Source organism: Gobio gobio, assembly GCF_949357685.1.
Source record: "Gobio gobio genome assembly, chromosome: 11".
Lineage (NCBI taxonomy): Eukaryota > Metazoa > Chordata > Actinopteri > Cypriniformes > Gobionidae > Gobio > Gobio gobio.
The window spans coordinates 15,560,966-15,705,144 of record NC_137104.1 but is presented as its reverse complement, the minus strand read 5'-3'; the positions used below and the strand labels follow the sequence as shown (position 1 = coordinate 15,705,144).

At 39.6% G+C, this 144,179-nt stretch overlaps 2 protein-coding genes across 6 annotated transcripts in view; one reads left to right on the top strand and one right to left on the bottom strand.

Moving 5' to 3' along the window:
• Positions 1 to 54,890: 54,890 nt before the first annotated feature.
• Positions 54,891 to 111,320, top strand: runx1t1 (RUNX1 partner transcriptional co-repressor 1). Of its 5 annotated transcripts, none has more exons than XM_079829552.1 (11): positions 54,891 to 55,350; positions 88,501 to 88,638; positions 90,795 to 91,036; positions 92,363 to 92,452; positions 95,732 to 95,913; positions 99,152 to 99,402; positions 101,158 to 101,246; positions 101,780 to 101,981; positions 102,184 to 102,252; positions 106,079 to 106,269; positions 107,290 to 111,320. In XM_079829552.1, the coding sequence occupies exons 1-11, from the start codon at positions 55,323 to 55,325 to the stop codon at positions 107,566 to 107,568; spliced, it is 1,761 nt and encodes a 586-aa protein (XP_079685678.1). In that variant the 5' UTR covers positions 54,891 to 55,322; the 3' UTR covers positions 107,569 to 111,320. The 5 variants fall into 5 exon arrangements, with proteins under 5 accessions (XP_079685678.1, XP_079685679.1, XP_079685677.1 ...); XM_079829553.1 differs by having other exon boundaries at positions 55,029 to 55,350; positions 106,082 to 106,269; XM_079829551.1 differs by having other exon boundaries at positions 55,029 to 55,350; positions 101,158 to 101,255; positions 106,082 to 106,269.
• Positions 111,321 to 141,653: 30,333 nt separating this feature from the next.
• lrrc69 (leucine rich repeat containing 69) overlaps positions 141,654 to 144,179 on the bottom strand; it is a 3,947-nt gene continuing 1,421 nt past the window's right edge. Inside the window, exons 5-8 of the mRNA XM_079828944.1 lie at positions 144,171 to 144,179; positions 143,820 to 143,921; positions 142,555 to 142,734; positions 141,654 to 141,955 (exon numbers count right to left, since the gene is read on the bottom strand). The exon at positions 144,171 to 144,179 is cut by the window's right edge and continues 63 nt beyond it. Of these exons, the coding sequence (XP_079685070.1) occupies positions 141,848 to 141,955; positions 142,555 to 142,734; positions 143,820 to 143,921; positions 144,171 to 144,179 (399 nt within the window). The 3' untranslated portion in view covers positions 141,654 to 141,847. The remainder of the gene's footprint in view (positions 141,956 to 142,554; positions 142,735 to 143,819; positions 143,922 to 144,170) is intronic.

Sequence of the window (144,179 nt, the reverse complement as noted above, 5' to 3'; positions counted from 1 at the left end):
ACTACAGGGCCTTTTGTCCTTGTAAGACATATCGATTCATTTCTCAGTTGCTAAGTAACTGCAATAATTACATCTTTTAAGCAGCCAGCCAATTATTTCTCTGATTTCATGATGGCATGATGAAGAGGCTTGTTTATGAATGGTATTACTAAATTAAAAAGAAAGAATAATAATCACATTGAAAGAAGAAAAAAAACTCTAGCGCCATTCATGTTCATAACCATTTTGAAATGACGAAATGTACTTTAGTTTGTAAGGGGCTTTGTTGCAATGTATATAATAGCTATGTGATGGTAATGCTGTTCAAAAATGTTAGTGGAAACATCTCTCTGAAACATCAAAATGTCACAGGTTGATTCATTTTTTTACTGCTGATTTAATGCATGCCTAAGAGGAAATATGTATTCAGAATGTGTGCTAATCCATTTCAGTCGTATCTGACTCTTGGTGATACTATGGCCATCTTTTGCATACATATGCGTGTGGCTGTCCATGAATATTCTAACCCTCCCCATTACATGGCTTGGGACCATAGACTGTAAAAAAAGATGGACGACGCACCTTCACTCTCTTCCATTGTAGAAAAGCAGATGATGTCCCAATATGGGGCTGACCTAAAATGACCTAAAACGACCTAAAATGACAGAAACTATCTTTGGAAAACAATTATTTGAACTGTAATTTGATTGTTTTATTTGTCTCGCGTCACTTTGGCGATTACATGGAGAGGGCGGGGTTTATGACCTATACTGGGACCAGCCACCTGGGGACGATCAAAACTTTTTGGCTTTGGTTTCATTTTTCAGGACTTGTGCGGCACACTTGTTTGGGATTCACTCACTCACTCACTCACTCACTCACTCACTCACTCACTCACTCACTCACTCACTCACTCACTCACAAATACGGTATATTGAAATCACAGTATTTGCTAATTCTTCCTAATTAGTTTGATTGACCTTTACTCCTCTAAAAGGGACATTCACATTTTTGGGGAGATGGTAAAAATGTGGATTCCTGGAGTAGCTTGCTGTAATATTGTATAATTGTTTTATTATTATTATTATTATTATTATTATTATTATTATTATTATTATTATTATTATTATTATTATTATTATTTTATTTACATGCTTGCAGGGCACATTTGTCACATTGGAAACTGCCATTAATCAGTTAAAACTAAGATGACACATTTAATTATATATTAAATGAATATACATGATATATCTATATATCTGAAGACTTCAGATGCAAAAGCCTCCAAGTCCGTCTGACTTTTTCTTTCAAATAAGCATTTTTGTTAGGCTTCTATGGATAGGTTTCTACCTAAGTACTGGTACTTCTGAATGGGCTGAGGCTGGAATTTAGTGGGTTTGAAGTGAAAGTATTTTATGAATATATACTACATGCGGAGAGCATATATAAACATTTTTGACCAAAGTGGCTTTTAGAGGCTATGTATGTATGCATGTGTGCATGTCCGTCCTTTGGATGAGACGTTAAACCGAGGTCCTGACTCTCTGTGGTCATTAAAAATCCCAGGATGTCCTTCCAGGAAAGGTTAGGGGTGTAACCCCGGCATCCTGGCCAAATTTGCCCATTGGCCCCTGTCCATCATGGCCCCCTAATCATCCCCATATATACATATATTGGCTTCATCACTTCATCACTATTGGTCTCCTCTCCACCAATCAGCTGGTGTGTGGTGGGCATTCTGGCAAAATATGCTGCTGTCGCATCATCCAGGTGGATGCTGCATATTGGTGGTGGATGAGGAGATTCCCCCTTCTATGTAAAGCGCTTTGAGTGCCTAAAAAAGCGCTATATAAATGTAACAAATTATTATTATTAAGTATGTGTTTGTGTGTATATGGATATGTATGTATGTATGTTATTATATAATAACATTTAAAACACAAATGACAACGTGCCCTATCCTGACTTAGCCATTCAGCTAAAATCTGCTTTCATTACAGCCTTTGTGGAAAATACACGAATCATCCCTATATGCAGTTAAAAGAATGACAGACAATGAATAGATCAATACAAGAATAGGCCTATGTATCATCCACCATTAGTCAATGTTGTTAGTTTAGCTTGATATATAATTAACTCTAAACCTGCCCAGCAATTCATATTTAATATAATTTATCAGTGCAGCACTCATGCCTAATGGTGGAGTATACTGTTAAGTTTTTTATGAGTCTGTTTTATTGCTTATGATAATTGTTTGCTCTATACTTACTTGAATGTGTCAATAATAAAATCAAATAATATCTAATATAACTGCATTGCTGGAACAGCGTGGGGGTGTTCAGTGTTGTCTGCATTGCCGAGGAGTGTAATGGGGTGGGGGAGCAGCTCTCCGTGAGCACAAGGTTTGGAGGGTGATTAGTCTCCGGTGCATTCCCGTTGATACGCGGCGTTTGACAGATCTGCACCCGGCGTGGCACGAAGGAACGTGCCACAGATGGCGTAATTAGAGGAAGCTGAGCCAGGGTGTGAAATTTATCTTTGATCAGCACCTTCTCGCCAGATTGTCATCTATGTTAATATGATGATAGCAGAGCAGAGATGGATGGAAACGCCTCGGCAGCCCGAGGTGGGTGTGAGTCCCTGCTCGTCTAATCTTAATTCTTTGTTCACTATGTAGAGAAAAAAAAAGATTCTTCAATGTATTCAGACCTTGAGCTCTCTTCAAAAGCCACAACACCATCATTAGAGACACCTGTGCTGTTGGAGGGAGTTGGTGCAACACTTGTACGTTTGGCTTTGGAACGTGAAAAAATGAATAAACTTTCATTCTCGTCGCAGGTCTTAGGCCTCATGATTTCCACAATGTTGAAAACATGGACAGAATCATGAAATCCAGTCATCAAAATGCAATTTACAGCATAAATTATAAAGTAGTCCTGTACAATTAATCAAATCACGATATGGACTAGTGACTGTGAATATTAAAAGGCATAAAGGCTGCTACTAAAATATGAAGTCTGCATGTTCTGCGGGACTCTGTATAAATGAATGGCTTTACTACACATACTCAAGCACGTGTGGCGCTTGTTGTGTTTTCAGCATCCACATGAACTTTAGAGCTGCTCTGAGAGTTAACTTCACAAGCATTTCACCATTCTTTTAGAATTTTTTTTTTTTTTTTGTCATATAAACAGACAGTAACTCAAAGGTCTTTACAACAACTTGCTAAAATAATAGTTTGGTTTAATAATATATTATTATTGTACAGTAGAATTTACTTCATATATATATATATATATATATATATATATATATATATATATATATATATATATATATATATATATATATATATATATATATATATATATATATATATATATATATATATATATATATATATATATATATATATATATATATTCATTTCATATTTATGCCTTTATTTGATTACCAAAGTTTTTAATAAATTCGTATTAAATCATAAATCCCATCAAAATGTTATTCAAATTAATTTGAATGTTATGAATTCAGTTTATTATGCATGCTTTTTGAGTATTAACATTTTATTAAACCATCAAAAGGGAATCCAGAAAATTTTTAACTGAAAACAAGAAATTTGAGAAAAATAAAAACAGATTTCCGGCCCTAAAAATGTAATCCCAAACTTTCCAAGCTCCAAAAAGGACATGAAGGTAACGTGAAATTAATCCAAACAACTGGTATATTCCACGTCTTCTGAATTAATGCCATTAAACAGTTTATGCAATCAAATCAAAATTATTATTTTCATAATATGGACAAAAACAGCTGAAACATTCTTCAAAATATATTCTTTTGTGTTCCTCAGAAGAAAGTAAGTTTTGCATGACTTGAGAGTGAGTAAATTATGATAGAATTTGGATTTTTGAAATTACTCACTTTAAAATGAATATTTCTATAACAGTAAAGGCAATGAAAGTACTTGATTTAAATATTTCTACAATATGTCAGAGATAAAACTCATGTATTGCTTAGACTAGAGAGGGAAAAGAAGACAAACGGCATCAATGTTTTGGTATTATTTGCCTGTTGCGGTTCTTGGAGCCTATGTAGGGAAACCTGGACATGAAGGGAGCAAAGGGACTGTAAAATGTTTGGCCCCGGGCCTCGCTCGCTTCCCTGATCGGGGAGTTAGGGTGGGAGTCTGGGGAACGGAGGGGAAAACGGTTAGAAGGACCAGGAAATGCAGCTCTAGGGTCCTGTCACAGATGAGGTCCACGCTCGACTTTCATCTGAACGAGCCATTAAGTGTAATGACGTGTAGGTGTAATGGAATGTGCCTGTAACATCTGCGAAGAGAGAGAGCGAGAGAAGAAACGGAGGAGAGAAGGGACAATGTTAATAGATTTGCAGATACACTGCTGGGAGAACAAAAGATTTTTTTCTCTCTGCTTTATAGCTCTGAGGTCCATCTGGTGCCTGTGCGCGTGTGTTTTGTGTATGTGTAAATGTGTGGCATGCTGTGAATAAGTGTGTGTGCGTGTGTGTTAAATTGCTAAAATGACTGACAAGACTCTCCCATATATACGGTAATTTATGCAAGCATGTAAGGATGCACAATATATTGTGTGTGTGTGTGTGTGTGTGTGTGTGTGTGTGTGTGTGTGTGTGTGTGTGTGTGTGTGTGTGTGTGTGTGTGTGTGTGTGTGTGTGTGTGTGTGTGTGTGTGTGTGTGTGTGTGTGTGTGTGTGTGTGTGTGTGTGTGTGTGTGTGTGTGTGTGTGTGTGTGTGTGTGTGTGTGTGTGTGTGTGTGTGTGTGTGTGTGTGTGTGTGTGTGTGTGTATGTGTATATAAATATATATATATATATATATATATATTATTTATGTATGTATGTATGTATGTATGTATGTATGTATATACATACATACATACATACATACATACATACATACATACATACATACATACATACATACATACATAGCTATCACATCATCTACCGTTTTATACCGCAAATTTTTCTACCGCGAATAATTTGCACTAATCGCGCGAAGGTGGACGCTTGAACATTTTGAGTTTACTCGCTTCAATCGCGCGTGACATCCACTGCACAACAGACGCGAATTCGCGTTATGGGCGGGGCTTCTGCCAGCGGCTCGTCTTGTTGAGAAATGGCTGACATGGGCTGTGTTTACACGTCTTTTTTTTTTGTTAAAATCTACTGTTAATGTGTGACAAAACGTAGTTTTAAGACTTTTTCAGTCGATAATGTAGTTGTTTAAAGCTCAAATATGTGGTTTATTTATATAAAGAGTGCCTATTTGAACATTTTATCTGGCATTTTCGGAGTTGAGCTCCAGCGGACAGCGGCGCTCAGCGCTCGTCAAAGCCGCCGAGGGCAACCTTTCCTAGGCCAGTCCTTCTGCCGTCTGCCGCTGGCTCTGATGTCTCTGTGGTGTGTCTCGAGCTATAATTCGTCTTGTAACGGCCGATCTTTGGTCTCATAGTTCTATAATTTGTTCCCTGGCAAATCGTTTAGACTGAAGGCAAAGAGAAGTTTCATTACTTTACATTTTTAGGCTATAACTGTACGCTGCATTTGTAACGTTAGCCTACTAGCACTGACTTTGAATGTTTGACTGAATTGTTTGCTTTATTTCATGTATAGCTTATTATACCTTTTACTTATACCTTTGTATTATTGATCATACATAAACTTGCATTTAACAAAAAGAGACTGTGTTGTGTTTCATGTCATTTAATGTTATCACAGTGATAATCATATTGTCTGAACCAGATATTAATATACAGATTTTCTCCTCTTTGTTGTCACTACTAGAGCAAGCTCCTGATTGGTTAATGCGGCGCGAAATATCCGCCAAAGTTCAGATTTTTCAACTTGAGCGATTTGCGCGATTCCCACGATTCGCGCGTTCAAAACGCTCAATTCGCGTCCTTCGCGCTGCCTCAATCGCGCAAATCTCGCCGCAGAATGCCATTTCGCGTCTCTGCATTGACTTAACATGTAAATCACTCGCATGAATCGCGTCCGGTGTGAACGCACCATAAGAATCATAATATTTTGTTTTTTTCTACGATAATCCAAAACCCAATGAAAAAATCCTATTGGGTTTTGTCAAGTGAACCAGTGTGATGCTTCTGAGGTGAACTCCTGGGTTGGCCTACAAAAATACGACATCCCTGCATCAATGCGTTTTCTTTCTCAACTATTCAAACAGATTGTGTTTTCATGGATATTTCGACATGATTTTGTGTGTATTTCAGTATTCGCGCACTGTATGCACACAAATATCCCATCTTAAGTCTCTATATTATGATAGACATGAGACAATACCCATTTTTTTATAAGGCAAAAATCGATGAGTTAGAAAAGTAGGAAAGCACACCTTTCCACAATAAGCCAAATGATTTAAGGTTTCATTCATGTCCATAACACAGTGCCAGATGAGTAACTTGACACAGTTTAATACTTATATTAAGAGGTTTGTTTGAATTCCTACCTCTACATAATGATCTATAGTGATGTTTGCTTTGATAAAACATTATTTTTTTTCTATTATTATTTCCTTAATGATAGAAGTGGTTGTTAACATGGTCTCCTCCACTCCTGTATGTTATCTGATGATAGATAAATGTGCTAATATGAAACGCTCCGACAGTTTGTTTAACGTCAAGTGTTCTCGAATACTCTGTGTATACAATCCTTCTCCCTGATGTGTGTGTGTGTGTGTCTGAGTGAGTGCTCACATGACCCTACTCATCATTCAGATACTGGGCCGCAGCCAAAACGCCCACCCCAGAGCCTGCTCATAATAAGTAATAATGTGATATTTGCTTTCATGCTTTAAGCGGGTGGAATGTTTGGACCTCCCATTTAGACACAACAGGAATTTGGCACTAAATGTGCACAGGTGCACCAAGAGCGCGAGGGGAAAAAAAAATCCCTGTTTCAACATCTGTGTCAGTGGCTGTTGCTATCTCCCTAAAAACGCAGAGAAGCTGCTTTAAATAGCTGTGAGAGCTGGTGCCAGGCCAAGCATATGTGCCCTGATCGGAGAGGCTTTACAGGAAGGCATGGAGTATTATTTTCATTCTCTTTTTTTTTTGGGTTGCAGCTGAATTTAGGTTGAAATGTTTGTGCTCACACTCCTAGACTGCGCTCTCTCTCTCTCTCTCTCTCTCTCTCTCTTGCTCGCTTTTGCGGATGTCCCTCTGTGAAGGTCCATATGTTCTGCAGCTGGTGTGTGTATGTATGTGTGAATCAGTGAAGAGTGCTCTGTGATAGTGTGGATAGACATAATGTTTTTTTAAAGAATGTGTCATCAAGTTTTTCCCTGGTACCTGCTGTAATGTTTCCATGGCGTTTAAGTGTTTGACAACCTTGTGCACAAAGCTGCAGGTATACTTCCTCTGAATAAAGCGATTGTGGCGTAGATTGTTCTCTTTGCTGATGAATTCCTTTCATAAGTGGAGATGCACACTGGTTAAGGTTTATTCAAAGCTTGTATTTGTGTTACTTTTAAATCATTCAGTAAAATAAAGAAATAAGTTTATTATATTCTGGTTATGTCTGCAGAGCTAAGCTATATTTAATAAATTTTTATTACAATTTTCCTCTCTTTGCTGTATTTTCAATGCTAAGCTGAGGTAGTCAATAAATAAAATAAACAGGTAGAGAAAAAAAAAAAGTATAGTTATTTTAGAATCAGTTTTCTGTTATTAACACATTAATAACATCTATTTTTGATAATATATAGACTTCCTACCCTGTACCCATCCCAGAAAACGTTCTGCATTTTTACATTTTCAAAAATCATTTTGGGACAGATTTACTTACAGCTTGCGCCAGCACAAACCCTCTTTTGGCATTAAAATACTACTGTCAGGATTTACTAAAGACGCACAGTTAAATCTTTTTTGTGTTTCCCTCTTAGACACAAAATTTATGGGAAGATAGTATTTAAATGAATCATGCAAGGTGTTCTTCTATAGGTTTGCGCTTGTCAATTTACTGGTATTTGCGCCATTAATTATCGTCCAAAAAAAAGCATGTCTTAAACTAGATGCTAATTTGTGCTGTTCTTGGTAGATTGCGTTGGTCATTATGGAAATGATCCGGCTGCGTCTGTGCTCTTTAATTTGCACGTCATGAGTAGATCACGCGCAGAACTTTCCACTCCCATCAACGCCTTTTAATTGATTTGCACTCTCATGCTAATTTGCCCTGTTTAGTAAATCTGGCCCTTAGTCGGATTTATAAGCGATTTACAAAAAAACATATTTTTGTCCACATAACGTGGGGTTTATCAGGTACACACACATACACACCAGCCACTTTATTAGGTATACTCGTTAATGCAAATATCTAATCAGCCTATCACATGGCAGCAATTCAATGCATTTAGGCATGCAGACATGGTCAAGACGATCTGCTGAAGTCCAAATGAGCATCAGAATGGGGAAGATAGATGATTTAAGTGATTTTGAACGTGGCATGGTTGTTGGTGCCCAACGGGTATTTCAGAAACTGCCGTTCTTCTGTGATTTTCACATACAACCATCTCTAGGATTTACAGAGAATGGTCCGAAAAAGAGAAAATATCCAGTGAGTGGGTGTTCGGTGGACGAAATTGCCTTGTTGATGCCAGAGTTCAGAGAATGGCCAGATTGGTTCAAACTAACAGAAAGGCAACCGTAACTCAAATAGCCACTCAATAAAACCGAGGTCTGCAAAAGAGCATCTCTGAACACACAACACGTCGAACCTTGAAGCAGATGAGCAACAGAAGCAGAAGACCAAACCAGGTGACTCTCCTGTCAGTTGAGGAACGGAAACTGAGGATACAATTCGCAAGGGATAAACAAAATTGGACAATAGATGATTGGAAATGCGTTGTCTGATGAGTCTCAATTTCTGCTGCCACATTCAGATGGGGTGAGAATTTGGTGTAAACAACATGAAAGCATTGATCCATCCTACCTTGTATCAATGGTTCAGGCTACTGGTGGTGTGATAATGTCTGGGATATTTTGGGAATATATATATATATATATATATATATATATATATATATATATATAGTGTGTGTATACATACTATATGTGTGTATAAAATAATTATAGGCTATGTTATTATAATATTATTAATGTAAGTTGTTTTTAATGTACTTTTTTGTATTATTTGAGGGTTTTTCTTCACCTTTATTCTCATGGAAGTCTTCCTCTTCCTTTCTGTTAACATCCTCACATTTGCCAAGATGTATCAGGCTGCTTATCAGACATATCATTCAAAGGACGAAGTAAAAAAAAAAAAAAAAAGGCCCAGAAACCGCAGCTGAAATGGTTTAGCTGAGCAAATGTTATGCATGCCACTTCTTCCATCAAGACTGCTTATTATTCCCCAGCTTTCTGGCTAAGTGGCTGCCATTCTAAAAGGCAGCTTACCCAGCCCTTAGCCCATCTTCAACTATAATGTATTACTGTAGAAGGTATCAGCCAATGAGAGGAGTGCCCTCATGCGCCTTGTAGAAGGGTACGGTTTTGAGTCGAAAATTGTGGCCTGTCAGTAGAACAAGCATTGCCAGGCTGTCGAGTCATTGCGATTTTGATTTGAAGCATTTGTGACTTCACTGCTATAGTGGCAGAAAAACACTGTGCTTTTCCTTTCATTTTCACCATACTGCAGCTTTTCTATCAACCTTTCAAAGACATTAACAATTTCCAGCTGAAAATCGTATCTTAGAAGAGAAATCTGTGCTTCCAGTATTACTAGAAGCTCCTTACTATTTATAATTTACGCAAAATGTTCTGAAATGGTTTTACATTTACATCTGATATTACAGTATATTCTGAATTCAGCATTTATCTAGTGAGGTATCACAATTTAACCCAGATCAGGAAGGGAATCTGGTGATGCAGAACGGATATACATGATGTCCTTGTAGGTATCACTTAGGATTTTGTTCTCAAAACAATTTCTATGTGCAAGTATAACAACTATTTAAGAAATGATATAAGGGTCATCGGATGCATATTTTCCACAAGTTGGTATGATTCTCTACGGCCTTCATGTAAAGTCTCTAACATACTTTGGTTAAAATACCTCAATGTTTGTGTAAAACAACACACTTTTTATCTCCTCAAAAACAGCTCTGTTCACAGTGACCCGTTTCGGTGCTTGTCTCTTTAAATGATAATGAGCTAATGCTCACCCCACCCCTCTCTTCCATGGGATGTGTAGACTTATGCCGCGTTCCAGGCAACCCGTAACCCGTGTTTTTCCAACCTTCTACCCATGAAAGTGCACTGGAACGGCAGTCAAACCCGTGACTTCCCACCCGTGAACTCGAACTAGATCGATGTACTCCCAGTTACAAGCTCTGACGTCACATAACCCTCGAAGCAACAATGGCAGCCCCTATGGACGCTGTGTTTATGAAAGTCGTACATTAAAAACCAAATATAAGGTATTGCTCTAACGTTATTTATCAGCAAATGTTTAAGCATTATCAGCAGCTTTTCTAGTGTTAGCTAGTTTTCAGTAGCCTAGAAATCTAGACGCACCCTAGCGGCAGAAAATTTATTTTGCCGCGAGTGTAGTCTAACAACTCTCGGTAGACCTCAGAGCTGGAAAAAACAAACTCTGGTCAGGCCAATCACATCGGATGTAGAGTCGGTGGGCGGGCTTAGCATAATGAGGGAGCAGAGTTGCAGAGATTCCGTGTGCTACAGGTAAACAAAGAAGCTGACGACCAGCGTCTTTCAAATCGGTTTTGGCCGCTACTCTGGAAGACTTGGAGTTAAGCTTTTCTTTGAGGAAAGAACAAAGAACGGCACTTAAGTCATTCATAAGAAAGGAAGATGTACTCGGAGTTTAATCTGTCAACTAACGTTAGCTCCGCTTCGATTGGTTGTGGCGCTATCCCATTTGGAATTTGACAGACAACCATTTATCCCGCCCCTCGGATTGAGCCCTGTCAATGGTGAGTTTCCAGACCCAACATCTTGAAGTTTTCAGGCCATTGAGTGCAAGAATAACTGAATACCAAATACATTTCCAAACATACAAATAACATAAAATAAAATGTATAACAGCTTCTCTTGCCTTATTATGCGCCGTTTTTTCTCCTCAGTTTCCCTCAAATAAGCAAGGAGTAAGCACCTTTGGCGATAGAAATTATTGTAAATGAGCATAAGCCCCGTACGGTTCGCCATTCTTTGTTTACATCTAGCTACCGCTCAGGCAGTTTGGCGTGACTTTGCCTGGAGCACTACAAAGTTGTGAGTCGTGGTTTGAAGTTGTGACTTACGGGCTCAAAAACCTGCCTGGAACGCAGCATTAAACTGCAATTCATCAAATGGCCGCTAGAGACAGGCTCCAGAAGGGAGCAGAATCTGATTGAGTTCCATGTTAAAACTTTACAGCAGAAAAAAAACATGTTTACAACCTGGTACAAATTGTGGTTTTGGTATAGCTATTTTTGCCCTTCATGACAACTGTGAAGGGGGTGAATTTTTTTTATAACTCATTTGTTTGCATTATATAAAGCCTTAAAGTTCTGCATAATTAAGGACGTGGCCACTTTGAGTGACAGGTGGATTGCCGTTTGTCTCCTGTCTGTTAGTCATCATGTCACCTCAGCTCCACCCACTTCCCGCCTCTTTGCCCATTTTCGGTTATCCGGGTGTGACGCGTTTCCAAGATGGCAACGGCCAGCTCGACCCTACTTTACGCTTCAAAACTGCTCTTCAGAATCCTATGAGTGACGTCACGGACACTACGTCCATATTTTTTTACAGTCTATGGTGTAGACACGTGAAGTGCTACCTTGGTCAGTGGTCGTGGGCGGAGCATGAGCAATATGACATCATATTGCTATGAAAATTAAAACGGCTTTAGGCTTTTTGAGGATAAAATAAAAAGGAGTGAATGGATTTTTATCAGTGTAGGGAGGTTGTGTCCACACATTGCAAACACCATGTAAAAGTGAATTTTGCATCCGATGACCCCTTTAAAATTGATGCATGTTCTTATACAGTGAATTAATATTATGCATTTTTCAAGTGTGGCAATTGTCGCAACACATATTTTATTAAATATATAAACTATGACATTGTCTTTTAATGGTATTTTATTCTATTAATAATATACAGTAAATGGGGGGGGGACTAGAATATCATTTATTTTGTATTATTATTTGTTGCACTCAAAATCCATTTGGCTCAAAAATCAGAAGGGGCACATTTTTAGAGGCCATTATGTTTTTGGTTGTTCATTTTTTATGATAAATGTTTTCTTTAACCTTTCAAACTAACTTTGTTTCCTGGCTACACGGAGACGCTGTTCTGACTGGAGGGCAGCTTTTCGTAGCCTGGCGTGGAGCGCTTTTATCAAAACCTTTTTGCTTTTGAAACCCTGGCAACTTACATGAATTTGACGTGTATTTCATGGTAATAGGGTTGTATTGTCTGGCAGCTGTTTGAGGTCCTGTAGACTCCGTGGCTTGCTGAAACAGTCTGATTGGAGGTGTATGATCAAAGCGGGGAGCGTCTCCCCTGAGGCCAGGGAAACGTATGGCACAATCCTCATTATTCTTTTCCGCTCGTTCTGTCTCTTGCACTGTTGGACTAACAAAGCGACTGGAATCTACAAGAGCTCCTCCTTCCTATAAACCTTCTTTTGTGATCAATGTTGTTCTTAAGAACTGAGTGGCTGAACTGACCTGGTCTGACCTGCAAATAAATACAAAGCTCAAGTGAATGTCATCAATGGCCTAAACACGCGCAGGCTGATGGATGAGCATGCAATAAATCATTATATATTTGAGAAGCAGTTTTCTCATGCGGATATGGAAGAAACATTATGTACAAATTTAAAAACTCAATGCGTACAGAATGCCCAGTGATTTAATATCAAGTTCACAGTAGAGGATGTGACCCTCTGATTAACACGTACAAATGTATCACATAATTTGGCTTTCATTTCATGTAAGTGAAAGCAATTGTTTTTGCTTTAAAATTAACGTGGTTTCAATGGCTAAATTTGCTTACTAAATTTGTGGTGTTATTTTTTGAGCAATTGATGAGCTGACTTAAGGCTGACATCACAAAGCACACTTATTTTATGTTTGACCCCTCCCGTCACACAACCTGTCATAATTCATTGAACAACAACATATTCAGACCATTTATTTGATCATAAATGCAGTAAAAACAGTAAAAATGTATTTATTATTGTGATGACAAAGCTGAACTAAAGTCTTCAGTCACATGATCCTTCAGAAATCATTCTAATATGCTGATTTGGTGCTCTGGAAACATTTTTTTATTATTATAATAAGTGTTTTAAACATTTGTGCTGCTTAATATCTTTGTGAAAACCGTGAGAATTTCCGTGAATCTTTAGGGCTTTTCACACTTGAATAGTTAACCCTGGGTCATTCTAAACCCCAGGCAAACTGAATTCTGGGTTATCTTGCTTCAAGTTTCACACTGCTCATAATTTACCCAGGGTTAACAATTAATCCTTGGTATTCATAAAATGGCGTTTCACATTATACATTCTTAAACCCTGGGTTAATGTTCTTATTTGCAGGGTCAGTGTCATTGATTGGATGAACGCAGTACACGACCTGTTTACATAAAAGCTCTAGCATTTCACATCCTCGTATTGCTGACTGTACTATCGAGTCTATACTGAATTAATATTTTGGACTATGACGGTAAGAATGAAACAGTCTCTTCTTCACTCAAATTATCGTGATTTTTTTTCAGCATTTGACATTTTTCCTCTCAAACGCTAAATTTACTGTTTATACTGTATACAATGTGCAGTGTTTCCGTGACTGTACAAAATATGTACACTATTGGTTATACTGTATGTTAAAAACACCACATGGTTGCACACTGTACAAGTTTGGCACCACAATGCGGGGTTAACAATAAAAAAATGATGCTAACACCGCTTCTAAATCACAAGTGTGAAACGTTCCTTTACCCAGGGTTAAAAGCGATATTTAGAATGACGATAACCCGGGGTTAAGCACATGTGAAAAGCCTTTTTGATGACTAGAATGAACAGAAAAAAACATTTATTTCAAATAGAAATCTTGTCATATTTTATGTCTTTACTGTCAATAGTGCCATCCTAATCAAATGAATGCAAGTATTAATTTCTAATTATTTTTATGTATTTATTTATTTATTTATTATAATAATAAGTTATAATAATATAAACATTTTAAAAATGTAACTGCACAAAAGGAAGGTCTGTATGTAACTTGTGAGCATCTGCAGTGTGTGTGTGTGTGTGTGTGTGTGTGTGTGTGTGTGTGTGTGTGTGTGTGTGTGAGAGAGAGAGAGACAGAGACACTCTGTCCACTCTCCAGTTGTTTGCCCAGCATCCACAGGTGGTACAAATGACCTTTCATCTGTTTCCCCTTTCGCTTCTCTATTTTCCACTCCCACTCTTCATAATACCATTAACCTGTCCGTCCTCAAAAGGATCACTGTAATTTACTTTCTATTATTAAATTCTACTAATGCTTAGCAAAGCAAAGCGAATAAGTGGCGATTTTAATGAAGATGTTGTTGTGATATATAGGGGGAATTAAGGTTGATTGGGACACTTTTTCCCCCAAGTCATCTCAATGCCAAAAACTGTGTGTGTGTGTGCGTGTGCGTGTGCGTGTGCGTGTGCGTGTGCGTGAGTGTGTGTGTGTGTGTGTGTGTGTGTGTGTGTGTGTAAATAAAGGCCTTTTAGAGTAGACAATTGTGTTCAGGGAGGAGAAAAATGTGAAGTATGAAGCTTTGAAATCATTTAACATCATCACTGCCACAAAAACAAAGTGACAAATTCTACCAAACTAAGTATCTACAAACCCAACTGAAGGCCAAATATCACAGTTATTTATAATAAATTAATAGCCTTGAAATACTCAAAATCTCGGGTAAATAAAATCCAAGGTGGGAGTCACGTTTTAAAAAATAAGCCTAAACAATTAAATTAACTTAAATCACTAAATCGAAAAAAAGAAAATTAATGAAAAATAGTATTACAAAAAAACGTCAGTTTGTAAATCTGTTAAATTCATAGGCCTACTATGCTGACCCCCTTTATTCAAGCCTTTCTTTTCAGGCACATCTTGTACAAAGAAAGAGAAACATTTTCTTCTGTTTCTTCAGTGACACTAATAAAAAACACACACTACTATCTGTGCACTTGCCAAGAAAGGAAAAAACTTTAGGATTATTTATTTGTTTTCCAAAGGAAACCAGCACACACCAGTGTGAGGCCTGAGTCATGCTGCCTGTTTATTTGTAATGGGATCCTTTCTCAACAATGTATTATATTTCATCTCTCCTAGCGCACAGCTCATCTAAAGAGTTGCCACATCACTGACACAGTATGCAACATGCGTATCTGGTTCTGAACTGATCCTTAAAGTCAGCATGAAATGAAAATTCGCCCTATCTATTTTCTAAACGCATGCTACAGATCTTATTGTGTACAATGTATCTGTGCATCTGTGTTTTGACCTCATAATGTTTATTCAAAATGGACCTTCTGGGGAAATGACTTCTCTCTGGTGATGTATGCAGGACTTCTTCAATCATTTAAGTCTACTTAAAGACCCCCTGTGGTGAAAACCAAGGTTTTAATGTTGTTTATACAGTATGTTTGTGGTGTTTTAATATGCTTTAAGACAAACCATGTGTTAATTCATAAGTCAACACCATTGCGGAGTATTTTCTCCTTAAAACCTGCGGTTTGAAAACGCCTGTTTCTCTTGGGTCGCAAGCTATCCTTGTATCCAATCACGTCAATGTGTGGGCAGGCTTTAGCATATCATTAACTACTCTTTAAATCAGAAGAGTCTCAAGAGAAGCTAGTTATCCAGGTATATTTTTCTGTTGATATGAAAAATCCGGTACATTTAGCGATATACCGGGTGAATTATGTATATGGCGTATACTACGATGTTATGGGGAACTATATGCCTTTCTCCGCTGACTTTCTATATTCAAAGCGTTCTTAAGGATGTTGATTTTTAGAAGGCAGCTGTCTGACTCTGAGATGGTGAACGGGAACATGGATTGTGGCATTAGCAACACATTATTAGCGGTGTGATAACGTAGTCAAGCCAAAGGCTAATCATATTATGTGTCCGACGTAGAGAGCGATACATAAAACGCATTAACATTCTGATACATCGGCTTGTAGACGAGCCTGCATGAGTGAGTGGAGGTGGGGTTCATTTGCATATTCATAGCTCCTTGAATACTAAATGAAGTATGGGTGTAAAGTTACATTCAAGCTATTTTAAGGCATGAATATAGCCTGACAAGCCAGACCCACATCAAGATGTTGGGTCTGGAAACTCACCATTGACAGGGCTCAATCCGAGGGGCGGGATAAAACAGTTGTCTTTCAAATTCCCTCTGCACGCAATTGGATAGCGCCATGAGCGCCACAACCTACCAGAGTGAAGAAGAAGGTGAAGCCGAGCTAACGTCGCCGTATCCGGTAGGCAAAACTTCGAACATATCTTCTTTTCATGACTTCAGTGCCGTTCTTTGTTCTTTTCTCAAAGAAAATCTTAACTCCAAGTCTTCCAGAGTCGCGACCAAAGCCGATTCAAAAGACCGCTTTTCATCAGCTTCTTTGTTTACGAGTATTACGCAGAACCTCCGCAACTCTGCCATGACGTGCCATCATTATGTTAAGCCCGCCCACCAACTCTACACACGCTGTGATTGGCCTGACCAGAGTTTGTTTTTTCCAGCTCTCAGGTCTACCAAGAGTTGCTAGACTACACTCGCAGCAAAATACATTTTCTGCCGCTAGGGTGTGTCTAGATTTCTAGGCTAGCATGAATACATTTTTCACAGAAAAAAAACCAAAAACCTTTAAATATGTCATTTTGGTGATTAAAGATGAGTTTTGAGGGATACAATTTACTTCAGGGGGACTGTCCACTGTCCAATCTTGCCTTGTTCTGCCCACCCACATCTCAAAAAATCTAATCCACAACCAATGCATAGATCTAATCCCTCACCCTACATTTTTTCTTTATTGTTCAACCATTATACTCTCAGAGGTACAGTGTCACACAGAACTGTCACAAAGATTTGTCACTACTTCTGCTTCATTGCGACTTTAATACACCGATGATCCCCTCAAATGCTATTGTCCTTTCAGAGAGCCATGTTACTTTAGCAGGGAACGGCAAAGAAAGAGTGTTATCTACTTACGCAGTGATTCAAATCTCTGAAGCACAGCTGTTTTCCCTTTCGGAAAACATCTTGATCCATTTTAGTCTTCTGGTATCCGTGGATGTTTCTTGCTCACTCATTTCTATTGTGTTTTCTTGAGGGAGAGAGACACAAATAACACGATTCTGGTACTGGTCTATACAACTATACAATACAGTAAGCTCATTGTATTAAAACACACTGTCATAGACATCTCTGCCATGTAGGGTTCCTTTCAGGTAATTGCTCCCCTATTAGTTTCTGCCCAGTGCATCTGACAGATATGAATTGGATCTTGCCATGCAACCCGCTGATTAATGACATTTAAAATGGGTTCTTAATTGTTGGGGAAAAGTGTGAGGTGAAGGAGAGGAGTGATGTTCCTATCCACACACCTGTGATTAGAGAGCATGAAGTGCGTTTGTGTCTGCCCTCCTCCACACATATAGGACAGATGACCCCGGGGGGAGGCGCAGAGCTCCATGCGGCCTCGGTTGGGCTGAGAGGACGAAGGAGCGGAATTAATACCGTGTGTGATTTAGTGCACACATCTGTGGCGCGCTGCGAATGAGGAATTCTATTAGCGCGCACACGCGGCCATAATTAACCTGATGCTATGCACAGCTGGCCACCTCTGCTCCAAGTGTGGGTGGCACGGCGGCAGTGCTAAATCAATCTGCGCTAATTGCAGTGCCCTTCTGCATTCCGCCACGATGCCCGTGCCGCCATCGTCTGTGGTCAGTGGGCTGTATTTCCTTCCTCACATGCTATGAAATGAAGTGGACCACGGGAACATGTTCTGAGGCAATTGGAGTGTCGCCATCTGAAACTGTGACTCCATATCAGTTTCCTGGAAGGCCGATACACTCCGTCATTTAGTCTAATGATCAATTGCGCTTGTTCAATCCACAACACACCCAGAGCCAGGAGTCGTTTTCTCATTCATAAAGCCTGAGCCAGAAACCAACAGTTTTGATGCCACAGTTAACGTTCAATGAAGAAATGTTACCTACCAGCTTGTCTGAATGCTAAAGTGATATAATTTCCTTGAACGCACTACCTAAAATTTCTCTGGTCCGTGTCAACAATTTTTATTTAAGTTTCAAAATGAAACACAACAGGAAGTCTGGATATGTGAACAGATGATCATGCCATACCTTGCTGTGTGAATCATCAGCGACAATTGATGGAACGTTCATAGCCAACCTGATTTTTTCGTATCCACACAGTTTGATAAACATCACATAGGCAACCATGATTCATTCACTTGGCGCATCCTGTTACGTCAGAGAGCAATCAAATGAAATGCTCCTTGAGACATTATAGCGCTCATAAAACCTCTCATCTCATTAGCCCGGCTCACTAACGACACGGAATATTCATATGTGATTTTACAGAGCACACGTGGATGGAAAGCGAATGGCGTGACACGAGACGCGGTTCTATCAATCACTCATCTTCCTAGCATGGCAACTTCGGCTATGACCTTCCTGTGAGAGTTTCTGCTCTGATTGAGTCTTTCAACGTTATTACCGAAAGGGCCTCGTTAGCCATTATCCCGAGGGGGGAGGAAGGTACAGGGAGAAATGAAGACATTTGGTGGAGGTCGACCCCATCCTCACACGCTTGTGATGGAGCTATGGATTAAACAGCTGGAGGAGGATCCCAGGGGGCCACTGAGAGAGACATTCTGCACTACAGCAGTAAAAATCCATCACACATATTTCAATTGCCCTGGCAGCATTAATAGACACTGCTGTTCTTTAATATTTGATGAACTGACTGGTTGGACCATTCAACGGCGAGAAGAAAAGAGTAATCAAGAAAAAGGTAATAGAGAAGAGAAAGTGGTCTTGTCATCCATTTTTAATCCTGACAGGGGAGAGGGGTAAATACAACGGAGAACACAGCTACATGCACACAGACGCCTGAATTTTCCATTCATGCATAGCATCATATTTTTAATGTATTATTTTCATTGTGTGTGTGTGTGTGTGTGTGTGTGTATATATACTGTATATATATATATATATATATATATATATATATATATATATAATATGATGGACGCACTCAGCGTATTCAATTAAAATTGAAATTAAATGAAAACCACTGGTGTTCCCCAGGGTTCTGTTTTGGGCCCTCTTCTTTTCATTTTTCATATGTTCCCTCTTGGTTATATTTTGAGGAAACATGGTATTCATTTTCATTGTTGTGCGGATGACACCCAACTTTACCTGTCTGCCAAATCCACTTGTTCTTTTCCTCCACCATCCTTGTCCAGCTGTTTAGCTGAAATTAAAGACTGGCTTTCAACTAGCTTCCTGAAACAACAAAACTGAGCCCTTACTTGATGGCACTAGATCTATTTTATCTAAATCTAATTGTTTCTCTTTGTACATTGACTAATGCAATCTGTTTTACCTCACAGGTTAAATGTTTGGGTGTTATCATGGATAGCACACTATCTTTTGAAACTCAAATTAATAATATCCGGACTGCATACTTCCACTTACGTTATATTAACCGCCTCCAAGCCGTTCTCTCAACCAATAATACCGCAGTTCTTATTCACGCACTAGTCCCTTCAAGTATAGAGTACTGTAATGCTCTTCTCGCAGGTGTTCCCTCTAAATTGCTACATAAGCTTCAGTTGGTTCAGAATTCTGCAGCTTATGTTCTTTCTAGAACACCTTCTACTGAGCACATTTCTCCAGTTCTTCAGCAATTGCACTGGTTTCCAGTAAAGTATCGAGTTGAATTCAAGATCTTGCTACTTACTTACAAGGCACTTCATAATTGTGCACCCCAGTACCTCATTCCACTTTTCCATGTTTACACTCCTTCACATGCTCTCAGATCTTCATCTTCAATTTTTCTTATGGTACCTTGGATTTGACTAACTACCATGTGTGCCAGATCTTTTAGTTATGCTGCCCCCCGCCTATGGAACTCCCTTCCTCTTGATGTTCACAATAGCGATTGCTTGTTGACTTTTAAAACGCGTCTGAAGACATATCTTTTTATACAGGCTTTTTTATAATAGGTTTTATAGAGTCTTTACTGCACTTTATCTGTATATACGGAGTGTTCGTTGTGTGTTTTGTCTTGTGTAGTGATCTGTATTTTTGCTTGTGAACTGACCTTGGGTTTTATGAAAGGCGCCATTAAATAAAAAGCATTTTTTAGATATATAAAAAACGTATGTGTATTTTATATATATATATATATATATATATATATATATATATATATATATATATATATATATATATATATATATATATATATATATATATATATATATATATATATATATATATAATATGCGCACACATACGTACACACACATATATGTCTGTTGTTGTTGTACGCCAGAAATATATGACAGTTATCACAGGGAATAAAAATGTCTGAACAAAGATATGAGACATTTCTATTTTTCCAGAGTCTAATAATTTCCATGTTTCTGTCATTGCTTTCAGCCTGCCAGGCTTTTTTTCTTACATGTAACTGCTGCAATTAGGGAAAGAGCAAATAAGGTGCTGGCGAGGACCCGTGTCTACATATGGAACCCATTCTATCCCTGTATGCCATGCCTGTATACGCTTCACAAGCGCTCGCGTCCATTTGCTGAAATTTGTCAAAACTAATATGGAATCAAATTGATTAAAACGTTAACACATGTTCAAAAGATCCAACGGGCTAATCCACGTGCAAATGGTGGCTTGTAATTGTAGGCAGGACAGCAGAGCACACTTTAGAGTTGTTCGTTCTTGACATTGAAGGATGAAAGCCGTATGACATTTTGAACCACACAAGTATCATCCTCTGGGTTATAGATGGAAGTGTGCAGTACTTACACATGAAGAAAGAGGCACTTGTGAAAGGGCTTTGTAGTTTTACTGAGGCCATCTATATGCTAGCAAAGTTATGTACTAAAAAATGTAATGGATCAAAACATTTAATCATTTTAGACATGGGTGTGTCTAATATTTGTCCAATAAAATGCTCGATGGACTGAAAATGTAGCTTATAGTGCCTTCCTATGGCTAGCAATAGCAAATAGCAATCATGCATCTTGGTTCACATCTTTGACGTAAACTAAAGGCTAACTATTTTAAAAAGACGTGATGTCTCAATAGGCAATATATCAGCAACTGAAATAAAAGAAAACTGCGTTCGTGATGTGATATAATGGGATCTTATCCAGAAGAGATTTTGCGCATGCTAACCATGCTTTAGTTTTACATTTGTCATAAAACAGACAGTCTCTCAAGTGCCTATTGTGTCTCCAGTCGATCAGTGTATCCAAAACCGCCCAGTTTCATAAAACATGAAACAAAATTCTGCATTTCTTAAGAACAGGCTCTTTTTTCTTTGTCGGTAATGTTCCTTGAAGACCATTACACCATGTGTGCTGATGGACACAGTTGTTATTGCATCAGTCTGAGTATCGGTATGTCACTGGAGGCCTGTAGTCTCGTTCACTCTCCCACTGCGTGTATCCGTGATGCAGCTCAGCCTCCGGGAGAGCTCCACAGAATCGGCCTTTCAGGGAGTGTTTATGTAAACCAGGGCAAATTATTCCACCAATTACAGGGTCGCCAGGGTCAGCGCAGCTTGGAAGGGAGCACGGAATCCAGGCTGGGCCGTGCCGTGCTTAAAGGAGTTCAAAACATCTGCTGTGAGGGTAAGGAGTGGAATAGAAGCTGGAAGCTTTCCCTGGCTAAACAGCCAACCCACATTAAGATGCTTTACTTCTTAACTGATAAATCATAGCGGAGCACATTTTGCCAAAGTAATGAAAAAATGGGCTCATTTTGATTCCAGGTGAGATGGGGAGGGGACACAAAGAAAGAAAAAGACAGGGAGAGGGAAGGAAATGGGGGAGGTGTGGGAACAAAGAAAGGGATGCTCTGGAGGAATTCACTAAGAATGAATTGCACTTTAGCACTGTTTTGGCACTTGATTTACTAAGGTGACACTGCAAACATGTCCAAAAAATGCAATTTGCACTACATAATTCCTAGTCTTGTGGTTCAGAGCTGAGTGCTAAAATGACCAAAGGTGCACATGAATGTAATTGATAGAATGAGCGGCATGATTCATAGAAAGTAAGGAATTCTGTTTACTGCCTGCTTTCCGATAATAGCTTTATAAGTTAATGCGGCAGACAAAAAGCGACTGATTTACTTTTTTTTTTATTAGCTTATAGAACAGGACATATTGAGACCGATGTAACGAGACAACATTGTAAATACAAAAGACATTAAAACAACAAAGTTTGGTGATTATGAGAAGTGTGTGAGGTTGTACATGTGCACCTCTCTATCTGCCATGTATCTTAATATGCAGTATATTTGTGTAAGGCTGAGAATAAAGGAGGGAGAGAATTCATAAAAAAGTAACTTAAATGACAAAAGGAAAATCTAAATTATAACATTTTTAAGTAAAAAATAAAACGTACCTGGGAAAAACTATGATCAAACTAATACTTTTTATAAAATAAAATTGACCATTAAACTTTTTTTAGCTAAAAAAACCTTTGCAAACCCACCTGCATCAAACATGAAAATGGCACTAGAAGACAATATGACAGTAACACTGTGCTGAGAAAACTGACACCAGTATGTCCATAAAATGAAACTATAGTAGCATTTAACTAACAAAAAAAGTAAACTAAATTGAAAAGGCAAGATGAGGTTAAACTAAATTGTGGCTGCTTTGTGAATACGTAAAAATGACACAACTGAATTTGCCCTTCTGTTCAAGTGTAATGATTGGTTTCTCGCTGCTTCAGTGCTTATCTCCGTCTCTCTCCGTCTACTCTTTTCTCTTTTGCTCCCTTTCAGCAGTGCAAGGGGAAAATGTGAGAACCAGATGTGAAGCCTTGACTGCAGATGTGCTGGCTTAGAGGCCAAGAAAACGCTAATCTCAGGACCTCGGAAACACACACTCACAAACCCTCACGAACAGACGGCGAGGCAAGGAGCATCTCTGAGGCAATACTTCATTTTGAATAATTCATTTAGGAAATGATAATAGCACTGCACTGCTGTCTAATAAAGAGCGTCAGTCTCTCGTTACAACCAGATCCTGCTCGCCACATTTTAGCCGCTTCCAGGAATCACAGGAATGAGAGATACTGTGTGCTCCTTTATTTACTTAGCAGATGATAACCTCTTACCACACACTCTCTCAACAGAGTTAAAAACATGCTGTCTTCTCTCCCGCAAACAGCCTAATGGGTTTAAATGCTCTCAAATATTAATGCCTTTCCTTCAGACGCTACAAGCCAAGCCCATTATTATAACAAGCAGTGGCCTGGCGGACTGGGATGAGGCAGACAGGGAACTCATTGTTAATGAAATGAGTGCGAACGGTAAAGTTACGAAGGGTGTACAGCCCTGGCATTTTTCCGATAACTGTAGCTGTGAATTAAAATCCGGTTTGTTTCTATTATCAGCATAGGCAGAGTTTATGGGAGTTTTGCCCTCGCAAAGGGGAAAGATGATCTTGTTGTATCATTGTTTAAAAGAGGTTAATAAAACACGTTTTAATTATTATTGTGGATAGAAAATAGTTAAAATACACCAGCACATTTTACCCTTCTCGCACTGTATACTTTACATGACTTATCAGAGCCTTTAAACTTTATTGCCCATGTATGTCTTGCTTTGTTTCAATTAGTGATCAACATTCAGGCAAATGCAAAACCAGATTATAGTTCCCGTAAAAATTCTGTAACTGATTGTGATTGGTCAATTTTGTGGTCAAATATTTTTGTAATGACTCTATATTTTATAAACCAATATTTGTCCCTGACAACCAATTTCCTACATTTTTAAGGTGTGTGTGTGTGGGGGATGGAATTATGGCATGGGATTCCTATAAAAATGGCAATATCCAAAATTCTTGTCCTTGTGGAGACATTTCTTTGGCCCCCATGACGAAAACATTGTATGTTTTTGTGATTCGTGTTTTGTGAATAAGTGATGTTTTTTGAAAATGAAAAATTGAAGAGTTTTCTGTGATGGGTAGGTTTAGTGTAGGGGGATAGAATATACAGTTTGTACAGTATAAACACCATTATGTCTATGGAAAGGCCCCATAAGTCATGAAAACACAACGTGTGTGTGTGCGTGTTTGTGATCAGCCCGATCAGCCCTATGAATTGAATTTATATTATTATTATCGGATTATTATTATCGGATATATGTACAACAAAGCGAGGAGATGGTAAAAAAGTGCTGGTGCAAAAAAGAAAAAAATATAGTACAAGGTTTTAAAAAGAATAGATTACTATATACATTAGAATACATTATCGAAAAATAAACCCTTTTGGAAATTCATGATTGCACCAATCAGCCCTGTTAGCTCTCATTTATATTGGAAAGAATATTTTAAAAAGCGGAATGTTTTGATTTATTTATCCACCCTAAACAGGCTTGAAATCCCTGGAAAATGCTCGATGAGAGAGAAATGAGCCTTCCACCCAATTCTTCTCCCTCATTACTGTTCTATTCATCCTCTCACTTCCAATGAGTATTGATTGGGCCACATTTGCCATGGAGTGTGCACCTAATGCTGACAGGCTTCCTGCTATGTGTGTGTGTGTATATCAGTGTGTGTTGGGGCGTGAATGTTTGTGTGTGTGTGTGTGTGTGTGTGTGTGTGAGAGTGAGTTTTGTGGCAGCTGTCAGCTGGTGTCTCCCCAGGATGAGCTCAGCACAGCACAACCCATCTCCAGGACCCTTTGACCCCTGCGTTCTCACCGGGGACCAATAACATGTCCCTTGATTTAGTGCATGGAGGTTACATGGTACTTATGTTTAATAAGCAGCACACAGAGCTGGGCCTCCCCAGCAGGACTTTGGGGGTAATCACCTCATATCCATCTTAGGCTGGTTTGGGAAGGGAGGAGACAGCCAATGAGAGCTCCTATGGTGGAGGACACATGCTCTTTAGGTTATTGGATATTTTATGATTTTGGTAGAAGAATGTTATTTATGGTCAATTATAGAAATGTGGTTAGTCAGATTTCATCATCCATTAAAGGAAGTCTCTTAGAAATATGTGAGAATGTAATTTGAAGATTGTTGCTTTTGGAAATTGTGTTGGTCTCAACTGGAATTGTTTTATGGAGCTGGAATTTGTTGTATCTATCTGGGTTCTGGGGATTATGGAAAGAAACCCATGACTCTGAGTTCTTACAACAAAAACTGTCAAACATAATCAATACATCACACTTTCACTTTGTAGCTCCCAAATCAACTCTGCACTTGTTATCCTCAATATGACACATCTTTGCACTGCACTCCTTGTCAACCAGAAACGGGGTGTAATTTATCTTAAATATGACACTTATTCCATAAATCTATTTGGTGATTTTCAATTTAACATGTACACTGGTACAGTAGTTCTATGAAGATAATGCTTTTATGTGTGTGTTTATATGTGTGCTTTTGTTTATATGTCTAGAGAGAAGGTGGGCTGGCTGAACCAGTGTGTTAAGATCCGGATACATCATTGTCAAAATTTGTCCAAGAGTAACATTGTAGTTTCCTACAGAACTGTCCTAGCCCAAGAGATGCATATTTGGTCTGATGTATTAGGGTAAATTCAGGTTGATTGGGACACTTTTTGCAATTGAGATGACTTGGAAAAAGTGTCCCAATTACCCTGAATTCACCCCAACATGATCTTGTTTTTCCTCCATTTAAGGAGCACACCATCAAACCTACTACTACTCTCTTACAAATGCAAATATCAATCTCAAATGGATAGAATATAGATGGGAGACATTTGGGAAGAAAGAGGTGTGGTTTTGTGGTAGCCTGAACTATTTACGAAGTTAATTCTGCATAGTGGCATTCAGGGAAATTAAGTTTTCTGAATAGTGCACAATCCTTCTACTGACAGCCTTAAAGGGATGGTTCACCCCAAAATGAAAATGCTGTCATCATTTACTCACCCTCAAGTTTTTCCAAACCTGTATGAATTGCTTTGTTCCGCTGAACACAAAGGAAGATATTTGGAAGAATGTTTGTAACCAAGCAGATCTCGGCAGATCTCTGTTTTTCCCACTATGGCCAATGGCTGCCGAGATCTGCTTGGTTACAAACATTCTTCCAAAAATCTTCCTTTGTGTTCAGCGGAACAAAGCAATTCATACAGGTTTAGGACCACTTGACCGTGACTAAACAATGACAGAATTTTCATTTTTGGCTGAACTAACAATGGTTAGTAAATACTAGTGTTGGGCCGTTATCGGCATTAACGTGCTGCGTTAACGTGAGACTCTTATCGGGCGAAAAAAAAATATCGTCGTTAATCTATTCTCAAAGTTGGGTTGGGAGCTGGGTCTATACTACTCAAGCTATGATGACTTTCACCTTGATATTTTAGCGCGGATATATATACCTAGCCGAATTGCACTGCATCGCTATGTATCGATACTGAAATATCTGAAACGATACTCATTTTCTACAGTATCGATATCAGCTGCGCTCTCCACTCCGACCGACAGCAAGTTGACACGCACTCACCTCATTCAGTCCGGTTAACCCTCTGAACACGGTGAACGGGTGTTCTGTTGGATATTTCCTCATGACAGCGTGTTAGTGTTGGTGTGACCGGTCTGAATTTCACGCGGGTTGCATATAACGTTAATTCTACTAATTCCCGCAGATTTCACGCTCGCATCTGAAGCGCACATACACACACCATAATAAAGCCGCCTCTGACATACAAGTGCAAAAATGAGCTCCTTTTTCCAGCTTATTAATGGTCAAATACACTCAAAAATGTCTCAATGCCCATCTTGGTGAGTTTTAACGTAAACACAGTCATAACCACCTCACAGGAACAGTGGGATCTATGCGTGCGTCAGGTCTTAAAGGGACAAAAGTTATTTATTATTCAAACTACAAAAAGACAAACGATCACTTACGAGCATACATATTCTGAATGCCTTTGGCAGAATTCAAATGAGCCATTTTAATCTAGATTAATTCCAAGATTACAGTGAGATTAATCTAGATTAAAAAAATGTATCTATGCCCACCACTAGTAAATACTAATATTAGTAAAAGCTAATATAGTGTAAGTCTTCAGTTCAATTAATTTTATTTGCTATAAATCAAAGGATATTTCACATATCATTATTACTGATTATTACAAATATCAATCTCAAATGGATAGAATATAGATGGGAGACATTTGGGAAGAAAGAGGTGTGGTTTTGTGATAGCCTGATCTATTTACGAAGGTAATTCTGCATAGTGGCATTCAGGGAAATTAAGTGTTCTGAATAGAGCACAACCCTTGTGCAAAACCCTCATTGCTCAACTACTAGTTTGTATTCAAGCCCTGTTACACAGTTGCATGAAAAGCAAATCAACTGCATCGATTGCCTCAGGCTTATCAATGCTAAGCATCATGCTTACAATTTTAACTCAAATACAAGACTAAATCTGACTTATAGATGGCTGACACGTGTAAAAGATCAAAAAAAAGATAAAATCACTGTGCTCAACCGTTTTTTTTGGGTGCGTAGATCAGTGGAAATCCCAAAACTTTAAAATAAAGAACAGAAGATCCACACTCTGTCTTCTTAAAGGGTTAGTTCACCCAAAAATTTTAATTCTGTCGTTAATTACTTACCCTCATGTCGTTCGACACCTGTAAGACCTCCGTTCATCTTCGGAACACAAATGAAGATATTTTAGTTGAAATCCGATGGCTCAGAAAGGCTTCCATTGGCAAAATGCACTTTACACTCTCAAGACCCATAAAAGGTACTAAAGATGTCGTTACAAAGTCCATCTCACTACAGTGGTTCTACAATAACTTTATAAAGCGACAAGAATAGTTTTTGTCCGCAAAAAAAATTAAATAACGACTTATATAGTGATGACCGATTTCAAAACAATGCATCATGAAGCTTCGAAGCGTTATGAATCAGCGAGTCGAACTTTGAACTTCGAACACGTGACTTTGGCGATCCAAACCGCTGAATCGACTCACTGATTCATAGCGCTTCGAAGCTTCATGATGCCTTGTTTTGAAATCGGTCATCACTATATAAGTCGTTATTTAGGGGGGTTTTTTGCGCACAAAAACTATTATCGTTGCTTTATAAAGTTATTGTAGAACCACTGTAGTGAGATGGACTTTGTAACGATGTCTTTGGAGAACTTGTCGTTGACGTCACAGGAACAGGGATTGGGTGAGCGTCGAGGGCCATTAGGACGGCACTAAGAAAGTAAAAGTAAAAAAAGAAGATAGACTCCGGGAAAGAAGAAAACATAACCAATGCAAGAACGTAACAAAGCAAATATATCTTCTGTTCTTTATTTGAAAGTGACACATGTAAACACATGGCAGAGACGAGACAAAAGGCATATGCAGCTTTATTAAATGCCTCTCTAAATCCTGACAGGGTGCTGATGTTAAGAAACACCTGCTATCTGTTAAAACACATTACCAAACTCCACTGCATATCATCATAAAGACTCCACCTCCAATTATCAGATGCAAAACCCAGTAATAGCATTAATGAGCAAGATTTGATTGTGCTAAAAGTATTTCTTTGAAGAAATGTCTTGATTAGGACACTTATCATTTTTAGTAGTGTCTCAAAACCTTTTTTGTTTATTTTATACCTCACATTTTCATTATTTGCGGATAGTGGTTGTTTAATTTCACTGTCATTATTTACTCACCCTCATGTTGTTCCAAACCCATAAGATTTTCGTTCATCTTCGGAACACTAAGATATTTTTTTATGAAATCTGAGAGCTTTCTATCCCTCTGTTGCAGCTACACAACTACCACTTTGATATAGGCTTTCATTCACATATAAACATTGATCAGCGAGCATAAACAGAAGCTAAACTGACCGTGCTTGATGTGCGAGAACAAACCTCATTGGTTATTGCAGAAGCTCAAACGTGCTGGGTAACACGAGAATGAACCTCATTGGTTCTTGAGGAAGCTCAAACGTGCTGCGTAACACAAGAATGAACCTCATTGGTTCTTGCGGAAGCTCAACCGTAATAAGTAACACACAATAATATTTTGCTAACGTTACCTTTTAAGTTATAAAAACATTATTTTTGAATGTTTTCTGACTGTTTCAAGCGTTAAAAAAAACCCCCGTAACATTTCATTTTGCAAACAATATAGGGAATGTTTAGAGAACATTCAAATGTAACAAGTAAAAAATTTGATGAACATCCAACAAAAACCTTCTATGAATGATCTATAAATGTTAACCAAAGTGCTGAGAACATTCCCTGTAAGCTGGGATTCTGTTTTGGTTAGCATCAACATGTAGCTTTATAAAGTCTACTGATCAAATGGTAACACATTCAAATGTTGAAGTTGTTGTCCTGCAGGTGTTGTCAGATGCACAGACAGGCCTGTGTATCAGCTCTACACCCCCTTGAATACACCCAATGTCACCTTTCACTGAAGCCCATGTCAGAGGGACGGACGCTGGTTTGAGGGGCTGTCATACACTGGACAGTTTTGTACCAGTAACCTTGTCTTTACTTTCAGGAGCGAGTGAGCTTTTCCTTTCTCCATGAGTGCCTGTGCTTGGCCTGAGGGAAGCCTAATGATCCTCTGTCTCTTCTGGTTTGTCATGTTGTCTACACCCCTCCCTAGCTTCTCCAGAAACCAAAGCTTTCCCTGCACCATTTCCAGCTGTAATGCTGCAAATTTGCCTGACCTCCCTGTGCCCTTGAAAAAACATGCCAGTTCAGTTTAGTAGATAATAGCATGTTACATTAGAAAAAAACATTATTTCTTTAAATCCTTCAAAAATAATCAAACTGAAAGCACTATTACTTCACTTTATTCCAAGTGAGAGACATTTTTTTAGATTTCCTTTTTTTTCTGGAGACAAAAGAATGGTAAATGGGTAAGTGCCTTGAATTGGCGTGCTCAAATATACATATTTAAATGTACTTATTACTTCCATTCTGCTCATTTCAACTGTCTGACTGCACTTAATTAAATCAGATTGATTAGACCTTTCCTAGACGTCCCCCTCAATCAAGTAATTATGACAAATAGAGGAGTTCATACAAACTCCGGGTCTGAGGACGTCTTTCCATAGTAACGGAATAGTCCTGGTGTCAACTTGTGCCACTGCAGAGGAAACAGGCAGACAAGCATGTCACATTATGAAAATCTTGCCGTCGTTGGGGTCCGTTCACACAGAATGTGTTTTTGCATTCTTCTGCTCTGCTTTTGCTTTGTTATTCTATGTAAGCATACACTAGACGGACGTCCTTGACCGTTGTGCTCACGTGTCTTTTGCAGTGTCTTGCGCATGACAGTAAAAGAGTTAAAGTTTAATGAGTTAAAGAGGCTCTATGATGCTTTTTAATGTTTTCCTTTTCCTTCAGTGTGTATCTGTTTGTACATGAATAAGATCTGCAAAGTTACAAAGCTCATAGTCTCCCACAAAGGGATTTTATTCTAACAGAGAACACTGATCCAGACCTGCTTAAAACTCCTCGATTGAAATCCAGATGTTACTTCTGCAAACGTCTACATTGCGATTTGAAATAATGCCCGCCCAAAGGCTTGTGCAAAGAAAGAAGGCAAGGCTTCAGTACATTGAAGGGTACATGTTGTGGTGTTTCGATGTTGGTTCTGATTTATCTGCTTGATCATCCGCATCTTCAGAATCTGATTAAGACTTGAACTGATGCTGTAAAACCAATGACATTTTTAACTGTTTGTGTTTACATTTGCTTAAGAAGCCTTTGAAGCTGAAACTCACGATTATGATAAGGGACGTTATATTTCCGACACATTTCCGATGCCAATTCCAATGCACTGGGTCAGATGGCCAATCAGAGCATGGCTTCTCAGAATGAGGAGCCAATCAGAGCATTGACAGACTAGCGATGCATCCCAATTCGCATATCCGTCCTAAATAGTATTCAAAAATAGAATTAGTACGTCCCGATTCTTAGAATGATGAATTGAGTAGCCTATTCCAAAGATATCCGGATGGTCTACTATTTCCGGTTAGAATTCAAAGTGCAGATCGATGCTCTCTCTAACGGCTAATATTGCCGGCAACCCATTGCGTGTTGGACGAGGATTCAATTAGAACTACAAAAGTAAAAAAAAAAACTACAAACATGACGGATGTGCACGTTCCGACGGTTAAGAAAGCTTTAGATAAAGGGGTTTGAGTGAGTAATAATCAGTACCTAACTTGACGAAGATATATTTATATAATGTTATCGACATTATATTTCATCTGCAACAGCATTTTGAAATTTTGTAATGATACATTTGGCCATTAACTTTTAAATGCATCACTATATTTAAATTGCAAACACATGAGGAGAGTGTCCACATGAAAGACCAATGACGGGCAGATCAACGTGCTACATTTCTCTCCGATACAGTAGGAAATTAAATTAAATTGAATGTGGAGCATTTTACAGGCAAGTTTAAATGGTGACAGGATGCATGTAACTAATGTCGCATTCCATGCAACCCGTAACCTGTGTTTTTCCAACCTTCTACCCATGAAAGTGCACTGGAACGGCAGTCAAACCCGGACTTCCCACCCTTGAACTCATACTAGATCGATGTACTCCCAGTTACGAGCTCTGACGTCACATAGCCTGCGAAACAACAATGGCAGCCCCTAGGGATGCAGTGTTTATGAAACAAATATACAAATAACGTAAAATATAAGGTATAACAGCTTCTCTTGCCGTATATGCACAGTTTTTTTCTCCTCCGTTTTCTTCAAATAAGCAAGGAGTAAGCACCTTTGGCGATAGAAATGATTGTAAATGAGCATAAGCCCCGTACGGTCCGCCATGCTTTGTTTACATCTAGCTATCACAATTCTTTGTGCTCAGGCAGTTTGGCGGGACTTTGCCTGGAACGCTACAAAGTCATGAGACGTAGTTTGAAGTTGTAACTTATGGGCTCAAAAACCTGTGTGGAACGCAGCATTCCATACTCTTCTGCTACACACTCAAAAGTATGTACTTTTTCTTCACAAAAAGAGTACATACTTTTAGGTCGTAGTATAAGTAGGTGAATTGTGATGCAGTATAGGAATAGAGGTGCTGCAATAATGTACAGTATGATGAATGGTACCGAATGGCTGTGTTAATGGCAAATTACTGATTTTTACACTTAGGCTGCGCTGGTTTGCAATTGTTTTTCTATATAAACATGCTAGATGGGTGTCTGTTACTGTTGGGCCACATCTTGCTGATTTTTTGGCACCATTAATGTAGCCTTTTCAAGACATTTTTAAAAGAACAGCACTAGCTTCATTGTAGGTCTAAAGGTTTGAAATGAAGCTGCACTTTTACTGTAATGTCTAGTAACTGTTTTTCAATGTAAAAAATGTTCGGTGTCTCATGCCGAGGTCACACTAGACTTTGAGCACTGCAACGGACAAGATTTGACATCATGCGCTGAAGACAAGTTGCAAATATGCAATCTACCACACATTTCTGTAATTCTGCAAACCTGCTTCTTTAACATTTGTGTTCTTTTAATTCCGCTGAGAGTTCATGCTGTGATGTATCAGTATGCTATGGATCACACATCTTCCTGTGATACAAATTTGCAGGTCAACGTTCACCAAACTTGAATCTTAGAACGCAGCGAAATGTGAAATGTCTCCCACATTTACATGCGGGAGTTAATGGAATAAAAAGTGTTGTGTGACTGTCCTTTTAAAGTTAAAAAGTTTATTATTTATAGCAATGAGAATAAATGCCAAGCAAATGAATAATGACCCCAGTGATCATGTACATTTGCAGACATAGCACAGTAAAATGTAATGTAATCTCAACAAACTGTTTTGAGATCCAATGATTTATTACATTAATTTCTATACTTTTAACATATAAAGAGCCTTATCATACACATGGTGGAATGCGGCATCAGGCAAGTGTTTTTTGCTAGTTTCAGCTCGAAACAGTTCTCATTTTCACATCCTGCACCACGTTGTTTAAATAGCAAATACACTCACGCCCATCTGTTCGCCTATGGGCGTGCTGGTCTGAAAACGAGGTGTGTTCAGGCGCATTGTTGGCGTGTTGCTATTTTGAGGCAACTGAAAACAACTGCGCCATTGAGCAACAAAAACCTGGTCTGAAGTCAATGCAGCAATATTTTTTGTGTTATTTAAAGAACGCGTCAGTAATATGCGCCTATAGGCAGATGCACAACGTACGTACACTCTGCTTATTGTTACACACACAGGGATGCGCAGCACAAACATTTTTTAAATCTGAAAAATTAAAGGATTAAAATGTAAAAGATTATTATTGTGAACATAAATATAAAAATACCTACATGTATCAGAATTAGCCTATCTATTTGTATTAATGACGAGCAAGCATGCAGCATTGGACAAGCAGATCCGTTTCCTTCGCTAGAGAATCATTCAGTTTTTCCACTTGCAAATTCCGCCATGTAAATATCGAATCCGGCATGGCCTGAACGCAACTGGCTTTTAAAGAGAATGGGAAACGAGACTCTGATTGGTTTATTGCATGTTATGCCCAAAACACATCCATTACTCATTGGGAGACTAGGGATAACCCTTGCAGACCATGTGCCGAGCTTTTTGCCCATTGTTAAACTAGCAAAAGTGGATACGGACAAGTCCTACGTGCACTTGCGCCATGCGCTTTAGACCATATGCTTAGATCGTTAAAATAGGGCCCATACTGTCTGTATGTCAACAACTCATTTCATTCTATTTGCATAAGCTATGAAAGAGCAACATCTGAGCAATAATTCCTCTGGTGAGTGTTATGAGCCTCACACATCCTACAATTCTAGACAAATGTTCAGTTATTATAACTGATTCATAATGTAAAATTTCTGTTATGAATTTACAGCTGTTTTCATGTAATCAGAATAAGGATTTAAGGGTCTGCTCAATACTTCTGCTCAAGTACTTTTGATGCACACTGTTATTTTAGGCTTTGAAGGACGTTTATTATTCTCGAAATGAAAAACGCCCCCTGTTCAGCATCCTTTAAATGTATGATTAAACGTCAATGTTGAGGACATTAACAGGGCAATTTTGCACGACAGAATAAAAGAAAGGATGGGTTGGCAAAAAACAGAGGGATAAAAAGTTCCCCCCTAGGAGCCGTTGAGTTAATATTGTTGCTGAAGTGTTTCGGCAGCTTTGATTGCAATTTTGAGAGGAAATTATCTCACTGGGGGGGTGGCATTGTCCAACTGTGTGTACTGTTCACATTAATACAATCTCTCTCCTCGCTCTATACGCTCCCTCTTTCTTTCTCGTGTTTTGTCGTAGACTCTGATAACATCCAGCTGGAGAAGCATGATGATGTGACTAAGTGTTGCATGCCTCGGATATTGACCGCATTCATAAATTGAGCTCTTTGTAGAGGCTCTCTCCTTATCTCCCTACTGAACAGCTCTCACTGCATGAAATGGCCTGATCCACCAGACCAGAGAATAAAAGCTATCTGATAAGAGTCCGAATGCTTCTCTATCAATTCATTCATTGCGTGCGGCAAAGCAGTGTTTGCCTGCATTGTTTCACACACTCAACATGTGGTTGTGTAGGTATGGCCAGATGTGTGTTGTGTTTGCATTGTCATTTTAACCTTGACCCTCAACAAACCCGAAAGGCCTCGCTCAACGAGAAGCACTTGATGATGTGAAGAGTACATTTTTCAGGTTTTTCCGCCCTCCCCCATTGATTGGACAATAAGAAAATGATCTCTTTGTGTAAATGACTCTCTCAAAGTGGCATGGACACTTGGCATTCATATTCATTTAATTACAGAGTGCATTATTACCTTCAAAGCGTTTTCTACCCTTCTAACATAATGGCTTTTCACCGATTCTGATGACATTTCCTTTCATAGGCGGCTGCACCTCCATAAATTGCTCAGGCTGTCTTTGACAGCTCCAGTCTCTCTGCTCACATGCCTGATCAGACAAATCAACCATGCCTTAATTGCAACACCATCGTACTGACACAACCCGAGCAAGCCGCACTACCAGTACAACTCACAGCATTATCGCTCCATCTGTATACCTGTTGTCTATTTTTTGATTGCAATTTGATTTTTAAAACAAACTTGAGATAAATTAAACTTATACAATATATACAATAATACAATACTAAACATTTAAATGATAATGTATTTATAATATACTGTGATAACGGGCTGGTGTTTTTACTTCCATGACATGTGTCTGGAAGGGAATTCTAGCTTAATACTGAATACTCTGCAGGGTAAAATCTATATACTGCCTACTGGTTTAATACTGGCAAGGGAAACCGTAATCTTATGGCACAATAAACATTTTAAACAATAGTATATAGATGGCACAGGCTGATGGGTCCTTAAAGGGTTAGTTCACCCAAAAATGAAAATTATGTAATTAATTACTCACCTTAATGTCGTTCCAACAAAGGTCTTACGGTTCATCTTCAGAACACAAATAAAGATATTTTTGATGAAATCCGAGAGCTCACTGACCCCCCCATAGACTGCAACGTATTTGCCACTTTCAAGGCCCAGAAAGATACTGAAGACATAGTTTAAATAGACCATGTGACTACAGTGGTTCAGCCTTAATTTTATGAAGCGACGAGAATTACTTTTTGTGCTTAATTTTTTTTAAATTACGACTTTATTCAACTATTTCTGTTCATGTTGTAAACACAGTGCAGCACTTCCAGGTTTTATGTCAGAATGCCGGCTCAGTATCTTTCTGGGCCTTGAAAGTGGTAATTATGTTGCAGTCTATGGAGGGAAAGAAATCGCTTGGATTTCATCAAAAATATCTTAATTTTTGTTCCGAAGATATTTTCATGTTAATCTGCTCAATACTTCTGCTCAAGTACTTTTGATGCACACTGCTATTTTAGGCTTTGAGGGCTGCACAATTAATCGAATTTGTAATCGTGATTACAATTACAGATGCCACAATTATGTAATCGTTCAATAAAATGTAATCGCAATTACAAAACAAAAGTCAACTAATATTACTCTGTGTACTTAATGTTTTTTTTTGTATTTCTTTCAACCAAACCAAACCAATGTTTATTTGAGTTTTGAGGCTTATAGAATAATCATAATTAATAATCGCAATTACAATTTCAAGGGAATAATCGTCATTTAGGGTAATCGTGCAGCCCTACTTTGAAGGACGTTTATTATTCTCGAAATGAAAAACGGCCCCTGTTCAGCATCCTTTAAATTTATGATTAAACATCAATGTTGAGGACATTAACAGGGCTCAAGATTGGCCGACTCCTGTGTCAGCACCACACGCATGTGTCGTGGTGCTTACATGAACAGCGTCAGAGACTGACAAGGAAGTGAAGAAATTGTTGAATAAAGTTTTGTTTTTGTTTTTTTTTGCGGACAAAAAGTATTCTCGTCACTTCATAAAATTAAGGTTGAACCACTTAAGTCACATTTTAACAATGTGTTTACTACCTTTCTGGGCATTGAAAGTGGTAATTACGTTGCAGTCTATGGGGGATCAGAAAGCTCTCAGATTTCATCAAAAATATCATAATTTTTGTTCTGAAGATGAACAAAGGTCTTATGGGTTTGGAACGACGTGAAGGCAAGTAATTAATAAGTAACTCTCTTCCGAGAGTTGTCATGATAGAAATCAAGTTCAAAAATATATACCGTAATAATAACAAACAGCTATTTAGGTTAAAGGGATAGTTCACACAAAAAATGAAATTACCCCATGATTTACTCACCCTCAAGCCATCCTAGGTGTATATGACATTCTTCTTTCAGACGAACATAAGCAAGTTATATACAAATATGTCCTGCATTATAATGGCAGTGAATTGCAGTCCAAAATTTGAAGACCAAAAAAGTACATCCATCCATTATAAAAGTAAACCAGTAAACCCCCTACGGGGGTTGATAAAGGCGTTCTGAAGCGAATCGATGGGTTTTGGTAAGAAAAAATATCTATATTTAACACGTTATAAAGTAAAATATCTAGCTTTTGGCGGACTGCCATCCGCATTCAAATCACAACCTCATTATAAAGCTTGAATTAGCCAGGACATTTTTTTAAATAACTCCTGATTGTGTTTGTCTGATAAAAGAATGTCATATACACCTATGGTGGCTTGAGGGTGAGTAAATTATGGGATAATTTTCATTTTTGGGTGAACTATCCCTTTAACAGTTGCAGGTTACCACTTTTTACAGTGAATGGTGCTTAAGTTGTATATTGTATCCAGTTATCGTCTTGGAAAAAAAAATGGGTTATTGGGTATTTGCGGTTTTTTTTAATCAAATTTTTTAACATTGTTTAACATTTAACAATCTGATCAAAGTTAGGAAAAGTCAAGAAAGATGCAAGAATTTAACAAAATATATTTCTGTTTCGTGCATCACACTGGAAATTGACCGTCAGGTTGAGACAGACTGTTCAGCCATTTTGGGATACAGTAATACATGCAAAAAAATATACTGAGCATTTGGACAAATGTAGTAGGTCATCAATGTATTCTTTGTATACAGAACATTTGTAGAAATGATATACTGGCGCAATAGTAAGGTGTTCTTTTCTGAGCATATAGCCATCATGTGCTTGTAAAAAGCTTTTTGTTGACCATCTGTCTACAAACAACACCCATAAAACTGTGACTACTACTACAGTTTGTAGCATACACTATCTTACCTGCAGTCCATATACCCTCTTTTTCACCTGCTTTCAAATGCATTTCATACAAATGGGGGGAAGGTAGAGAGTCCACAAATGTGAGCCATTTCCTCCTTCAGACAGCAGACAGACGACAAAGGTCTGTGATGGGGTGGAGATGAAGCATTTGTAAAGGTTAAGCAATGATCCGTGACAAAAAAGCTCTTTTCTACATAGTTAAAGCCTGACATCAGATAATGGAGGGACAAGGACAGGGAGGAAAATGCAGCTTGGGAAAGTGTCTCATTTCTGAGAGCAAAATGAGATTTTAATGGTAACATAATTTTTTTTATTTATTAAAAACCAGTACAATTACCCAGGCTGAACCCAATTTGCCAGCCGCTGTAATTAATGCAGTATTGATCAACTTCACTTGGCACTTTGATGTTATGTGCTCAGATGAGTTTGTTAGCATGCATGCGTCAGTAATAGATTAAAACGCTAATGATATTGTTTTCAAAGAAGCAGACCAAAGCTGATCAAATATACTATTATTCGAAGCAATTCACATTTATCAAAAAGGTTGCCGTGCTTGTATGAATACACATGCTTTTAATTGGAGTTTTTAATTAACTGTAGTTAAGACACTCATTTGATTTGTAGACATTGTTGCTCTCAGAATGCATGAAGCAATGCCAAGCTTTAAAGACATTTTAAAGATATTCCCATTCAGATCAAACAAAAGTTAGAATCCTCCACAAATGGTAGTCATGGTTACCATAGCTACAGCAACCACTGTCTCTATTAGATATCCACTAAGGCCTCGCCAAGGTCATAGAAATAAACAAAGCTCTCACATAAAATGTTTGTGAACTCAGTGATGAAAAAAATGCAGATTGTGGCGTTGACTCTTTTTATTAGCTGAATGCATAGCTGAAATTGTGTCTTTACGAATACGAACTCTTAGACATCTCTTAGACATGCTGTGTTTAAGTATTGAACAATTGCAGTTTTCATAATCAGCTCATTCAGCACAGTCTGATATGGGTGGGTGGGTGTGTGGGTGGGTGGGCATCTGAGTGGTGCTGTGATGACCTTTCCATTGTCACTTTTAGTGTTGTGACCTGACTGTACTCATTAAAACCAGTGTAACGGATCATTCCCCCTAATTGTTTTTGTTGACAAATTAGTCCTCAGACTCAAGGCTTCCACGGAGCCTGCAGCAGAGCTCCAGCTAATGAGAGATCCACTATACAATCCTTATGTGTGTGTGAAAGTGAGAGATACAGAAAAAGAGACTTTCTTAGCTCTGTTCCAAAAAGTTGACTCACTGCCAACATAGTCAGCTGCCAGGGAGCTGTCAGGGAGCATCTTAGGTGAGAGTTTGAGAACACTGCGGTGAACTAGACTTGCGGTTGATTTTAACCCGTTTGTGCCCACATTTTTCTGAATGATTTCAAGCATATAGTCATGTTAATAGTGTTTGAACATGTTGTGCATTTATTTTCCCCGGGTTTTTTTCTTTTTCTTCTTGAAAATCATATTTCAATGTGCGGCAAATAGTTGCCGGTGGGCAAATATGTTGCATGCACCCCTTCAATGTCAAATTTGAAGAGGAGGAGAACATTTGGCATCTAACTCAAAATAACTGCTTTCAACAGATCAAACTTTATTCATAAACAAATGTATTATGTATAAAAGTCGAAGCACATTCGATGCAAACTCTTGCAAACAGAAAAAAGCTGCATCTATCTTATAATCTTTGATTATGAAAACACAACAAACAACTAATGGAGTTTTGGTTCCTTGCCACTGTCGCCTTTGGCTTGGCTTGCTCAGTTGGGGACACAAAATGTTCAACTGAATATCCAAATAAATGTAATTACTAAACTAAATTAAATACATCAACTAAATAACTGATCTGCCCACATTGTCACTATGATAATTGAAATGAGCTGATGACATCACCGTTTTCTCCAGAGCGGTACAGCCGAATCAAATTCTGTTGTATTATTTTCCTGTTTAACACTGTGAAGCAGCTTTGAAACAATCAGCATTGTTAAAAGCGCTATATAAATAAAGTTGACTTGACTAATTCATTTGTCTTAAAGTGGTGGAACATAGTGCAGAACAAAGTATCAAAAAGTAACTAAAAACAAAAAAAACTAAAATAGGCCCATAGTATTCAATGGCTGACTGTAGGTGATTTCATATAATAATGTAAATGTAAACTCATTACTTGACGGAATTTCAACATTATAATGGAATCATAAGCTACTAATAATAAGGGTCTTTGACCGATTAGAATGAAACGCATCCAGACTGGATGAAGGGGCCTCAATATTTTCCCCCTTATATCATAAAAGGGAGAAATCTACAGCAATTAATCCCATGCTTTAACTCTTTTTCTTTCCATTCTTCCTTTTTTGTGACTGACTGAAATTGACATCCACCCATGGACAGCAGATACAGGGGTGGGACAGTAGAGCTACGGAAAATGTGCTCTGTCATCTCCTCCTTTTGACAGATTTATTCCCTATCGAATTAAGGTATACTGTAGAGATGTCAGTTAAAGGGTTAAGTTATGTTTTAGGTGGGATATTATGAAAACAAAATGCACTAAACACAGTATACCCCATTTCCCCATGATATATGTACTTAGAAAGTCAACTATAGTTGTCGCTTGGACTTTTGTAATCAAAATAGATCTCTTGTAAGATTTGTTTTGTTTGAATGATTCTAGAGACCTTCATGATTATGTAGATACATAATATGTCAACAAAAAATACTTATTAGTAGCATGAAAATTACCTCAGGTTTTGCCTTTGTCATGCTTCCTGGAAGTAGGGTTAGGAAGTTGGCAGCCTCATGTGACAGGAAGGAAGTGAATACCTTTTTTTCTTCTTGAAATCCTTTATTTGGTTGTTTGCTTGCATGTCATTGAGACATAAAACATGGAATTACATCTAGAAAAATACTTACAAAAGGAAAATGACAACTATACACTGCGGCAACTATAGTTGCCGGAGGGCTTAAATGGGTTTAATAGAGTTTTACATTAGCATGTTGCTAAGCTAAAAAAAATTTTTTTTAAACAATCGGTGTATCCAAAATTGTGTACTGCCTGAGTAGGTACTACATTTGGGGCCCTATCATACACTCAGCACAACGCGGCGCCAGGCGCAACGCAAGTGTTTTTGCTAGTTTAAGCCCGACCAGTTATGATTTTCACGTCCACGTTGTTTAAATAGCAAATGCACTCGTGCCCATCTGTTCGCCCTTGGGCGTGCTGGTCTGAAAACGAGGTGTGTTCAGGCGCATTGTTGGCGTGTTGCTATTTTGAGGCAACTGAAAACGGCTGCGCCATTGACCAACAAAAACCTGGTCTAAAGTCAATAGCGTGAAGCAATTTTCGGTATTTTTGTGTTATTTAAAGGGCGTGTTAGTAATATGCGCCTATAGGCGGGTGCACAGCGTGCTCATTACACACATTCTTCTCTGGAGAAGCATTCAGTCTTTTCGCTCACAAATTCCGTCATGTAAATAACGAATTTGACATGGTGCAAGCACAACTGCCTTTTAAAGGGAATGGGAGATGAGATTCTGATTGGTTTATTGCACATTATGCACAAGACACACCCATGACTCATTGAGAGACTAGGTACAACCCTTTTAGACCTTTTTTTCATCGTTAAACTAGCAAAAGTGGATTCGGACACGCCCTAAGTGCACCTGCGCCATGCGCTTCAGACCGTTAAAATTGGGCCCTTGATTAGAACTTCGCGACAGTTAAAAAAAGTGTTCTATATTGTATGAATGTGTGTAGTATAAATGTAATCCATTCTGGACATACTACATTCACCATGTTGTCATTATCATGTGACCTACAAGCGTCATTTACGTTGCTTCATCTCCATTCATAATTTCTCTCGTGGGACCTCATGGGATAGTAAACATTTTGGCCTACTGTTTTTCTGTTTGTATTCAGATATATTACTCTGTTGGCGTACTGTTTTTCGCATGCTATATAGTAAGGAAGAATTCGATTTCGGATGCAGCGAATGATTACTTGCAAAGAAGCGTTAAACTGATTAAAAAGACAGCAAAGACATTTATAATAATAACGCGTTTTAAATAATGCGAAGAGAAGTGTATATATATATATATATATATATATATATATATATATATATATATATATATATATATATATATATATATATATATATTACGTATATATGCAATGCTGCATAATGAAGTTATCTTTTGGAACAGCTTTCATGTTGCCTTAAAATGCTTCCTCAGTAGGCGGCTAACTAGGTTTTCGAACAGAGCATCTGCACCTGTTTTATTTTGATGAAAAAGTGCAGTTTTTTCTGTTCTTGACTAAAGGACAGTAATGATTATTTATTTGTGTAGAGTTGGTGTGCAGCTCTTGTGGTTCTCAAATCATTGGTATTCAACACAGGAAGCTGTGTGCATTTTTCTATCCTCCGCTCTGCTTCAACCTTGCCCTCACTCCACTACGCATGAAGTCACTCTGTCTCTCTCTCCCTCTCTCTCTCTCTCTCTCCCTCTCTCTCTCTCTCTCTCTCTCTCTCTCTCTCTTTCTCTCTCTCTCGCTCCCTCTCTCTCATCCACCTGTTCCATGGTCCAGTGGAGGGCTGTGAATGCTATCAGGGGAGAGCGTGGTGCGGTACAGCCTGCCTGGCTCTAGTCCATCACGGGTGCACTCAGGCTACTTTCCAAGCCCGGCAGAGCCGCGCCGCACCGTATCGGGGGCCCAGCTGCAGACCCAACTGCCGCATTACAGCATGACGGATGGCTTCATATCAGGTGTTTAAACCGAGTGGCCGCTCCATCTGCTGAAGGATTTGGGAAGTCTGGAGTTCCTGTGTGATGAATGGTGAGAAGTGATGCTGCCAATCAGGCCTACCTTTGGCAGTGTCACTCCTCTGCTGTTGGTCTCTCCTTTACTTTTCTCTTCTCTTTTCCTCAGCCAGAGACAGCTCTCTCCTTCCAAAAAAAAGTCTCTGTTTTCTTTGCTTCTCTGTTTCTCCTGTCTAGCAGTGGAAAAAGTACTATGGCATGTTTAAAGAGATAGTTTAACCAAAAATGAAAGTGCAGTCATCGTTTTCTCACCCTCATTTTGACCCAAACCTATAGGACTTTGTTCCATGGTTTACTTTTTGATGAATATCCTGGCTACACTTTATAATATAATGGAAATAACATTTTTGTTGGTTGATTCCGTCTGAATGATTTGTTCTCTGACTCAAGGGTTCAGATTCAACCGTTAACAGCCTGAAAAAATATCAGAGAATAATGACGTTTAGTCTTTTCTTCACACAAAACTATCGTATGACTTCAGAACACTTGGAATATAGTGTGCAATTCATTTAGGCTACTTTTATGATACTTTAATGATATTTTTATGGTGCTTTTTGATGTTTGACAGTCCCAGTACGCGTTTACTTTCATTATATTGAGTGGCCAAGAGTGGCTATTCTTCAAAAATTCACCTTTAGAGCTCTATGGGAGTAAAGAAAGTCCAACGTGTTTGGAACCACACAAGGATGAATTAATAATGACAGTATTTTCAGTTTTGGGTGAACTTTTCCATTAATTGTAGCGCGTGGGAAGTCTCTAGACTCGAGCAGTCAGTTTGAGGGTCAGATGTTCTCCACACATAAATCGTCTGCAGAGCTCATTTGTTCCAATGGCTACTGTGCATAGCCACCATCACATTAGAGTTAGCCAAAGCAAGTTCCGCCTAAAGAATTGTATTAAATTACCATTTATGTTCTTAACAGACACTTTATTAGCAAAGCGATTTGCAATAGAATCAGACTCATGGAGCCTTTAAAATCAAGGTCTATAATACCTGGAGAAAGCTATCCATTGGCATTACCAAAATGTTCCCATTTTTGATGCAAATCAATCAAACCTGAGCCATGAATGCTGTCACCAATCCCTCTTTTTCAAACCCCCCTCACAAGATTTTTCTATGTAACACCGACTTTTCATGTTCCAATGAATTGGTGGATAAAGTCCTGCCCTACCTTTTTTTTCTTTCTTTAAATATCTTGTTCCATTTTTAAATATGTCCGATTATAGAATTAAAATGGGTTACAATGGTGACTCCCAAGTTTTGTGTCTGTTGAGAACCTCATAACATTTTGCTTCATTTAGTTTGTGAATCAAGGTAGGCCAAGCCTGTAAACACAAGCTCAAAATGCTCCCTTGTTAAAAACACATTTGTTAATATTCCATTTCACTGAGGTGATTCTTGTATGTTGATGTCTTCTCCTGAGGCAAACACACACTATTCCAAAAGCAGGCCTTAGCTACCTTGTTTATCTAATGTTTCAAATGTGTGTGCAAGGGGTGTCATCCGGTGTCCTCATATGTACTGTAGGCCAGAGTGTGTTTATGCTTCCTCTTTCTGGCTTCTTAATTTGTCTACTTTACAGACAAGCTTCTCCTGATGTGTGGGAAATCCATTTGACTGAGAGCACTTCCAGTTGTTGAAACAAGGCAGGTCTGGGCAAATCAATACACTGTCTTTCATTCTCATGGCACAACGACTGGGACATATTTCAAGGAGCGAAGTTCAGAAAGACTGTGTGTTGAGTGTGTTTATGCATCTGTGACTGACAGGCAGGGCAACGTTACACTTCATATATCTTGTCTGTCAACTTTTATTGCCGATGGGAGCTGGGTTGGTTGAAGGCACTAAGATGTGTTTTTCACATGTGTGCACTTCAAAAAGAACTGTACAGATCCCAGCAACCGAGGACGCCCCCAGATCCCCAAACTTCAGCATTAAGAGACTTATATATCTGCCACTTTGGACTGATCTGCCTTACGAGATACCCAAGAGCAAGACTGCACTGTATTGCTTCCCTCCATATTTTCATTTACACAAAGAGAGGTCTGTTGGTTGATTTATCTGAGGAATTGTCTGAGAGATTTTTTTTCAAGAAGTAAATGTAAAGGCAAGTGTGATTTGTGGAGAAAAGGGAAGGTGTGAAACATCATCCAGTAATATACAGCCTTCTGACAAGAACTTGGGTTGGAGAATTAGGTGAAGCTCTGGAGAACGGCCCGCTAATTACATTATCGCAGAGGTAGAAGCGCTTGTCAATTTCTTCCCACTTAGATTCTCCCCTTCACTCTCAGGAAAAGGGAGCTGCCAGACGGAATTTGAATTCAATAATATGCCAAGTGAACCGTGCGCCTGCACTCTCTGTTTGCAAGAAAAATCTCTTATGAAGTCATGACTTTTGCAGAAACAATTTTGTGGCCGTAGAGTTAACTTGTGCATCCTTGTCAATAATAAATTTCATTTGCTTTGCAAAACATTGGACAGTGCAGTGCAAAATTTAAAAGAGCAAAAATAGGACACAACAGTAAAGTGTGCACTTTCAGTTGATATTGACGTTATTTTCCATTAAGGATAATAGCAACTCCAATGGAGGATTAAACTGCATGAGGCACTCTGGAGTTTTAAACGTTTTAAAAATCCAATATTTCATCACTCTGCTTTTATTCTGTTATTTTGTTTTGTGCTCTTTATTCATAAAACTAAGTCTTACTGAGGGGCTGCTTACGTGGCACCGCTTTCAACTAAAAAACTGAAAACTTTTTATGAGTAGTTTTGGCTATTAATTTACACGACAATGGCATTTTTGGTCAGTCATGCGCTTAGTTATATCAAAAATTGGGAGGGTATTATTGAAGGTAATATCGGAAGGTATATCTAGATCTGTACAGTATATACAGCTTTATCATTAGATGTACCTCTTAATAGGGGTGTGCCAAAAAATCGATTCACAGAAGAATCTAGATTCTCATTTGCAACGATTCAGAATCGATCTGAAATGTCCAAGAATCGATTTAATAAATTAATAAAATCAGCTGGCTGTTCGCGTCCGTTTTGTAACTAGCCTATACGCGACGTCCGGACGTCACCACGCAGCCAGTTTTTGAACGCGAGCGGCAAATCACTAAAACAGAGAGGAAGCAAATATGGATGAGAGGGAGATCCAACCAGCCCCGTCTTCACTTAAAGCTAAAGTTTGGCGTCATTTCGGTTTTTACCGAATGCCTGGAAGCACTGCGCTGGACATGACACACACAGTGTGCAAGCTTTGCAAAATGAAGACCAAGTACTTCAGCAGCACAACAAATGCGCGGGCTCATATTACTAGGCATCAAGGTGCTGATCCACTTGTCCGTGCAACACTTCTGTCGCGCCGCACTCCACTTTATTCCTATGGGTGACGTCAAGCGACTTTAACGCGCAAAGCATTCCGGGAAGGCGGCGCTGCATTTGAACAAATGCCGCGCGTCAAAAAAGCTGGCCGAAGCTCAACTTTATGCAAATGAATCCGTTGAACGCGACGCGACTATCCAATAGAAGTAGAGCACATGGAGACGGAGGGAAGTCTCTCGCCGGTCCTTTGTTTTTGATTCCCCGCTGGTTCAAACGCACACACATAGCGGTGACCTTGAGGAACGCCCATCAACATACACATGAGGGGAAGCGTCACAACACCATGCTTCAGTCGTGCCGCCAAAGTGGATCTGTATCGTCATCCTGAGCTCAGCGACACGGAGCAGAGTCAGCCGCCATCTGCAGACCAACGCACACTGCAGTGTTTCACGAAACTCCCAGCACTTTATTTTCATAACTTGTTATTCTTTAAGTTACTTTGTCTGACTGTGAAATATAGATTTTTTTTGTCTTCACCTGTTGTGTTCTACATGATATTTGTGGTAAAAGGCAACTTTCCTGGGAAATGCATCTATTTTCAACCATTTTGTATTTTGAAGAAGCACTTTATTTTTGTTCCAACTTATTTTATAGCTAGCTACTAATGAGTAGCAATTGAGAACCAGACAATGTTTTTGATAAAAGGCACTTTCCTGAGAATTGAACTTAATAAATGTGAAAAAGACACTTTAATGTATCCGTTTGTCATTGTATAGCAAAGCAGATGAGAGTAGATCATGATCAGAAACCTGATTAGAAATCATTATGGATAAAATCGAATCGTTTTGAATCGAAAATCTTTTTGAATCGAAAATCGATTATGAATCGAATCGTGGCCTCAAGAATCGGAATCGAATTGAATCGTGAGATGGTAAAAGATTCCCACCCCTACCTCTTAAGGTGATTAAGGATTTAGATAAGATACTTTATAACTTTCAAAACAGACACCAATCTTCACATGAGTGGACGTCCCAGCAAATTCACTCCAAGATCAGACTGTGTATTGCTCAGAAAAATTGCAGACAACCCAAGAACTACACCTCACACTCTACAGGCCTCAGTTATCATGTTAAATGTTAAAGTTCATGACAGTACAATTAGAAAAAGTGGGTCAAGTATGGCATGTTTGGAAGGGTTGCCAGGAGAAAGCCTCTTCTCTCTAAAAAAAAAAACATGGCAGCACTGCTTAGGTTTGCAATGTTGCATCTGAATAAACCATAAGACTTCTAGAACTATTTCCTTTGGACAGATGAGACCAAAGTGGAGATGTTTGGCCATAATGCACAGCGCCAAGTTTGGTGAACACCAAAAGAGCATATCAGTGCAAACACCTCATACAATGGGTGATGATTTTGGACTTGTTTTGTAGCCACAGGACCTGGGCACCTCACAGTCATTGAGTCGACCACCATGAACTCCTCTGTATACCAAAGTATTCTAGAGTCAAATGCGAGACTGTCCGATAGCTAAAGCTTGGCTAAAATTGGGTCATGCAACCGGACAATGATCTGAAGATCACCAGCCAATCAACAGAATGGCTGAAAAAGAAAAGAATGAAGGTGTTGCAATGACCCATTCGAAGTCCAGACCTCATCCTGACTGAAAGGGTGTGACAAGAGCTGTGCATTAACAAATGCCCACGAACCTCAACAAACTGAAGCAATGTAGTAAAGAGTGGACCGAAATTCCTCCAGAATGATGTGAGATGCTTATAAATCATGCAGAAAAGTATTACTTCAAGTTATTGCTGCTAAAAGTGGATCTACAGGCAATTGAATGGTAGGGTGTCCTAACTTTGTCACCCATGGTTTTTCCATCTTGACTTTATTTTTGCTAAATAAATAATGACACAGTGTTGTAGTTCATCTGAGGTTTTATTTTCCCAATTTTAAGACCTGCTAAGCACTAGATGATTTGTTATGTCCTAATAAAGAAAACCATGGAATTCAATAGGGTGTCCTAACATTTTCACATGACTGATAAAAGGAAGTGTGTTCAATGCAAACCAAGTTTTTCAGGTGCTTAGTTTTTTTTTTTTTTTTTTTAACAAAGTGACATTGACGCCAAGTTACTGGCCTGGCATGCATAATACTGCATTTTAATTGTTTTTGTGAATCCGTGTGAATGGGGATTGTTTTGACATCGTCTGTACGTGAAAAACATCATTGTTGTGTAAACATACCCTAAGACATAGGCTGTTATTGGGAGATACAGAGTGACAACTGATATTTATTTGCATTTTATGTAAGTAGTCTGCTTTACTGTTATGAAGATTCCACTGATCTACATTACAAGCATGCCTGTCATACAAGATATCAGACTTACTTTTTTGCCCATTTCACTCAGGAACAAGATTCAAAAGAGCCAGCACACTCTAGAAATGAGGAAACCCAACAATTGCGAGATGATGGGCAATCATATATTTGCTTGTATACATGTTGTATTCATTGGTTGTCTGAGTATTTATCATTTTTATAGTATATCATTTTGATCATTTTTGGGGGAGCAGTATGTTGACAATTTTTGTTATAAAATAGGTTGGTGATTATTGTTGTTTGGTTATTTTTGTCTTTCACAAAAAATGTCTTTTAATTTATAATTTTTGGGAATTCTTTATTGGTTTTCATCTTAAACGTCTAGTGAGCTTATTTCATGCATTATGTATGTTGTTCCGTTGGTATAGGAGCATTCACATCATGTTGCAATTACCGTAATTACGAGATTTCAACTTGCAAAAAGTGCTCATGTCCTCATAGAGCTCATAATTACAGATGGGAATTTTCGAAGAGCTCCTACCTGTACCACATGACCACTGTACCACCTGAACGCTGCTGATTCACTTAGGCTTTAATTGTGTTGCCTTGCCATAGAAACACATAAGTCCCAGTCTGAGGACGTGAACATCTCCGAATAGAACGTCACATGGCGTGAATGCAGCATATCTTGGTTTGGTTTGTCATGTGATTTTATCACGTGATTAACATGACTTCTAATATTAAGATGGCTCTTGTACGGAGTATTGTTCATTAGGCATTGAGAAAAGCTCTTTTAAATCTTGTTCCTGTTTTGATTTTTGGTCTACGCACCTCACTTAGATCATTTTTTTGAGGTGCGGTGAGTCTCTGGTTGCCCATATCAATAACAACAATTGCACCAAATTGCAGATTTTGCTCAGTTGAGGCATCTGAATAAAACTGAAGTGTTTTTTTTTCCTCCTTGAGTATGAGCTCCATTTTCTCAAATATAAAAAAGCCTGATGCATTAAATATGATCAAAAAAACATATGCAAACTTTTTTATACAAGTTAATTCCTTCTTAAAAATGAATCGCTTTGTTGTATTCCTCAAGTGACTGCTAAATTAATTAGTAAATATAAATGAGTTGCACAATGTCAACACACACCATTAGCATATGTCTTACTGTTGTTTTAGAGCTCCCAGACAGTGGCTTGATTCAGCGTGTTTGCATGCATGCCACAGGTGGCTGACCCGTAGGTGGGGAAATGCAGGAAGTCTGTGTGGCCGTTTGTGTGTGTCAGACCCAGCATGTTTTTCCCTCAGCAGAGGCGAGGTATCCTGTGTGTGTGCGGCCCGTCGCCCAGGGCGGCTAACTTTCAGGAACCCCAGCGGCAAAAACAGCACTGTGTGTTTCCTGGTCTCTTGTTCTGTTATCAGTGGACACGACACCCGCTCGTGCCCCTGCAGGTTTCCTAAACCACCATCCTTTTGCCTCCGGTGTCAAGATGTTGCCCTGTGATTGCCACAAGAAGCTTTTCTCTAACGCACGCTGTGCACAAAAAAGATCGGATTGAGTCCTTGTGATAACAGAGGGTCGGGTCTGTTTGTGCTGATCTGACACAAGCGTGTTTCATTCAGCCGGCGGCTCGCAGGCTCCCAAATTGAGAGGCATCTCACCGAGTTGTCTTTGTTTGAGAGGAACAAAGGCTCAAACCTGCACATCCCCGAACTCCGGTGAGAGAAGCCTTGTCAGAATTCCAGACTTTTCATCATCTCTGAGAAACCGTAACTACTCAAATGAGAAAATAAATACCCAGAATGAAGCTCATTCTATGCAATTACACAAATAAATCCTCATTTGAGTAACTGAAACAAGAGGAAAACATTGTTAACATGAGTACAAGACATCACATTTTTGGGCTACGGCCAAGTTGATGGTAGCTGCCAGAATGATTTCATAATCTTGTTGCAGAACCTTATTGTAAAATAAGCCCCATATATACATATCTCACTTGAAGCATACAACATATGGGTCGAGTTGGGGTTAAAAGCGAGATTTGAGAGAGAGAGAGTCTGCGACGCATTAACTTCATGAACGGCGTCTGTGTGAAAGAGGTTGTTATCATCGGGCTGTAAACGGCGCTTCTGCTTTTCCTGGCTCGGCGGGCCGAGATGAAGTCCAGATGGTCGGGGAAGTGTTTGCCCAAGGATGTAACCAAATATTCCAGATTGAGGGGGGACCAAATGTAAAAGTTGAAGAAGGGGTCATTGAAAAACTCATATTGATTGACTACAAATCTATCTTGTTTTTTGTTTTTTTTGGCTTAGGGGGACGTTGGGGATATCCATGGCCCTGTTTACACCTGATCTCGGGTGATCCAATCACAAGTGGTCAGTTGAGTAACATTGCTGTTTACAATGTGTTTCCATGTCTCCTTTGAACACTTTTGTTTTGATTCGTCACTGGGAGTACCTGTACTGAAGAACATTGTCATTTATTATTTAAGCCGAAAGAAAATGATTTTTTTTAACAAATATCGTTTGAACATAGTCGAACGCATTGGCTTTCATATATATATATATATATATATATATATATATATATATATATATATATATATATATATATATATATATATATATATATATATATATATATATATAATGCATTTGATAGTGTGCACAAACGCAGAGTTTTTACATGCACATTAGAAAGTTTCATTGTTCAGTGTCTGCTCTATTTCTCTCCAAAAATTATGAACGATTAATGTCTTATCTATTCTTTTTTTTCCGTAACTAAAGGGACATGGCAAAAAGACTGTATTTGTCACTGTAGATTGTAATATTCTGAGTAGATTGTTTTGTGACTATGGTCAATGGGCTCTGTCTACAATCTCACATGCTCAGTAAATTCATTATCTTAGAGTATATAGCTTGCAGATCCAACACAACACTGTAGGTCGACTTCATATATTACTTTGGATATACACTCACCTAAAGGATTATTAGGAACACCTGTTCAATTTCTCATTAATGCAATTATCTAATCAACCAATCACATGGCAGTTGCTTCAATGCATTTAGGGGAGAGGTCCTGGTCAAGACAATCTCCTGAACTCCAAACTGAATGTCAGAATGGGAAAGAAAGGTTATTTAAGTAATTTTGAGCATGGCATGGTTGTTGGTGCCAGACGGGCCGGTCTGAGTATTTCACAATCTGCTCAGTTACTGGGATTTTCATGCACAACCATTTCTAGGGTTTACAAAGAATGGTGTGAAAAGGGAAAAACATCTAGTATGCGGCAGTCCTGTGGGCGAAAATGCCTTGTTGATGCTAGAGGTCAGAGGAGAATGGGGTGACGGATTCAAGCTGATAGAAGAGCAACTTTGACTGAAATAACCACTCGTTACAACCGAGGTATGCAGCAAAGCATTTGTGAAGCCACAACATTCACAACCTTGAGGCGGATGGGCTACAACAGCAGAAGACCCCACCGGGTACCACTCATCTCCACTACAAATAGGAAAAAGAGGCTACAATTTGCACGAGCTCACCAAAATTGGACAGCTGAAGACTGGAAAAATGTTGCTTGGTCTGATGAGTCTCGATTTCTGTTGAGACAGAGTCAGAATTTGGCGTAAACATAATGAGAACATGGATCCATCATGCCTTGTTACCACTGTGCAGGCTGGTGGTGGTGTAATGGTGTGGGGGATGTTTTCTTGGCACACTTTAGGCCCCTTAGTGCCAATTAGGCATCGTTTAAATGCCACAGCCTACCTGAGCATTGTTTCTGACCATGTCCATCCCTTTATGACCACCATGTACCCATCCTCTGATGGCTACTTCCAGCAGGATAATGCACCATGTCACAAAGCTCGAATCATTTCAAATTGGTTTCTTGAACATGACAATGAGTTCACTGTACTAAAATGGCCCCCACAGTCACCAGATCTCAACCCAATAGAGCATCTTTGGGATGTGGTGGAACGGGAGCTTCGTGCCCTGGATGTGCATCTCACAAATCTCCATCAACTGCAAGATGCTATCGTATCAATATGGGCCAACATTTCTAAAGAATGCTTTCAGCACCTTGTTGAATCAATGCCATGTAGAATTAAGGCAGTTCTGAAGGCGAAAGGGGGTCAAACACAGTATTAGTATGGTGTTCCTAATAATCCTTTAGGTGAGTGTATATACACAATTGCAACTTAAAGGTGCCCTAGAATGAAAAATGTAATTAACCGTGGCATAGTTGAATAACAAGAGTTCAGTACATGGACATCACATACTCTGAGTCTCAAACACCATTGCTTCCTCCTTCATATGTAAATCTTGTGCGTGAAAAACATCACAGAAAAATAGGCGAATCTCAACATAACACCGACTGTTACGCAACAGTCGGGATCATTAATATGTACGCCCCCAGCATTTGCATATGCCAGCACATGTTCAAGGCCAGGCGGAACTGCACAGCCGAATAATCGGAAGTTCTGCAGGTATTGTGAATAAACAAGTGTCAAGCGAGGATAGCGAAAATGGCAGATCATGGAAATGGTTGATGTTTATCTATAACTGGATACCGCAACAATTTAATTCAGAATTGTTCGTTTGCTCTGCCCATTTCACCATGGACAGTTTTTCTAACCTGGGACAATATCAAACAGGTTTCGCTCAGCGTCTGATACTGGAGAAGCGGAAATTCAAACTATATTCCCGCAAGCAGTAAGTAGTGATTTTATCCACTTATTGACTGTCTAAACAATTTCTGATTAAATTGAAAGGATCTTAGTGAGACAACTTTAACGATAATATCCCCTGTGTTGTCTAGATCCAATGCAAGATGCTAGTACAGTAACAATAGGAAACTCCAAGTAGCATACATAACAGTTTGACAAATGTCAAATGATAAAGTTTAATATTATTTCCTGCCAGTGTTGTCATATAAATTTACAAAATACAACCGTAGATACATAGACAACCCCTTTTGTCAGATAGAATTATAATTTAGCCTATATTTCATCAACACAACTAGCTAACTATGTTAGTTTAGATGCTTATATCTCACTCTATCCTTCTAGCTAACGTCGCCTTCTCCACCACTTAAGTTGAAACGATAGTCATTTGACAAGGCATCTAGTCAAGGTGTTAAAAAAAAACTTTACTGCACTGTACAAACAATATATTTACACGCTACCCAGTTCGCTGTTTAGAGTTTGTGATACAAAGTGAACAAGCTATCATTGTAAAATCATACATTGGCGCATTACAATAAAATAATTTTACAATGCTAAAAACAAAGTTGTGACTGCTGACGTTATGAGTAGTTAACGTGTAATGTTAAAGTTAATGTTATATGCTAGTTCACATGTAGGCTGAAGTTATAGTACTGATGTTACGTTTTGCAGGTTCATACTGAAAATAAAGACTAAACTTACCACTCAGAAGCGTCCATTTCCAATCTCAAAACAATTGGTTGTTCCTCAAAATCTACATCTTCGTCAGAAACAGGATCAAACATATAAGGTTGGATGCATAATCTCTCCATTGTCATCATGTGTTTGTTGGCACTGAAGCTACTGAAATTAGCTGCACAGTGAAACAGCCAATCAGAGCAGAACTCGACATTAATATTCATGACCCTTCCAAATAAGGCAAGAACAGACAATTTCATTCTTGGGACCTGTAAAACCATATCTGGACAATTTTTGCCCTAAAATAAGTCCCATACCCTCTATGTAGATATCAGAGAACAATTTAAAATATTGTTCCTACTCATTCTAGGGCACATTTTTAATGGATAGTTCACCCAAAAATGAAGATTCTGTCATCAATTACTTTCCATTGAGTTGTTCCAAACCTGTATACATTTCTTTCTTCTGCTAAATACAAAAGAAGATATTTTGAAGAATTTTGGTGACCAAAATTAAAAAGCAGATGGACCCCATTGACTTCCATAGGAAAATGGGGTCCATCAACTGTTTGGTTTCTGACATTCTTCAAAATATCTTCTTTTGTGTTCATAACAGAATTTTTATATTTGGGTGAACTATCCCTTTAAAATCTCACAGTGTGATTTTATTTCTTCTTTTAAATGTTGTCATATTTTTTTTTTAATTACTCTAAAGTGGAAATGGCCTCTGTAGTATTTAGTGCTGTCCTAACAGATGTTTATACCAGGTGTAACAGGGCTTATATGGGCCAGTGTTTGCCTTAAGTTACCGCAAGCTGTGTGACAAAGAGACCACAACAAGCCTTATCCATTATTATCCCATCCCTTTCTCATATAATCTCTTACGGCCCGCTCTAAATGCTGTTTATCCCATAAACCTGAACACATTTATATCTATGCCTGTTGTATCATGTCCCGCCCACGCTAGAGAAAGCCCCGCCTACTCTGCACCTGGGTTTCCCGCCGAAGCTCGCCGACTAGAGGCAAAGTACCACAGCTTCTCTAAGCAGCCGGGCGGGCGTTAGAAGCTCTTCGCAAGAAACCGTTTTCATCACTACTTCGCTGTTCTCGAAGAATTTCTGACTCTTGTCGCACACCAGGATCAAACGTTTTCGTGTGTTTCGTGTTCATGTACTCGGACAGTTGAAGGAAAACGCCGCACTAAATGAGTTGAGCTTGAGACACACACACACACACACACACACACACAGCATCATCCGCTTGTCAGGTTGAGCTTCATCCGAGCCTCGAGCTCACTGCCCTTCAGCACACTGGAGCGTTTCTAGAGCTGTGCACTGGAGTTTGACGGACACATTTTCTTCTTCGTCTTGGAAGTACACGTTTATGACTGAGAAACATCACTAATATATCGACCGGAGTCGAGGACAGGAAATTAATTTTTTTTCTCTCACAACGCCGTTACGCATGGTGGGAATTTCTACCTCTTTTCAGTGTAAGTCGCGCAGTTATCTTCATATTTTTTCCTCTTGATCCCAGGTGAATACTTAGTCTTTGCAATTTAGCCACTTTTATTCATTTTATTAGCATGTTTTATTGTGCGTTTGGGTTAATGACAAACAATTGGTCATTTTTCTTTCGCAGAATATTTTTATAACTCGTTTCATTTTGCCCACATTGCTTAATATTGTCCGCAATGTAAAGCGTATATCACCAACAATACACATTTCCCCATAAAAAGTTAAACGGTCACTTAGGCTACTGTCGTAATTGTTGCTGTAAATCTTAACAAAAAAAATGACGTTTAACAGGGGCTGACTCTATAGTAAACAACAAATAAACAACGCTCATACGAAGCGTTTCTCTCATGTCACGCGTATGAATTTCATCTGCATTTTATATCATAATAAAATCTTTCTCGTTTTGAGATATTCTTACCTGGTCTTTTTTCCCGTAACTAAAGGGGCATGTTGTGCGAGATGGGAAAAGACTGTATTTGTCGCTGTAGATTGTAATATTGTGAATATAGCCTAGATATAGCTCTGTCTACAATCTCACGGGCTCAGTACGAGTTTATAGCCTTGCTTGTCTTTTATATACGAATTTTAATGCAGATTTTAGATGTATTATTCGTCGTTTTCTTTTTCAGAAGAATGTTTTTCTGACAGACATTTAATAACATCCATAGTAGCCTAATGTATGAAGTCAACCAGTTAAACATTAACTGGCATGTCAGCTGTTGGCCGAATGCAATATCACCTCCGTCTGTAAACACACTAACGTCTCTAATAAGCTTGAGGATTGTTGCTGGCCAGTCCGCGAGCTTTCTCACGCGCTGCAAATTTGATCAATTGTTGGATTACAAGCACAGGTAAACATCTGGCGTGAGACAGGCAGAACATTGTGACACCGCAATGGATTCAAAAATGTTGATAAAACAAGTGTGAGAAGACGCGTTTGACAATTGGGATTAAGAAGCTGTGTTTAATTGTGATAGAACAATGCATTTGACAAGTGTGGTAGGCTATCACATCAGATTAAGATAATGTCTTCAATTGTGATATCAATTTTATTGAACAGATCCATTGGCAACTGTGACATCCCAATGGATTGAGGAGATGCGCTTATCAATTGTGCCTGAGCCAGCTTTTTAAAAGCTTCTCCCGTCACAATTGTCAAGCTCATCTTCTCAATCCATCATGATGTGAATAGTCCACTCTCAGCGCTTAAGCTCTCTCTTGACTGAAGTGTTGAGTTCCTGAAGTTTAAGGCTGGGGTGGTTAAAATGAAAATTAAATGGTAGATTTTTATTTCAACTGCTCTCAGGGGCCGTCCGTGTTTATTTAAGGCTAAAAAAAAAACCCCAGAGGGATTTTGCAGATGCTGTTCTCTGACGAAAGATGCTCATTCTGTTATGTCAAAGATTTGCCTTTTTTTTAATTCTCGTACACATTCTCATCATAGATTGTTCAAGTAGAGTTTGCATTTTCTTTTCTGAAAGGCATAATTCCTACTGGTTTTTGAAGACATGTTATTCCTTATTTATATTTATCGCTATACAGTCGAACCAAAATGTATTCAGGCACCTTCAACATTTTCTCACATTATCACAGTTTATTCGCTATAGTTTAGAAAATGGTAATACAACATATCAAGAACAGAGTTAAACTGTGTCATAAACAAATTCATCTTGATAATGTCAGATAACTTTATAAAGGGATGTAATGGATTACAATCAACCAATCAGCTGTTCAATTTAAGTACACAATTAAATACTACCAATTTAGGTCAACCAATGACCAAGCAGTGCTTCATTTTGTTCAGTCTGTGGTGTAAAAGGTCGCATTAGCAATTAAAGAAAAAACACTTAAGCAAAACATGGTCAGGTCAACGTGTCTGAATAATTTTGGTCCCAAATGTTTATCATGTTTTACTGGTAGTCCACTGTATGAAGAATTGTTGGGTATAATGTCTCAGTTTACTTTATAGTTCCTTTATGTAAGTGAGGAAAGCAAAATAGTGTCCTGCACCCACTTGTAAAACAATTATATCTGGTGGCTGAATATATGATTCAGAAAATAGAGGATATGTTGGTTGAATGGAGGCTATGGCCAGCATGCTGTAACTATGAAACTCTCCAGTATGATTTGGTCATCACCTCATTAAGGTCATTGCCCTCTGCTCCTGTCAACATGAGATTCGAGCTGGAGAGCAAGGGACAGTGCAGGTAGTGAACGTACCTTGATTAAAGGCAAACATGGTGTATGGTGGCTGGAGGTGAGGGTTCGGTAAGCGATAAGCACTCTGTGTGTGTGTGTGTGTGTGTTTGAAGCCAGCATTAGCAGGCTGCAACATCCTCTGGCTGAGGCCATCTGCACAGCCACCAGCCTGCCTGCCTCACACCTGTTCCCCTCTCCTCCACTCCCACTGGCCTCACACGGGTCAAACGTATGAAACCAGACACTGCCACAGCATAATGAAGAGATGACTCGGCTGCCCACACCAACACGCACAGCTGTGTGTGAGAGATATATGGAAATACTCATCCATTATTTTCTAATGTGTCCGGGAGATGTTTACCCATATTGGTTTAAGCTTATATTTTATTTAATAAATACATTCTGAATGGACGATCTATAAATATGCATCATGCATCACTAGAAATGAATTAATCATGCATTGCAAAATATTAGTCTTATTTTTTTTTTTCCATGAAGGACAAGCATTGCATGTTCCTCCGCTGATAAATGTGCTTCTCATTTACCCTAAACACTGCAGCGTAAAAACATTTGTAGTTAAGTGCTTACTATGTATTTTAAATGACGAACAGCAGACGTTCTGGCCGAAAGCCAAGCGTGTTATCATTGCAGTAACTCATTTCATTAGTGATGTCATTAACCCCATACATAAACTGGCAGACATTCTCACCAGACACTTGCACAAATACACAGCATGTCTCGTTGCTTCACAATTTCTCTTTCATGCGCATTTAAATCAAAAACATGCTCTTTGTGTGTAAGGATACAGAAACACACACTGTAAATTTTGCAGCGAGTAACCGTATGTGTGAAAAAAGGTCTAATCCGACAGACCATATAATTGCTCTGGATGAATAAAAATCGTAATAACAAAAGAGAAGAAAAACGAGCAAGTTCAGTTTCGCGACATCAGCCAAGTGCATTATATGCGCTCTTAATGTTTCAGCTCTTAAGGGAAACATTCCCAAAATGCATTAGCGGTATTTCACTCACATCTCTTTCCATTGAGCTATATCATGTATGAGGCTCTTTATATTCATTGAGGGCTACTGTTGGACTTGCTGACACACTCAATCTTGCACTGTAAATAAGCGACGCGAGATGTTGGGATTTGTCAGGGGGAGAAAGACCCCTTATTTGCGAGGGCTGTAGATTTGACTCGACGTGAGTCTCTGTGGAGAGCAGGCCATGAATGATTGAGGTGGCCGCCATCTCCCAGAATCCATGCTTGGGATCGATAGGGGGCATAATGGCTACAAATTTTTCAACGAGAGGAATTTAGCGTGTGGTTATTGGATTTCATAAAACATGAAAGCATAATGTGAGAGAAGAGGATGAGTGGTTTTTATTGTATCGTGGGGCTGGAGTGTACACTATAATGAAGCAATATAAAGTCAAGGGGGGATGTGTAAGAATTTACATGGGGCTTTTTTACAAAATCTCGTCCAAGATATTTGTAAAAAAAAAAACAGACATCAAATTATATATCATTATTATATATCAGTGTATATATATTATATATCAGTGTTTAGGATTTTTTTCAGAGGGGGTGGTAGACCTCCCTACTAGTGTAATTTTTTTTACCGCTAAAGTTACTATGGAGATGGAGATGAGGGGAATTTATCAGGGCTCAATGCTAAGGATTTTTAATACTGGTTCAAATTTGTACTTGCCCTGCCAAAAGTTTCACTGGCCCCACCACAAAAAAGTAATAAATAAAATAAAACAGGCCTAGTATTGTTTTTGATCCATGTAAACTTAATAAATAAGGTTATGACTTCAAAAACTATTAGCCTAACTCATATACATTTTAAATACTGTTAAAGACCGAAAGCAATAAAATTAGAACAAATAATAAAATTACGAGCAATAGCACAAATAAATACAACGGAACAAACATATACAAATTAAATTAAACAGTTCTTTTCAGGTTCAGAAAAAGTAATCAAATGTAAAAAATCGCTGCATAGTCTACATAAAATTCTATATCACGGCATATAAATATAGATATATCACTGTTATACGATAGGGGGCGCTATTACGCATCTCCTTTCCTGAAAGAGTAGCCTGTGATCAAAACACAGGAGAAGAAGAAGCAGAAACGACGATATCATATGTAAGGAGATGTATATGTAAAATAACGCGATCATCAACATTAAACCGCATATAAATCAACACTGCCTAATGTTACTGAATGAAATCTGGACCCAGGATGAGCTATAGGACTGTGAAACTGTGGGGGTGTTGACTTGATACTCCATCTGTGTTTTGATCATCGTTCTGAATCACATCCGGACGTAACGTTAATATTTTACAAAAACTTGATTTTCTCAGCTTTATGCTCAAAATGTAAGCTTTTTCATGAAACTTGCAACATTCATGTGTTTTGATTAAAAAAAAAGAATTCATGAAGCCGGAATAAAGCAGAGGCTCTGTTCTTTCTTTTGATATATTTGCATGTTCAGATATTCATACAAGATATTCTGTGGTCCATGAAACTTGTGAAAATGACTAAAACACTAGCGGTGACTGGCAATTTTCATGTTTACGTTCACTTAAGACATAACCGACTATGTTTAAGATGGTACTCGACAAGATAGGCATTTTGACATAATTTTGTGTGAATATTTGCGCGCTGTGAGATGCGTGGCCGCGCTTAGGATATGTGGTGCTGCGCTTCGCGAGTACCAAACTGAGAGACACTTTCTCGTCTATGTGCGCTTGAATATTTAAATTGGCAAGGCTTTAAAATGTGCACATTATCAACTGGCCCGAGTGTCTTTCCCCCGGGACATCGGGAAGTCCTTATTGTCGACCTTAATGACAAATAATTTTTGTCATTCTTCGAGGAGGGGGGGGGGGGGGGGGGGGGGTAATAAATTATTCAAATCCTTGAAACTGCTGAATATGAAGCAGAATATATAGTAAACTAAATACTTTTGTGGCGTATTAAAACAACAGAAGGATTCCTATAAATCTGAACTTGCAGTGGGGTCGATCTGAACCTGAGCTGTCTTTGTGGTCCACACCAGGGTTAACTAAACAAACCACTGCTCCAGCTGACAGGTGTCCAGGCTGCCCAGCCTTGCTCACTATCTGTCTTCCTCTCTAATTCACTCACTCTCTCTCTCTCTCTCTCTCTCTCTTTCTGTTAATCCAAGATTCACTTGCCAATTAACTTCTTTTTCTCTCCCTTCCTCTCTTATTCCAACACATACACTTTTTCTCTCACATCTATCAGCCGCACTCACTCACACACACACAAGCGCAGTCACGTGCACGCTAAACTACCTCTCTGTCTTCTGTCTCTGTCTCTCTTTCGCTCTCTCTCTCCCCCTCTGTTTATTTTCCTGCCTCCATCTGGACCAGGCTGATATTGTAATCGCCCTAATGCACATTGCCTTCCCCTTAGACACACACACAATGTGCCATCCTGACAAGCCCCTTTATATTTCAGATAAGCCGGGATGTGTGTTTAATGAATACAAAGCCGCGGTGTGTCGCCGTGCACTCTGCCAGAAGGTAATCTTATTGAATGGGTGCTTTTCAGCGATGCAGAAGACGATAGCGGCGCAGGAGTGAAGATGTAACCTGTTATCTCATGCCTCCTCTATTTTTCCGTCATAGAATTTACATTTAAAGATTAGCTGTAAAAGGGTAAAAGATTCAGGGTGGTGAAGGTGTCAGGATGAGTGTGTATGTGTGAGTGTCGAAGGGGGCGGTGGGGATGGGATGGTCGAAGGGAGCGTGACTTTAGCAGGAAGGAGAGAAGGAGACACAAAAAAAACACAGGGTCTGTCATACAGGCTGTATCTGGCCTGCGTTTCAGCCTTGCGGCATCGCTATCTCTCTCCAGACCGACTCTCTGCTCCCTGGGAACAGAGATTAGCACATTGTTATCTGTAATTGGGTTTTGTCTGTGGATTCAAGGGCTGCTTTTGCCAAGGAGAAGGTGAGAATGGCACATGACCAACATTACGCTTTGGCGTATCAGTGTAAATGCATGATTGATGGAGAATATGGACTGTGTAATGGCTTCATTAGGGTTTACTTCTTTTTATGAGGTAACAATTGCTAAGGGATGGACTCGGCTCTTGGAGAAGGTCTATAAAGCTCCTCCATAAAAAAGCGTGTTCGTCAGTGACAAATTGCCAAAGAGACATCAGAAACAACCTTTTCAGTCACCTTTTGCTTTGTTTACAGTTGCTAGGGTTGGGCGGTATGACCAAAGTCTTGGATACGTATAATAAAATATAGTCATTTTGCCTGAATTTCAACCAAAAATGATTTATATATTAATTAACCATGTAATAATGCATTTTATTGAATAATAAGTTGGTTACACTTTATTTTAATGAGTAAAAGAAATTAACGTTGTACTTACTATAGGGTTAGGGTAGGATTAGGGTTTGGTTTAGGGTTAGTTGCATGTAATTATGCCTACTTTATAGTTATTACTATAGTAAATACATGTAATGTGTAACAAGGACACATAAAAAAAAAAAGTGTTGCCAATAATTTTTATTTTTTATAATGGCCGATACAGGAGTCGTCTTATATTGACACCAAAAGTTCTCAATGAATTGATTCCATAGTAGCTTTAAATACTTAAGAAATAAGTGGCACTTCACCTTATTTGATTATTTTTCTTGATGCAAATCAAAAGATAAGATACATAAATTCATTCAATTTTACAGAAACCGGAAAATTGTTACTCATCCACTTTGTGTGCATGGAATATTAGCTGGCACAGTCAAATTGAGTCATCAAAGCGCTGATTAAACATCACTGTTTTGCTCAATGATTGTGGCCCTCCAAAACAATTATTTCCCAAACACTTTTGCTTTCCAAAAGCAGAAATACTAACATTATAAAACAGATAATTCTGACTAAATTAGGTGAGGCGCTATCTGGGCTGTCGTAAAGAAAAATACATTATGTCTGAAATACACCCAAATGAATCGGAATCAAATCGAAATTTGAATCAAACCAAATCGAATTGAATTTGGGAAATCGGTATCTATGCCCAGCCCTACTTGCAGCTATTACTGCGTTCTCAGTTTACATGGAGCACAGATGGATTAAGGACTACCTTTTTTTTTCTCCTGAAATTTATGGGATCAGAGTGGGAATCTGTCAGCTGTATCTGTTCAGTCACTAATGTTTGATTCATGGGCCGCTCACGCCCATTAATTTTGATTTATGGATTCTGATATGTATTTATGAAAAGGGCACCCACTCCAGTGCAGCCTCTGTGGCCCAGTAAAGAGGAGTGTAATTAAGATTTGTTTTGAGCCTAGAGGCTCAACTCCTTCAAGAGCTATGGATCAATAGGCAGAGACAGTAGACCCCTGTGTGTTCACTACACATATTGACACGCTCAGTCAATTAGAGCTCCCGAGAAAAGGAGAAAGCAAGCGAGCAGAAAGACGGCAAGAACAAGATGGATCGGTAGAATTGTACTCAATGCTCGTATGCTCCGAATAAATGAAAAATAATGTAGTATGCAATTGTGTAACGCAGTGATTTTCCAAAGCACACAATGCCATATGGTGTGCATTCATTATAACGTCTATAGATTCTAACACAGCTAGAGAAAATAACACCTGGTATTCAATAGCTTCTTCATAAACTGAGTATACAGACTATTTCAAAAAGCATTTGTGTGTGTGTGTGTGTGTGTGTGTTTTGTTGTCTCTGAATTAGTCCAAATTGTATTGAGGCTATAGTTTGGGCTTCCTGTTGTTGGCAGTTAGTGTCACAGACACTGTGGTGGGACAATAGCTCTGTGGTGTAGCACACTAGAAGATTGTGTTGTAGTTGAATGATCAGCAGGTGCCTTCGAGATAAACGCTCCGTGTCAATTATTTCTAGAAGAGGTGATTCATAAGACGGGGCTAAAGTGTAGGAGTAGAGGAAGAGCAGGTAAAGAGGAGCATGGGCTTGGGTGGATGAACCTCTTCGTTTTCAATGCGGCTTCGCATAAAAGAGTCATTTTGTTAAACGTCGTTGCATCTAAGCTTTTGTTATCCACGAATGGAGGGGGCACCCCTGCCGCATTAAAAGTGTTTGGAGCTAGAGAACAAATGGAGAATTGGGCTGAATTGCTTGACATTATCTCCCCATGTTTCCATCATCGCCATTGGAAAGACTAAAGGAGCCGATTTAACACAAAAGTCAAAATATACCACTATATGAAGCACTGAAGAACAAGAGGATAATGCATTGATTACTCAATAGCTTTTTTTAAACATAACGCTTTTTCCCATGCTGATTATGACATCTAAGACAGTACCAGTGGACGTTTCCTGACAAATGAGGTTTCTCAGATTAGACTCTTGACTTCACAGAAGCTGTGAAATGGGAACGAACCTTGCCTCAGATCCTGTTTATGGCCGTATGGATGTGAGTGTGTTTTTTTTAAACAGCTGGGAAGGAATTCACCCTGCCAGGAGCCATTCCTGGTCACTCAGAACTTCCGCCGTTAGCAGCCCAGCTCCACTGCACGCACATGACCAGAGAATGAACCCACAGATGGGCACTGGTCTCAGCTGCCACAGACCTCCAGCACGTCAGTCACATTTCAAACTCCTCCGAAATAAGATGAAGAAGATCATCAGAGCAGATCAAGTCCAGCTAAATGATGTAGCGCTCGTGGTTATTATGTGACTTGTGTGCTGTAGTTGTGGAGGAGCGGTTCATTATGGATCAATAGGGTCGGAGTTGAGGGGGTCGGGAGAGGAGAGCAGTGATCCGTGCCACTTCAGTTTGTGCAGATCATGTGTGCGTGGCACAGCCTCTAAGACCTGAGATTCTGCCTGCAAGTTTGTAGTAAGGTTAAAATAGAATTCTGTATTATTATGTGTAAATAAATGAAAAGTAGTGCACAGTACAGTATGCTTACAATTAATTATTAATGTTTTTAAAGATTAACTTTACGTGAACGTTAGATGAAGGTTCTAAGAATCTAAAAATGAATTAATACATTAAATATCTCTAATATCATCTAATAGCTGATCATTTGTGTTTGGGTGGACAATGATATTGACTATTATGATGCGTTTGGTTTTACACTTGAAAAATGTCAACACAATATTTTGGATTTAATTGTTTTAATGAATATTCCTGGTTTTATTGTGACTCATCAGTGCATGTTATTCCAAAGGAAAAATCTTTCATTAAACTATAATAACTTGCACCGCATCTGGGACGATGTTGCTTTCCTGCGGACATCACCGGGTTATGTGCGGGTTATTAAATAGGCAAATAGAAATGTAGGCATTGTTTGAGTACCGAGTTTCTTGTTTAATAATCTACACCACATGTGTTGCAAATGCCATTTTATGTTGACTTTAAGACTTGTAATTGCATGGGTGTGCATGAGTCCCGATGAATTGGTGATCTCTGGCATTTTTTCAGTTTGGCTGAAAAGTTTCTGAACAACGTATCCAAGAATATAAAGGGGTACGTATGGATTGGAATGGCACTATGTGGTATTTCATTGCACTGCGGTTTCTCTCTGATTTATTCCTTTCAAAATACACTTCAGCGCCAGTGTTTTAAATAGCCTCACGTTGCGGCGAGTGGCGCAGCTATGGCAAAATAGAGACCCCTTTCCGAATTGGAAAGGGGTCTCATGGAGCAATAAAATGGCAGAGCTTATAAATCCATCTTGCCTTTTAAGGTCAGAAATGTTTTAAGTTGTTTCAGGACAGTTGTGTGTGCCAGTAATTGTTCTCCCATCTGTCTTAATGTGTCTTTATCAACATCTGGTTTTGTAAGCAATACTTCAGTAACAAGTATCCGCTATGTGTCAAGGGTTCCCAGTCCTGCTAGCGCGATTAGCCTAGCCTTGACTACCGCTCTGAGTTCAGCTCCACATATGATTGCCATTACTCCATACCATTGACAAAATGTAATAACTTTTCAGGGGAAAGATGTGTGCATGTGACTGTTTTTCTTCTTCTCTTCACTTTTTCCATAACTGTAAAGAATTATTTTGGTCTGGTTTTAATGTTCCCCCGGTGACTGGACAAATTACTGGCTCGCAGGGCATTCAGGGCTGCTTGAGTGAAACGTGAATGGCTCATCCCTCGAAGCGCAGCCCTGTCTGCACCTCCTTGCATACCTTACCAACAGAGAAAGAGAGAAAGCGAAAGAGACGTGAAAGGAGATGCGTCTGTAACGAACCCATCCCCTCCTCCGAAGCTCGGGGCTCAGAAACGTGCGCACACTTTGGCAGCGATGCAAAGATATGATCTTAATCTGCTATTTCCTCTTTGGCAGTATTAAATTGTCCACATAATAATTCACAGCTGCACTGGGATGAAATATAATGGTGCAGCTGTAATTTTATGTTTGCGGATTTTAACTGCTCTTTCTTTCTGTCTCTCTCACCGTCTCCCTCCAGCCCCTCCTCCTCCCGGCACCATATGGGAGATGCTGCTACAGTCAAATGAAGGGGGTTTGTGCGTACGATATGGCACAGCGTTATGTGCGGTTGAAGCCACCTTGATGGTTAGATTGTGTTGCAGTTGCGCGCAGTGTAGCGTGCCCTCTCAATAGAGGGATTAGGAGCTTGTCATGGTTTCATTCACCCTGAGACACTTAATTCTGAGCGTTTCCGTCCTCCAGAGACCTAATCGCATCTAGAATTTGCATTCGCCAGGTTACGGTCTGAATGCTCACCCTTGTATAGCTACCCTGAGGTATTTTTGTTAGCGATGTGCAAAACAATATATATTTTAATTGACTAGTTGAGTAATCTGTCTTAAAGCGATGGTTCAGCCAATCATCATTTTAGTTTTATTCATTTTGTTTTGACATTTTGTATTCGTTTTTTATATCTCTATATAGCTTTAATGTATTTTTATTTTAGTTTTAGTAATTCTAGTATTTCAACAAACTTATTTCCCTTCATTTTACAAGTTGACGTTTTTCATGTAATTGTTTTATTGAAACGTTTTTCTAAATCTTTTTTATCATACAGGGTTGGAAGGACATGTGTGAGTAAATGATGACAGCATTTTCATTTTTGGGCCCACCATCCCTTTAAAAAGGACTTTACAAGTAGGCTGGTTTTAGGTTCACCTGACCCGATGAAACGTACAGTGCAAACAGTTTAAAGCGCAGTTTATCTAACAGTTAAAGCACAGCATGCTAATGAAAGTACTACTGCTAAAATAACTAATAGAAAAAAGATAGACCTCCCAAATTGTCTTAGACAACTAATCGACCATTGTGATCCGTTACTATTTTTAATACGGTGTGCAGATATATCCTGGGGTGGTTCGCCACCATCATTGTGCACAGCATGGAAGCGTGGAAGACGGCACTTGTCACTGACAAGGGGGTCCTTCTGGACACAGCCTCCCCGAGCACTTATTGCCAAAGAGATGATTTGTCATGCACTGCCTCAGGCTATTGCTTTTAATGACAGTGTAAACGGAAAAGTCGGCGGCTGATTAGAGAGCGTGCACACGCAGCATGCTTATTCAGATCTCACTTTTGGCTCCCGTCTGGTGCTCCCTGTCACTCCACGCCAAACGCGATTCTCTTAAAAGGCCCCTTGCATCAGCTGAGCGCTGGAGGCGCTTGTATGCGTGTGTACACAAGATGGATTAATGCTATAAACAGAGAGTGGGATTTATCTGAGATTGGCACCACGTTTTTCTTCACGCAGGATTTGGAGCCCGAAGAGGAGGAGAGAGAAGAGAATGCCTTTATTCAAAACAACTGTTTGTGAGTAATTAACATATGAAAGGAAGCTTACAGTCTGGCAAATCCCTGCACTTGTTTTCAATTATTTATCCACATTCTGGGAGGGGGGAAGGGGTGACGAAGGTGGGTGTGATCGTGGAGGGAGTGTGGCGGGTTATCTGGAACCATGAAAAGAAAAGTGATTTTTTTTTTTTCTTCTAACACAACCAGAGGGCCTCTGGGAATATGCTATCAGACACGATGAGATGAAAATGGAGTTCAGCCAAAGAGTGGATTATGGGTAACGCAGAGAGTCGATGAAGAATGGACAGTAAAACGGAATCAGAGCAGACTAGAATTCCAGATCTATATGATTATTGGATACACCTTGACGCATGCTCGCCGTTCCCCTGAGAGAGCAAGGCATTGATCTGACGGAATCAGACGGCACCGAGCAAAAGGGCTGGGAAAGACAAGGGGCCGGGTCCCGACTGACCTCAGGACACAAGGAACGACAAAGATAAAGAGAGAAGGACTGGATGGAATAAAGTTTTCACAGGCATTTGTCAGGGTGGGGCCTTCCTGTGTTCAACGATGCCACAGGCTGGAGATTGATGGGAAGGTCTACGGGCCAGGACTATATCAGCACCGAGCAGGACCAGTCTGGACGTGGCAGAGGAAACCAGAGGGAGGAGGAGATCAGGCAACCCTTTTAGAGACGAGAGCGAGAGAAGACTGAGTGTGGAGCTCAGAGCGATTGAACAGACGTAGAGTCACTGTGCCAGATGCCACAAACTATAGAAGCAGGAAGAAGTGAGGGAGGAATGAAACAGGAGGAGATGGGTCTGCACAGGGGCACATTCAGAAGCATCACAGTATCGTGTTTTAATGTGCAGATTTGATTCATTCTTGCAAGCTGTGCTTGTTCGCCCATAATCACGTGCTTTATTTATGATGGGTTGTGGAATAATGTTATAATCAGGTCGCCTCGTTTATGGATAATGCAGGTTGTAATGTTATACGTTATACAGAGCAACATAACTTTGTAGATTGATGGATTTTTTATTAGTGTGATGGTGCAAACCAATGCGAAATATTTCAGTAGAACTGAACATTTGTAGTAGAAATGTTGCATTTGTAGTAGAAGCATGTAGCTGGAGGCTATAGAGAGTTCGATTAACTCCTGCTGTCCTCATTCTCGCAGATCTTACTTGTTCAAAGACGTCTGCCTCTGTGCATGCCATTCATTTCAGACTTTGACTTTGGAGTGCTTGACAGTTTTATTGATCTGCTCTCTGCATCTTGATCTCTTGAGTTTCAGCAGAGGATTGTTGAGGGGTTTCATTTTCTTTATAAAATACATAGTTGTGTTGATGTGGAAATATGGTCACTACCCACAAGTAACATTGTACGTGTCTGTGTTTTCTGCCCTACACTCTAAAAAATTGTTGCTATATAGCACTAAAAGGGTTTTTTTGGCTCGTAATCATAGGGAAACCACTTTAAGTGCTGGATAGCACCAAATCTTGGTGCTTCAGTGGTTCTTCAGCGGTTCTTTGGGATGACTGAGGTGCTATATAGCACCGCTACCATACACAGAACCTGTTAAGATATGGTGCTATATAGCACCAACAGTGGTTCCCCTATGATTACGAGCCAAGAACCACTTTTAGTGCCATATAGCACAATTCTTTTAGAGTTCTGTTGTGAATTTTTGGCTGTGTGGGACTCCAGACAGAAAAATTACTTGGGTCATGAATTACTTTGCCAAAGGACCTCTTTTTGCCAAATCCCAGAATCACTGGAAATGTAAATTTGATTAGACATATTGATAAAAAAAGGTGTCCAGAGAGGTATTGATATCTTTTTCATCACAATAAGGATAAATGTAATTTAATCATAACAAATAAAATATGTACAAAATTAGGGAGTATTTTTAAATGTTTTAATTATTTGAAAATACAAAATATTTGTTATCCATATATATATGGAATTAGTAGGAAATATTACAATAAGAGGGAAAAAAACTACTGTACATTGCTAAAGTCACTTAATTATTTGATGTGTACACAACACAGTACATATATAAAGTGAGAAAACCTCTTTATTTTTTTTCCTTTTTTAACAAAACGTATTATTTGCATTTCGTTTTTCAGGTGGTGAGGCTGTTATGTCCCTGGTTTTCCTTGGCTGATAGAGGAATGTAAACTGAATTGAGTGTAGCAGTTGTTTAGCCCCCTCTCTCATTCAATGTCTCTCCTCTCCCGTATCAGACTTCATGCCATCTGTGGGTTTGATTTAGTGGCTAAGAAGCTTTCTGAGCAATGGACAAGTGATGTTAATTGCACACATATGCCAGAGGACTGTTTTAGTTTTATGGCTCTGACATGAGACTGTTTTGATTCAAGTGAGGTCGAGCATAACTCATCCACTGTTGCGCTGGTCGCTATATATTTTATTAATAGCAATGAGTTTCTCTTTTTATGTCCTCTGAATCTGTTTCTTTCTCTTTTTTTCTTGTTGTGGTGGTGACTTTATTTAGCATGTACTACACACACAAAATCACCTCTGCAGGTTGACAGGCTGCTCACCTCACAACATATCTGCAGTGCCCGTTGTCATGGCAACTGCAGTGGGCTGCTGGCGGTACTTTGTGGTCGGAGGTGTGCTGAAGTAGAGCAGTGCTGACCAGAGGGATGCTCGGGGTCTGCCTGGGACACCCGGGGGTCAGTGTGCCACAGAAACGCAGCTCTGTCTGTCCTCACCTCACGGGGACTAGTGAATATTTCATGCGGATGCCATGAGTGTTTTATCCTAATCTGTGAGTATAGAGTGTGGACATTTATGAAATCCACACCTCAGCCCCTCTTCGAGGGACTTGGTATTAGGCATGCACCGATATTAACATTTTGGCCGATATCGATAACCGATAATTCTTTATATTTGAAAGGCGCTAACTGATATAGTGGCCAAATAAATTTAAATTTTTTTTTTCTTTTTTGAGAGCCTGATTACAAAAGTTTCACCATTAAAATCCATGTCCCAAGCACACAATTATATTTTATGTGGCCTATATGACAGACTTGTTGCACTTACTCTATTTTCCCTTTTGAAGTTATTCCAATCATATTTCAAGCAATTCAAAAACATAAATTGCGAACAGTGCGCATCTGAAGTGTCTCAGCTGAAGGAAATAATCCATTATATAACGGCTTTAATATATCGGGCAAATTTTCCTACTGGTCGATAACAATAACAAAATAAAATCATATTTAAAATAAACATACATCGGCTGATACCAATATGGTGGCCGATATATTGTGCATCCCTACTTAGAAGACAAAAATGCAGAAAAAATGCTATCCCTATGAACAAGGGGCAGGAGCATGTATAACTTTATGAATGACGAGCAGTCCATTTTTGTAGAAATCTTTGTAGTTTCTGCCATTTATTTTCCTGCTGGGTGTTCCTAAAGAAGGGTGGATAGCGGCCGCTTGTTGAAGCCCCAGCCGTGGCTTGCGGAAGCCTGATAGCAGGACCAACCTCTCGACCAGGACAGTGGAGGTCAAGCCATGAGCTTGCCCGCCCTCAGGGCTTCCGACTCTAATTACCTGAAGAGCAAAACATCCCGGCCTGCCGGTGGGGAAAGAGTGTGTGAACGTGGGATATCGGGGCCGCGCAGTCCCGCTTCAGCGACATCCTGCCCGGGAAGGCCGGGCCCTGTCCGTCCTGGTTCCTGACAGTGGGCTATCTCTGCCGGGCCTATGGTTCCTTCCATTCTAAAGGCCATTGTGTGGAGAAGGGCTGGGCCAGGAATGACTGGTTCCTGTTGAGCTCGATCTCTCGCTCAGCCAGCTCCGGTCCCACTGACAGATTCCTCTTGTTTTGTTTTGCTCTCTCTCTTTTTGTGCAAGTCACTCATGAGGATACTGAAAGTAATATCAGAACTGAGAAGAGGCCGCATTGTGCTGTTTCTATCGTCTTTCCACAATATGTTTGCATTACATAATCTAAACATAAGCTGAGACAGCTGGTATCCTCACTTTCGAAAAAGTTGACAAAAACGTTCTAAAGCAGAAACATCTTTTTTTTTCCTTCTCTTCAGCATTTGCTGGTGAATCTGTCAGTGCGCATCTGGACTCGCCTCTGAAAACCGAACGGCTCGTGATCAGGATTTAGAAATGAGACGTAGGTGTTTTTGTTCGTTACCTAAATGCAGAACCAGACACAATGAATCTGTCACACTGTACGTGTTGGTGTGTGCGTGTATGTGTGAAAATGTAATATCTGAAGTATGTATTACTAGCACCACCTAGTGTGCAAACACTAAAGGATGAGCCATGTAGGCATCTCTACCTTCACGTGCCTCTCTCTGTTATTATACATTCAAAATAATTTAAACTCTATCGCCTATGAAACAAGCTCTGTTTTCCACAATGCGAAAGAGCGGCTCAGCTGTCAGACGGTGCATGGGCTGGGCTGAGAGCAGAGTCTGGCTCGGGTCCGAATGAGGGGGCTGATTTGTTACTGACGACATGCTTTTCATGAATCAGCACAACTGCCTGTTTCACTTTCTAGTGTGAGCCACACATTCAGATGATGCTTGCACACATTATAAAGACTGGAGAGCGGGATCATTCTGCCGTCACAGGGGGCGAGGAGGGGGGTTTCTTTGGACCTGGCGACAGTTGTTCAACTTGATTGGCGTGCTCTGTGTGCCACAGTCATGCTGAAAAGGTGGAGTGGGAAAATCATGAATAGCTGTGGAACACAGATCTGGCCCCGGCCCTCAGCCACAGCTTGCTCTGGGACTCAGGGACAGCAGAACGGACAGATGGCTCAGGACTGGACACACACACACACACATGCTTGCTTTGGCTTTTTCTCTTCTTTTTTCATGCAGACCCTGAACACCAAGGTGGCTGAGAAAGCTATGGTGCCTTCATTTGCACAAGATGCATGCAGAAACCGGTGCATCTCTAGAAAACAGAAAGTAACACTGTTAATGTTTTGTGTGTTGCTTTTTGCCTTTATCATATAGTACAGTTTAGGTTGACAGGAAAAGAGAACGTTAATGGGATCGCTGCGTAACATAGGTCATCCATTCATAATAATTTTTCCTGCATTATATAGACAATTTATCTATGGCTTTATATTAAAACGTGTGAATTGACAGCACAAGATCAACAGACGCATTTCCAACCTGTTTGAGTCTTCATATTTGTAGCAGATCTGCATGGGATGAAACACACAGCCTAAATATGATGTCAGCTGAGTTGTTATCCTGTGTTTGCTTCTTGTATCCAGTGTTTTGCTCCTGCAAGGAGCGTCTTCATGTGGCTTCTGCTGTCTGTTGTGGCTGAGAAACATTTACGCTGTGATTTGTGCCATCAGTCGTGCCCTTTTGGGTTTCCTCTGAGAGACAGCAACAAACTGGCTGATCTAATGATCGTCTTTCTTTCCACAGTTCCTCCCTTCTTCCTCTGCTTCTCTTTTTCTGTCTCATTGCAGCCTTTCCAGCTCAGCCACCCTGCGTATGAGCAGATCATCAGAGAGCTCTAATGACTTCCAGCTGTGTGGAAGATAAAGCCCTTTGGGTTGGGTCGAGAAGTAGACTATGTACCAAAAATGTACCTAATTCAAGCCCTTTTTTCAGTGTCAGCGGACCACAAAATACACATTCCCCCTGTGTAACCTGGCCTGCAGCACAGGTCAAGGGGCTGAGCGTGTGGGGACACTGCATGTGTGCAACTCTGTCCCGCTTTCGCAGTTGGGACCTTTGCAGGAAAAGACCCTGCTGTAGAGGTATCTGTATGCTCACTGGCTTTTTATGAAGCTCTTAATCCCTTCACAAAAAAACCTGGCGCTATTGGTTCTTGGAACGCAAAAGAAGTGGAATCCCTTCGGCTCACAGTTTCCTCATTTTGCATTGTCTCGTTCCTGCTCTTTGAGTCTGTTAATGCAGCCAACTCTTAAAGCAGGCCTTTATCAAGCTAGGCTGGAAATATATTCTCTTCCTACCGGCTCTGAAAGGGCTGTCAGATTGGTTTAAGGGGAGGGAGGGGACGGAAGGGACCCGCAGAAAAGCCTGAATATTTAGTTTGCTACGTTGCCTCTCAATAAAATCATAGATGTAGCGTATTTTGAAAAATTGACTCGTTTAGAGGCTAGGGGAATTGATGAATCTGGCTTTGTGCTGAGTGGACATGAAGGTGTGCAAGCGCTGACAAAAAAGAAGTCGAAAGGACTCGCCTCATTGCAGGATATAAATGCAGAAAAGTATTGTTTTTTTACCTCATGGTATATGATCATCATATAATTGTTCGATTATGTTTACATTTTCTGAAAGAGCTGCTGTGGGCGTCGAATCACGAAGTTTGTAAGTGTTTCTGTCAGTATAGCAGTGTAATTTGCCTTTTATGACTTTGATAACTGCACTGCATCTTGCTTTAGTATTTATAGCTGCAGGAAAAAGCAAATCAGGCATTCTAGCATCGTTGGAGATTTGGACATTTACATGTGAATGCAACCGCTGCCAATTAAAACAAATCAGCATTGTTTGACGCTATGCCAGTAAGAAATTTCGGAAAAGTCATTCTCTGTTTTTTTTCCCCTGGTGATTGAACATTTAAGGTACAATTATCCTTATTGTATTATTGGCCATATCGGAGTGGAGAGATGGGTAATAATACAATATGGATAATTGTCCCACAGTGGGGAGACAGGTTTGAGGTGCAGAGAGAGAAGATCCGCCACTAAACGTGCAAGAACAACAAATCTGTCTCTCCACCCGCATCCTTTCCCCCCTCTCTCTCTCTCTATCTCTCTCTCTCTCCTGAGTGTTTCCTCCACATGGAGCTCATCTGCTGTTTAAGGCGGCTGGGAGAAATGCCTTCAAGCTGACAGGGGCTGAAAGCCCAGACATATGTTAATCACATGCAGTGATGGCAGTCTGGGAGGGGAGAGAGAGAAACGGCAAATCTGAGAAAGAGAGCAGAAAAAGAACGTGTGCGAGGGGTGGGGGGGGAGGGGGAGAGCGCCACTCTAGAGACTTAAAACACAGCAGTAGAGGCAGATGCATGCCTTTGTTTGGACTCTCTAAATTGATTTTTCTTGGTTCTAATGAGGTTGTTCCCTCCTCTGCTTGCAAAAAAATGGTGGAGGGGGCTGATTGATGCAGGCAGGATGGCTGTATGCCGGTATTTTGGATGGATCTAAAGCATTTAAGCGTCCACACAGTAAAATTTTAGGCGGATGAATCAAGAGCTTGTTAAGTGAATCTGTTCATCTAGACATCTCTAACATAAACACGCCGTTCACCGCAGATCTATATTTTTAATCTGATATGAATGTAGTAGTAAAATATGGAGTGAATCTGGTTAAGCAGAAGCAGATGTGAATGAATTCAGATTGGCCGGTTGACCAGAAGAGGGTTGTTTTTGCAAGACTGCACTTAATTCAGAGCATATGAGAGGACAAATTAACAGCACAAGTCTCTTTCTGTCTATCTTTGTATTTATATATGTATGTATTTGTCTGTCTGTTTGTCTATCTATCTATCTTTCTATCCAACCAAATACCCACTGCTCTCTCAAACGCGTGCTGTGTTTTGTGTGGCTGCCGCACATCAGTTGGGAGGGGTCAGCGGAGGAGGCGGAGAGCGCGTGTTCTCGCTTTTGCGTGTGCTCTAGCTGTCATTGTCTCAGTCTGCGGGCTCAGGGAGCAAGCATGTGCAGGATAGCGCGAGGCCCCAGCGGCCACACGTGCCCTCGTTAGTGCAGGGCATTCCTGGAAGCCGAGCAGAACGAGAGGCAGGTCTCCATCTGTCCCTCTAAGGCTCTGAAAGCAGGAGGACAGGCTGCTCGACTCTCTCGTTTGGACCTGGTTGTACCGGCCCTAGGGTCCTGTGCCACCCCCGTGCCCCTCGCTGGGCACAGAAAGACGCAAAGAGACTTTGGTGACAGGGAAGCTGGTAGAAATAGAACAAATACCCTGGATTATTTGATAAGATTTTCTCCATCATCTATGATGCCAGGTAAGATTGGGAAGCTTTAATTGTGTGTGACTGTCGGTGGGAAATTGCATTTTGATTGTAGATGTGAATGCATTTTGAAATAGCATTTTGAATGTAAATAGTTTGTAAAATATAGAATTAGACTATTTAGGGCAACTTTTACGCCTGTTTTTGCCTGGGAAGAAACAACCTTATTCAAATTATGCTGTTTTTAATATCGTTTTGTTAAAATTAATGAATTTATTGATTGAGTTATTTGTTTCTTTATATACAGTTGATATCTTTTTTGATTAGCTTAAATGAATTGCATGACTGCCTGTGCAAGGGAATGCTGGTAAACATGAAACATAAGAAGATATAAAAGAGGGAATAATACAGGGCTCAATAATGTTTTTTTTTCTTTCTACTGGCCTGTTCCGGTCAGTAGGTCACATTTCTTTTTTAATTTAAATGAAAAATTACGTTTTCGGTGCAAAATGTTTTTAATTTGCAATAATAGCTGCAAATTATGCCTCTATAAAGTAACTCCATGATAGCTAAATTATCATATTTGATTAAAACACAACTTTTGTACTTTTTACAACCCTTTTTCAGTAAGGCTTCCAAGACTCATAAAGTCCTTCTCTGTGTTAGCCTTATCATTTGCACTGCAACATTTCATTTATCACAGAAAATCAAATATAAAATTCTTATGAAACCTTAAATACAAGCCCAAGAACTGTGAGATGTAGTACCAATACAGCAGTGGCCTGACAGTACATCAACGGGCCTTAATCTCTCTCACATCCTTATTTTTGAGCCCTGATCAGGAAGATCAGAGATCTGCTATAGAAAGAGTAAAATCACTGTACAGGAGCATGAAAGTGAAGAAAGCAGACTGAACGAAAGAAAATGAGAGAGGAGAGTTACAGAGGGCAGCTGGCGTGCTGTGTGTATGCAGGCTGCAGGGAGATCTCAGTGCTGCTCTTCACAGATGGTGTTGTGAGACAAGCTCTGTTGGCACTGCTGCTCTCCTGTGTGCCATGGCCACTACCTCTCTGCCAGCCAACCCGTCTGGTGCCCACCTCTCCGACTCCCCCTCTCCATCTACCCAGCCTCGACTTCTCTTTCTGTTTGTGTCTAAACTTGCAAGTGTAACATTGTTGGCTGTGTATTTGGCTCAGTGCAACTGTTGTGGCTTTTTGAATGATGAAATTCTCTGGTTAAGTTAATATCGTACTCAGATTTTTCAGGAGTTATGGATAGTTGCATTCCTACATTTGTGCTTTATTTTGGAATGGTATATATGGAGCAAAAATGTGTCTTTCTTGTTTTTTTTCCCCTACCGAATGATTTTCAAGTGGCCACTTAAAACGTGTTTGTTAACATTGGCCTTTGTGTACAGTGTGTGTTTGTGAATTGTGTGTGCATGTGTAGAATTGTTCTGGGAAGCTCTGGAGGAAGCAGCTGTAAGCAGGCGCGTGTGCCAGGTCAGGGACACTTGAGCAGAACTGACACTGGGTTATTTCGGACACCCATCTGCACTGGAGCTACCGTTCCTCCAGGCCGCCGCCACGGACAATCTGTTCACTCGCTGGCAGAATGCCAAACACAGTGCCGTCCATCTGTGGCAGGGACTGAAGCTCTCAGTGCTGAGCAGAGCTTGGCTCCTTTCTCTCTGCCTGTAGTTTTATAGGTTTTTTTGTTAGCGAGAGTGTTTTTGTACAGTGTGTTTATAACGCATGTTCTCAGTTTGCAATAATATGCTACTGTAATGAGATAAAGGTCATTCTAATGGGTAATATAGAAACATGACTAATCGCCTGTAGTTGTTTTGTTACCTACAGTGTTTTCGTACTGTATAAGTTGAATATTTCTTGGTTTGCAGTATTTCAGTTGCAAGTTGTGCTACTCCATGTATTGTCGAATGATGCATTTATCAATGCACTTTTGTAGTGTAGAAACAAGGCGAAGCATCCATGTTTTTGTATCTTTTTTGTAAGATTAAAGTGTTTCATAACAATATCTCTTAAACATACTTTCTTAGTTTTCAATATTTCACTTGCAATTAATGCTACTCTAACATGATACAAATTGTTTTCTTTGTTAGTTTGGAAACAAGGCTAAGCACTTTCACTTTTTGTAGCTTTTTTGTTAGCAGCAGTTTTCATTTAATATGTTTTCAATGGCTTCAATTAGCTTCTGTAACAAACAAACAAAAAAATTTTTATTGGGGAATATAGAAACAAGGCTAAGCATCTGTAGTGTTGGAGCTTTTTTGTATACAAAAGTGTCATGCAATATTTATTAAACATACTTGCTTAGTTTAATATTTTGCGTAAGGAGTTAATCTATTGTAATGAAAAGTAATTTTTTGAGTTTGAAAACATCAGTAAGTGCCTGTATGTTTGTTTTTAACGGTACATAACACTTTCTCAGTTTGTAATATATTGATGCCGCATTATGCACTGTAAAAGTTATGACAACATGTTTTTACATTGCTTTAACTTATTTTGATGAGTTAAAGTTATACAAGTTATACAAGATTCAACCAATATTTTTTAGGTATTTTAATGTAATTTAAGTTGAAATGACTAAAACAGCCAAGTTAATTGTACTTTAAAAAAAAAAGGTAATTCTCCTGAGCAGTTTGGAAAAATACTTTTGTTAGAGACTGCTTTTGTTCAATTTTAATACAATTTGTCAGTTTGCAATATTTTACTGCCGCTATGCGGCTGAAATGAGATGAGAAGGTTGTTCTCTTATAGGTAATATGAAAACAAGTAGCATATCTCTTCCTCTAGCTTTGTTACTGTTTTGTTTGAGACCCTGTTTTTGGTACATGTTTCCCATGCAATTTCCCGATTCTTTTGGTTAGTATTGCAACAAGGCTTTTGACCCAAGTTTAAGCATTAAAGACAGCCTCTCTAGAGTGTATTTAGTCATTAAGAAGCCACTCAGTGATGGCAGCCAATCGGTTGAGGGGCAGTCATTGCCTGGAGCTACGCCTCAGTTCCTTGTACTGAAAGCCATTAGCAAACTGTGGCCAGTGCCACAATCATGCGCACACACACAGAAAAGCGCTCAGGGTGGAAGTGCCCTGACGTTAGGTCATACTCCACCATCTCCTGCGTCTCCTGCCTGCCAGATGTGACTCGAACCATTTTTAAGGTCTTGTGGAGGGAAAGAGGAGGAGGGAGGGAGAGAGAGATCGAGAAAGAGACAGTTTGTGTGTGTGCGCAGTAATTGGGGAGAGGGTGGGGGGGGGGGTAGTTGTTTTCTGAATCTGTTTCTACTTAGTAAATCTCCATCCAGGACTGCGTTTCATAAATTGTCGACATATTTTTCTGCGCAGCGGACTTAACTCACTCTAATTTTGAACACATGGCTTCTGTCATGTGATATTTTCAAAACACTTGCAGACAGAGGTCCCAGCAGAAATAAACCGTCATTCTGCCGCCAGGGTCTTGCTTTTTTTCTTGCAATCGCCTCCCTCCCCCCCTCCTCTATGCCTGTCAGTTATTCTTTTATCACATAGCTGTGTTTTCAGTTAGCGAGAGCAATATATTATTAGCTCAGATTTTTGAGTGTAGTAAAATGCAGTTTTGTTAATGTAAAACATGAGCCTCTTTATTATCTGTCGAAAATTGATTTGGCATCCACCGCCGTGGGCTCGACTCGTCCTAGCATCAGAAACTTTGCCACGCTTTTGTTGCCAAGCGTGGAGAGACGTCCGTTCATAGCTGCCACAGCCAGTGAGAATAAGTGACTGAAATGAATAAAGTGAATAAGTGGATAAAGGGCTACAATTTGCAGGTTTGAGTGGTGCTGAGGGCAATGAGCAGAGTGCAGAGGTAATTGCAGTCTGCTTGAACTGCAGGAGAGGATGGGAGCTGTATACGGATATGGATGAAACACATCTGACGTTGTTTTGAGAACTTCCAGGGCTCTGTGTGGGAACCTCATGACGTTCTCTTTCAGTCTAGACTAGTAGTTGCATGTTGTTGATCGATACAGGTTATTCGGTGGCCAATATGTTGCTGAGATATTCATAATGTTATAGACAGCGTACTATTTCAATAGCTGAAATGATATTGCCACTTGAATGACCAGTCAAAGCTTTGGACACATATGATGTTTTCTGTATTTACGTGAGATACTCCACATGATGACCATTTTGACAACTGTGTCTGTATTTGACCATTCAGGCACAAAGAGAACTGAATTGGGAATTCTGAGAGAGCACTTCTGGTGTGTGTCATTCAGCGCAATACCACATTGAGTTATTTTTTACTTAACCTACTGCGCATAATAACTTGATAAACTCTTTTTGAAGATCCTCCTTAAATGTACACACACGTGTCTTTGACATCTTTGCGTCTGACTTGATCTATTCCGCGCTCTCTAATATCCCGCTTTCATTAGCTGCAAGTTAATCGCTAACGAATTGTGATTTGGATGATCATTTTGTTCTTCAAAATAGACAAGATTGGCTACCTTTGATTAGACCATTCTCATGTGACAGAAGACTACTACTCACTTTTATGATTACCTAGAATGAAGAAATACAGGACAAAACATGATTTTTTTCAGAATATGTCTGGACACTAAAAATACAGGACTGTCTGGTCACAATGCGCAAGTGGGAAGTACCACTTCTGTGAATTCGCCAAGCCGACACAGTTACAATCTCAAAATGGACAAATGCCGTTCAATATCGGTCTATCACAAGTTTTGAATGTCTACTTTTTCTGGTCCTGTTACATTCTGTTTATGTGATGTTGTTTTCACCAAACAAACTTTTTTTCAATGACAGAGTGTTGCTTGTGGACCAAGCACAAATCCCACGAGGACGTGTGTGACTTTAACCTACACGCTGCTAATGAGGGACACAGTGAAAAACACAGCAGTGTTGGTGGATAGCCAGTTAAAGCCATGTGTCTAGGTGCTGAGCCATATTGCGTGTGCCATCTTTCTCTGTTTCTCTCTCTTTCTCCCCACTTTTCAGCTGGCATCTGCTCATGCCAGTAAGCTGAGTGAGTCATTGACTTGAGAGTTGGACGAGCTTCATACTAGCGTTTGAGAGCACTAATCTCAGTATGAAAGGCCTTTTATTGAAAAATGCTCTAATTCTGCCTCTCTAGATAAGAAGTCAGTAAATAATTATTTACTGTTTGTTCAAAAGATGCTGAAAATTGCAGTTGCGCTCGTAGTGTAATTGCAAAACCTCCATTGTTCCTATTTCAATTATGATTGTCTGTTTGTTGATGAGGCACGAGAGGAGATTACAAGTGTTTTTTATGCGCGTTCCCCTGTGAGGTCTTACACTCTCACAGCCTTTACGGATTTATCCTTTTCCTCATTTTTTTTAAAAGTCTGGCAACAAGATACCACACAAATCTCTGCGATTTCAACGGATGCGTAACGGCAACCGTGAATCACTTTTATTGTTCCTCTACACTTGTTTTCTTCCTCTGCGCTTCATGCCAACGGGGCCTTATTTCAACAGATGGTTAAAACAGACGTTAAGATAAATCCATTTTGAAGAAGAGGACGAAAGGAAAAAAGAGTGACTTCCAATATAAACGCTGCATCTGTTTTATTGGTCAGTCCTTTTTTTTCTCCTTTGACGCAAGACCATATTTTGAAATGGATCAGCAGATGGCTCCCGGCCCTTCCTATTTACTGCAGAAATGCTCCAGGAACGCATTATCTCACATTATAGCCACACTGTAAAACTAACAGTGCCCACTCGTCAGTGTCCACTTAAGCCAGCACGACTGGCATCAAAGTGGGTAGCTATAGTGTGAAATCACTTTCTTTTAAAGGTTACTGTCATCGGTAACTGATGATGGCATTTATGGTGCGTTTAAGAGGTGGAATGATTCATACATCTGTTGTAATCCAGAAATAACATCTCGGTTGGGTGTGCCGAGGAATGAGCCCGACGGAAGAGTGCAATCTCTTTAAATATCGGAGTGCACAGGTTGCTGTGTGCTGCGGTTGGTGGTTGGGTGGGTTGGTAACTCTTGAGTGAGCACAGACTGATGCAGGTCCCTTCAGCGCGCGACATTTGATGGGATGGAATGGAACGTTGGCACACCACCTGGCGCCGGCCAAGTGGGGCTCGGGAAAACAACTGCGCCTGGGGAGAAGCCTTGAAAAGTGAGGGCTCGGGGAGAGAGGGAACGAGACGGAGAGGAAGAAGGAGATCCAAAGGGACAGGCTTTGTTGCAGAGAGAATGAGCGGAATAAGTGTTGGGAATGAGTTCCAGGAGGGTGGGGGCATCCATACATCTTCCCTGACAAGCCGGCAGGGTTTGATGGGCCACGCTCTGTGCGCCGTTCCATCTGGCGGAGATGATTGCATGGTGCATCGGCGTGCACAAGTTCATAATGTATTCATACCAACGCAACACGCTCTCCCAGTTCACCCTCGGCCTCAGATACCTGAGACGGCATCTGAATTCCAATTATCCAAAGAGTCGATGTTCTCTCTCTCCCATTCTCACCACATTACTGACTTCATTATCTTTAATGAATGGTGGCTCTAAAGCGCAGCAGCTGGTTGTAATGCCACCTTCGTCATCTCCTTTCAAGGTGCTATCTGTCCCACGAGATGTCTCCTGTAAAAGGTGCTCTCTATCTTTGCCTCCCTCACCTCATGACCCTGATCTGATGAGCACGAGGCCACTAAAAGCAGCCGTCTTGTCAGCATTAGTATGCCGCTGATTGGCTTCCTGTGGCTTTTGTACGTCATGCTTCACATTACTGGTCACAGCTTTTCTCGGAGGAGAAAAAAAAACAATTTTCCTATGGAGAGAAACCCTCCCTGAACTTCCTGCAAACGCATATCTGTGGGGATTTGTGCATTGCTGCAGGCACTACAGAAATATAAGGCTGAATCATCACAGCAGATTAGGTTTCACAAAGCTTCTAAACTAAGTCGCTAAGTGAATAAGCAAGTTTAGCTGGCATGTGGGAGGATGAATGTAGTTTCAGCTTTACCTTTTTCACAATGACACAAAAGCGGAGATGCACCTACCTGATAATGATTTTAAATTCATGACGCGTTTGCACATGGGGAGGGCTGCTTCAGAAATATCCTAGGGTTTCTAATACGCAACAATAAAATGAATGAGATGATTCGTGACCTTCTTTTTCCTCACGCACTGGATGTGTACACAGATGGCTGTTTTACCCACCCTGGAATGAGCCGAACATTACCACTTGTGCAGTGAGTGATGTAAGAGACGTGTAAGTCGAGTTGTTGTGCGTCAAACATGCGATTTTAATGAAAGGAGCAGAAAAAAATGATGATTTTTAAAGACTGATGTTGATAGCTCGAATACAAAAGTGCAGGCTTTAAATTAGCGTGCAGCTTAATATTTGAAACCAGAAATGTACTTTGTCATTTTCCTTTAGTTTAGTTTTGTATTTCTGTGTAATATTGTGTAGATTGTATAATTAAGGCTAATTGTCTCTATGAAACAGAGTTTGTTTCTTACTCAAATAGAAAAAGTAAAGAAAATGTGTAACATAATTATATGTTTACAGAAGAGACTTTGAGACACAGATTTGAACACCTACAGTTGCAAGAAAAAGTATGTGAACTGCTTGCAGAATCTGTGAAAATGTGAATAATTTTAACAAAATTAAAGAGAGCATACAAAATGCATTATTTTTTATTTAGTGCTGTACTGAATAAGATATTTTACTTTTTTTTTTTTTACATATAGTCAAAGTTTGAATTTATTAAAATGACCCGTTCAAAAGTTTATGAACCATTGATTCTCAATACTGTGTGTCGTTCCCTGGATGACCCATGGCTGTTTTTGTGTTTTGTGATGGTTGTTCATGAGTGCCTTGTTTGTCCTGAGCAGTTCAACTGGCCAATGTTCTTCAGAAAAATCCTTCAGGTCCTGCGAATTCTTCAGTCTTCCAGCATCTTTTGCATATTTGAACCCTCTCCAGCAGGGACTGTATGATTTTGAGATCCATCTTTTCAAACATTCACTGATGCTCCAGAAGGACGCATTAAGAGCCGGGGGGGTGAACACTTTTGAACTGGATGTCTGAATTTTTCTTATTTTGTTTAAATATCAATTTTTAGTACTGCCCTTCAGAAGCAACAGAAGATACTTACATGTTTCTCGGAAGACAAATTAAATACAATTTACCTTGATCTTCAAATTCAATAAGTTTTCACCCCCCGGCTCTTAATACATCGTGTTTCCTTCTGGAGCATCAGTGAATGTTTCAACCTTTTTTTATAGTTGTGTTTGAGTCCCTCAATTGTCCTCATTGTGAAAAGAAGGATCTCAAAATCATACAGTCAATGCTGGAAAGGGTTTAAATATGCAAAAGATGCCGGAAAACTGAAGAGTTTGCAGGACCTGGAGGATTGAAGAACTTTGTCAGTTTAACTGCTCAGGACAAACAAGGGACTTCACTACCATCACAAATAAAAAAAACGGTGTGGATCATCCAGGGAATGACACCATATTGAGAATCAATGGTTCATAAACTTTTGAACAGGTCAATTTGGTAAATTCAGCTATTTTTTGTCTCGTGGACTATATGTAAAAAATTATTCAGGTCAGCACTAAATAAAACATGCATTTTGTATGATCTCTTTTATTTAGCTAAAAGTATTCACATTTTCACAGATTCTGCAAGCGGTTCACATACTTTTTCTTGCAACTGTATGTTCACTCACTTGCTCATGCATGTTTATCATTATCATTATTATTATTATTCAATATAAATTCTCAGAAAACCATTAAATAGGCAAGATTATTCACCTTCATAGAAGACTGTAAAAATCGTCAGCATGCACAGCTGAGTGTTTAGATCATAGAGGTGAACTGACTAACTGACCCTGAAGGATGTGACTCAGTTCTGCACCAAATCACGCTGGTCTTTAAAAGTGGTTTCATAAAAATAGTGTGAAAGTTTTTCATTCCTCTTTGACTCCTGGTATTTGTTTGTGCATGCAAATGAGTGATATAAGCACAAAGATATAAGGAGAGCGGCTAGGAGAGCCAGTCACATCCTAGCAAGATATTCACTGCCACTGTCGGGTCATGAAAAATGACCAGGCGTGGAGTGAAGATGAGCGAGTCTGTGCTTTCTAATGCTCAGTTTGGTGTGCCGTTTAATGGCGATCCATATTACTCGAGAGCTCTTTTGAAAAGCAATAAAAGACCTTGGCGAACAGGAAAATGGAAAGCACTTCATCGTCCTTCCTGGGAGCCACATTAAATCTCTTGCTGCATCAATATCCGTGGTGGCCCGCCTAATATTCATCTGTGCCGCTCGTCTGCCAATTTCATGTTTTGAAAGGCCAGGTAACTGCCAAACAAATGCACTCTGTGCATTAACTCTGCGCAGATTAACTTTATGAAATCAAAGCAGGATGGATGTGCACTCTGGTATGTTTTTGAGCCTGTTTAAAATGCAAAATTGCTTCTTTTCCACTCCAAGAGGGAACTCATTTGAATTGAGTTATGCATCTCTTTTTTTTCCCCCACAGCATATTTGCACAGTCTACCACTTTTAGGTGGGTTTAATGCTGCTCTTGTACAATGAATTTTTATTGGCAATCCTTTTTGCTTCGACTAATAAGAGATAAAATATATAAAAATTGTGCCTATGTACCCTGCACTCCATATTACGTATGTAACACCTAGCTTTTATTCCAACACTCTTAGTCTAATGGAAATAGTGAGATTATAATATAAATAGTAGAGAACACTTTTATCTGAATATGTTTTTTTCCCTTTTCTTCAGATAGGTTTTTACAGTCATTGATTGTGCTTGATGTGGAATTCATCCATCCTGCCGGTATAAAAGTGAGATGTATTATGGTGATTATTATTTCACTCAAATACGGGATGACACATGCTATGGAAGTGCAATGCTTTTAAGTTGTCTGATGTGTAATATTCCAGCAGGAAATGGTGAAGGAAATATGAAACTTAATGGATATGTTGTGCTGGAGGACTTTCAACATTCACACCACTTTCATATTTCACCTTACTTCCTGTGTTATCCAAGTGGTCCGAATCTTAGCGTGCATGTTGGCATGTCTGTGAACATGCACATGAATGTGTGTGCACAGATTACAGCCTATTCTATACCTCCTATCTTTCTGTTCGACTGGTAAGGAGAGAGGATGAGGTTTAGACGCCACAGGGTTGTTTCTCTTTTCCCGATTCCCAATCCAATCCCAACTTTGACCCAGATGTTAATCCTCAATTACACATGTAGATCCACAAGCTGCTTTTTAGGTTGCCCTGGGCTGCTTCTGAGACCAAAGCCAAATAAAAGCCTTTCTCGTAGAACTTATCTGACTTGGACAATTAATATAATTTTCACAATTTCATATGATATTTTTCCAATTATAACGATCTGACAGGCATATTGGTTTAGAATAGCTTTCGCACTAGTGCTTGGGCTATTTTATTCATTTCAGACTTGTACTGTGGCTCTCATAAATTATAGTGCCTGGACTTGTCACGTTGTTAACATTTCAAGGTAATAACTAACCCCATACTGAGATTTTAATGTTGAATCAAGCCACTTTGCTTTGCCTCGTCCCTTTCACTGACTCAAGAATCTTTCATCTCTATCATTGTGTTTTTGAATGAATATCATAGACAGAATGCAGAGTTGCCTTATTAGAAATAATGATGTCACTTACCAGCATTGTTTTTTCTAAGTAGTCTATCCATCATCTCTTGATTCTTTATAATATTTGCGTTTTATTTTATGTATTTATTTTTTGACAATACAGATACAGAACTATTAATCAGCACAGGTGTAGGCGTGGAATACAGACCACCACTGATTATTCTGTCATAAAAGGTTAGCTCAGACTGGGATAGATGGATCTGTCCTTGTATAATGCTTGAGCTTTGTTTTTAGCTCAATGACTATGAATTTTGGAAAGGATTGAGAGTGCATGGGGAGCAAGTATGGGGCAGATTAAAGTCCCAATGAACCGGAAGTTGCAACTGATTTTATTTCAGTGCTGTGACGTATTTCCAAGTGAAACGGAATATTGAATAGAGTGCAGGGTTTTACTTCAACACTCCTCCTCTCCATCTATCGCTCATAGCAAACTAACGGTTGGAGGGGAGTGGTTAAGGATATTCAAACCCAAGCCGTCAAACTGCCGTCATCGGAAAAGGGAACGCCATTCCAGACCGGAAGTTACTTTTCAGATTTTGATTAAAGATTACCACGGCATGGATTAATTGTTCACCCTGAGACCTGTAATGTGTGCTAACAAAGTAAATAAGGTCACATTTTTTAGGTTTTGATTTCATGAGGACTTTAAGCCTGACATATATGTAGAGCCGTAGAGGTGCCTAAGGGATGGGAGCCATACGTGGCTGAAATTCCCACTCTTTTTTATCTCTTCTGCTTTCCTGCTCAGACTATGGTCTAAGAGCACCCACCTTTCTTTTTAGATCATTCTGCCACTACATGGCCAGCAAGACGATAGCTGATAGTGAAACATCTTTAAAGGGAGGTATAGCCATTGTAAACTGGCTGTATTTATTATTCTTCTGTGGAGTAAGACTTGCTGCGAAGAGAGTGGTGAGAGAAAGAGAAGGGGAAAGACAGGAGCCCCTGCTGTTATCAGAGTCAAGGGGACACCCAGGACAGTTGTAATCAGGAAAGTCAGGCTACATGTCCCAGACGTAGGGCGGCTGCTCGCCCTGACACACAATGTTCCCACAGCTGGTACAACGCGTACATTTTTGTCTATATATAAGAAACAGAGAGAACGAGAGTGCAGATGGGTCAATACAGATGCTGATATTGTAAAACAACTAAAATGAGAGTGACTTTGCTATCATTAGTCTGATAGATAAGCAGGCTTTTAAGGTTCACTGTCATAGCAGCTAAAGGACACCGTGACCCCAGCGTTAGTCAAGACCTTCTGAAGTAAACGCTATCTAGATGTCATGTTGTGTGCTGTCATATCTAGGGTTTTGAAGACCTTCTCTGAACCAACTCTGTCTAGTGTTATTTTAGTATTATTTATTTTATTTAATTAAAAAATAAAAATCCATTTTTAGTTTAAGTTTTAGTAATTTTTTTATATGCTTTATTAATTTTTATTAGATTTTATACATGTATCATTTATATTGTTTTGGTTGTAGTAATTTCAGCACCTAATATTCAACTTATTTTACGTCAGTTAGTTGCCAAGGCAACATTTTACATTTTCTTTTAAGTTTTTCAGTTTAATTTTTATATTTTATTTCAATTAACGAACGCACTTTTTAATAGTTTTAGTTAAAAATAGCAACACTGATGCTTTAAGCAATTATAGAGAAGTAGGCAGGACGCTGCGTTAGACCAAATTTTAAGAAAGCGTTACAGATGAGTAACATCTTTAAAGATCTCCCCATCTCTACCAATGATCTTTTTGTCAAAACAGAGAGATGCTAATCGGTCTTGTTAGATATTCCCCACAATCAACTTTGCTAAATATTTTGCTTTTTAAAACCCTGTAGTATACTTCACATTTTAAGGAGCTATGAGCATACTATGAGCTATTGTTGTTCAAATTCTTAAGCACATGAATGATACTTAAAATCATGCGGTTTATTGAGGTATGCTATTGTTTTTCTAAGCTGTCAGATTTTTGATTTTTGGATGCCTTGGCAACCATCTGACACAAAATAAATTGAAGTTGAATCGCCTAGCAATGTTCTAGAAACCACTCACAAACCCTAACCACATAGAAACACGTGATAACACCCAAGCACTATAACTGCGAGTTTTGCACATGCAAGAAAACGTACAGTAAAAATTTACTTTTTTCTATTATTCTTAACCATAATCTACTGTAGAATGGGTTGACTGACTTTTTAATCTGGAAGTATACGCGATACTTTAGACATTACCTGTCTGTTGAAGATGCTGGAGATCTCTGTGGGGTTCCTCCAGATTTCTGAAACGTTTTAATGAGAGTATTGCCGGTGTCTTTGATCATTAGGGAAATGGGGATGACAGCTGGAATTTGACTGGTGTTACTATCTATGAACTCTCTAAAGGCGTGTACCGTGTGTGTAGCTATGTGTGTATGTCTTACAGGAGCTCAGGTGCTGTGGAGAGGCAGCTGTTGGGATATCACTGAGGTCTCACAAGAACTGTTCCACTTTTTCTTTTGCAGATCGCACTGAGAAGCGCTCCACCATGCCCGACTCACCTGCTGATGTGAAAACACAGTCCAGGTTAACTCCCCCCACCATGCCTCCTCCCCCCACCACACAGGGAGCTCCCAGGACCAGCTCCTTCACCCCAACTGCATGTGAGTACTCATGCACAAGGGCTGCATACGAAATCGCATACTCTCTTGAGTAGGAACTTATTTTGAATAAGTCATTACTCCATGACCGCTAAAAAAGTGTGTTCTATATAGGGTGAATTCAGGGTGATTGGGACACTTTTTGCCATTGAGATGACTTGGAAAAAGTGTCGTGACGTACTACATTCGCCATGATGTCATTATCATGTGAACTACCAGTGTCAGTTACTTCGCTTCACTTAAATTCATAAATCCTCTCCTGTGGCCTCATGGGATAGTATCCATCGTATGCACACTTCAGAATCTCGTCGGAAGAAGTAGGTCATCCGGGTACTTTTTGCCTACTCTTTTATGAGTACTGTGCATTCGGACATACTTATTTTGTCACAAACTGTTTTTCGCCTACTATATAGTAGGGAAGTAAGCGATTTCGGATGCAGCCAATGTGTTTGGCCTATACATCAACACCACAACAGAAAAACAATGTGCCTGAATGGCACAAAAGTATAAAATATTCCTAAATATTTTCATAGCAAACCTTTTTATACTGAATCCAATTCTGTTCTTTCTTGAAAAGTGTGCATACCTAAATACATTTCAGCATCCAAACTCTTTTAACCAATCAGCCTAGCCAGATCACTGCAGTACAGTTTTTTGCATTGGGTAGATGCATTATTTCATTTTGAAATAATGAAATTTGGACTTCCAATTCATCTTCCTGCATTTTACAGTTTGCAATGTGTCAGAATTGTTGACTAGTTGGTTTATAGGAGATGCTCGTACAGCAACTTAGTCATTAAATACTAAATTAGTTGTGTTTGTGTCCAATGGAGAGAAGTACAGGAGCTTTGAAATTCCTGTCATATGCATATATTGAGTTTTGGGTGTGTAAATTATATGACAGCATTTATGGTTAGACCATATCCAACTGCTAGATCGGACGTGATGCATTCTAATCAAAACTTTGAGCGTGAGGTGAGAATGACCAATTTTTGCACTGCAATATACTTTAAATGCGATAATCGTACACAAATGTCAGATACAATGTGAATGCCAACTTAAATCATCCCAATTAATACAACTACTACTAATAGTGATTTATTTTATCTTTATAACTCCTTTCTAATGCTCATGTTAAGAATGACATAACAGACAAGGAAAAAACTAAACAAATGCAGAAACAAGAAAATCATAACAAGAATTCAAAAGTAAAGTAGTAAAATTATTAAAGTCTTTAAGGCCAACTGGTTGACTGGCCGTTCAGATAATCTTATAAAGAATATGTAGTTGTGCTCTCCCCTTATTACAGCCGATGTGAGTTCCCCTCGTCTTCTGACCTGCAGATTTTTGCATCTGCCCACTGGCTGATGCCACAAAGAGCATCACACATGGTAGCTCAGGGGAGCGCTGGAGTGGCTCACTATCAAAGCCGTCCGTGCCGCAGCCTCCCAGCACCATGTCAGTGTAATTGAGCAGTGGTGTGCCGTCAACAGCAGTAACACATTCCTCTCTCTGATGTTACATCCCTAAAAACAGATCAGTTGGACTCTGCAATTAGCGCTTATGAAAAAAGAGACAAAAAGCAAGCCGGGTCTGAAGCAATCCGGAGCCTTTTTAAAGGCAGACTCTAATTATACATTCTGAAGGTTTAACAAAGCAAGCGCTTTGATTTCCCCTCCATGTAATTGTTACCAGATGCAGCTCAAGTATCTCGTTTCTGTTCTGTTGGAGGGAGGCCAGGCAAACGAGGCTATCACGCAGCCTAATCTCATTAGAGAGACGTTGATTCCAAGCTGCATCCCTCCGCCGCGTATGTTTCTCATCGTGGCACGGGGGGCACTCGACCACATGTATTCTCCTCCTCTGGACTTAATATGTCTGATGTATGGAAGCAAGAAAGCACGGCTTCCTTCTCAAAGCTGCCGTGGCTGATTCAAAACAAATGTTCCGCTGTCACAAGAGCCTCGTTCAAGCACCGTCAGTCACATCGCCAATGTCATTTTTGACAAAGGATCCTCTTGCAGCTTCTTTTTGAGGAATGTTCCTGGCAGTGCTTAATATGAATCTTTTGCGTTTAGATCATTCAATACGCTTGGGTTAAAAATAAATGCCAATGTTCTCTTTGTGCCGTGTAGAAATAATATGTTTCTGTTTTACAGTAACGAATGGCACCAGTCACTCTCCCACTGCGCTGAACGGAGCTCCATCTCCACCCAATGGCTTCAGCAATGGGCCTTCATCGTCATCTTCGTCCTCACTGGCCAATCAACAGCTGCCACCGGCCTGTGGTGCAAGGCAGCTCAGCAAGCTCAAACGCTTCCTCACGACACTGCAGCAGTTCGGCAACGACATCTCACCCGAGATAGGAGAACGAGTGCGCACGCTAGTGCTGGGGCTTGTGGTGAGTCTGCAATCACATACATCCATGCCCCTTCAAGCTCACATTCATCAGCCTCTGTTTTTGAGTGCAACGTCCACATCTCAAAATCCATCAACAAGTTATGAATTTAAACGTGCCCTCATTTTTTTTTTTCTCGATAACCATTACACTCGGATGTACATCACAATACGGAAGAAAAGATCCGCCGCTGCTTACGTTTCCTTTTCCATTTTCTAACATAGTGTATTGTGTATATTCTGACTTTCTGCCTTTCATCATAGGAAATAAAGACTTGTCCAACAGCGATAAATCAAATGGAACACATCTGTTGCTAAGGATAGAAAAAAAAGCACACAAAAAAAGCGATCCACTTGACAAGATGTGCACCATAAGCTGTACCACAGCATTATTTTCATTAATATGTAGTTATGGAACAAACAATGGCGAAATAGCAGCCTGTACTAGAGGAGGGCTGCTTTAATTAGCCATTCCAAAGGAAAGCTCTTTTTTCAGCGGGCATTTGTTTATTTTTCGCTGTGTCTACACGCAGAGGCTTCCTTGTGTCCCCTTGGCTTCCATGGCTCTTTTTAATTCGCTCCCCACTCTGCCTTATTGAAAAGAGTGACACACTTAATTAGCGCCGCCGATGCTGGAGAAAAGCTCAGGAGGCTTTCTGGCTGTCAAAACAGGCCGCTGCAATCTGGCCGAACAGATGTAAGCCTAATGTAACAAAATTCAGGTCTGGGAAAAGAGAGGAGAAAAAAAAAGCCTGTGTATTTTTCTCAAATGTACGACTCCCCGCTCTCCTTCCCATCTTTCCTTCCGCTAGCTCTCTCGGAAAAAACATCTAGAAAATTGAAAATAGTGTCCTATCAGTCTTATCAGTCTGTTAAAAGATGATGGAGCGGAGAGTAGGAGAGATAGAAATTAGTCATTTCTCTTTTTTTTACGCTGCCAAGTTTAACAAAGGTGAGATATATGTCAGTTCGGTAGGGAACAAGACACGTTTCATATCTTCTGTGTGCGTTATGATGTTTATGCCATGTTTTATCTCGCAGAGCAAGCTGCGTGGTGTAATACTGCATCTGTAGTTGTGTTATCCTACGTATTTGTGTCTGTTTGTTGATGCAATGATGATGCGGTCAGCGCGTGCACATGTAAAAGCCACCAGATCAAACTTCCCCATATGAGGCCTTTCACCACAGCCATCCATATGCCTCCCATTACAGTCTTCAAATCATTCAATCTTCAGCAGGATATAGTTTTGCCTCCAATAAGTAATATTATCACATAATGTTTTCCACATGTATTCATGCATGCACCGTATTTTTTCCTCTCTCCCTGCAGAACTCCACTCTAACCATTGAGGAATTCCATTCCAAACTGCAAGAAGCGACCAACTTCCCACTCCGACCTTTTGTCATCCCGTTTCTGAAGGTATTGCACAAGCAAGCAATCTGGAACACATTTAAACAACCGAGGCACAGATGTACATATTTCTCCCAGCTCTCGATTTTTTTTTCATCCCTCGCTTTTAAATGGTCTAAATGGATACATGGTTTCCTCATGAGCAAAGAGGCATCAGGTTTCTTGGTCACTGGGACCTATTTTTTAATTTCTCTTTGGAAATGCATGATGTGAACCCACATTACTCAGTGTAACAGCACCATACGGGACCGTCCCACAGACTGTCTCTATTTATTCATATGTGTCGATGGACGTCCTTGTTCGACCGTCGCTTTTCTCACACTCTGAATTTTGGAGGGCATGGCACATCTGAAACCATTACCACAGTAAGACGATCTGTTGTCTGGGAGAACATCGACCTTTGCCCTCTCTGCCGCCCATTTGTCACTACGGCCCTTATTTCATTACAGTTAAATGTGTCTCTGGGTCTGTTTATGTTGGAGCACTTAACACGAACCGTTCAAATAAACACTCTGCATATTATTCTTTCGACTACGGGAAGTATTTGAGTTACACATGACACATTTTTGTATCACATTATCGTGTTCGAGATTAAAGTGATTGTAGCCTGCGGAGCGAACGTATAATTTGTTAATTTATGACATATGTAGCAAATAGACATCAGCGCTTGATAGAGATTAAATTCTCATGAGCTTTGATCCATATGGCGACTGCTGTATCCATCCACCCTCAATCGTTAGCCATTCGTTTTCATCTGCTAGTAAGTGACAGCTATTACACACGACGCACCAACCTACCCATTCCCCTCCCTCTTTGTCTAACCTTCACCCCCTCCCCCTGTTTCCCATCTTTCTCTCGTGCTCTGCTTTCCTCCGTCTTCCTTTCCATAATAATAAAATAAGCGATCGGTGGAGATGGATCAAATCTGTGTTGTTTACTCCATTAGATGATGATGGAATGGGTCCGTCGGTTTTATGCGGCCTCCATTCTCGCGGCATGCCGTTTGAAAGCGTTTCATCTTGTCCACTGCGTGTCCTGGCCGGCTCTGTCGTGCAGAAATTGGTCCCATTAGGGGTTGCGCCGGTCGCTGACGGATGCAGAGAAGCATACAGGGACACTTCCCTGACTCACTCGCTCTCACACGACTTCACGCCATATGGTTACTGTATCATCCAGTCAGGAGGGGTGGTATCAAAGATGCAACTTGTGTTTTTTTTCCCGCTCCCTCTCTCCCTCTCGTCTAATTTTAGTGGTTTTCCTCAAAGGAGCCTTTAATGACAAATACCATATGGCTGTGGGAACAGGGGCTTTTATAAGTGTGCAGAAGCGCAGCTGCAACAATGTGCATTAGCAGCATTTTTTCATTAGGCTAATGTTGTCTAGCGACCCTCCCGTCAGAGTTGGGTTTTGCGGAGAAGTGTTTACAGGAAGGGCAGCGTGCATCACGCTAATGATGTAATCTGAATTTGACGCCAGCTGACGGCCTTTGTGCTGATGGCTTTTGTTTATGATTTCTCCAAATGGATTCCTCATCAGATAAATTTGTAATATTTAGCCGCTGTTTCGTTCAGCAGGCTCCATAAAGCCTGTAAGCACATGTGTTCCTCTGCGGCTCTGTGCCTCATTGCTCAGAGACGTACTCAGCGTGACATAGTCGGCGCTTCACCACATGCTAGCAGTGCAGAGGAAGTGAGGATTACATATACATGGCAAACTGCTTTGTGGCTTGTGTTTGATATGCTGGTTTCCAAATAGCTGTGTGCTAATGGACCACACAGGAGCTGGAGAACACACTCAGACATAATCGAAGTGAACGTCAAATCGTTGCATGTTTATAAAGCTACTGGATTGTATTATAAAAAATACGATGATAAAATAGTTTTTACCGTCATTATCCAAAATGCTTTTATACAGAGTTGCACACAATGAAAATTTGACTGTTTTATTAACGTTTTTCTGATGAATAAACTTTTCTCATTCATTGTCTGGAAAATACACTGCAAAAATGATTTTCTCCCTCATTATTTTGTCTTGTTAAATATCTAAACTCTCTTCAAAATCAAGATAAATTAAGATGAAAGCAAAATGATAAAAATAAAAATCTAAAAAATAAAAAAACAATCCTATGTGAAGACAAAAATTTTGATCATTTTTTCAGAAAACGTTAAATTCTCATGTAATTTTGCTTCTCAAGCAAATATATGTTATAAGAATATTTAGATATTCATACCACAATGGAAAGCAAGACAAAAATACTGTAATGTACAGTGTACATTAAACACTGCGTGAGCAGCTGCTGTAGGTGAACTGTCACTAACTATGAGGACCTCCATTTAATACAAGTCTAAGGTCATTTAGGGTCAAAGCAATTTCACTGCCTCTGGTAATTATCACCATAAACTACTAACAGACCATTACCTCATACAGCTGGCGACCAAGAGGTCCTTTATAAACAATCCCAATCATTATCATCATTAAAATGAATCAAAATAACTTTTATTTATTTACATTTTTTGTATTTTACTTTTAGATTTTTGGCATTTAATCTGTATCATGACCAACGGCTAAAAAAATGTCCACGCTTCCTTTAAAGTCTATGCTTTCATTGTGTTTCGCTCAATATTCAATCAACGCACCGCTCCTAATTTTAGCCATTACATCACTAAAAAGGCACACTGTGGGAAGAATATTCCAGAGCTGAGCTGAAAAGATGTCTGATTATAGTCTTAGATCACAGTCACAGGCCAGAGAGAAAGAAAGAAAGAAAACAGAAATGAAGAAAGCACAGAAAGAGAGAAAATAGACATCATCCTCCTACTAACACCTCGTGCTGTTTAGATGCGGCAATAGTCCAACTGTTGCTGGATGGGGAGTCACAAAAACCTTTCATCTGCCGTGAAAATGCTCCTCAGTGTGTCTTTGAAGTGGCGAGGCCTCCAAGTGCTTACGGAGAAAGCCAAGCCAGCTAGTAATCATGACGGAGATGCAGAGGAAATGAGACAGAAAGAAAGCGAACGTTGCCCCCCCACCTCCAAACCATCTGCTTTGAAGATGTCACTTTCTATGTTGACCATGATTGCTCATATCAAGGGCCCAGGGCACTAATGCATGTTTCAGGTCACAATAGAGTGCTGCTCAAAACGGCGTGAGAGTGTCTTTATTTTGGAAGAATGTACCTGTAATAATAATAATGTGTAAACAAAAAATGGTGTTTAGAGCCTCTGGCTGTGGACCGCTTCATAGTGCTACATCTGCTCGGCTCAACCTGACCGCTATCTCCCCCTACAGGCCAACCTGCCACTACTGCAGAGGGAGTTGGTGCACTGTGCACGGCTGGCCAAGCAGAACCCTGCTCAGTATCTCGCCCAACATGAGCAGCTCCTGCTGGACACAAGCACCACGTCACCCGTCGACTCTTCTGAACTCTTGATGGATGTCAACGAGAACGGCAAGAGAAGAACGCCTGACAGGTGAGCCGAACTGTAAATTGACATCATCAATCAGTCTTGTAGTTTGGTTGGTATTTAGGCAGTCACACTATATTTTAAATTGCCCCTACACAAAAAAAATTACATTTTATTTGCTTTGAGACAAAAAATGCTATGTATATTTATGTTTCTATAATTTACACAATTATAGATAAATACATTTCTGTTTTAAATGTAATACGGCACTGTATATTTAAAACAAACTAATTAATGTTTCCAAGGCTAACAGGAGTCATTATGACAATTCACAAAAACAATGTTCAATTCATCACATAAAACCAAATGTTTAAGTTTACAAGAAATAAAAACACACAGTCAACAAAAGTAAGTTGTAATGACAATGCAAACTTTCTCAAATCGGCCTCAGGTCAGTGGGCCTTTTCTTATTGTTGAGCCCAGATAACGAAAGAAGATAAATAAATGTTTTAAAGAACACGCAGACTTTTTGGGACTTTAGCTTATTCACCGTATCCCCCAGAGTTAGATAAGTCCATACATACCATTCTCATCTCCGTGCGTGCATTAAACTCTGTCTGACGCACCCACCGCTAGCCTAGCTTAGCACAAAGACTTGAGGTAAACGGCTCCAGCCAGCCTACTGCTCAATAAATGACTAAATAACGTCAACATTTTCCTATTTACATTTTGTGATGTGTATTACATTGTGTACTAAGACTGATGGAAAATGAAAAGTTGCGATTTTCTTGAACGATATTGCTAGGAACTATTCTCTCATTCCTGCGTAATGATCAAGGAAACTGCTGTACTATGGGTGCAGCGGCACAATGATATTACACAGCGCCAGAAAATAGGCTAACTTTCGTCAACATAACCAACATGACAACCTGCTTGCACAGAGAGCGTGCTGGGGACTATCACAACATGTAAATAGGAAAATGTTGGCGTTATTTAGTTAATGCACGCACGGAGATGAGAATGGTATGTATGGACTTAATTAACTCTTGGGGATACGGTGAATAAGCTAAAGTCCCAAAAAGTCGGCGTGCTCCTTTAATAGAGCATTTGTTTGGTAGTGAGTGGACTTTAGGCACATAAATATATAGACTAGGAATACATGCTTGTAAAACAGCTGGAGGGATGTAGAAATGTTGCAGCAGGTTACGAGTGTCTATATTGTCATGCGTCATTTGGATTCTCATCCTTAAATGGAGCAGAACCTGGAGGAACCAGACACATCTGGAGATTGCAGGTAGACTCTTTGGAGACTTCCTGTTGAGATGAGCGAGAATTAGCACTGTAAAACCAGAGCAAATCTAGTCTGTGCACTGAGAGAAAAGATATAACCGCTTTTATATACAAGTTCACACCCTGGAGCTCAAAAATATTTCCCCTTTTCAGTGAAGAAACATCATTTTTAATATGCTATCTTATATGAATACATATCAGCTCAGGTCCCTGTGGTTATTAGAGAAGAATATACAGCTCTCTCTTTTTCTCTTTCTTTCTATCTTTTTTTTTTTAATGTAATACCTGCATTTTTGCGTGAGCTCTAATGTATGGCTAGGTGAGCCTGGGGACATGGCTGATAACACATACAGATGAGACTCAGCTCAGATACGGCTGGCTAAGCGCTTCTGTTTCTGCTTAGCTCGGCTCAGCTCGACTCGACTCTCCACGCTCAGAATGAGGAGGTGCAAGAGAGAGAAAAAGCAATATTGGAATTTGAAAGGGAGCTATGCTGTCCTTAATCACGGAGTACAATATACGGTCACTTCAGTCTGATTAATATCAAAGGAATCAGGAAACTACGGCTACGGAGAGGAGCGCACCCCACAATGCATTCTTAGTACGCTCTCCTCATTTAGAAGAGAAATGTGTGCCGAGACTTATTTGAATAAAATATTCCATTGTGCCCCTATATATGTGAAAAGCAACAAAAAAAAGGTGTTTTCAAAATGAGGTTCAGATTCAGTTCACAGCTTTCAGTGGTGCTCAAAAGCGTGTCATAAATTGAGGCAATTTAAGACGTTACCTGGGATTTTAAAATGCTTACACGCAAGGAATATCAGTGGGGTCTTACTTTTATACACTACTGTAAAAAAAAAGTTATGGGTCGGTATGTTTCTTTTGTTTTCAAAAAGTCCCTTTTGCTCACCAAGGCTGCATATGTTTAATCAAAAATACAGTTAAACTGTTTTCTAGGTAATACTCTGAATTCCTGACCTGTGTAATAAAATAAAATAAATTGCAATGTTTGTGGATGGAAAAAAGCAAGATGGAGAATCACTTGAAAATCGCATACAGTACCTGAATGAGAGACACAAGACCATGAAGAATGGATAGAATTAGTATTAAAATGTATGAGACTGGGGTAAAATAAAGGCAGCTGTGTTTTGGTGGTGTGGGTGGAGGAGAGAGGTTGCTTTGAGGAGCATATGGACGGTGATGGATGCACATTAGCAGCTCATAAAAGCAGCTCATTAGGAAGTTCAGTCTCTTTCAGAGGTAACCGAGGGACGACCGCCTCACAACACACACACACACACAGTGACTCACACGAGTACCAGCATCTGCGAACACCTGGACCCGTGACACATGAAAGTGAAGGGCAGAGCAATGTGAAAGCCCCAGGGTTTAGGTGCGCTGAAAGAGTCCTGTAAGTGCACATCTCTTATGGTCCTCATGTGCTCTGTCAAGACCTCCTTTTACAGACAACAAAGTGCTCGACGGAGGCATAGTAGCTGCTTTTCTACTTAGCACATTAGATGACAGACTCTTACTGCCTTAGGAGCAGTTTCACATTCTCCCTTGACCAACAGCGAAGGAAAGTACATTACACGAATGAACACACTGTCCTCAGAAAACGTCTCAATGCCAGACAATGCCTGTCTAGTTGGAGTGATAAAAAAAAATTATAAATAAAAAAAACATAGTGAGTCAACATTTTCCCTTACATGGAAAGACAACCAGTTGTGTAGAAGAGGAAAGAAAATGTGTCTATCTATCTATCTATCTATCTATCTATCTATCTATCTATCTATCTATCTATCTATCTATCTATCTATCTATCTATCTATCTATCTATCTATCTATCTATCTATCTATCTATCTATCTATCTATCTATCTATCTATCTATCTATCTATCTATCTATCTATCTATCTATCTATCTAGCTATCTATCTAGCTAGCTAGCTAGCTAGTGTAATGTCAGTGCAACACTTCTCCTTCCTCACTCTGGAATCTTCTTTCTCATTCCAGAACCAAAGAGAACGGCTTTGAGCGGGAGCCGCTCCATCCCGAGCACCCCAACAAGAGGCCCTGCACTATAAGCCCCGGCCAGCGCTTCAGCCCCTCCAACGGGCTCTCCTACCAGCCCAACGGCCTGCCGCACCCCACCCCGCCCCCTCCACAGCACTACCGTCTGGACGACATGGCCATCGCACACCACTACAGAGATTCCTACCGCCACCCCAACCACCGTGAGCTCCGCGACCGCCCTCGGCCTCTGGGTAAGTGAGGGCAGATTACAGCAGCATTACTATGCTGTGAAAGATTGTTATATACTCCGCCTTTCACCAATGTCCCTTGCCCACAAAACTTTGTGAATAAAATATTCCATTTTGATGTGAGACTCTTGAAAATAAGGCTCAAATGCAGTTTACGGTCTTTACAGTTTTTCTCAGTCGCTTTGGTACATTTCTCAGATCAGAATTGAAATTCTCAAAGCTACCTGTTCAATCTTCACATCATTTTGTCACTGAAAAAAGCAGTTTCTTATTTCTTTGAACAAGTTGCAAATGCTTGTGTACATCCATGCAAATGATTATGTACAATTCTCTGCTGTTTCCTACATTATCAGTTGCTTATGCCATGTTGATCAAAATGTATTATAATGGGTCTCTGTTGAATAGTCTTACCCCCCACAACATTTAGGCATTAGTTCATAGCATAAGTCTTTACATGCAAAATGGTTGAACAAGTTGTCATAAAATGTCAAGCATATTTATATACATTTCCATTAGACGTTCACATTTCTACTTTTGTTTTTCTGTTTTTTTCTCTTTGTGCTATGCAGTGCTGTCTTTTCCTTTCTGTATCGCAATGACATGGTCTGTCAACAAATTACAGTACAAACAGTAAAAGCATAAATGTGAATCTTGTCCAGTCTTTTGCATTCAAACTCCCACATACACTAAGGTGTAAACTACAATTTACAATAATTGTCATCAAAATTTTAGCCATATTTACATCAGAACATCCCTCCAGAGTACAGTTATATTGACAACATGACTATTCATACACAATGACACAAGGACTTGTCATTCTGATGGCACTGACATGTTCATTGACACAGATATTTACTTTTGAGAGATGAACTAAGGATTTTGAGCAAGAGACTGGCTTTTGCAGGTAATCCATGGTGTTTTGCTATTTGTACAAATTTTTTTGAGAAATGGACTTACTGTTTTGCAAATGGATGATTCGAGAAATGTACCAAAGCGACTGAGAAAAACTGTAATAGACCCCAGAAATATAGAAAGTCGCAGATAAAAGGACTTTTTTTACAGGAAAATGTGCACTTGATTAAACTGTATATTAAATAAATAAAAAATAATTATATTTTACAAAAATATGTATATATATATATACATATATATATATACATATATATATATATATATATATATATATATATATATATATGTGTATTTATATGTGCATTTATTATATTAAATAATTTTTTCAAATTAATTTGACAATAAAAGCAATATGAGAGCCCCACTCTCCAAGGCTGAGTTTGCCAATGCCTCAAATCCTTAAAAGTCCACTGCATGCCGCTCAGACTCTTAGAAGTTAAACCAGGCGAGGCTCAGTTGGATCAGGAACATAAACTTCTTTAAAAATGATTTGAGGTTTACATTAAGCCAACTCGCCATATCAGGTTTAAATGTGCTAAAAATACTCAAACACGTTAGCAGGTGATATATGCACAAGATATGCATGAGCCTGGCAGCTCTGGTGCAGTGTGGAGAGAGGGAGAGAGCGTGCCCGCAGGCAGCACGGGAGAGCGGAGTGAGGGATGAGAGCATGTGAGGAATGAAGAGTGTGTGAGCGATGGAGGATGTCAGGAAGCGGGTGAGCTATGGCTGTGAAACAGACGGGCACGACATGCCGCTGAGGGCAAGCAAGAGAAATGGAAAACCGAGGCCCAAATAGTAACACGTTTAACACTCGCTCTCTCTCTTTCTCTCGTTCTGTGTCAGGGATGCACGGCAGCACACGCCAGGAGGAAGTCATAGATCACAGGCTCACAGACAGAGAATGGGCAGAAGAGTGGAAGCACCTTGACCATGTAAGAAAAGTAATAACATTTTTTATTACTATCCAAAGTGTATGTGTGTGTGAGAGAGAGTGAGAAAGAATACAACATGAGAAGTGTGTTTGCTAGTACATTTCTGTGTGTTTGCATGTTTTTTTGCTTTATCACAAAAGCACTTCTCCTAGACAGCAATGAGATTATATTGAGCTCAAATGGGGATTTCAAACTGTGCAAGATACCGAAGTCTGGAATAAAAAGTGAGAGATTTTAACATGAATGAAAACTTTTTTAAGTTGTTCAAAGATGCACATTTTGTGAATATTTGCTTATTTTTGTCTAAAAAGTTTCAGGAGAAACATCTGAGACAGTTGTAAAGTCTCCAGAGCTAAAAACCTCAGAGCATTAACTTTTTCTTGGGGGTTGGCATCAGTGTTTTAATGACTGTAAACATAAAGATGTGTGAGTCAGTGTTTGATGTAAGCCTTTTAACATGATATTTTTATATCTAAATTTGGATATGTTGGAGATGTTGTGTTGGTAACACTCTGCCTGCATCTCCCCCACAGCTCCTGAACTGCATCATGGATATGGTGGAGAAGACACGTCGTTCGCTGACAGTGTTGCGGAGGTGTCAGGAGGCCGACCGGGAGGAGCTCAACTACTGGATCCGTCGTTACAGTGATGCTGAAGACCTTAAGAAGACCAGCAGCTCCAGCAGCAGTCAGTCCAGACAGCAGAGCCCCGCCAGCCAAGAAAGCAATCCTTTAGGTAACACATATTCAGCACAAGATGTCTGTATCACCTGGAAAGCATCATGTCCTATTTCGTACATCTGTTTGATATGTCTGACCAGATTTACAGTCAATTGTCTCGATGACAATATAATGATCTATCAGTTATTTTGACTGGGGGAAAATGCTGTCTATTGAGTTCTTTGTAAATGAAGTGTCCTTTGTTTTCTCTTTTACAGATATCCATAGGGAGCTCCTTCACAGGCCAGTGTCTGGATATGTACCTGAAGAAATCTGGAAGAAAGCCGGTTAGCATGCTGTCTTTGTCATTTTTGTACACATACTCATAAGCACAGGTGGAAAATCAAAGCTAAATTATTCACACGGAGCTCTTTCTGTGATTTAAAAGCTCTCTGAAATTCAATCAGTCAGTCAGTCAGTTAGTTATTTGTATGCAGAACTGCAGAGTCAGGTGGGATGATTTTATATAATTGCAGGTTAATTTTTAGGCAAAATCATAAAAAATAGTAATGCACAAATAAAACAAATTAACCCATATTTATAAATAAATGAACAAATGATAAATAAAATATAATTAATTCATATATTTTTTAAAAGATTTAATGCTTTTAAAAATGCTTTTTAAAACATAGAATTGTTTCCCTTTCATGCACATTTGAGATGACAATAAATATAGCATTTTTTTTATTAAATAAAAATGTTTTGTCACCATGCATTTACATTAAAGCTGCACTATGTAACTTCACTAGAGGTCACCTATTCAAAACAAAGGCGTAGTTTGATAATGCCACATTTGAGCGTAGAATCTTGGGACATGTGGTCTTCACCTCACAGCCGGTGGAAAAGAATCAGGATAGGACTCGGGCAGAAATCATGTTCATGGATGCGATTATTAACGTTACTGTAGTATGAAGCAGAGCAGGGCAGAGTGTTGTGGGAGCTGAGCAAGGCCGCTGGAGCGATTGTTAATAAGAAGAGCAAAACACAAGCCTCGCGAGCAGTGGGACTGTTATTATGGCATAGTCGCTGGCGGGACTTTTATTATGCCACAGTCGCCGGCTCCTCTTCCACTTTTCCGGTCATGAGTATGAAGTAACGCAGCTCTGTTTATCATATTAGATGCATCTGAGTGTGTTGAAAATGATGTTATGCACGTTAATCTGTGCGTTTGCTCGGCGGCTGCTATGACACTTGTTGCACACTGCAGTAAGAGTAAAGCGTTTCTGCAAAATAAAACCGGAAAACGAGCGTAACGCAGATTGACAGGCGACTTCCTCAAACGTCCCGGTTCCTTGGTTAAAATGGCAATTTTCTCACGATTTACAAATAGTTGGAAACATTTGGGATATTGTAAGTACTCAACTGAAAAAAATATATAACACTGGCCTAGTGGTTTTGGGATATTTTACTGAAAAATTTTTACATAGTGCAGAAGAAAATTGGAGTTTAGAAGGTCTTGGAGCTCTGGAGCGAGGCATTTTGTTTGACTCCTGTAATGTCCCTGAGTCGTGTGTTGGGCAGTTCAGTGATTGGCTTTCACTGGAAGCACCTCTACACATTCCAACAGTGATGTCAGATCATAAAGCTCTTTTATTGCTCTGGCTGAACAGGACACATAAGTGCTCCCAGCCTTTACAGCACTTCAGCACTCTTGCCATTAGCTGTGCAACAGGCTCTCCGCTCTCCACGGCACTCTGTTTTATCACAGCAGAGGAGCTGGTTAAAAGACGGATAAAGATATTAAAAGGCTTTGTTTAAAGAGCAGTTGATCTGTGTGAAATATGACAAGTGATGGATTCTGTAATAGCAGATTGTTTACCTTGGCTTCAGCTCGCTACTACACGACCGACGCATCTGCTAAAGCAGTTTGTCTTCACTGTGCGGTCTTACCAAAGGCTTTATAAAAGCAAACAAACCTTGCCATGAAAATGACGTTACAAAAGACACTCTAATAAGCTCGTTTCAGCTAATACATTGCATTTGCAACACAACGGCGGTAGTAACACCCTAAACAAATCACCGCTGATTGAAATTCCATCTGAGTAGTCAAGTATAAATGCAGTAAAACATATCAGGGAATGTGGTGCATTTTCCGTGACCTCAGCCCATCAAGAGGACGACTCTGTGCACCAAACCACCATGGTTTTACAATTCAGTCCAGTCTTGATGAAACTGTCTCTGGCTCTATAATCCTTCATATTTAAGACTGGGGTCTGCACAACCACAGCCATCCATTTCTGCAAAACAAGAGACTGCCATGACAGTTTAGTCTATTATAATTCCTTAAGAATAGTCTAACCCAAGCTAAAAGTGTTTTAGAGTCAGCCTTAAAGCGGTCTTCACAAGTTGCCCCAGCGTAAGAGGTGAATGTCCTTTTTTTTTTTTTTAGAAAGACAGTGTACAGTAGGTGATGAATATTCAAACCGTTTTCTCGCACAGTGCCATATCCTGATCTGCATGGTCCTTTGGGGGCACAATTGAAATGCATAATTTAAATATAAATTGCCAGATTTGCATATGCAATTAGTCAGGCTGCAGCCTTGAACAATGAAAACAAACAAACACTAAAAATCCCTAGTCTGCTCTTGAGATGAGTTTTCCAGCCAGAAGTATTTACGGTTAATGGGATAACAATGTAAAAGTAGAGATAAAGTGCGAGTTCAAGCAAATACATTTATACTTCAGAGGGGGAAATATCAAGGATTACCTGTAATCTGTCTTGTGCACTACAGTAGAGTTTTTGGTTTGAGGCTAAACAAAAGCATTTTATTCTTGTTTATTTGTATTCAGCAAACACAGAAAGTCATCTGAGCACATTCAAATAATAATTGTTGTTTCTAATTAATCCCCAGATTAATCTTTTAGCTGCTTTTGAACAAAACAAACCAATAGAATCAATTAAAAAAAATTCAAAATGCACAATAATAAGTTGTTCTGTTACTTTGAATGAATAAATAATGTCAGGTACTATTTTTTTATTAGAGTTTGTATCTATTAATTTGAACTGTTAGGTAATTGTATTTTAGAAGACAATCTTTAGCTGTGAGATGTCATGTCAACAGTTCAACATGTGCAGTTGTTAACTTAATGAGCTATTTCTACTTGGTCTGACCCTTAAAATTTACTTGATGTAACACAATGTAGACAGGTTGATGAAGTCATTTAAAATAATGGCCCCACTTTATATTAGGTGGCCTTAACTACTATGTACTTATCAAAAAATAAGTACAGTGTACTGACTGTGTTCATATTGTATTGCAAAACACTTTTGCTGATATTGAGGTGGGATGCGGGTAAGGTTATGGACAGGTGTTGTGGTATGAGTAAGGGTAGGGGTAGGTGTAAGGGAAGTGTCAACAGTGTAATTACAAATGTAACTACATAAAATGTATTACAGATGTAAAATGTAAGTACAATGTAAAAACATTTATGTACACAATAAGTGCATTGTATCAAATGATTAATTAAAATATTAGTACATAGTAGTTAAGGCCACCTAATATAAAGAGGGTCCAAAATAATATTTGACTTTAATAAAACCAGTTAATTTTATTGTCACCACATGTGACCCCGGACCACAAAACTCCTCAAATGGGTCAATTTTTTGAAATTGAGATGTATACACCATCTGAAAGCTATTTGGAAATCAGGAATCTGAGGGTGCAAAAAAAAATTGCACCCTCACCTTTTTTTCAAAAAAAAAATTGAGAATATCGCCTTTAAAGTTGTCCAAATGAAGTCCTTAGCAATGCATATTATTACTAATAATACATTTTTAATATATTTACGGTAGGAAATGTACAAAATATCTTCATGGAACATGATCTTTACTTAATATCCTAATAATGTTTGGCGTAAAAGAAAAATAATATATAATTTTGACCCATACAATGTATTGTTGACTATTGCCACAAATATACCCGTGCGACTTATGACTGGTTTTGTGATCCAGGGTCACGTATGTTTTAGTTTCCCTGAAAAAAAATCGATGGATTGTCTCTGCAGTTTGCTGAGTTTATATGTGATCCATATATCGGAAATTCTTTTTGCACGATTTTCTGGATTTCATTGCTGTGCCGTGGACACTTAAAAGCACTATGCTCTTTCTTTCAGAAGAGGCTGTGAATGAGGTGAAGAGGCAGGCTATGTCTGAGCTGCAGAAAGCTGTATCAGAGGCTGAGCGCAAGGCACACGAGATGATCAGCACAGAGCGAGCCAAGATGGAGCGCACGGTGGCCGAGGCCAAGAGGCAAGCAGCGGAGGACGCGCTGTCAGTCATCAACCAGCAGGAGGACTCTAGTGAGGTAACAGCTTGTACGCCTACCGCACATTGTTATTATATTAGTGAACAGCTGCAGCATTCACATTCTGCACAATGATTCATTGGGATGGTAATATATTCCTTACTTTATTATATTTTGCATTAGATATTATCTTGGGGATTTTCTTATATTTTATATGATTTGTACATTCCTTTTTTACTAGGTTGGGTAGTTTTATTTCCATGACTTACAATTGATCTCCTTAGTATGGAAATCTGTAGGAAAACATGGAGATCATATGAAAATCACAGGGGGAAGATAGAGTGTGTCCCAGATAATTCCTCATGCAGGCTGGTGTCACGCAGAGCCGAGGAATATAACATTGCATTTATCACCTCAGGCAGAGCGGTGCTTTTCCTCCACTAAATGAAACATGTGGACAGTTAAGGTGGTACTGATTTGGATGAGGGAAATTGGGAAGGGAGCGCCGAGTGTCTGCGCACAGCGGGGGTACGGCTCGTTTAATCAGTTAGCAGAGAAAGGCGGCACGCATCTGAGTTTAATTGCACGAGCCATGTTTATGCACGTCTCTCCGGAGGATTGCATCGGTAGCCGTTTATAACTCCGGCTTCTCGTCTCTGGGACACATTCGAGACTTTGTGATAATTGCTCTTATTTGGCCCGGAGACAAACGCAACGAGGCCACAGTGGTAACCTGAGTTTCTGTGTGATCTTTGAGGGTTTTGTAGTTAACCTGTTACAAATGTGTCCTCACATAGCGCCATGTGGAACTGGGTAAAATGACTGCGTTTTTCCCCAGCCAGCTCATTATTTCCATGTTTTCAAAGCAGGGAGATCCAAAGAAAAATAAAGCCGAATTCTCTATTTACACTTAAATTCAAATGGGATATGTTTGCTGCTAATGAGCCGAGACTTTCGCTCACTTTTCTCAAAGGTCTGTGCATCTATTATTTCCTAATTGGGACAATACCCAAGGAAAGAAGTGCACGTTTTTTGTATATATCACCGCTTAAACCTGCCTCCCCCCTCTTTCCCCTGCAGAGCTGCTGGAATTGTGGGCGCAAGGCGAGCGAGACCTGCAGCGGCTGCAACACGGCGCGTTACTGCGGTTCCTTCTGCCAGCACAAGGACTGGGAAAAGCACCACCACGTATGTGGCCAGACTCTGCAGGCACAGCAGCAAGGCGAGACCCCCGCCACCGTCAGCTCCTCAGCCACCCCCAGCAGCGGAGCCGGCAGCCCAGCGGACACGCCGTCCGCCGCCACGCCCCGCTCGGCCACGCCCGGCACGCCCTCCACCATAGAGAACACGCCGCGCTAGAGTCCGAGCGGACCGTTCCTGATGCCTCAGCAGACTGGGGACTGACTCACCTGCCTCACTCGCTCCAAAATGCTAAAGCTAGCGCACTAACAAAGAAAGAAGACTGTACTTAGGGCGATCACCCACAGGAGGTCCATTTCGGGTCATATTGACTTGCCATGATAGAGAACGCAAAGATATTCTTTGTTTGAAATTCTCATTGTTCTTTTATTGTTACTACAGCTATTATCGATTACTGCTGGTAATGTCGTTTATTGTTGTTGTGGCTCTCTTGCATTCTTGTAAATAAGAAGACAAATGGAGTAGACAGCCGGGACCTCTTGATGAGTATATTTGACCTCCCCTTCATTTTGTTTTTGTCCGTTTTTTCTTTTCCTCCTCCGTTCTGTTCTCAAAGCTCTTTATCCAGTAGCTGGGATATGAAACTATTTGACCTCATAAAAAGACACTTTAAATGACAAAAACCAAGGAAATATTTCATAGCTGATGTAAGCAGAGACTCCGGATATCATTAGGACAGCGTTCCTTTTAAAGAAGACAACGAAATGTTGTTGAGAGAAAAAAAAAAAAACATGCCGTGAAGGGCATCTGTGTCGGACGTGGTGGAGTAGACGGCGGACGGCGTTTCTGGCTCGCGCGCTGAACTCTGCAGATGTGCAGCAGATTGTGAAGGAACGCAGATGTTCGTCCCTCTTCTGCAAGATAATATCCAGGTCAATGGTCTGAGAAATAAAAAGCTGTTTCACTGAGGAATGTAGGGGCGAGGAGGGCCGGGCCCGTGCTGGATTTTGAGTACCATGCGGCGTAATGAAGGATGCGCTCTGAGCCCCGATCCCAAATGCACTCCATCAGCTCCCAAAACAGGAAGTGAAGTCATCGGCCCACCAGGGCAGGACTGTCAGAACCTCACTGTGACAGCCGCTGGGAAACAAAGGGCTGAGAAATTACCCATAAATCACTGGCTATTGGAACCAGTCCACAGCCCTTCTCCTGTCCTGCCTATCTCTAAGCCCGCCATCAGTCCTCGTTCTGCTTCTTTTTGCCCTTCTAGATCTCATTGTGTTAAACACTCGTGTCCTGTGCCGTCTCCAATGGTTATTTATTGTACATGTGCTGGACAATTGTGACGACGCATTAATCGTTTAAACCACGGTCACAACTTTTTAGTCTTTCTAGGTGCAAAAAGGAAGAACATATTTTCTCTTTTTTTCCTCTCTCTCTCTCGCTCTCTTTCTCGCAAGCTGCTTTTCTATTTGTATGTGTTTGTGCTAGTCCCCTTGTAGTTCTCTAAGAAGAAAAAAAACACTTTTCCCATTGTCCTCGAAAGACAAACGCTATCTCTCAGAGCTGCTACTTCAGTCTCATTCAGATGTTTTTTCTGAGAACTAGCATGTTACATGGAATGCTAACATAAATGTTTTTGTACATGGGACGTACATAAATGTATTTGCACTGTCACGGTTTCTCTCGGCATGCTTCTTTTGGCAGTTTTTATTTTCCATAGGGAGCTATTCACTTCATAGGTTATCTTTGGAGTGCTTCGTTACATATCTGTGATTTTTCTTTTCTTGTTAAAAAAAATTGAGAAAATGTATGAAAAAAAAGAGCAAAAAGAAAATGGAAAAAAGACAAAACAGAAGGATCACAATCTGCTTTTGTTAACATTTTTTTTCTAAACATTTTGCTTTGAATAGTTAAGGACAGTGCATGCACATGCATACTGAACGCTATGGTATATGTTGTTTTTGTTTTTTACAAAAAAGAAAAAAAATGTACAAAAAAAAAGACACTAAGAAACTAACTTTCCAAATGCAGAGGTGAAAAACAGACAGCTTTAACACTGCAGAGCACCAGGATACACAGTATTACAAAAGAATTAACATGGAAGACAGCCAAAGACAGACATGAAGGACCAAAACCTGATTTTATCCAAGATTTAAACATGACAAAATAGACTCACTCAAATGCATTCTTGTTTTCTCGACGTGTTTATCAGGGGAAGCCACATTGAGCGATGTTTCCATTTGAAAACCTTTAACTCTCCCCTGTCCCGAGCCAAGACCAGCCCTGTTCAGCTCGTAGGGAGGAGGAGCCACTCAAAACCATGTAGCAGTTCCTAAGAAAAGAGGGTTTCACGTGTGGATGAGGCGGTCCGAATGATTGAGCAATAACTGAAAAGATGGATCCCATATCTAGATCCTCCAGGGCTAGGTTTTCACAACCGTTTCATTGTCGTCCTTTTCCTTTCCGTATCATTCCGCAAAACGGAATTCGTCACCCCAAAAGGCTACCTGCCCGACTGAAGCGAAGCTCTTCTCGTTCACTAACGGCGCATAACCAAACCTTCAAGTGTTTCAGCTCGAGATAAAAAAGCCATGTGAGAAACTGAGACTAAACGAAACAACCTCGTCAATGGCTTAAGAGGAAGAGGGGTCTAAATGAGCACTTAGCTGCACTCTGATGCATGGCTCACGCCCTCCAAACCATGGTGCTAAACGCTGTGCATTTGACCTCTTAGGAGGAGGGGCTGGCCCTGGATGCACTCCCGGCCTCCTCCGGCATGCTACGGTTAAATAATCCAAAAAACAAAGGTGTAAGACACCTGTCCACATCTGCAGAGAACCTGCCAGCTAAGCTGTCTTGAAACACACTAGTGTACTATTTTTGAAAAATACATACAGTTAGTGTAGTAACTTCGATCAGGGTGACCTGAATAAAATAAGCACGGACAAAGCATTAAGAAACTCCTCCTTCCCACTCTAGTACGTCTGTTTTGCTACAACCTTTTTTCCTCTGTGGCAAAAAGTCTCACTCTACCTCTGACAGCACGTTAGGAGCACCAGTCGCCGAGCGGACACTGGTCTAGACAAACCAAATGGGCACATGAGAACAGGACTTAAACCCAAAGTTAAAAGCTCAAATAGCTGCAAACCATATCACTACTTGGTAACAATGCAGACCTCATGAGAAAAAAAAAAACTTAAGAAATAGAATACGTAAAATGAAAAACGGGAAAAAAAAATGTTATGTTCATTTTAAGTTTGTCACACGTACAGATCACTTTGAGTCAACTCAAAGTAAAAAAAAAGAAAGATTGCAGAGTGTTGACTCCATTTGATATACACTATAATTCAATAAATGAGAAATGTGATATATTGCCCTCCTCTTCTCCTGCACCCCCTTTCCCCCTGTTTATGTCTTCTGTTGTGAGACACTCTTGGCCGCTTGTCAATGTCATTTAGGTTTGTGTTAATGGGGGATTCGCACCAAACGTGAGCGAAAAGTAACGGCTGGTGAATTTGCGCATGCCTTTTTTGCCAGGTGTTCTTACGTTTTCTTTTTCTTTTTTTCTCCAGTTTGTAAAGTTAATTCAACTTTGGGATATTTAAGGGACAGTGGAAACTTAGTGAAATGGTGGGGTGGGTTCAGGACGGGCAGTCATAGGGTTCTTCGAAAATCTTTATTGTGAAAAAAAAACTCATGAAAGTTGTTGTGCAATACTTAACGGAAACATGAACCACAGGTTACAGGTGGGCTGGGAGGGTGTGGTCTCTCGTCACACCGTTTCGGTATACTCTAGGGTTTTTCGAGTCTACTATGTCAGAACTGTGGTTTCTTGTTTAATCTGTTTTCTTTATTTTATTCTCTCGTTTTTGGGGGCTGTAGTAAATGGTCTGTCAGTCTGTGAATCTTTGCAGTATGATTCTGGTATTGTTGTACTCTTTACTGTGTAATAAATATGTTCATACCTGCATTGGAGACTGTGGATTTATTTTTGTCTTTGTTTGACGTTGTTTAATCAAAAGTACCTGTGGCATGTTACAGGACAGAATGCATTCTGTTTGGATGCATCATGTACAGTACATTAGCCTTTATTCATTTAGCAATTTAGAAAATGAGAAATCCAACAAAGTGGGATTCAAGATTGTTCAGAGTATAGAGACTAGAATAGAGATGCCTATGTACGAAATAAAGTAAAGAGAATATTATTATTATTATTTTGAAATTACAGGATTCCCATGGTTATGTAAATCATTATGGCATAAAAAGTCAAAATTGAGATTTATGTGAAACCTTATTTATGTGACTTAAAAATCCTGAATCCTTTAGTTTCTATACTTGTTGTTTAAAAAAAAAAAAAAAAACAGATATATATATATATAATTTTGTTTTTATTGTAAAAACTTATCTTTTCAGGATAGCCTATATGTGATTCTGTTTTTATATATTCTTAAAATTATATATTCTTTTTTTCTGTATTTTATTTGTATGTTCTTGTAAAAACACTTTGAAATGCAACTTTTAAAGGCGCTATATAAAATAAGGTTTTAACAAAGTTTATTATTATTATTAAAAATGTTGAAATTGACATAATTTTGACTTTTTACTTCATATCTCAGATTTAACTTTTATGTAATAATTTGAAAAAAAAAATTTCTTCATAATTTCAACTTTTTGTATCATATTGTTTCTGTCATAACTTACTTTTTATCATATAATTTCAGCATTTTTTCCCTGTGATTGTTGTCAATTTTTGACTTGTCCTATAATCGTTTTTGTCATAATTATTACTTTTTATGTAATAATTTTTACTTTTTATGTCAGTTTTTTCTCATTATTTCTTGTCATTGACTTTTTATCTTATAATTATGTCTTAGTATTTTTATCATAATTATGAATTTTAATGTCATAATTATGATTTACCAAGCATGATTTGGAGTGACTGGAAAAGTCACGTTTATTGGTCAAACGGTGTGGGAATTATAGAGTTCTAAATCATTTCTAAACTCATTTCAAATGACCTTTTTACAACAAATGTGGCCAAAACTAAAGCTATACAGCAAGTATGAGACGTACTGTTAAAGGTTGAGTAAATTGTGATTTGGTATGCATGTATACAAGAACCCAGAAGCTTGAAGTGAAAGGCTTAGGCTTTGAAAGGCCATTTGTAATGCCTGCTATACCCAAAGTAAGTAGCCTTGGGAACTGAAGAGTAAATGCTCTCTGAAGAGAAGCTATTAGTGTGGAAGGTCTGTATTTAAAGTGTCACTTAATTCCCATGTCCCCCTTTTTACATTTTACCTAATGTTGAAATGTTAATATGTGCAATATTCAGCCCACTTTGTCCTGAAATGTGACAGCAACATTGACGAGGCAACACATTTACCAGCAATTATCTTCGCCCCGGCCAAAGGCTTTACAAATGCGTCCGCCCCCCACGCCACGCCAAAATGAACCCTGGCGATTGCTCAGCCATTACAAAACCTTCAGAGAATCTCACGACTCTACCAAGAGGTCTACGCTTTTGTGAACCTCTTATGCCCCTTATCTGCTTTTATTACCATTTAAGAGATCATAAAGCTAAGGATAAGTTGAAACACTGTGATATTCCTGCCATTTACCACCTTTCGCGTTTCAACTGGCGTTTTTTATCAAGTGCCGAGAATTGACAGACTAAGCGAGGTCCGGAGAACTGTTCTCCGCCGATAACAATACAAATGGATTCTCTCAAACAGAGAAAAACAGCTGTCTCTATTATTTGAATGCTTCACCTTTCCCCGCTCCATTAATTGGGTCTTTGATCACAGGCAGAGGTGCAGAGTGCCTGATAAGGAAAAGGTTATTAGTAAAGTAGCCCGGAGGACCGAGCCGCGGCCTAGCGCGGGCTGCGCGAGATGAGATAAGCCCATAATGCCTGTGTGTGCATGTGCTCGTGAGCGATAGGGCCTCCGTCTGCCCCCGAAACGCTCATGCGAGGAAAAGAGCAATACTCCGACGAGCTAATGCAGGATATAAATTCGGCTTCCAGGGATGGAACGCAGGATTAAACTCCATAAAGAGTTCGCCTTTAAATGGTTTACATTTTTTGCCTCTGAATCAAACTGTGTCGCAGAATTTCACCGTGCTTTTTTGAACCCGATACGCGGCGAGGAATATTACTGTAGGCCTACAGTGACGGAGGAGAAAATAACGCTCTGCCTTTGAGAGTCGGGCGAGAGTGTCTCTTTGATATGCAGCCCAGCTAAATTTGAGGATTTAAATCTGATTTCATCTAAGCCTGTTTATAGTCCCATGTCCACGGATGAGGCGCTGAGTGATTCGAAACACCTCGTTGAGGAATTTTCGCGAAACTCACTTGTAATAGGTTTTTTTTGCTCTGAAACCACAGAGGAATACAACTAGGGGGTACGAGAGCATATTAGGCCTGTTATGGTGGGGGCAAAGTGACTCTATGGAGAAAACATTTTTGATTAAATTACAGAACACAAGGTTATCTTTCTCCAGCACATGCCTCACTGCCCCAGGCCTGGATAATCTGTTAATACCATTCAAGCATAATGACATTATTAAGGAAGTGGAGTACTGCATCTCCACCCAGGCCTGAATGATGCATGTAGCCGACCCTCCATCATCCTAGACAGAAGATGTGGGCCGCGATGGAGCGCGAGAGAGAGAGAGAGAGAGAGAGAGAGAGAGGCTGCCTGTCAGTGACAAAAGTACTGCTTAAATGTCAGCTAATGGTTCCACGGCACCCTGCTGATGAACAGGGTAAAAAAGAAAGAAAAAAAGAACAGAAAGATATCTACCGTTTATCTCCAGGGGCCGAAAAGCTCAAGCCTATATTTATCCGGTGAACAACACTGCTCTTTCTCACACCATCTTAAAATCTGCTACACAGAGAAAATGTGTAATCCATTATAGTTATTGGTGGACATATAAACTCTGGTTTCAAAAATGTGTAAATCTAGGATCTAAGTTGAGTAAATGAGGACAACCGAGATCACTGCAAGCGGGTGGATCCCGGACGAGCCCCCAGAGCGGGTGCCAACTTTGTGTTAGTTTTGTTTTAGTTTGTGCAGCTTTAGTTAGGGCGCGTAAGCTCTGAAGAATCCTTTATTTTCTGTTTTGTTTTCAGTTAGTTTAGAGGGTGGGGATTAGTTGTTCTTTTTGTTTAGCACCGCTCAATTTCTTTCTCATGGCTTATTTCAGTTATCATTTATTTTCTTTTTGCTTAATTGTACATAGTGTAAATATGTTTGTGTTCTTGGTGTTCATTTGTATAAATTATATTTCTGTTTTGTAAATAAGGCGAACCACATGCTTCCATCTCAGTTGTCCTTGCACAGCACAGTACTTCCCAGAGACCAAAATTATAAGAGTGTGTTTTAATTTTACTATGTACCTCTATGCCATCGGGGGACGTAACAGTCATTGTCCGCGTCAACATGCAATTACACATGCAGACCGCTAGTAGGCAGTGTCCATGGGCATGTTGATGGTGTAACCCACAGTATCAAGGCAAAAGCAGAAGAAGAAGCAGCTTGTTGTGTATGGCTGGATCCCAAGGTAAAGACTAGAAGGGATACAGCTAATGCCGCCTTCACATGCTATCGGAAATTTGACAATTCCCACTTCTGAAGTCGTGATAACGAGCTCATCGCATTCAAATTTTGAAAAGGGGCCCTCCCTTTTCTAAATTTGAATGCGATGAGCTCGTTATCACGACTTCAGAAGTGGGAATTTTGTTCATTTGAAATTTGTACCTAGGAAACTCGTATTTACGATAATTCCGATAGCACGTGAAGGCAGCATTAGGCCACTGGGCATGCGCACATCAATATTGTGTCATTTAATTACTGTATTTTAATTATTGTAAGGGTAGGTCTAGGGTTAGGTGTAGGCGTTAATTGAACACAATCTGGTAAGTAGCAAATTTATTTATTGTTATTTTATCGTGAGATTTTGCCTCGCTTCCGACCGTTGCTGTATCCCTTCTAGACACAACCTTCTATGGCACCCTAAACCCTCACGGTCTTCCTCTGTGTCTGTACTTTCGTGACATAATGCTGCTTTGTGTGTTGGGTAAAGTCCTCTGTGTAGCTCGCAAACTTGTGGGCTCAGGTGAAGTGCGAATCAAGGGCGCAAAACGGCCGAAAAGGGGGCACTCGTGAGCACCCTTCTGAAACCTAAAATGATGAATGGGACCTACGGTCTCGTGGACTTAAAGGGGGGGTAACACCCACAGCCAATCTCATGTTAATCTTGAATACCTACAGAGTAGCATTGCATCCTTCATATCTCAAAAAAGTATTTAGTTTTATTAGATTTATAAAAGACAGATAAGCTGTACTGACTCTTTCCGAAAACAGCCAAACTCATGGAGGAGTGCAATGGGCGGAGATAAAGAGACACACACACACGCACACACAATACATTCGTGGCATTATCCCTCCCTGGATAACTTTCTATTCACTATTCGTTCGTGTTGTTTACATTATTTGCACTTACGCACCAATTGCCAACAAAAAAGACTTTAGATGCAGTTTCGAACTTGACCGGGAACGAACAAACACATGCATCCACTGCATCCAATGTTTCCTTAATGCTCGGTTATTTGGGAATTCCCTCACAACCAAAAACACACTTCTTTAGAGAAATTGTTGAAGTTGTGGACTAAAAACAAAGCCCTGCCGACAGCTCCCGTAACCCGAACAAAGCACGTTGATAGGCACAACGTCACAAACTCGTTTTAAATTCCTTTCCAAACAGTCCTCAATGTCGACTCCGAAAGACAAACTCTTTGTAAAATTAGTTTGAACAAATGACTAAAAAGAATTAAAAAACCCATTTGTGCAAATCCGACATCACAAATGTATGTTTATGTGCAGCTTGTAAGGACAACTCAGCTCATCAAATTAATGAATCTATTTATTTTATGGTAATTTAGATTCACTGCATGAGCACTTTGTGTACTATATACTGAGAGATTGTATGGAATATATTGAAAATCAAATCAGTCTAGGGGTAACCCATATGCCCAAGCATATAAAAATGTAACCCCTCCGGTTCTACTCGCACCGGTCAGAGTGGAATTCAAACTGGTGTTTCCAGCATGAGAGTCTGGTGCACTGACAAGGATGCTAAAGACCGCAGCCTCTAGCATTAGTCACCAGTGTGCTCTTAAAACTAGCTGGCCTCCATTACACTCATCCCCCTAAACCTTACTCCCACCCGGGTCACAACACCAATGTAACCCTTCCGGTTCTACTCGCACCACTCTGACCAGGATTCGAACTGCTGTTTCCGACGTGGGAGGTGAGCGCGCATCAACAAGAACACCATAAACCGCAGTCTCTAGCATCAGTTACCAGTGCACTCTTAAAGCTAGGGGAGTGAGGTTTACTTGCACCGCTCTTTACTTGCTGGCCTCTGTTACACTCATCCCCCTAAACCTCACTCCCATCCGGGTCACGGCGCCAATGTAATTGGTCCTACTTGCCTTGTCCAGCATGGGAGGCAGGCGCACTAACAAAAACACTAATGACCGCAGCCTCTTTCGTCAGGCGCTAGTGTGCCTCTTGAGGTCAAGGGAGTGAGGTTTAGTTGCATAGCTCTTTACTAGCTGGCCTCCGTTACACTCACTCCCATCCAGGTCATGGCACCAATGTAACTGGTCCTACTTGCACCCGCGGGATTCAAATCCGCGTCACCGGCATGGGAGGCCACCCATGGACATCAACGAGGACACCATAGGCTGCGGCCTCTAGCATCAGTCGCCAGTGTTCCACTTAAAGCCAGGGAGCCAGTGAGGTTTACCTGTACAGCTCTTTACTAGCTGGCCTCCGTTACACTCATCCCTAAACCTCACTCACATCTGGGTCATGGCACCATGGCACCTCTGAGCAGGATTTGAGTGGCCTTTTCCGGCATGGGAGGCAGGCGCACTAACAAAAACACTAATGACCGCAGCCTCTAGTGTCAGTCGCTAGTGCGCCTCTTGAGGCCAGAGGAGTGAGGTTTACCTGCACAGCTCTTCACTAGCTGGCCTCCGTTACAAACAACCACACATGAAGCATCACCTAGATCAGTATTTTTCAATTCCAATCTTCGGGACCAACCTTCCAGAATGATTTAGATGTCTCCCTATTTAACAACACTAACAAGCTGATTTGAGAAACACTGACCTAGATAGTGTGCATTAACGAGGACAGGTCAGGAGTGGAAACACACCTCTGGAAATGCAGTGATGAGACAGAACAGGAGAATCATCTGCAGGCCCCCTGAAACTGAACCTGAGCTGGTTTGCAAGAAAAGTGCCGACGTGCACTCCGCCAGAAGCCCAGAGCTGTGGGTCTTACCCAGCTGAGATGACTGATGGCTAATGAGAGTAGAGTGAGGACCAGGCCGACTGCTACCCACTGTGTGTTTAAAGCGTGATTGATGCTTTTCATGGCTCCCGAGCCCCCTCTTCACAGGAACAGCTTGCTCTAAACACACAGGGCAGCACTTGCTGACTTAAATACAAACTTTGTGTTTACGAGAGCCAGCCTAGTGCACAATAAAACTTTAGGAGGCATATGGAACCCACAACTTTCAGACCTCACTGGATGTGCTCTGCATACTGTCAGCTGGCTAGGCTTGAAACGAATGCAGCTGTGAAACAGGCACGTGGCTCATCCTATGACCTTGATGAAGAATCCATGTAAAACGAAGACACGTGTGGTTTAGGCCTTGGTAGTAATGTTTCTATCAAGTTTGGGGCCGTTGAATCATCATAGTTCCCCACCAGGATTATGGCACTAGAAACGTCTGAATTCATGAAGTGGGACTGTGTGTTATCCATCATTCTGCTAATATAGTCTTCCACAGAGGATTTCTCATGTGAGATATCACACCAACACAATCCAGGCTGCCATCGTTGGAATACTGCAGCCAGCTGATACATTTTTGTAATCTGTTTTGTAAACTGTTTTGAGAAACACTGCTAAAGAGATCACAGCGGGCAAGTTTCGGAGTAAACAGAGATGCCATACACTGTGTTTTTCCAAGTGCTTATTATGTTGATAAATGGTTCCAAATAAATGTGGCTTTCAGTTTGCCAGCAAAAGGCAATACAGCGGAGCAGCTGGGTCAGGTGCTGCCTGACATATGTGTCCTCCTCTTTTGGAGCCAAATGTAAGTTTTATTGTAATATCTGAAGTAAGATTTTATTATTTCTCTCATTAATTTTAATAATATGTTTGGTACGATTATTATGCAATTATTAAACACGTACTTATTACACAAACAGTTAATTCTGCAGCCTTCCAACAATGCTGAAGTGACTCTTTCTGCAGGTTACATCTTTAAGGCCCGTTCACACCAAGAACAATAATTATATTAGTTTATATTACACATTCTGTTTATTATAATTTAGTGCTCCAGTTATGCCTTCTGTCACTTTAAATGCTTGAGCTCTTTAAATTCTGGTGAATTCTGATTGGCTGTCAATGCTTTTATCGTTCATCAACAGGAGAAAAAAAAAATCTGATATGATTTCTGTGTCATTCAGGAAAGAAATGTGTAATGGAAAAATTTGTTCAGAAATACTGATTCATTCAGATATTCATTCATTCATGCTGGATAATAAAAAAATAGGAAATAGAGTTTCAGTTAAATTTAAGTTTGTCTAAATTAAAATAAATTCCTTAACTCAAAACAATTAAACAATTCAGCTTACTTAAAATGTGTCAGTTTTGTGAGCTCAAAAGAAAAAGTTTTAAATACTCATGAAGTTAATTAGTTTGAACTAATTTGTTTAATTTAAGTTTACTCTACTCAAACCGATTCATTATTTTGAGCATTAGGGTTTAAGTTCTGGCATGAAACTCTACATGGCGCAGGCTGATAGGTACTTAACTCATTTGGTAGCGATCACATCATTATCTACATTGCGCAGCTGATTAGTTGCTGTGGCATCAGCAGCCAATGAGACGTGGCTCAACATTCAAATACTGGTAGTGTTGCTGTTAGCAGTCTGCAGCACGCTTTCAGAAACCCTCCACCTTCCTTAGCTCCACCTGTATAGATCTGCTATGGGGGGTTATTTCATGTATGTTACATGTGCAGCATGTCTGTGAATGTATTGGCAGTAGCAAGTCTCGGTACTTGCTGTGAAGCAGCAGCAGCAGCATTGCAGATCTATTCTACCAAGTACTACCAAGTACAAATACTTTAACATTGCCATATCCATTTAGCCTATAAATCTAGATGCACCCTAGTGGCAGCAAATGTAATTTGCAGCCAGGGTCATCTAGCAATTTTCCGTATACTTGCAAGCTTGTAAAAACAAACTCTAGTTAGGCCAATCACATCATGTATAGAGTCGGTGGGCGGGCTTAACATAATGACGGCAGAGTTGTGACAGTTCCGCATGAAATCCCTGCTACTTCCCTGCTAACAAAGAACGTTACAGCACTGGTCATTCTTAAAAAAGGAAGATGTGTTCTGAGTTCTGTCACCAAGTGCTCAGGGGGGCACCACAAGAAAATGCTCTCTCTACACCCACCCCACCCACCCCACAGTCAGTTCTACAAAATTTGCAAACGCAGCCACCGTGGGCATCATAAAGTGATGGTGCTTAGGGCATCAAAACGGCCAGCGGCGGGACTGGTTGTAGCGCTATCCTATTGCGTGAAGAGGGAATTTGTAAGACAACCGTTTATCCCGCTTCGCGGATTGAGCCCTGCCAATGGTGTGTTCCCAGACCCAACATCTTGATGTGGGTCTGGCTTTTCAGGCTAATATCCATTACCATTACCATGGCAATCGCTCCAAGAATTGTCATGACAGAACTAATGTAAAGAATAACAACGTGAAGTAAATGGTAAACCTATTAGTTCTACAAACCAGTGTGTTGATAATAAATAAAATAATATGATAACAAATACCAGTTTGCAACATCAAGCAGCATAATGGACAGCTAAACTAACTTGTGGCTAACACTGGAGTCCTCGCACCGCTCTTAAGTTTAAGGTGGATAGAGTGCAGAGGTGTCAAAAGTATTCGCATTCATTACTCAGGTAGAAGTATAGATACTGGGGTTTAAAAAGACTTCTGTAGAAGTTGAAGTATCAACTCAAGCTTTTTACTCAAGTAAAAGTGTAAAAGTACTGGTTTCAAAACTACTTAAAGTATAAAAGTAAAAGTAATGTAAGGGGAAAAATGCAATTAAAGGGGTAGTTCACCCAAAAATAAAAATTCTGTCATAATTTACTCAAATTGTTCCAAGCCTGTATGAGTTTCTTTGTTCTGAAGATTGAAGAATTTTTGTAACCAAGCAGATTATATGCAACCATTGACTGCCATAGTATTTTCCCCTACTATGGCAGTCAATGGTTGCTCTATCTGCTTGGTTACAAACATTCTTCAAAATATCTTCAGAACAAAAACTCATACAGGTTTGGAACAACTTGAGGGTGAGTAAATGATGACAGAATTTTCATTTTTGGGTGAAGTATCCCTTTAAGGACAAAAGATTAGGCCGCGCCACAGTGCATACCCCACCTCCTCAAAAAAACATTTTTCTGAAGGCCATAATGACTATAATGTTATATTAAAAAGTTAATGTTGAACATTTTTAGATGCACTTGACTACGCGTTTCAGCCGCATATATTCCCATTGAAAATGAACGCATTTTAGGACAATGCAAATACATTAAAGAACCATATTGTGTACTACTGAGCATTAACGTGTTTCATGGAGTGGAAGATTTGATGATAGTTGCCTATAAATATTGTAAAGGTGCAAAAAGTCAAAATTCAGAGGCATGTTATCAATAACCATTTTTTGAATGTGTGATCAGTGTGGCCAGATTGGGTCAACAATTTCCAGCCCAAAAACCTCACCAAATGTACATTTATATTTAAAAAAAAAAAGGTTATTGATAACATGCCTGGTTATTGATAACAATTTTGCACCTCTTACATTACTTATAGGCAACTAGTCACTCGAAGAAAAAAACCCAAAACTTTAACTGCCAAAATAATGTGATATTATTTTATTGCCATACCAATCAATGTTGATAAGTAAGTTACCATTTTATCTCCTTAAAGCATAACATTGATGATTAAAAAAAAAAAAAAATCCCAGTAAAACGGTTCAAATATGACTATATGTCCAGGTAGAAACTGTCAAAACAGCTATCCCTTAGAAAAACACAAGATTTTCAATGTCAACAGTAAGAAGCCAATTTACGTGCAAAAAGTGCCCAATATAGAGATTGGAAAAAGCAATGTAATAAAACAGGCATTTCACACGTTAATGCACACACCACTGCCAAAATGCGTAATTCATTGATACTGTACAATAATCCGTCAACAAATAACAACAATGCGCTTACTTTGCGTTGCACTTTGCTTTGACAAAACTACAGTATGTCTTTTGTGAAGTACATGGCACATGCACTTAGTACAGTCAACACGGATTAATCGTTTATTTAAAGCTCTTTCAGCAGCTGTCGGGGTTGCTAGTTGCAGATGTCCTGAGTGTGTATATGATGATGGACAGGAGTCGCGGTTATATTTAAAGAGTCTTCGAGTCACAGGTGTAATTCACGTTTGAGAGTTGAGTCACTCTCCCACTCTTTACTGTAGATACAACTTACTGTGTATTTATGCCACTGGCATAGCGATCACTGGAATATACAGCTAAAGTTATCGCGCTAAAAACCCGGCTAAAGTCATGAATGAGGCTGAGCACGTCTGCCTGCTGATCGCTGATTGGCTGAAAGAGCGTGCTCGTCGGCGAGAACCCGCCCTATCTGGCAGCATGGTGTGTGATTTGTGCAGGTGCAGGCGTGAGTGATCGCCTACAACCCAATAGGGTGTCGGAATGGTTTGTGTTTATCCTTCTCATCCAACCACAATCAAATTCACTCTGTCCGGATGGCGCGATTTATCTGGATAGTTTTATTTTATTTTTTTATGACAAGCCATAATGAAAACATGCCGAAATGGAATAGGAGTAACGAGGCTATTTTTAAAATGTAAGGAGTAGAAAGTACAGATAATTGCTTGAAAATGTAAGGAGTAGAAGTAAAAAGTAGGCTGAAAAATAATTACTCCAGTAAAGTATAGATACTCAACATTTCTACTTAAGTAAGGTAACGAAGTATTTGTACTTCGTTACTTGACACCTCTGATAGAGTGTTGGGTTGAATTTGAGAGCAAGTCAACCACAGGCCTACTTCAAAAGTAGAGTGAATTGCTCGGTCTTATATCCTCGTTGGATCCGTACTCAAGTTTCCTCTCTCACACACACGACTGCACTGATCACTTGAAATGGAGGATGTGAGAAATTCAGTGTGGCGAAGCTGGTGATGTGCCTTTCATTCCACCAAATAAACAACCAGAGAGAGGTCATAAATCAGTAGGGCTCCGTCTGGCCTCCCCCACCCCCATCCTTCTCCCTACTGAACGCACAGAGTAACGGCATGAGGAGTGAAAGGAGGAGGGCGGCAAATGAGAAATATAGAGCAAAAGAGAGCTAACGTAGAAGAGAGAAAAAGCAAGAGAAGGATTGGAGGTGAATAAGTGCAGCTGACGGCCGGAGGAGTGACAGGACACACCTGAGCTCCTGCGCATGATTAATAGTGCTAGAGAGACACGCCGGTGTTAAGTACCCAGAGTTCCTGCGCAATTTATAGCTCCTGCCGCGCTCTCCCCCCATCCTCATCGCTGCCGTCCCCCCACCACGGTCTTCCCCAGCTGTTCCACACCTGGACGTGGGCCCGGGAGAGAGACGAGCCATCCATCTCTCACAGGCCACAGAGGGAGGGGTGAGGGAGCGCGAGCACCCAGCAGGTGCTCGATGGCGTTAGGATGGAGAGAAAGCATCAAAAACAAGCAAAACAAAACACCATTGCAGGTAAACGCTGTTCGGGTCTCAATGCGAAATGCAGCAATCACGCATCTGCCGCATTTAAAATTAGCAAGCTCTCAAAGTCTGCTTATCAGGCCCCCAAATCATATTTCATGCTGACAAGCGTCATAGCTCAGATTCCTATAGAGTCTCCGGGAAGCGAATAAACCGCCTCCCTCAGTCACACTTTGATGAGATGTGATAAAAGTGGCCCCTGTTGGAATGGGAATCTGTATGGATGGCCGATGCTTCAAAATGTGGAATTGATTTTTCAGTAAATTAAATTTTTTATAGCCTTGAGACTTAAAAGGCACCTTATCTTCACATGGGAATCCCACCCAAGACCCTCAGATGATTTGAAATCACACTAAAATATGTATCTGGGCTATGGGCCCTCTAAAAAAGAAGAGGAAAAAAATTAATTTCAAGCTGCAAGATCATCGGGAGCAGATGAGCAAGACATGTCAAGATTGGCACAGTGTCGCCCTATTCACACTCATCTTGATCAATCCAGTGGCAGCGATGGCAGCGATGACACCTCTAACCCCTCGTGAGACAGACAGTCTCGTATGCCAGAATTATTTCATCTTCACCTTCACGCGCATAGATGAATGATCTCATCCTCCAAAACCTCAGAGGGGCAAAACTACTGGATTTTTACATTTTCTAATGGAAATGTGAGTGGTACTGGTGCAGAACTCACTGGAACAGTCCTAGAGTGGTTGCTCAGTGGCAGTGTTATCATTAACTCTTTCCCCGCCAAACACAGAATTTCCCGGGTTTCTGTGTTTTCACTGATATAGGCAAGGGGCAATCTTCTGAATAAGTACAGAATCTCCTGATCAAAACATAGGCGAAGAAGACGCAAAAAACAAGCGATCATGTAATGTGTAAGCAGATGCATATGTAAAAGATGCACATGTAAAATAACGTGATCATCAACATTAAACAGCATATATATCAAAATGTTACTGAATGATATGTCGACCCAGAACGAGCTATAGGACTGTGCAAGCAGTAGGGGTGTTGATGGACTCGATCTACTCCATCTGTGTTTGATCATCATTCTTAATCTGATCTGGATGTAGTCTTTGACAAAAACTGGATTTTCTCAGCTTTTTGCTCAAAATGTTGCTTTTTTTTATGAAACTTACCCATATTTAAGTGTTGATAAAAAAGGAATGCATGAAGCAGAGGGTCTGCTCTTTCTAAGATATTCATCCAACAAATTTCTATGGGCCATTACATTTTTGTGAAAATGATCAAAAACCTTGGTGGTGGCTGGCAACTTTTTTTAAAAAACGCTGGTGGGGAAAGAGATAATTAAAACTAAAATTTAATTAAAACATTTTCGTTAACTGAAATAAAAATACAACCTAGGTGAAATTGGAAAACTGGGACTAAACTGAAATACGTGTTCTTGACTAAAAAAGCTGCAGTCCGTAACTTTTTTTGGTTAAAATTATCCAAAAATCCATTTTTGAGCAAGTACATAACCAGCCAGTTTTCAACATGATCTCCTTACCTTAGCCCGATTCACAACGGTAAACTTAATAATGTTATAATTTGCTTACCGTGGGAAATCCGCCATTCATCTTTGCGTCTGTATACTGTAGCAAGTACTAAATCGTGTGTGTGGATGCTGCAGGTGGCGGAACATTTGTGGCCTCTTCTTACTGCAGCTGGAATGTAATTAAACTTGTAATTTTGATGGCGGCTTGTAATCCAGAAAGTTGAAAATGACAATCATCATTGAAAACAGGGGCATTGATAGACAACCGATTCTTCCGCGTTGAGGAGCCGTGCTGATGCACAATCCACGTAAAGAAGATTACTACACAAATAACTGCAATTTCAGGGTTCAAACAGAGATGGCGACAAAGAGGTAAAACTTACAGACTGCAGCTTTAACTAACAAATCTAACTAAAATAAAATAATAAATAAAATCAATATAAAGTTTTAGTTTTTGATACGCAAACTTTTTGTAAATGTTTCCGTTTTTAAAAATCAGCTATTAAACTGCCCTGTGAAATGTAATGCTGCTAATTTAATTATCATTTAACACACTTGACTTTGGCCGCACAAAAAAGAAAACTATAAAACACTGAAAAAACTCAAATGAATAACATTAGTTAAAACCAATGACAGCCAAACTAAATTAAAAGGACAAACTGACTATAAAATAGACCACTTGGCCTATAGGCTTTTTGTGGCAAATTATGGGAACTATCTAATTTTCTCTTGTTTGATAACGTCTGATTGGATAGAAACATGATTTAATACTTAAATCGCCATGAAACGAAAATTCACTCTGTATGCTATAGATCTTACAGTGAACAATTCATATATGTTAAATATATGTAAAAAAAAAAAAATAAATAAATAACCCTAACCCTACCTTGATTTTTTCTTTTTCGATAATCCATTACATACTCTGGATGTACATCACATTACGGAAGAAAAGATGTTATGTTTCATCTTTAAGGTCAGGGATTGAAAAAAATGTAATCATCATTTTTCATCGCATGTTTATTGTAAGAGATCAAAAGCTGTATTCCCACTGGTGAAGAAGGGATGCAGAACATACTGTGGCATACTTAGTACATAGTACCTGTAGGTAGTGTAGGTCTGCAGCTGTATTCAGCATTTGCCCTACGGATACAAGATAAATGTGTGACACTAGCCCATGTAAATGAGACTCTATGTGCCAACTAAACCATGTTCCGTTCTCTCCCCTCGGGCGAATCGTAGCTGCACCCTCACATTCAATGTCATGCTTGCCTTAATCATGCAGATTTACTACCCTCTATAATTTCTTCAGCATTATACATCTTTGTTTTTCATACCCTGCACTTCCCTCCAGCAGTGAGTCGCTGGGCTCAGCAGTGAGATTTCCTCACCCTCTGTCCCAGCCATCCATCTACAATGACTGATGCCACCCAGATCTAAAACAAATGTTTGACCAAGCTGTTCCACTGTATTATTCAGCTGTGCGAAGAACCTGACACATTTGACATAACACATTTTCCCGTTTAATTATATAGATTCCAGATAAATATTTACAGACGGTCTTTTGTCTGTCTCAGCGAGAGTGATTTATTCGGATGTGCCGAGGAGGTTTCTGCCACCTTGACTGGCTTGGATTCATCAAGGATGGAACATGCTGGATTTTCCTTGTGCTGATTTTTCCTTTCCGCTGATCATTTGTGTGGCACACTTCAAGTTGGAATTTCAAGACCGCTGTATGGAGATGATAAGAATAAGGATACATTTTTAAGTCAGGATTGTTCCCTGCAGCATCTGATAATGAATGGTCTCACAAAGCTGGTTAGCCCAGTTTTTTGGAAATATTCTAACTAATTTTATTCATTTCTAAACACAAAAAAAACACACAAAAAATTAAAATACATAATTTATAAATAAATAACTAAATAATAATAATTTAATTAATACATAATTCTAATAATTAAATAAATACATAATACTACTTATTAAAAATATGACTTAATAAATAAATAAATATCAAACAAAGTAGCCCAGCATATTTTCTTAAAATATATCTTGAAGTCTATCTTATACCATTTTAGGCAAATATATAACAATATTTCGTGAGGTTTATGCTTAAAACAAGATGCAAGATGCAAATGGGATAACATAAACCTTTTCTGTTTACATGATTTTTACAACCCGATCTCACGGCAATTCGTACATATTTTACGAGGTGGCTAATTTGTACGAATTTGTACAACCTCACTCGTACGATTTTTGCCAAATTGTACGTATTTAACGAGTTGCCAAATTTGTATGAATTCATACGAATTACCTACCTCAAACCCGAAAAATACCTTACCCCTAAACCTACCCATCACTGGGGTTTAGGCAAAACGTACAAATTCGTACGAATTAGCCACCTCGTAAAATACATACGAATTGGTCGTGAGATAGCGTTGGATTTTTATCACAAGAACATTTTAATCGTTTTTTTAGGATATTAATGCTGGCTCCACATTCAAATTTCGTACTTTCCACTTCTGAAGTCGTAGTTTCGAGATCATTCATATTTTGTGAGGGCGTTCATGCCCAATTTTTTAACTAGGAAACTAGTATTTACGATAATTCTGATACATAAAGGCAACATTATATATTTTAACTGAAATACTGATTGATTTTTTTTTCTTTTGCAGTGCAAGAGCTTTATCTGAAATAACCTGCAAACATGAGAACACTCATTATAACCTTTACTGTACATCTAAGAACGTATTCAATTGTATTACGTGTTTTGGCTGTTAAAGAAGGAACTTCAAAACCACTTCAACGGTGCTCAACCCTCCACCGTTGAGGACATAATAATACAAAAATTATTCAAATGATTCATTAGTCAAGTTTGCAATCAATCCATGTTGAAACAGTGACCTACTAGTGAGCATGTCATATTGAGTCATGGTGCTCATGTGGGTGACAGAAGTTTGACACAGTTTGACATACCCTGTCCCCTATAATTATGTCATCTGTTGAGAAGTAATAAATTAAAGTGACAAAGAGAACAAAAAGTATTGAAAAAGGACCTGTCTTAGTCTACTCTGTTCTTATGTGGTATGAGGGATGTGGAATCATTAGCTCTCTTTAATATTATGCCTCAAAAATATGGCTAGTTCTTCTCACCGGAATTTATTTTTGCTACTATCTCCTAACTAGACAGTCTGAATACCAGTCTCAATGGGTCACAGTCTTCGTCGTCTCATTTTAGAAATGTTCCTTGCATTAACAGAGCGGTAGCATTAATGGGTGGGTTGAGGAGGTTGACTTAAGCCAGGTGCTTCAATTAGGCTGGCTATGTTCCAGCACATACGGCTGCAATCCCGCCCGTCACCAGCATTCGGAGCGCTTTCCCTTCCACAAACACACCTGCTGGAGCAAACTCAGCCTTTCCATATGCCGCACTAGACCAGCACCATAAGATCTAATAGATTCATAATATGCATGTTCTATATTGAGAATCATTGAAAAAAAAAAAAAAAAACACTTTCCTGGTTGAAAATCTATGACTGTGGCTTACTGTGCAGTGAGAGAAAAAGGTAGATTGATATTATCTTTAAAGATACCATAGTATGCTACTATGTCTACTAGAATAGGTTTTCATGCTTGAATATTCAAAAACATAATTTTTCATGCATTTTACATTGTTGCAGAACCTCCATTCCCAGTCTGTCAGTAATAGCATGGTTCAGGTATGACATCACTTTGTAGGCCAAAACCATAGACTGTAAAAAAAATATGGGCGTAGTGTCCGTGATGTCACCCATAGGATTCTGAAAGCGTAAAGTATGGACGAGATGGCCGTTGCCATCTTGGCAGCGTGTCATCGCGTGTCATCGCGCGTCACTCCCGGATAATAGAAAATGGGCAAAGAGGCGGGACGTGGGTGGAGCTGAGGTGACACGATGACTAACAGACAGCAGATAAATGGCTATCCACCTGTCACTAAAAATGGCCACGCCCTTAATTATGCAGAACTTTAAGGCGTTATGTAATGTAAACGAATGAGTTATAAAAAAATTAACCCCCTTCACAGTTTTAAGCCGTATAGACCAAAACCACAATTTGTACCAGGCTGTAAAAATGTTTTTTTTCTACTGTAAAGTTGGGCATTTTAACATTGGACTTAAGATTCTGCTCCCTTCTGGAGCCTGTGGCCTCTAGTGGCCAGTCGATGAATTGCAGTTAAAGTCACTTCCATATTGGCTTCAAGAGAAACTGCGGGAGGTTGCCGCTTGGCCAAAACGCATAAACAACAAGTTAGCATTTTAGCACTTCCGGTTCCATCGTCCCGAAGTCAATCGGTTTTTTGAATGGGATTTTGGTTAAATGGCTGAAATAGGGTCTGTGGTGAACACAAGCTCAAAAAATGTTCACGTTTTATTCTACGACATAAAATACATAAGTATTACCCCACTCGTGATTTTTTAAGCTGTTACGTGTCTTGAAAAAAATGGCTAAATGGGACTACAGACAGTCGGGTACGCCAAACAGGTAAGCCCAGTCCCCTTTTACAGCCTAATTATGCTTATAATCGTGCTGTTTAAACTATAACTAAAACTTTCTGGGAAAATGTTTTGAGATTAAAATATAAAGATGTGTGATGTTGACGTTGAAGTCGTGCAACCATGGTTTAGTTTGTTTACAGCCTACCTCTAGCTTTTTACTTCTGCATTTAGGCTTCAAAATTCATAAAAGTTGTGTTCATCTGTGAAAATTATCTGTGTAAGTTTCGTGTAAGTATCATAACCTTTTGTTGATCACAGAGCTTGATTTTTTGTGATAATCCAAAAGCCTATGGTAAAATCCTATTGGGTTTTTGTCCGGGGAACCAGTGTGATGCTAACTGCCGGTTGGCCTACAAAGTGACGTCATACCTGCACCACCCTATACTCTGTTTAATTCCTGTCTCTATGAAGCCCCTCCTTCCAAAAAGCGCAGTGTGCTCTGATTGGTCGGCTGGACCAGTGTGTTGTGATTGGTCAACTGTGAATGGTTAACTTCGAGTGTGTTTCGAAAATGTCACGCCCCTTACCATAAACGTGAGTTTCAACACACTTCTAACGCAACTCAACTAGGCCTTGCCCTTATTTTTTGCGTATGCCTTGGGCAAAAAATATTTAAATGAGGAATATCGTGATGTGTACATTCCTGGAAGAAAACTCAATACTACAATCAATGCATTTCAGGGAGTTCAGTAACAGTGCTTACTGATATAACTCCCTATGCAGACGTTTTCATGCTCAAACAGCAACACTGTAAACCCTGACACTCAAAATAATGAATTGGTTTGAGTAGGGCAAACTTAAATTAAACAAATTAGTTACAAATGAACTTTATGAGTTTTCAGAACTTTCTTTTTCTTTTGAGTTCACGAAACTAACACATTTTAAATAATCTGAATTGTTTCATTGTTTTGAGTTTTATGAACTTCTTTCTTTTAATTTAAACAAACTTAAATTTACCTGAAACTGGGCTGGGATTTCTATCATGGTGACGAGTGGAGCATGAGCTTGGTTTGAGAACAGATATGTTATATGTTCTATATTGTCATACTCTTTCTGCAATTGCTATAGTATGCTAATGTTATCGAAGCATTGTTACCAATTAGCATATGCTGAATTATCTAGTTATAGCTAACTAAATTTCCACTACTAAAAATATGATGATAATATATCATATATATATATATATATATATATATATATATATATATATATATATATATATATATATATATATATATATATATATATATATATATATATATATATATATATATATATATATTTATATATATAGTCTCTTTCAAATGCATATTCCTACAATTAAACAAGGTCCAATTTTCACACTTGCACACAAAGACGTTCAGGGCTATAAAGATGGACCTGGGAGACTGGGCACGGGTGGGAGAGATGAGCAGGGATGCTTCAGGCAAAAAAAAAATCAAATATATGAATTAACTTACTTAAAATGGTCAAGTTAAGAGCAATTCAAATGTATAAAATTGAAATCTGCCAGTTTTTCTTTATTAAACTGAACTGACTTTTTTCGTTTTGCTAACTTATTCTGGTTTGCGGTGTAAGGAAAGTTGTAAATGTAAAAAAAAAAGCCCCTTTAATAGATCTGTTATGCATGGGATGTCAAAATCCTGTTGTCATTTTAAGTCTAATCATGAGTGCACATATGAGCCAGACATATGGCAATGTGATAGGGTAAATGTAACATATGACAGGGCAATGACTGATGCTGTGGTGGGGAGTTACTGAAATAGAGAGCGAGAGAGAGAGAGATTAATGAATACAGCGGACATATTCCTCAAGGACGTTGCTCCTGTCCCTCCATATGAAACAGATGTTGAGCCGGTGGAGGTAGAATGCCACAGGCGCGGCGTGTTCCAGAAAAATCCTGCGTGCAGATGCCTCTACCTGGGTCGTGCTGGTGTCAGCTGACTCTCACATTGAGCATGCTCCTCGGGCCATGTGAGCCATCCGGGAGTAATGGGGAAAACAGACTCATATTACTGAGACACAGACTGCAGACGGCACCTACACTGGGATGGTCAAGACATTATGTCATTTATGCCAAGACTGGCAAAAATGACATACAACACTTCCATGAGCAAAGGAAACATAACAAATGTAGTGCTATTTTTACAAAATGTAAAGGTTGAAGTCAACAACATTTGCAAAAAAATGTTCATGTACAGTATTTTACAAAATGTAATAGAATAAAGGCCTGTACACACCGGGACGAATATCGCCAGCGTTTTTCGAGACGTTTTTCGGCGCGTCTTAAGTGTTCACACCAAGCGGCAACCTCCCTCAGGATCCAGAAATTAGCAGAATCTCATTGAGCCCCATGTTAAAATGCCCAACTTTACAGCAGAAAAAAACATGTTTACAGCCTGGTACAAATTTCGGTTTTGGTCTATACAGCTAAATTTGCCCTTCATGACAACTGTGAGGGGGGTGAATTTTTTTATAACTCATTAATTTACATTATATAAAGCCTTAAGGCCTGTACACACCGGGATGAATATCGCACGCGCTTATCGCCAGCGTTTTTCGTGACGTTTTTCGGCGCGTCTTGAGTGTTCACACCCAAGCGATTTTCACTGGCGATGCGCCGAGTGAACGTGCACATTCAGTAGATGCGCTCCCGGTACACAAGGTGGTGCTGCGGCACTTCACGCTTCTGACACTCGATTGTCACACAGAAGAAGAAGAGAGACAGTATTTAGGTGCTTGCCAAAGCCACAGATATATTATGTCTATGGCCAAAACCATTCACACACTTTTTGCTAACTGGCAGGCAGCATTAGCAGCTCATCTTCTTCTATGTCTACTTACTACTTCTTCGTCGTATCAATGTGTGCTCGGCAAGACCGTTTTGTGCTTGAGCGCCACCAAGTCGTGTTTTACTGTCACTTTAGTGGCTGCAGGCACGTGAACTAAAGCGCTGATCTCATTGGTCGGCCAGCTTTTAACGCGCCGCGTCAAAATAAAAAAACGAACCCGAGGCGTTTTTTTTTAAATTACGCTTTTACGCCTGCCGTTTTGCGCGCCGGTGTGCACACTCACATTGGCGCCCTTTGTTTAGTCACGAGGCGTTAAACATCGGCGATAAACGCGTGCGAAAATTGTCCCGGTGTGAACAGGCCTTTAAAGTCCTGCATAATTAAGGGGACGTGGGTGACAGGTGGATAGCCATTTATCTGCTGTCTGTTAGTCATCGCGTCACCTCAGCTCCACCCACGTCCCGCCTCTTTGCCCATTTTCTATTATCCGGGTGTGACGCGCGATGGCGTGCTGCCAAGATGGCAACGGCCAGCTCGACCCTACTTTACACTTCAAAACTGCTCTTCAGAATCCTATGGGTGACGTCACGGACACTACGTCCATATTTTTTTACAGTCTATGGTTCACACCCAAGCGATTTTCACTGGTGATGCGCTGAGTGAACGTGCAAATTCAGTAGATGGCGCTCCCGGTACACAAGGTGGTGCTGCGGCACTTCACGCTTCTGACACTCGCTTGTCATGCAGAAGAAGAGAGACAGTGTTTATGTACTTGCCAAAACCATTCACACACCTTTTGCTAACTGGCAAGCAGCATTAACAGCGCATCTTCTTCTTTGTCTACTTACTTCTTCTTCTTCGTATCAATGTGTGCTCGGCAAGACCGTTTTGTGCTTGAGCACCAAGTCGTGTTTTACTGTAACTTCAGCAGCTCCAGGCACGTGAACAAAAGTGCCAATCTCATTGGTCTACCATTTTTTAACGTGCCGCGTCAAAGCAAAAAAACAAACCCAAGGCGTTTTTTTTTAAATGCCGCTTTTACACCTGCCATTTTGCGCGTTGGTGTGCACACTCACAATGCCGCCCTTTGCTTAACTTCGGCGATAAACGCGCTCAAAAATCGTCCCGGTGTGAACTGGCTTTAAGGCTTTTATGTTTCACAAGCATGGGGATTGAATATCTATTGACAATAATCTGGTCCTTTTTTTGTATTGTGTGTGCACATATGATTTGTAGTGTGGATAAATGTATCCGCTTTGACTTTAAATGTGACAGTTCTAGGCGAAGGATATTCAAGGAGAGAAAAAAATAGGACTAGGCCATCCTGAAACACCACTGACATCCGCCTTTGAGGAGGTCAAGTTCACCCTCAAGAGCATCATGACGTTCCTCAGCGGTAACATTTCTTTTTGAAATCTATTGTTATTTGCTGTCATCACATTAATGTTAAGGATTAAATTACTATCGGCATGCGGTGGCTAAATAGCCTAATGCCTAAATAGACCAACAATTTACCAAAAAAGATGGAGCAAATCATGTAAATGAAAGATTACAAACCCAAAATTTTGAATTGGTTTGAATAATGTGCACTGACAATTATGCACAATGTTTAAAGCAATTCAGTTTTGATTTCATGTCTACTTTATATAGCAAGATGGACTTATAGCAGAGAATCATCATCCTAATAACTCAATGCTCATATCATCCTCAGTGTCTGTGCACACAATTTGCTGACCTTTTTTTCCCTTTTCCTTTTCTTTCAAGCAAGGCGCATCAAAGGATTGTTTGGTTCAGTGCATCCGCTGTAGTTTGTCTCAAATTACAAAACTTGAAAACCAACTTTCCGAGAAAAACAAAGCCTCTAAAAAGTATGAAAGAGGCCCAGGTTTATAATTCCCTATGGATAGTCTACAGTCATTATTGTGACTACTGAAACTCTCAAAGAGCACGAAACAAGATTAAAGCTTATTTGCTCTTTGAAGTTTTTTGCTTCTTCTGTGTTTTCTTGCTCTTAACAACATGAGGTGTTTTTACACTTGGAAAAAGGGCCGAATGACCCAAAACTGCCACAGCGAAAGGGCCTTTCTGTGGCGCTCCAGCTAATGAGGAGAGACCCAATGATGGTATAGCCTCATCTTCACCTCAAAGCCTCTGCGCTTCACTCTGTCTAACACTTTCTTTCATATGCCGAGACAGAAAAACAAAGGCTTACATGGCTGGGATGCTTCTGAACGGACTGTCTTTTTCTTTCTTTTAAGGAAATCAATATACCAAAAGAAAAATGTTGCTGTGGAATAATATGAAACATTGGATGCACATTTTCTGGCTTTAATTTGGGTACAATTATATATAAGAATAAACGTGACAATATACAAAGCTTGACACTCATTCAGACCTTCAATCTTTTTGGGCTAAAGCAGTGCCTCAAATATCCTATTGTCAGTGTTTCTGATAATTTTCTGGTTACATTTTGGCACATCTCCAGCCCTCCTCAGCCATTTTGTTTAGTGTGGTATTCTCATCCTCTTGGATGCTTTCACAGGCTCTGCTTCAATGCTTTTCAATCCTGAGCTCTGTCGAGACGTTTACCAGAGAGGCACAGTGCCCCCTAGTGGCGCCTAGAAGGAGTGTGGCAGATTGATTGTGGAACCATCATGTTGACAACGCCTTGGTGCCATGCCAGCAGCTCAATAGGAGAGCCCTCATTCAGCATAAGATGCGAGACAATAGATTTCCCTGATTGGAGAGTGCTCTTCGTAGCTTGACAGTGGTTCACTGCGTGGTATTGAGTAGCTGTTTTTCCCCTTCTCAGAAGCAGTCCAATACACCAATCAATGATGCTAATTTTAATACTTGAACACAGAAGATAACATGTCTGGTTGTAGGACTAAAAATCGACCCACACCAGTCATATTAAGGGGGTATGCCTTTTCTCCCTAGAGATTTGGCATATCAGAGAAATGAAAGACAAGCATTGATGTATACAAGTAATGATGTGGTCATTTGCATCAAATATTCCGATTTGCCAAGAAATCAAATATATAAAGCCATCACTTTTAAATGAGTGAAGACAAAGCCAGAGTAAGATGAAATGCATGTTTGAGATGTTTTAACTGAAAGTAACTTGCACTAAATATGTCTGCCATTGTTATGTCTCAAGATGCACACCAGTAATGTTTACGGCACGTTGATAACAGCTACTTAAATGTCCTAATTTAACTATGGCCTAATCCTGGATTAATCTAAGACCTGTCTGTGAAACTGGGCCTTTAAATAAGGGTGTAGATCTGTCACAAAAATTATTTCAATTTTCATCTCTCTTTAGACCGTGTTCTTAAAGGGTTAGTTCACCGAAAAATGACAATTCTGTCATTAATTACTCACCCTCGTGTCATTCCAAACCCGTAAGACCTCTGCTCATCTTCGGAACACAAATGAAGATATTTTTAATGAAATCCGAGAGGTTTCTGTCCCTCCATCGAGATCCAACGCAACTTACACATTCAAGGAAAGCAGTGGGAAAGCAGCAGTTAAGAAAGCATCTGATCAGCGATATGAATATGTTTTCAGAAGCTCTGCCATTCACCATCATCATGTTGACCGAGAAGGTATTTAAAATGACAGTGTTATGATAGTTTGATAATAAAGTAGGCTACACCTATTTGAGACTATATAGATCTGGCTGTGACACACTGCCATTACAGAATAGCTCTTTCAGCATTATTATCATTTTATCACTGTATCGTGTGTATCATTCGTTTCATGTGTCATAGAACAAACGTCACATCCTTTTGATTTTCCGAGTCCTTAACATTAAAATCAGTCCGTCAGGCTTACATAGACAACCTAGGAAGTCGGGGAGAGTCTCGTTTTTAAAGATTCGTCAAGCTGATCACACATTAGCTATAAAAAGGCGATTAATACATGGAAATTCTTTAAGTTTCTAAAAACATTACATTCAGCCTGCACTTAAGTATTCATTAATAAGTACTCTTTTTAAAGTGTACTTGTTTTTTACAAGGACTGTTATGTTTAATAAAGTCCCCTTTTTGTGCTTTTCTGTGAGCCAAGGTGACATAAAAAGAGATATATATATAAAACAAATATATAGTCTCTTTTCACGCTTTCAAATGCATATTCCTACAATTAAACAGGGTCCAATTTTCTCACCAGCACACAAGGACATTCGGGGCTATAAAGATGGACCCGGGAGACTGGGCACGGGTGGGAGAGATGAGCAGGGATGCCTCAGGCAAAAGCACAATCAAAGCACTCTCTTTCCGGTTACTTGTGTGTAAGAGATTATGAAAGCAATATGGTGTGATGAAATCTTGTTTGGTTGATCTGCCAAAGTCCAATGTGACAACAAAGCCCTCTGAGTGGCATCTTATGAACAATTGACTGCAGGTAAATAAAGTTAATACATCATGCGACCTATTACTGCTGATATTTAAGTGTGTAAACCCCTATTTTACATTATAAGTGATGCCGTGATGCATCACGGTGAAATCTCTGAAACGGGTCAAACGAAACCCATTTAAAGAGATCTAATCTGTAACGTAGCTACTGAAGCGTTCTTAATGTGCGCATGTTTGTGAGTAAGGGCTTGATAGGAGCTTAAATAGTCTGACAAAGGAGAAATGTAATAAAGCTCCAGCTTTCCAATAGATCATCCTGAGTGAATTTGCCAACATTACTCTTCCCGTTTCAAGGCTAGTAAATTAAAATTTATGCACACCTACTTTATCTTCCTTTACGTTCCCCATGAGGTGGCGGGGAGATATTCTCACCATAGGCAATATTCCCTTTCAGTAATTATATCAGTGTAGACTTCCTAATTAACATATGGCATACATGTTCAGAGTGTAGAGGCATAATGCTCTCAGTTCTCCACAGCGTCTCCCACTGTGTGATATTTTCTCCACTGACAGATATTCTGCATTGCTATTAATGTCAATCAAACACATTCTCTCTATTCAGGCGGCACAAATGCTCACAAATAGGGAATCGGGCACACCAGACGTGTCGTGACATTCCCGCATCGTTGATGTATGAAAACAACAGTGGAGTGTTTGTGTGAAACGAGGTTAGCAAAACAAGAGGAAAGGCTGGGCTCTGTTTTAACAAAGTGGTCTGACAGAGGAGAGCTGCTCACGCGCATATACACATCCGCAAACACACACACACACGCTGACACCAGACAGGGCCCGAGGCGGTCCTGCTGCTCCAGGACCCCAACATCTGCTCTCTGGAATAATGCATGTTTCATTTCAGATGCTCCCTCTCTTTCTAAAATGGAGCGGTGATCTGCCTGTAATGCAAAGGCCACAGATCATGCGGTAAACTCTGCTCTGGTAGCCTCAAAGCTGTCCTCGGGCACTCACAATCCAGCTACAGAGATGGAGGAGACTGGTGCACCATTTGTTTCCAGTGCACTGAGTAATGGCTGCCACTGGGCTCTGCCACAAAGGCAGACTGTTTCAGTCTAGACGCACAAAGAAATATCCAGGCTGGTGTGCTTCCTAATGTACACACGGCATGTAAATCAACACAAACAAATTAACAAAACCCCCTCTAGCCTTTATGTATTTTTAATCTTACAGTACACACTATAAAGTATATTGATGCATATGTTCTCTTAATAATTGCCAAATGTCATTTAAAATATCAAGTCAAGTAAAATACGAGCTCTTAAAATTGCCACACAACAAATAACTAACAATTTACAAACGGTTTGTTCTGTTTCTCGAATTTGATTGGCTTCAGCGAGTGCTGATACAATCCAACATCACCGGGACTTTTCCACTCAGATACAGTTTGTCAGTCTGTGCATCTAGTGATTGGGATTTTTCAGTGACTCTTTTTGCTGTTTTCAATTTGTCACTTTATTGGCATGATTGTGTACATTTCCAAAGCATTATGTTCAAGTCATGGAAAGAAAAATAAATATACAATTTTATAATAACATATAAACATAAAAAGGTAAAATAAGGTGCTAAGGAAAGAATAAAATAAGATAAAAATAAAATATATGTATATATAAAATAAACATTTAACAAGATATTTTGAATAAAACAATACTGTAGTACAACTGATCTTACTGATCAAGGCAGCAATTGGTTTCTGAGGGTGTGCAGCTGAAAATTAAAGTCTTCCCAGTAGCATCTGCATTTGATCCGTTTCTGAAGAACTAGGAAACATGAGGTTTGAGAGTTTATAGAAGTGTTTTGCTCCCTCCTTTTACCACAGTGAAGGAGAAAGTGTGCATTTATGTCGACCACAACTGTGTCACATTGGCTGCGTCCGAAAATTGAAAAATGCTGCCTACGGAGGACACATTCTAAGGTAGGAAGTCTTCAAGGCAAATCCAAAGTTAGCTTCACTTCCTGACTCCTGAGATACCTTTATCTGATACATTTTTGAAGGCAGCATAGATGTATGCTTCACTGCCTTTGATATCACACAATCCTGCCCTTTCCATTCTGTGACAGTTGTCATGCATGTTTTTGACCTATGTTTATCTCTTTTGATGTCATTTCTAGCGAGAAATTACTAGTAGTTAAATATTTGCTTAGTTATCACCAAAGCTAGTAGCTAAATGTATATTATTAAACCGTTACACTGCCTCAGAAGTTTGTACGAAATCAGTTTCATGAGGTATCTTCATGCGCAAACGCTGCCTGCAAAGTCATTGCCTGATAGGGCAGCAAGGCTACAAGTGTTCTGCCTAAGTTTTTGGACACAGCCATTATCTTTCTCGTTACCCCAATAGGTGGTGTCAAGTGAGTGAGTCATTGAAATGCTGATTCATTCAGAAATTAGACACCACTACGTTGTTACTTGTAAACGCAACATTTCATTCTGCTGTCGCTTCATTTAGAACTTCATTCACTCAAAAAAAAAAATTACTTTCACTGTTGTTAGTTGCAGTCAAATCATCCTTGTTCACATTACTTAAAAACTCATGTAACTACATGAACTTAAATTTACTGAGTTGTTTCTACTAAAAATGAGTATTGTCAGTTTTACTTAATAAGTGTTCGTTCATTGCTGAGTGAAACGAACAAACTGGGCAGTTAATATGTAGTTCCCAGCATGCTTTGCAAGGGACTGCATTAGGAGAGTAAATTTAGGGATTAAAGTGTTATTTTATGTGTTTTTCAGTAAAGGGAAAGATTTTGTTAGTTTATGTTAGTGTTTAATGTTCAGTTATGTTGGACATTTAGAGGAGTTTCTGTAATTTTGTGGTTACCATTATGCAGAAGAGTGGTGCCTGTGTTTAGGCTGTGGGCACTCACGCAAACATATTTATTGGATGGAATTCCTGCCCTCAATTAAATTGGGTTTGTCCAATTAGTTCTTTTTTTGTTTATTGTTGTTATTTAATAGTTTTCCACTTACACTTGTAGAGCAAATAATTAATTCAATAAGTTACATTAAATCAATAAATGTTTACACCTTACATGATAAACTTAATTATTAAGTAAACTGGACATATAAATATTATGTAACAGTGACAAATTAAAATGGTCTGTATTTACTCAAAGAAATTTTGTCAGCTTTACTTGAATTTCTTTTGTTCATACAACTAAATTGTTATTTGTAAAAATGTATCAATATAGTTGCATGGAACCACTTGACGCTGCTTTTTTAAGTAAATTCAACAGGTAATTTTTTTGAGTGTTGGAAGAGCACAAATAGACAAGCTAAACAGAAATGTTTTCTAACAAGTTGCTGTCACATTAACAAAAGTGTATGTAGCGATGTATGAAGTTCCCACATAAATAGCTTAAAAACCAAGTAGCTTCTGTCTGTTGGAGCAATTCCCGATTGCGTGTGTTCGTGACATTACGCACCAGAGAAACCAGCATCTTGCATCTTTAAAATTTTGCGGTAGCTCTGTATATTTCTATGGCATCGCAGTCGAAGACTGGAAGAGTAATTCGCTGGTGAAGTGGATTTACTTATTGTAGTTAACGAAACGTTTCAGCACTGCGCTAAAAAGGGGTGCAGCTACATAAGGTCTATAAAAATGACTGGATTTCGCCTGCAATTTGCAGTAATTTTCAGTACAATGGCACCTTTACTCAACATTAACTGTTAAAATATAAAAAATATAAAATCAATATCACACTGAATTACTGTTCTGAATAGCAGCATAGCTGTGATTACCTATGGCCTTGTGCCATGCATTTGGATATCATCACTCTTGTTGTGATGCTGCTTAAACAGCATTAAAAAGCAACAGCTTTTTCTTTTAATAATCTTTTAATGGTAACCACTTCATTTATTCATGCATGCTGAGAGCCTGAAATCAGAAAGTAATCAGCAACATCCTTCAATATGAAATTGTTGGTTCAGACAACAATCCAAGGCTATTGGTCAAACAAATGTAGATTCAAAGTCGTTCAAGTTTTTGAGTATTTCTGACTCAATAAAATTGCATGCTGGATCAAATGTAACTGATTTTTCATCAGTGTGCCAAACCATGAACAAAAGATCATGAATAGACAAGAATATGTACTCTTGATGGTTTGCAAAGACAGTTGTGATGGTTCGGGAAGTGCTATATTGAGAGCCTTGTCTTTTGGTTGATTGATTTTGCAGACGTTTGAATACAATACAGTCTTATCGTGGCCGAGCGGGCGGCTCTCCTGACAGCTTTCTGCTTGTTGGTGCATTTGCCTCAAAGAAAGTAATTTAGTAACATCAGACTGAAACAGACTTGTTTACACTATCTCCTCTCCTCCTTTCACAGGGAGTCCATATACCATTTGTGAGGCACATTAACGCCCGCCAAGTGCACAATCACTTGGAAATTGAGGCAACTGCTCTGGAATAATGGCTGAGCTTGACTGAGGGCTGTATAATAAATGACTGAGTCTCGTGGCACTTTTCAGTGGACATCCACACAGTCACCATTAGTTTCCTAAGTGCACTTTTCCCCGCACTTCTAAATTGATTGAAACAAAATGTCACAATTATGCCCTTTAGCTCAAGCTTTAATTATTCATCAATTAGCGTTTTTTTCTCCCCGCCTCTTTTTTTCTGAACTGATTTTTCATTCAGTTTGCAGAGATGTATGGTTCCCCTGCTGTTAACCAGTCCAAAGTCATTAGTTTCTGGCTTTGCAATTAAACCTGCTGCATTATTCATCAGGCCCAACTCGGTAGACTCAGCTCTGAGCTCAGGAGGCCTGCATGAGAAATTAATTTGGAGAGATGAAGTTTCCTCTCAGGTTAGAACAGATGCCATTGGCCCAAACAGAGGTATGGAGTGCGTTCACTGTAGGAAATTATAATGGCAAGCATAAAGCTATACTATAGAAAAGGCGAAAATACTAATGGAAAAAATATTGGGAATAGCCTGTGGTGGAGTGCTTCAGATTACTTAAAAAAATCAACTCAGAGGGAAATGTATAATAACTACCTACAATCCAAGTCATACTCAACACTTAACTATTAAAATAGAACATTTCATTTTAATGTAATGTAATGAAAAAAAAATGCTTTTAATTTTTTTTTATAAAAAAGGAAAAAGATGTGCATTTTAATCTAATATAGAAGGATACTGATGTGCGTTATTGTGAGATTTATACAAAAAAAGTGGAATTATTCACTTCGGCAGATATCAATCTGACACCCAGATCAAAGTATGTCAGTGATCAAATGTTGCCATCTGCTGGTGCATTACAAGAACATCAAATATGAATTCTTTATATTAAAAAGAGATTTAGATCATGATCAGTCAGATCAGTTATTTATAATCGTACAAGCCCATAGTATTGGTGGTCATCTCTGTTGAAGCAGTCGTAAGAGCACAGCAAAACTCTCACTGGAAAAGACTGTGAGCTTTTCATCCCCATGTGCTGTTCAAAGACAATACAACAGACTCATATTACTAAAGGACAGTCTAATGTTTTCTTGTACATTTATTGACGTGCAGTGTGGATCATGTAGAAAAAATTTGTAGAAGCAAGTAAAATATTGCCATTGTTGTTTTGCTAATATTCACTGTTAAGTTCAATTGTGACCCAGTTAATCTGTTGTAATGTTGTTTATGCGCCTGACGCATATTAAATACATATAGGCCTGGTTTCACAGACAGGGCTTAGACTAAGCCAGGATTAGGCCTTAGTTCAATTAGGGCATTTAAGTAGCTTTTATAAACGTGCCTTAGAAAAAAAACATACTGGTATGCATCTTGAGACAAAACAATGGCACTGACATATTTTAAAATAAGTTGCTTTCAGTTAAAACAGCTCAAACATGCATTTTAGTCTGGGACTATATCTTTAGCCATGTCTGTGAAACCATGGGATAATGTTCTAAACTGTCACCTAACATCCTGAGTGAAGCACGTCTTGTCAGTCTTTACTAAAGCACCACTTTTTTGCATTTATTGCCACAGGCACTGAATGCTGAGCATTGGTGTTATGGTAAAGTGATATGCTGAATGAACTGATACCTTCTTGGTGTTGATGAACTGCACACACTCCAGCCAGGTGGTGAGGAAGGGCTGTGAGCACAGGCCACACTGGCCCCATTGAGACAGCATGTCCTGCAGCTCTGGGTACATTGGCAGATCTCTGGACATCACTGAGAACCTGTTAGTGCTCCCCTGGAGGATGAGCCTGGCTGAGAGTTCCTGAACACATTAAACTACAATCAGCACCAGTGTTATGTTATCTTAACAGTGAAATGTTATTCGTTTTGGGCACATACAAGGTATCAGGGTTATTATAGTTAAGTTACTAAGGCCGAATTTACATTACATTGAATTTTTTCCACCGATGTGACACAGATCGGATATGACCCACAAAAGTTGAAAAAACACATGGATTCTGATATTCTCAGATCGGTTTCAGGTCTCATTCATACGTGGAAATAAATCGAATATGTGCATTTGCATCTGCAATGTAAGCGGACAGATTGGATATTCCCGTCAATATGAGTCAAACATCATTGAAAAGTGACATTGACAGTGGTGGTGACTCTTTTCAGTGCCCAGGCTGCAACAAAGGCTGTCCTCTTTTTTTCTCCGCATTAAGTGACTATAGGTAATGTTTTGCTGACCTTTAAAGCTTGTATTATCATTTCATCGATTGCAAATCATGCCGCTTTTTTTTTCATCCTAAGCTTTTCCGGGTCAGTACATCTACCTTGGGTTGTTTCGCCGAGTGTATAGTGTAAATGCAGATATTGGATATGGGTCACTTTTAAAAGTAGTAAGTTAACAAAATACATATATAGTTAACAAAGCAGAAGGGAATCAAGACCTACAGTGTAAATTCGGCCAAAGGGTGTGTTTTTCTTGGTTCCTTTGGTCCGGAACCAAAAAAGAAAATGACTTTTATAAGTAAAACTTAAAAAAAGTTTAAAAAAAGTAGTAAAACTTTTACTGTTATTTTCATTTAGTTTAACTTGATGTGCTAATACAACTAAATCGAAAATTAATCAAAACTATATAGATACATAAAAATATATATATATCAAACAATAAAAATGTCAACATACAACAAAAGTACTAAAACTTGAACTAAATTTAAAATGAAAACATGAAATATTCAATATATTAATGAAAAATATAATAGTAGCTCAATGATACTAAAATAACACTGCAAGGTACAACATACCATAAATATGATACAGCAATACAGGGCATAGGCACTGACATTGTTCATCAACAATCACTCTTAAAAAAGTAATATAATAAAAAACAACACAACTTACTTTTAATGGAAGGACTTCTTTCACTTGAATGGACTCCATCAGTGTGAACGGAACTAAACTGTTTCCTTCAAAAAACAGTTCCTCCAATGTAAGAAACTGGAACTATACATTAAAGAGAAAAACATCATTAAAATATATATATAAAAAGTTAATAATAAAGTTAATTGTGTATTTTAAGGGGCTGAGGTCCCACTAATTAGCATTTTGTTTCAGCTATGCATTTCAATTTTAATCAGCTTATTTAAAGGATAAAAACATACTCACACACTCTGATATAATTATTATAAATAACAAAAAATAATTTAAAGAAACAACTGAAATGCTGGCTGGCAATTTGTCCAAATAACTTACACCAACTGG

Coding starts and splice junctions, on each gene's coding strand:
- runx1t1 (XM_079829550.1), top strand. CDS start 55,323: ATGGTGGGAATTTCTACCTCTTTTCAGT. Junction 99,403..101,157: donor CGACCGCCCTCGGCCTCTGG/GTAAGTGAGGGC, acceptor GTTCTGTGTCAG/GGATGCACGGCAGCACACGC. Junction 106,270..107,289: donor AGCAGGAGGACTCTAGTGAG/GTAACAGCTTGT, acceptor TTTCCCCTGCAG/AGCTGCTGGAATTGTGGGCG.